The sequence below is a fragment of the Poromitra crassiceps genome (genome assembly GCF_964638095.1).
Source record: "Poromitra crassiceps genome assembly, chromosome: 15".
Taxonomy (NCBI): Eukaryota; Metazoa; Chordata; class Actinopteri; order Beryciformes; family Melamphaidae; genus Poromitra; species Poromitra crassiceps.
The window spans coordinates 14695151-14839329 of record NC_139634.1 but is presented as its reverse complement, the minus strand read 5'-3'; the positions used below and the strand labels follow the sequence as shown (position 1 = coordinate 14839329).

General features: G+C 45.8%; 2 protein-coding genes across 2 annotated transcripts; both read right to left on the bottom strand.

Annotated features, from left to right (window-relative positions):
* Nucleotides 1–30704: 30704 nt before the first annotated feature.
* On the bottom strand, nt 30705–137912 carry diaph1 (diaphanous related formin 1; the record flags this gene model as incomplete). Its single annotated transcript, XM_083651751.1, has 19 exons — nt 137120–137912; nt 95967–95993; nt 93102–93275; nt 87071–87172; nt 85339–85469; nt 84641–84724; nt 84481–84544; nt 81706–81848; nt 80105–80210; nt 79733–79843; nt 79294–79412; nt 77683–77799; nt 70678–70793; nt 67690–67754; nt 58654–58833; nt 55610–56125; nt 51555–51719; nt 51384–51392; nt 30705–30800 (listed from the first exon to the last, which is right to left on the bottom strand). Exons 1-19 carry the CDS (start codon nt 137219–137221, stop codon nt 30705–30707), a joined length of 2427 nt encoding a protein of 808 aa, XP_083507877.1. The 5' UTR covers nt 137222–137912.
* A 4362-nt stretch (nt 137913–142274) lies between these two features.
* On the bottom strand, nt 142275–142622 carry smim32 (small integral membrane protein 32; the record flags this gene model as incomplete). Its single annotated transcript, XM_083652128.1, has 1 exon — nt 142275–142622. One exon carries the CDS (start codon nt 142620–142622, stop codon nt 142275–142277), a length of 348 nt encoding a protein of 115 aa, XP_083508254.1.
* Between the last annotated feature and the right edge of the window lie 1557 nt (nt 142623–144179).

Here is a 144179-nt window from a genome sequence, read left to right as displayed (position 1 = left end):
TTGCCTGCGGGGTTTTCAGATCGAGTGGAGAGCCGTTTTTCAGGAAATCTGGGGGGGTAAGTCCCGCTTTAAGGTCCTTACGGGGGTGCCAGTGGGTCCTCAACAAATTGATAAATTGTTCAACTTCACCATTATTTCATTTATACAAGAAGACGACAATCAGAGAATATAGAAGACTGACTGCTTTGATGATAGTTTCACTGTTATCTCTCTACCTGCCTACAATACGCTATTCTGGACAAAATGACATCTAACAATAAAATACTCTCAGATTTGGGTCAGAGAGACAACATCTCATCTATATCAGGGGTCTTTGATCTGAAAAGTGAATCACTGATGTAGGAAATGATAAATAACAGGTCTACAGAAAACAGTGGGAACATTAAAACCCAAACAACCCCCCTCCCCGCCCCCCCTAAAAAACACATGGGCACACATCAGCATGTGTGGCATAGAAACCAGCGTGTACAGTGTATATGAGCGTGTACAGTACACACTCCACAGTACAGATGTAGGTCTAATCTGCATCGTGTATAATCCCATGAGTGTCTTAATCCAGTTAGCTCAGCATCATGTCAGTGGGTCAGTGTGCATGTGTGTGAAGCAGGGAGATGAGGCTGTGTGTGTGTGCGTGTGCTATAACAGCCTCCACAGTGCCGGCTGCGCTCTAGCCAATAGAGTCAGGCTTGGCTATGTTGACATCATGGCTGATTCATAAAATGGGGTCTGGTGTGGAGATTTTAAAATGGCTGCTCGCTAGGCTTCCACATGCACAGGCCGTTCATTTATGAGCCTATGGCACCTCTGGCGGCGGCTATGGAGCACTGCACCCACATTGCACTTAGTCACTGTGGGGGAGGAGAGGAGATGACAGAGGCGAAACAGGCAGAGACGACTAGACAGACACGCACACACACACACACACAAACATACGCATGCACACAACACACACATAACATACACAACACACACACACACTTGTGGAGTGCCGACATGTGTTAACATCCACATGTTTTATGGTAGCAGCTGCCTTTTTGTTATTCCGACGCACAAAGAAGAAGGCCCCCTTTTCTGGAAACAACCACCAGCACAACCATGACACACACACACACACACACACACACACACACACACACACACTCCCCCTTTTTCCTGGCACACCTCCCCCTCCTCTTCAGCCTCTCCAACAGCTGCCTGGCACTGAGAGATGATGAGTGTGCGCGCGCACGCACGCGTGTGTGTGTGTGTCTGTGTGTGTGTGTGTGTGTGTGTGTGTGTCTGTGTCTGTGTGTGTGTGTGTGTGTGTGTGTGTGTGTGTGTGTGTGTGTGTGTGTGTCTGTGTGTGTGTGTGTGTGTGTGTGTGTGTGTCATGAGTGCAAAACCAAATTCTTCCATTTGGGACTCCTGTTTTTAATTAAGAAAGGGGGAGAAGAGCGGAGAGAGAAAGAGATGGAGGAGAACAGAAGTCATGCAGAGGTCCCTGTCGATATGTAACTAAATAAAAGTGCGTGTGTGTGTGTATCTATCCTGCGTCTGCACAAAGAGGAGTCTGTTTATCAGTCAGCAGACCTGAGTCTGTCCTTCACCCCCCCTCACCCCCCTCCTCTCTCTCCCTTCCTCTCTCTCTCTCCCTTCCCTTCTCTCTCTCTCTCCTTAAAAGGAGAAAATGTGTGGTGGAGAAGGTGATGGGTCACCAGACTGGGGGGAAAAAGACTAACAGAAAAGTAGACGGATGGAAAGAAAGAAAAAGTATGAGGCGCCGGTGAGATAAACAGACAGAGAAAAAGAATGTACATGTTCATCTCTGCCCACTCTGGACTCAAATCACTCCGTTTTGTCCAAGAAAGCCTCTCTCTCTCTTCTCTCCTATGTCTTTTCCTGCCTTCCTCTGCAGCCTATTCACCCTCTCATCACCACTCCCTGCGTGTGGAGCGCCACCGGTTTATTTTTAACCCACTAAAAGCTCTCAGATGACGGCCTCCATTGTGTGTGTGTGTCCGCGGCGCCCGGAGGGTGCTCTTCCCGGGGCCCTCTGGTGGCGAGGCGAGAGAAAAGCACGAGTTCAACTTTATATAACTCCAAACTTAACTTTTTTTCCAGACAGCATTCCAGTGTGCCTGGAGTTTGTCCTAACTGGGGCAGAGGAGAGGGTTTAGGGTTGCAATATGAGCTGTGTGGAAAGGCTTGCTCAAGAGAAAGACCCACACAGAGACACAAACACGTCGTTTTTGCACAACGCTTGACGTCAATAAAGATGAATTGAAAACATGCGGGGGAAAGTTAACGAGATGTTCTTGTGCTTTTGGTTTAGCCACGTTTACTGTAACAAGTCCAAAGTGTTTGTACTAAAAGGGGAATTGGACAAAGAAGGGAGAGGTGGGGGTGAGGGGGGTGAGGGGGAGCTGGGGGACATGTGCTTCTTTGTCTAAACTAAACAGAAGGCCAAAACTATGCAGATACAAGGACAGCTGGAACCTTGGTCCCTTTAAACTTTAAATGTCCAACATTCTGTCACTCGCTGTATGAGTGTGTGCGTGTGTGCGTGTGTGTGTTACCAAGTATAGTGTGTTTGACAGAAGAAGAATAAGGGGGTTTCCACGGTAACCTCGGACTGAAAGAGCCCCTTCATCCTGTTTTTCTCTGTGAAAGGAAGCGGAGAGAAAAGATTCCAGGCGCTGTGTGTGTGTGTGTGTGTGTGTGTGTATGTGTGTGTGTGTGTGTGTGTGTGTGTGTGTGTGTGTGAGTGGGACCAGATGGCAGGGTGGGGCAGGCAGGAGGGGGGACGGGGGCAGGATGTGGGAAGGCCAGAATGCCGGGGGAGGGCCTAGGGGAGGGGCTAAAGCCTTGCTCACTTGCGCTCCCCTGGTGCATGAACGGCGTAACTGCAGCAAGATTTCACTCCACTGACCTAAATTAGGTATTATCACATTATAACTGCTTTAAAAAATAGAAAAATTAGACAACAAATTCATTTAAAATCACTAGAAAATCAAGATGACATGAATTCATCTTGCTTTGCTATTTGATCATTGGATGTGGTCTGCTGGCTCTCCTTAAACACATTCAACAGAGACGTAAGATGGAGCACACTTATGACATTTATTTTTCCATTAGAAGTGTCAAAGACATGATTTTCAAACCATAGGCTTGTTAGAATAAGGTTTTAAGAAGCTTGTCAAGTATAATTCTATCACCCAGTGCTCTCACATTAGCATGGATAATCAGATTTACAACAATTTGTATAGATATTTTATCTGATTTAATTTAAAACAAATTAACTCTGGCTCTGTGGTATTTCCAAAATGTCATGTTGGAGATAAGACATATTCAGTAATATTCAATAGCAGGTCCAACTGAAAGGACTTTAAACTTAGAATATTAGAATAAACGGTCTATCCAATAACTACACAATGACACATGACAAGAAATGGGCTACATCTGCCTTCAACTGAAAACAGATGGAATACAATCACAATTTATTTCAGCATTCATGTATGACTCCTTCCCTAATGTATGTACTAAGTGTGTATTATGTGTTTTATCTAAATGTGATGACTACAGGAGGAACAAAGTGTGGTCCCTCTTCAGTGAAGCCCCTGTTGATGTGTGGACCCACAGTGCCCTCCACTGGACAAACTGCTGTACTGCTGCTAGATGACGTATGGATGGACATCAGAGCCCCGTACCTGGCTAACACTGTTTATTACCTTCACACTCCTCTCACCATCAAGGGGACGTGTGTGTGTGTGTGTGTGTGTGTGTGTGTGTGTGTGTGTGTGTGTGTGTGTGTGTGTGTGTGTGTGTGTGTGTGTGTGTGGACAGTGAGAGAAAAAGGTGTGTGAGGGGAACACAATGGGGGAAAGAGTGTGTGTGTGTTTGAAGGGGAGAGACAGAGGTGTGTGTGTGTGTGTGTGTGTGTGTGTGTGTGTGTGTGTGTGTGTGTGTGTGTGTGTGTGTGTGTGTGTGTGTGTGTGTGTGTGTGTGTGTGTGTGTGTTGTTCTCCCAGGGCCATGCTGACCTCTCTCTGCTCTTCTGGCCATGAAGGTCTTCAGCGATGACGCACACACAGCACGTACCGGCATTGCTGATAGAAGTACGTGCACACACACACACACACACACAGATACACACAGACAGACACACGGACAGCGCCGTATGCTGCCTGCATTGCTGATAAGGTGCGTTATAGTCGGCACACCGACACAGCACTACCTTGAACTCATATTCACACTCACCCAAACCACACAAACAGCTCATAAATCCCCATAGCAAATAGCAGAGGACACACACACACACACACACACACACACACGCACGCATACAGAGCGAGAGGTGAGCTGCTATGCTGTGCTTATTAAATCAGTCCTATATCAGCCACTCTCCTTGGGACAGCAGAAAAGATTTACTACAGCAATTATACCAGCTAATTACAAGAAAGAGAGGGAGGGAGGGAGGGAGGGTGTAAAGGAGATGTGGAAATCAAATCAGAAGGAGAGAGAGCAAATAAAGGAGTGAAAACTGAGCGATGATGAGAGAGCAAATAAAACAAAGAGAGAGAGAGAGAGAGAGAGAGAGAGAGAGAGAGAGAGAGACGATGAGAGAGCAGAGAGAGAAGTTAGAGTAGTTTGAAGGACAGACCAAAAGCATCGAGGAGGCGACTAGACGACCGGAGAGACGGTGGAGGCCATAAAAGCAGGCAAACAAGGGTGACGGATGGAGGGTCAGAGGGAGACGAGGGAGGGAGGGAGATGAGGGAGGAAGAGAGGGAGGCGAGGGAGGGAGACAAGGGAGGGAGACAAGGCAGGGAGAGAGGGGGACGAGGGAGGGACAGAGGGAGACAAGGGAGGGACACGAGGGAGGGAGGGAGACAAGGGAGGGGAGGGAGGGAGAGAGGGGGGCAAGGGAGGGAGACTAGAGAGGGAGAGAGGGAGACAAGGGAAGGAGGGAGGGAGAGAGGGAGACGAGGGAGGGAGAGACGGAGACTAGGGAGGGAGAGAGGGGGACGAGGGAGGGACAGAGGGAGACAAGGGAGGGAGATGAGGGAGAGAGAGAGGGAGACGAGGGAGAGAGGGAGACGAGGGAGGGAGGTAGACTAGGGAGGGAGAGAGGGAGGCGAGGGGGGAGACAAGAGAGGGAGACGAGGAAGGGAGGGAAGGAAAGAGACAAGGGAGGGAGAGAGGGAGACGAGGAAGGGAGAGAGGGGATGAGGGAGGGACAGAGGGAGACAAGGGAGGGAGATGAGGGAGGGAGAGAGGGAGACGAGAGAGATGAGGGAGGGAGAGGAGGGATGCAAGGGAGGGAGGGAGGGAGACGAGGGAGGGAGAGAGACTAGAGAGGGAGAGAGGGAGATGAGGGAGGGAGAGGAGGGAGACAAGGGAGGGAGAGAGGGAGGGACAGAGGGAGACATGGGAGGGAGAGAGGGGGACGAGGGAAGGACGGAGAGAGACGAGGGAGGGAGGGAGGGAGGGGGTAAGCAACCAATGTTTCGTCTCATCTACTTCACTTTGGACATGACCTTGAGGTCTACGTAATGCCTCAGCCTCACACACGGTACACGCATACACTCTGACGTTGCCCTTCACAACACAAAGGACATAGACATGCCCAAACACACTGGACATAGACATGTCCAAACCTATCCCTTCACAACACACAGGACAGACATGCCCAAACACACTGGACATAGACATGTCCAAACCTATCCCTTCACAACACACAGGACAGACATGCCCAAAGCTATAAGGTGGACATTTAGGTCCACAGACAGTAACACTCAACACAGACAGCAACACAGAGGGAACAATGTAGAAACTCAAACTAGCCGTGTGTGTGAGTGAGTGACTCAGAGAGTCAGTGAGTGACTCAGTGAGTGAGTGACTCAGAGAGTCAGTGAGTGACTCAGTGAGTGACTCAGAGAGTCAGTGAGTGACTCAGTGAGTGACTCAGAGAGTCAGTGAGTGACTCAGTGAGTGAGTGACTCAGAGAGTCAGTGAGTGACTCAGAGAGTGACTCAGTGAGTGAGTGACTCAGAGAGTCAGTGAGTGACTCAGAGAGTCAGTGAGTGACTCAGAGAGTGACTCAGTGAGTGAGTGACTCAGAGAGTCAGTGAGTGACTCAGTGAGTGACTCAGTGAGCGAGTGCGTGCGTTTGACTGTGCTGCTCTGGTACTCTGTGTGGTGTTTGTTATTCACAGAGTGAATGTCCTTGACGCTGCACTGGCCTTCACAGCACAGTGCTCCCTCTAGGGGGGGCGGGAGAGAATTACATCATCAAGCAGGCTCTTAGGCTGGATATCAATCGACCCTGATCTGCGCCGCTGGTGTTGCGGATGATGAAAAATGAATAATAACGTGATACTCCATCGAGGCCTGTAGGGGAACTCTGTTTTCGTTTCACTCAACGGGGAAATTGATTCCCAGGCTTATCTGCAAAACCGCATCGCTGCCTGAAGCTGGGAGGGGAGTCAAGGTCTTGCTCAAGAGCACTTCCACAGGGTGGATGCTTGAACCTGGGCTGTCAAGTGGACAGCGCTGGAGAAGTGTATTATGCATCTAGACGTCTCTGTGACATGTGCAGGGCCACGCAAGCAGGCAGTCTCATTGACATGCAGCACACACACAGGAAGAGATGAAAACCTATCAATTAGGTTTCTATCCCAATTAAATAGTTATCGTAGATTAACTGTAACACACACACACACACACACACACACACACACACCCCAGGAGGCACATTTTGCCCTGGGCAAGAAGGAGTCAAATATTCATTATTAGCGTATGGAACGATGGCAGAGAGGAGCGGGAGCGGGAGGAAGACAGGATGAGAGAGAGAGAGAGATGGAGAGGTACTTTGTGAATACAACAAGCAGCATTGTGAGATGAGAGGGAGGACAGAGAGAAATGGAAGTGTACACGGTGTCATGCCACAGAGGACAGTTAAAAGCTGGTCGGCGTGCCGGAGCGCACACTCATCCACTGCTAATCCCTCTGCTTTCTGTCCTCTCCTCCTCTCCATCCCTCCATTCCTTCACTCATCTTTATCTCTGCTTCAGTGAGGACGACAAAGGAAAGCACTCTCTCGCGCCCTCCCTCCCTCCCTCCCTCTCTCTCTCTATCCCTCCCTCTCTCTCTCTCTCCCTCTCTCTCTGTCCCTCCCTCTCTCTCTCCTTCTCGTGGTCTCTTCGGGCGAGCCTCGCAGGCCTGATTAGCGATTGTGACTTGACCGCGCGGTGGAAAGATGGGCGCGCGTGCACGTCCACGCGAGCACATACATACGCATTATGTGGCAGTGACGCAGACACGGGCCAGTTTTTGCTGGGTCCCCAACACCCCCCTGAGCTAGGCCCAGAGGAGGCTGGCGAGGAGGAGGGAGATTTGCCCTTTCAAATGTCAGCCACCGCTCGCAGGAGACACACACACACACACACACACACACACACACACACACACACACACACACACACACACACACACACACACACACACACACACACACACACACACACACACACACACACACTTGAGAAAGTGTGTCTGTCTTAAGGCGAAGAGATAGAGCTGTTTTCTGGGGCCTGTCACTATGGCTTCTTCTTCTTCTGCAAAGGCCCGACCAAGTCGGAAACTATGGAGGGAAGGAGAGGAGAGGAGAGGAGAGGAGGGGAGATGAGAGGAGAGGAGAGAGGAATAGAGATAGGAGAGAGGAAAAGGAAAAGACGTAAGGGGGAGGAGATACGTAAGGGGACCAGTAAGAAAGTAGAGCAGTAGAGAAGGGAGGCGGTACTACGGGGAGAGAGAGAGAAGATTGTGGAGTGAACGGGATGAGAGAGGAGGATGAGGGTGATAGGGTGAAGGGGTGAGAGAAGGGGAGTGACAGCCCAGCAACAGAGAGACTTAGCCTCAATCACAAGGATTAGCATACAGGACACACACACACACACACACACACACACACACACACACACACACAAAGCTCCGCCTCTGTACTGAAACTTGGTGTACGTGATGCATTGCTTTGAAATCAAACAAAGCGTTCTGATCCTACAGTCCATGTTGGCGAGAGCACGGAGAACGCCTCTGCCTCTGTGTGTGAACCGTGTGTGTGTGTGTGTGTGTGTGTGTGTGTGTGTGTGTGTGTGTGAACCGCTCTCTTTGTTACGGACGCACAGGTGGTTCAGCTACATCAATACGGCTGGATCATAGTCAAAATAAAGTAGCTGGAGGGGGATGACAGCCACGATCTGGCAACCCCCAACCCTGCGTGGGAACCTGTCTCTTATCAAAGATCCCATGGAGCTGCCACGGGCGTTGCCAGATTGCGAGGTAGTGAAGAGTGTTTCCCCCCTAAAAATAGTGCTACCCCCTGAAGGAACCAAACAAGAGGAGGAGATCTTTAAACAGAGAGACAAACAGACATGGCAGATCCTCTCCTACAACATCTGTCCACTGGCCTCCCAGGAATTGGCTGCAGTTGGAGCTAGACAGACACACAAGACACGCACGTGCACACGCAGACACAAACACACACACACACAGACACACAAGACACGCACGTGCACACGCAGACACACACACACACACACACACACACACAAGTACAAACCTAATCGACACAAACAAAAACACACACACACACACATACACACCTAATCCCCGCCATGTGCTTAGTGAGCCATGGGGGGGATGTGTTGCCAATCAGGCTGCTGTGTGAGGCTGGGCGAATGAAAACAATCAAGGGACTACAGACAATATGGCCCAGACGTTGGCACGGCATTGTGTGTGTGTGTGTGTGTGTGTGTGTGTGTGTGTGTGTGTGTGTGTGTGAACAACAGTGAGTGTGTATGCGAGCTCATACATACACACACACACACGACGTGCTCACACCCTCCAGAGAGCAGCCTGTGTCCTCTCTCCACCCCGGTCCCTCTAGGAATTCACGGAGGCAGTTTTTTTCTGGGACTGCTGTAACTAAAAATGCTTCATACTGAGTGAGGGTGGCTTCTTCAGGCGATGACGAACGAGACAAACATGCCTTTATTTCTCGGTGTATTTGCTGAAAGCGCACTGACGCCACCATAATGTTAACATGACTCACTCGTCGACAGGTGCTTTAATTTGCCTGTTGCTTGCTGGGAAGTTGAGACAGGGACTTACGGATCTTGTCATTTTGAGCGGAGCTATGAGCAGATTAATTTGGTTAAGGTGTGAAAGTCTGTCAGCGGTGTAAGCCTCAGTGATAGATGCAAGGGATGCTTAATTGCGGGGGAAACCATGTGTGTGCAGGTTTGCTGTAGTGCTGCAGACGGACACGTCGGTGTGTGTGTGTGTGTGCTGTGTTGTCTTCTCAGAACAGTGTCAGCCGCCACAGATTGTCACAGCAAATTGTGAGACAAATTGTGTCACCTACTGCAAGGGGGGTGCGGGGGGTTGGGGGGTAGATGGTAGAGCTGCCGAAAATAATCGATTCAGAGATGCATCGCGATGCTTAATAGGACGATTCTGAATCGATTAACAAATATCAAAAATCGATTATTTAATTTTTTTTTTTTTTTATAATCAAATAAAATAGAATGTAAGTACATGCAGTTGTTTATTTTAATTATGGATCATAATACAATGCAATTCCAAATGCACTTTTATTTTAAAAGTAGCCACACAGTGAGAAAAAAGAAAGTGAGAAAAAATAAATCATGTATTGCGGAAAAAGTGATGCATCGATTTAAGATGCATCGCGATGCATCTCGATGCATCGAGATGCATCATATAATCGAATCGAATCGAATCGTGAGATCAGTGAAGATGCACAGCTCTAGTAGATGGGGGTTAACACTGTGAGACTCAGACGTTGCTACCCACATACAACATGCTACAGACACACACACACACACACAAATGAGAAGGGACACACACACGTGCATACACTTGAGACTAGGGATGCACCGATCGATCGGCACGTGACCGGAAATGGCCGATTTTCACGTGATCGGCCTCGATCGGTGATCTGCGCCGGTCACTCTAAATAGCCGATTCTGTGAGCCGATTTTCACATGACATGCGCGCACCCCAAAGCGAGACAGGCACCCAGCCACCACACCACACACGCCAGCACACCTTCCTCGTTGTGGATTTTTTTCACCGTCAGTGAAGTAGACAAATCTCGCAGTTTGTCACACATGCAAATCGAAAATAAGCCGTGGAGACAGAGATGCGGCCGAGTCCCGCTCGGCTGGAGTCCAGTCTGAGCGGCTCGCTTCACCTCACTGGCCCCCCTCTCTCTGCTCTCTCTACCCGGGAAGCAGTGCTGCTGCACCCGGCCACAGCGCACAGCCGACTTGGCGAGGTGAACGCGAGCATTGTGTCCAGTATAGCCATTACCCGACCTGCCTTTTCCATTCCACATCAGCGCTGGTGCCTCAGCCTGTCAGTCATGTTGTAACGTAGATACAGGAGAGACTATTTGTTTCGTATTGCAAATAGAACGACGGACATAATAATAAAAATGCATCGGACTCACAAGTGTGCAAGGATTTCTGTGCTTGACGATATTTTTTCGGATGGCAGATAAAAATACGCATACCAAACTTCGGACTGTGTGTAAACTCCGCCTGATATTCAGACTGAAGATCGTTACTGTAACTCATAAACTCATTTCCCCTCTACTCAAGAGGACTGGTCTGGAGCCAGTCTATAAACTCCTTGTCCATGGATCATTTTGATGTTGTGTTGTACCTGTTTTCTTTTGGAAAAGTAAATGCATGATAGCTGTGGGATATAGGCTATTGGATTTAATTAAATTTTTGTATTCATTGTATTTGCACAAAAAAGCTCTGTCCAGTAGCCTAACCTGGAACACTTTTATTTTGAGATGTGTTTGAGTGAGATGGTCCTACTTCATGCAAATGATAAGATAAGATAAGATTATTTGGATCCCTATTAGATGTAAGAATTGTTCTATGAATCTTAATTTTCAAACAAAGTTACAAAAACGTTTGTGTAAGCTGTCAATTGTTGTTTTTAGAAAAAAAATCGGAATCGGCAAAAATCGGTATCGGCAAGTCAGACTATTCAAAAATCGGAAATCGGAATCGGCCAAGAAAATGGCAATCGGTGCATCCCTACTTGAGACACTATGTTATTATCACTTTCACTGGCGGTGAGATGATGGCTCAAGACCCCCCAGCATGGTCATCTTGTGAGGCCATCTGCGGTCTGTGTGTGTGTGTGTGTGTGTGTGTGTGTGTGTGTGTGTGCGTGTGTGTGTGTGTCTGCGTGTGTGTGTGTGTCTGTGTGTGTGTCTGTGTCTGTGTGTGTGTGTGTGTGTGTGTGTGTGTGTGTGTTTATCACAGGTTTAACTGTACTTATGAGGTTCACGGTTCGCTCCAACTATGGTACAATCAGCAGAAAACAACTTAACACTACTCCTCCCCCCCCACCCCCAGTATATTCATGTTAAAAATCTCATGTTATGGTTAGGGTTAAGGATTGAGTCAATAAAAAAAAGCACTTGCATCACAGGATTTGTGGGCACATTCCATTTCCTGTGCTCTACCTGTTGTTTGTGCTTTACTGTGGTCTGAGCTATCTAGCGGCGCGCGCGCACACGTGCGTAGCTAGCTATCGTTCCTCTCTCTGTCTTGTCTCTTCTCACGGCTCAGTGAGTGTGTCAGTCTGCATCGGCCCTCTCCGAGAAGCCACCCAGAGATGGCAGCGCCATTAAAATTTAACCCACTATCTCACCGCTCACACGAGCGCACACACACACACACACACACACACACACACACACACACACACACACACACACACACACGCACGCACACACACACACACACACACAGAGGAGAGAGATAGAGAAAGGGACAGACAGACAAGCATGCGGTATACACTGTATACCGCATGCTTGTCTGTCTGTCTGTCTGTCCCGTTCTCTATCTCTCTCATGTATCTTGCACAGATATCCACGCAGCCACTGATTCATTTCCACTAAGAGTCAGTCAGATGTGATAGCAGGAGATGGGGAGCGACGGAGCGAAAGAAGATCCTATACGGACGGAAACTAGAGAAGATGGAACAGATTACAGCCTGGAATACACACACACCCGAGCAAAGTGACAGACACACACACACACACACACACACACACACACACACACACACACACACACAGAGACACACACACAGAGACACACACACACACACAGATCTCATCCGTAGACAGTTATGGAAATGAGTGGCATCACATCAGCAGGGGAAATGGAGAATGTATCAGCCATATGTGGTATGAGTCTACGCTACACCTCTGTGTAGATCTACACCTCCCTCCCTCCATCTATTGCTTTCTCCCTCATCAGCTCTCCTCTCGCTTCTCCCTCTCCTCCACACCACATCACTCTTTCACTGTCCCCTCCCACCTCTTTCCAAGTCTCTCACTCTGTCGCTGTTCAATAGCTTCTGACACACACATTCTCTCCTCTTTCTGTCCTCTTTCACTCTCTCCCCCTGCTTTCTCGCTCTCTCTCTCCCCCTGCTTTCTCTCTCTCTCTCTCCCTGCTTTCTCTCTCTCTCTCTCCCCCTGCTTTCTCTCTCTCTCCCTCTCCCCCTGCTTTCTCTCTCTCTCTGCCCCTGCTTTCTCTCTCTCCCTGCTTTCTCTCTCTCTCCCCCTGCTTTCTCTCTCTCTCCCTCTCCCCCTGCTTTCTCTCTCTCTCTGCCCCTGCTTTCTCTCTCTCTCTCTCTCTCTCTCTCTCTCTCTCTCCACCTGCTGTCTCTCCCTCTCTCTCTCTGTCGCTTTCACTGCTCCTGTCCCTTTCTGCCCCAGTGGAGTGTGGGATAGCAGGCAGCGCTGGGAGGCCTCCGGTCTCTTAATTAAGAAGCAAGGCGGAACGAGGCCGCAGTTAACGAGGGCACACTCACACACACACACACACACACACACACACACACACACACACACAAGCACTCATAGTGTACTGTACGTTCACAAAGATGGCAGCTGACAGACGGTTACAGAGCAGCGTGCTTTGGTCAACAAAACACGGCCACACAATTTTCTTCTCTGACCCTTCATCAACACACCCAATCAGAGGCAGAGGACCTGTGATGAACTGTACAGGGCGAGGACTCAATCAGCTACTGCAATCAGGCACAGGACACACACACACACACACACACACACATTCAATCACACACAGGGACGACCCTCGAGGACGCACGTAATAAGCCAGGCGCTGATGGACGAGAGGAAGGCCATGATATTATTCAGTCTACCTCATCGGCACTGTAACCAACACACACACAAACACACGCACGCACACACACACACACACACACACACACAGGAAACGCACACACAAAGGAGGCGGGGTGGTGTAGCTATTTTGAGAGCGCGTGCGTGCGTTCTCGGCGAAGGTGACTTTGGGCTGGCTGAAGTGGTAATTGGGTACACATACAAATGCCTTTTTCTTCCTCTTCTACACGTTCGCTTCAAAGTTTCCTCCCCCTGTGCCCACTGCCCCCCCCCCCCCCACCCCACGCCCGCCACAGCCCCCGAACATGATTACATTTCCGACATGAGAGAGAGAGAGAGAGAGAGAGAAGGAGATGGAGAGAGAGAGGAGACGGAGAGAGGGAGGGAGAGAGAGAGAGAGAGAGAGAGAGATGGAGAAAATGGAGAGACAGATGATTGACTTGAAAAATAGAGACAGGGTAGAAAATAGCTCTTGCACTGCATGGCACACAAAAAAAAATCGACAAATGCACTCACACACATGCATTAGCATTTGGCCCCTGCACACAGAAACACACACCTATATATACATATATATCATTTACTCAGCAGGGAAGCGAGGCAAAGCGGAGCGAGAAAAACCAGAATGTCACTCAGGCTGTCACCCTGCTCTTTTCGGCCGAGGCGCACGCACATACACGCATGGACACACACACACACACACACACACACACACACACACACACACACAGCGCAACGGCCATCTCATTTCCTCAGACGAGTGACATTTTCTCTTTCGCTCTCCCCTCCCTCGCTCCGTCGCCGTGGTGATAAAATTAGCATTCCTTTCCGTCGTCTGCTTCTCCCTCCCCTGGCGGCCGGACAAGAGGTGAGGACCAGAGGGACGGAAGAGAGGAGAGAGTGAGGAGAACAGGAGGGAAGAGAGACAGACAAAGAGAAAAGAGAGAGAGAGAGAGACAGACTTGGAAAGAGACACAAAGAGAGGGAACCAGTGTGGGAGACACAGATAGAAAAGGGAGAGAGAGGCAAAGAGAGTGAAATACGACAGAGGGAATGAGAGACAGAGAGGGAGAGAGAGACTTGGAAAGAGACACAAAGACAGCGAAACTCTCTGAGTGTGGGAGACAGAGATAGAGAGGGAGAAAGAGAGGCAAGGATTAATTAATGTTAATGAAAGATTATTAATTATTTATATATAATTAGTTACTTTGTTTTATCAATTCTTTATGCTTTGGCAATATTGCACTTGAGACCTTCATGCCAATAAAGCGAATTTGAAGTTGAGAGGCAAAGAGAGTGAGATACGACAGACAGAGAGAGAGACAGAGAGAGAGAGAATGAGAGAGAGAGAATGAGAGAGTGAAAGAGAGACAGAGAGAGAGAGACAGAGAGAGAGAGAATGAGAGAGAGAGAATGAGAGAGAGAGAATGAGAGAGAGAGAGAATGAGAGAGAGAGAGAGAGACAGACAGAGACTTGTGGCGAGAGTAAATGAGGGAAAAAATGGCCCTCGAGGGATTCTTATCACCATGACAACTCTCTCCTATCTCCTTTGCTGTCCAGTTGTATGAAGAACTGATGTTACTTCAGTGGACCACACACACACACACACACACACACACACACTCGCACACACACACTCGCACACACACACACACACTCGCACACACTCTCGCACAAACACACGCACACGCACACACACACGCACACACACACTCGCACACGTGTGCACACACACGCACACAGAGTGGTGAAATAATGAGTGGTCTTAAGTTGCGATGCAGTTTTAACAACAAACTTCAAGTTTGAATGTGGAGTATATGGCTGAATGAGGAATGGGCAGAATGTGCAGCAGCCCACATGGACAAACAGCTGGAGAAGCGTGCCTCAAAACACTGCCATGTTTACTGGACGTGTGGGCGGCTGTGTGTGTGTGTGTGTGTGTGTGTGTGTGTGTGTGTGTGTGTGTGTGTGTGCGCGTGTGTGTGTGTGTGTGCACGTGTGTGTGTGTGTGTGTGTGTGTGTGTGTGTGTGTGTGTGTGCGTGCTTCTACGGGGACAGGGTAGAGGGCCCACAGAGTATAATTAAAAGCCAGAGACACCGAGTCCTTGGGAGGAAGGCGACTGCAGCAAGAACTTTACTGGGAGGAGAGAGAGAGAGAGAGTGAGCGAGAGAGAGAGAGAGAAGAAAAGGTAGAAGTGACCTTTAAAAACATTGAGAGAGAGAGACAGAGACAGAGAGATGAGAGAGAGAGACAGAGAGAGGTGGAGTGGAAGATGGGATAGACTGAATTAGATTATACTGAATTGAATGCGGCAAAAAAAAAGAACAAAAAAAAGTTGAAGAGAAAGAGCAGGAGAGGAAACATTATTGGATGGAGTTGTTGTGAGGGAGGGGAGAGAGAGAGAGAGAGAGAGAGAATCCTAATCAGAAATCTGCAGGGACAAAATAATAAGGCTGCCTGACAGCAAATGTCAGCTTAGGGAGGGGGAGCAGAATGGAGAGAGAGAGGTAGAGAGGTAGAGAGAGAGAGAGAGAGAGAGAGAGAGAGGTAGAGGGGTAGAGAGAGAGAGAGGTAGAGAGAGAGAGAGAAGGGGCAGCAGGAAGTAGAGAGAGGTATGAGAGAGGTGGGGAGGCGAGGAGGGAGAACACAATCTTTCTGATGCTAAGGAGCAACATATAGGAGAGGAAAGATATTCCCCATCTCCCATTGGAGGGAAATAGAGCTGCCAGGTCAGGAGGGTGAATCCTCATAAGAGCGTGTGTGTGTGTGTGTGTGTGTGTGTGTGTGTGTGTGTGTGTGTGTGTGTGTGTGTGTGTGTGTGTGTCTTCACTGCCTTGCTGGGGGAAGGATTGCCCTTGAGCCAACCTTGACTGCTGCTTCACTCTCTGGCTAAGCCCTGCATTTAATTCTGGAATCAGCCGGCATCTCTCCTCCTCTCCCACGTTCACCTGATCAGGGCCGGCTGCTGAGAACACAGCCCCCACGGCCTCTCACCGTGCTCTCCTCTGGAGCTGCCCAATACTGCTGGTGCACTCCAGAGATAGAGAGGAACCAAGAAAGGAACCAGACCTATAGCTATAGGGACGCAACCAGCCTGCGCAGTTAAGCAGAACATCTGCATTATACCATGGCTACATCTCAAATGTTTTTTTTTCTCTCTCCCAAATGATCACACAAATGGGTTATTTAATATTCATAAAAGTGGAGAATTCCCTACCAAACGAGGATCATGAATGCCAAAATGTAATCTGTAATGCAGAATTTCCTTTACATTCATTTAGCACAACTTACATCACCCTAGGTTCTGACAGGTTCCACCAAATTAGTCTCTCGTTGAGCTAATTTTCAAATTCGCAAATCCAGAAAGTCTGTCTCAATAACATAACACCATGTTAGCAGCACTATAGATTATAGCCTCAACTGTGTTTTTCACTTTGGGAAAAAAAAGAATAATCTTCACACATCTCCACTTGATAGTAATAATGTATTATGTATGAGTGTCTCTACTGTACACAGGGTGAGTTGTGCAACATGAAAGTAGCACTGAGCACTGCTTGGCCTCAGGCCTGTGAATTAAACAACAGAGAGACAAGACAACAGACAAAGATCAGAAATGAATGGGAACGAAACTGAAACCTCGTCAGAGTCTTCCCCATCTATCTAAAATTCTATAGTTCTATAATTCAAGTGGTTGAACTGTGGCCACAGTTTGCAAAGTTAAAACACTCAGTTCAAAATGAGGCAAAGTCAGATCATATAATGATGCTGTTAGAGCAAACATGATGATGATGTGAATCTGAATGGGAGACTTGAGATGGAACCTTATTAAGCTGAAGTTGGGACTGGTCCAAGGTGATGGAGTAGATCTATCTGGTGATTCAAGATAATCCAATTATCACAGAACGGTCTAGTTTGGCTATTGCACAACAGGACGTTTCAGTGAGAATAGTCAAAGACATATTGCCTCTGTGGGGATAACTCCCCTGAAGCAGAGCTCGCCGTGCATTACCGGTTGCTATGCCAACTCTTGTGGTAACCGGGGAGCTAGTTAGCGATGTATCTTGTTTTCTCCGGGTTTCTTATCCTTATGTATCAATAGCACTTTGAAGAAAACTTTAAAGACAGTGCTGGTGCCAACGGTACTCAGCAGCAACCTTAGTTACAACCATTGCATCAGCATCATATCCATAATATTATTGCAGTAAAGAAGGCCTTCCTGCGAGGCGTCACTGTTATAACAAAAAACAAGTCCACTATTGAAAGAAACCCGTGGAATATAATGGTGTTTTCAGTAGGGATGGGCACAGTTAATCTATGATGGATAATTGATGGTTAAGAATCACGTTGGACATGTATAATTTAGATTTTTGTTTGTTTGTTGTTGTGCGGTATCAAATGCAGGTGCTGAAAGAATGGATTTCACTATGTGGCAGCACCCAAGAAACGGTGCGATCTAACTATATTTAGGAGGCAGAAGAGTGAAAGCCTCCGGGGGTGGGGCTGCCGTAGAGATCGGAAGTAAACGCCAGTAACTGCACAGCAAACATGAAGAGAGCAAAGCAAAGTTTTGCATGGGACCATGTTGAGTTAGAAGATGACGGGGCGGCTGTGGCTCAGGAGGTAGAGCGGGTCGTCCACTAATCAGAAGGTTGGTGGTTCGATCCCCGGCTCCTCCAGTCCGCATGTCGAAGTGTCCTTGGGCAAGATAGTGAACCCCAAATTGCTCCCGATGGCTGTGTCAGCACCCTGCGTGGCAGCTTGCCGCCTTCGGTGTGTGAATGGGTGAATGTAGGCACATTGAAGCCCTTGGGAGAAAAGCGCTATATAAAATGCAGTCCATTTACCATTTACTTAGCTCACTGTAAACACTGCAATGTTGTGTATGCGTTAATACAATACAACCATGACACCAGTGATGTACCACTTGAACAACGCACATCCGACCCTGGTTAACAACAAACTCTTGAGCTCCTCTCAACCTACCACCACATTGTTGAGAGCAACGGTTTTCGCTACCCTGATCAAATTGAGCCAGCATATCGCTTTTTGTACAAAAAAAAAAGGGTTAGGGTTAGGGTGAGCCAGCAGGACGCCCCAAATCGGAACCTATTTCTGTCATTCAACTTGCTCTGTCTTCACAAGGTCACATGTCCCTGTGCCAAGCATGCTTCTATCACCTGTCAATCAAAGAGCGCCACCCGAAAGGCAGGAGCCACGCTGATGTGTGTCATTAACCAGCGGTCATTTGGTAAAAATCAAACAATGTTGTTTTGAACCATAAAATGCTCATCGCCCATTACTCACAGCACAGCTGGCTATGGGAGTGGGTTTAATCCACAAATGTGTGAGGTTTCTTGCAGTTGGGTCAGATCACGTTCACACCCCAAACGAAACCGCACCAGAGTTGGTTTGGAACCGCACCGAGAACCAGCTCTCCAAAGAGGTTCTCGGTGCGGCTGTTTGGTCCGCTTTCGGTGCGCACCAGAGTTCGATTGCTGCATTCACGCCTGCCCAAACGAACCGCACCAAGGGGAAACACAAACTCTAGTGCGATTCAACCGAAACAAGCGAGGTAAGCTGTGAAAAGGCCCTAAATCGACGGCAGAGCAGAAGACAGCTGATGGTGAAAGGCGCCGCTTGTGGAGGGGAAAATTTGGGAGAAGTGTGAATCTCTCATCTCTCCAAATCAATGGGGATGATCAATAGCATGCCTATGCTTTATTTATTTGCTGTCTCGCTTTTTCTGTTGCTGAAGAGTTTAAAGAGCTACAAGTAAACTAGCAGGACTGAGGTTTAAACAAGCCCCAAGGTTTCCCTTCAACGTCAATGCTTGGACAAACGACGGTCAATGCCACGTAGATCAGTATACACTCATTTCAGCACAGCATTCTGAGCTACTGCTAATGTGCTATATGTGATAGATTCAAATGTGAGACCCGGCTTTGGAGTATTGCATGGCGTTACATCACCATTACAAATTGTAATGTCTTAACAAGCACGCTATCAGTATCCACATTTCCCTGCTAGCTGCTGTGACACATTAGAACGTCTACTACTTTGATCCAAATTAAGCACAGTCAATTAGCAGCACCTATATAATCCTAATCAAACTGCAACACCTCTATATGTGGAGATTGAGACTAAACGTAAAAAGGATTAAAAGGGCACGCGAGTAACGTGAATGCATCAGAGATGGAAATCGTTGAAATCCAGGTTGCTTTTTCTTAACATATCTTTTATATCTCTGTGATTATCTAGACGTCGGCGCCAGGATAAAGAGAACCACAGTGGAGTTATCCGTCTATGAGAAGATCAACAAGTGAGAGAGGTTAGTGAGAGAGGTTATCAACTACTTTAAAAGCAGCGTCTGTGCTTCTCTACCAACCACATTTTCACCATCACACCTCCCTCAGTGAGGACATCTTCCCAATCACTTCTTCTCTCCCTTCTCCCTCCCGCCGCCTCTCTCTCTCTCTCTCTCTCTCCTCTCCACCCAGTGAGTAATGGCGTGCGCCACGGACGGTGGCAGAGGGCTATAAAAGTGTAATTTGCTCCATTTTCTCCGGGAAACCAAATTCACTCTCTGTCCTGCGTTACAATCTGTTAACATTCAGACGGCCAGCGTTGCAGACAGCGCATTACCCGCCTACACTCGCTACTAATGACCCCTCGCAAGGAGAGTACGCACGTCACACTCTCTCTCACACACACACACACACACACACACACACACACACACACACACACGCATGCACAGGGAACAAGTACAGAGAACCAGCACACAAGCTATAATAAGTACATACAAAGTACACACACGCGATTCTCACTTGCGTCAGTGTGTGTGTGCACATAAACACAAACACTCCAATTCAAGCTGTAATGGAGTGAGAAGGGAAAACAGCGGGGGAGCCCAGAAGGGGCAGAAAGAGAAAGAGAGAGAGAGATGAGAGAGAAAACAGGTAGATTGGAGAAAGTCTCCGTGTAGAGAGAGGGGAGGCATGTTTCCTTGAATTAAATCAAAGAACTTGTTCCATCTCACTTTACTTTCCTGAAGAAAAATAACAGAAAGTCTCTCCTCCTCATGAGCCTTCCTCCTCTCATCTGTCTCTCTCTCCTGCTCTTAATTCTCCCCAACTCTCGTTCGCACACGTTCCACGTCTTTGTCTCTCTATCCCTCACTCACTCACTCACTCACTCACTTAACAATTCACTAAAACTCTCATCTTGCAGTCAGTCCCCCACTGCAATCCCCTCTCCTCCATTTCCACCTCTCCTCTCTCAGGGAGCTAATAGCCACCTCCTTTGTTCTTGGCGAACAGCGGGGAACAATGGCGGAGTGGGGCTTGTCGGCACGGCGACAGGCGTGAGAATGGAGCGAGGGAGGGGGGGGGGGGGGGGGGGGGAGAGGGAGAGAGAGAGGAGAGAGAGAGAGAGAGAGAGAGAGAGAGAGAGCACAGGCAGGGGGGATGCTGGTTGTTACCCGGGCGGCAGGGAAGAGAGCGCCGGCTAATTACACTCGTTTCCATGCACACCGCAATTAAACCCTGATGCACATACACATACGCGCTCAGAATATCCACCGCCAGCCACACACACACACACACACACACACACACACACACTCGCTCTGAGAGAAAGAGTGAGCAAGGGAGGAGGGAGGGAGAGAGAGAGTTTGGGAAGAAAGAGAAAGGAGAAAACATTGAGGCTATTTTAAAACAACGCTACTGTTCTCTCAAATAGCGCGGCGCAAGTTCATTAAACTCCCAGACAAATATAATCAGCTCCTCCCACTCTATTTAAAGAAGTTGACATTAAGCATGTGGTGCCTCTGTGACCTCATCACACACACGGTATTATTCAGCCTAATCTAATAACACCCTGCACACGCCGCTCACCAACAGTTGCTACATTGTGTCTGTCTGTCTGTCTGTCTGTCTGCCTCAGTTTCAATGTTCTATCACTTTGATTTCCCCGCTCTCTCTTCCATCAGTTGTAGGGATGCACGATATTGGATTTTGTTGCTGTTGTTGTCGATATCCGATATTTTGCAGATGCTGAAACTGATATATGCGCAAAATCAAGTCTCTCCTGTAGTAGGATTAACACATTATTATGCCTACTCTTACTGTGACTGCCCACTGGCAGATGCAGACATAAATACAATGCTTTTCCAAATGTACCCAGTCACTGGGCAAAATGTGAAAAATACTTCAACTTAGGTCATGTAAAACATGCCATACTGTATTTTTTTTATGTCAGCATCAAGCCTTTGGGCCTCATCAAAGCGTAATTTTATTGGCTTGTCTTATCGTCAGAAATGTTCGTTTCGGGCAGATGGCGATATTTAATTTTAAAGCCTTTATCTGCCGATAGCGATGATGACGTGCTGATATCATCGTGTCTCTCTAATCAGTTGCATCTCCTTCTCCTTCTCTCTCGCTCTGTGTGTCTTCCATCAGTTCATCTCCTCCATGTGTCTCATCAGCTCCTCTCACTCCATCTCTCCACAGGATGATCCCCCTCTCCTGAGAGGAAGGAGTTTAACTTCACCCAAATTAACAGCGTGGGAATAACTAAGGGAGGAAGTGAAGGAGCAGTTCAGAGAGAGAGAGAGAGAGAGAGAGAGAGAGAGAGAGAGAGAAAGAGAGAGAGAGAGAGAGAGAGAGAGAGAGAGAGAGAGAGAGAGAGAGAGAGAGAGAGAACAGCATTGGGGAGACTTGCATCCAGGTCACGCCACCCTGCAGGGTAGAACTTGTCCTCCTCCTCATAAACACCCCTTCCCAGCACCCCTCCATCCATACATACATACATACATCCACCCCCATCACTCCTTTCCATTAACACACATGTCAGAGAAACATGTGTTCCACACTGTGTGCCTGCCTGGCTACTCTATTATTCATGCCATTTCACGCTCACTCAAAGTGTGTGTGCGTGTGTGTGTGTGTGTGCGTGTGTGTGTGTGTGTGTCTGTGTGTGTGTGTGTGTGTGTGTGTGTGTGTGCATGTGTTGTTGAGTGTGTTTGGAGGTCGTGTGAAAGAGCAGAAAACGTGTGTCACTACATGGATGAAGAACGGCCGATGAACACGGCACCGGACAAATTGAGCTTGGAGTGTCAACAGCAACAGTGTGGCACACACACACACACACACACGCACACGCACACACACACACGCAGACACACACACGCACACACACAAACAAACAAACACACACAGCAGCGTGAACAGAGATGAGGCAGATGAGGAGTGAAAGAAGTCACATTAAAACAGCCAAAGTGTTTGCGTTCATAGCCCCAGTCCATTTTCATAATGCATTAAAGCCACCACTGAGAAGAGAGGGATGCAGGAGGAGGAGAGGAGGGGAGAGAGAGAGAGGGACAGGGAAATGGAGAAGGAGTAGAAACATTCTCAGATTAATGTTAATCCAGTGGATGTACAGAGATGGGGGGGCTGGATGTATGGCTGGATGTATGGGGGGAGGCGGGGTGGATGTGTGTGGGTGGGGGGGTTGGGGGGGGGGGGTGTGGTGGATGTGTGTGGGGGGGGCGAGGTGGATGTGTGGGGGGGCGAGGTGGATGTATGTAGGGGGGGCGAGGTGGATGTGTGGGGGGCGAGGTGGATGTATGGGGGGGCGAGGTGGATGTGTGTGGGGGGGGGCGAGGTGGATGTATGGGGGGGGTGAGGTGGATGTATGGGGGGGGCGAGGTGGATGTATGGGGGGGGGCGAGGTGGATGTATGGGGGGGCGAGGTGGATGTGTGTGGGGGGGCGAGGTGGATGTATGGGGGGGCGAGGTGGATGTATGGGGGGGCGAGGTGGATGTATGGGGGGGCGAGGTGGATGTATGTGGGGGGGGGGGGGGGCGAGGTGGATGTGTGGGGGGGCGAGGTGGATGTATGGGGGGGGGCGAGGTGGATGTGTGTGGGGGGCGAGGTGGATGTGTGGGGGGGGCGAGGTGGATGTATGGGGGGGCGAGGTGGATGTGTGTGGGGGGCGAGGTGGATGTATGGGGGGGGGCGAGGTGGATGTACGGGGGGGGCGAGGTGGATGTATGGGGGGGCGAGGTGGATGTATGGGGGGGCAAGGTGGATGTACGGGGGGGGCGAGGTGGATGTATGGGGGGGCGAGGTGGATGTATGGGGGGCGAGGTGGATGTATGGGGGGGCGAGGTGGATGTGTGTGGGGGGCAAGGTGGATGTATGTGGGGGGGTGAGGTGGATGTGTGGGGGGGCGAGGAGACATAAGGATGAAGGGAGTGGAGGAGAGGAGAGATACGGGGATAGAGTGTGTCTGATAGAGGCGCAGACAGATTAGGGAGGAGGATAAGAGAAGATGGGACGCACTGATAGAGCGAGTCAGGATGACGGCGAGAGATGGGGAGGACGATTTATTCACAAACTTCCAGAGTGTGTGTGTGTGTGTGTGTGTGTGTGTGTGTATAATAAATGCACATGGAGTGCGAGTGTGTGAGTTAGGGATGTGTAACGATATGAAATTTCAAAGTACGTGGTACGGTACACAGTATCTACCAAAATATCACAGTATACAGTATTTCACAATATTAATCCCCGCCTTTAATTAAATGTACTATATGGCCCATCAACAGAAAATGTTATTTTGTTTTGAAGAAAAATACTTCATTATTCAACTGAAACTAATAGAACATTACACAAGGGTCATCCCTTATGAACTTCTTTGTAGTGTGGAGCCATGCAACATATCGTGGGCACGGTATTACAGGGAAAGCTGACGGCACGACAACCAGGCCTGTTGATATCACGGTATCATCATCATCATCATCATCATCATCATAACTAACTCTGCGATTTTTGTCCCAGAAGTGATGCCACTCAACTGAAAGTGATGTCATCCGTGATGTCACTTGGGCAATTGTGCATTGTGACATCACTGATGATGTCAAATGCATTGTGACATCATCAGTGATGTCATAAGAGCAATTGTGATGTCATCAGTGATGTGAAGTTGTGACATCATCAGTGACGTGAGCCCACATAGCGGTCGTGCTGCAGGCCGGGTGAGGGAGAAAGTGAGCCCGCACAGCGGTCAAGCGGCAGGGCAGGCGAGGAGCGCAGTGGCCGAGCCGCGTATGCGAGCTGCAGGGCCAGCTCAGCGAGCTGCAGGGCGGGCGAGCCCACGCAGCGTGCGAGCCTAGGAATCGAGCACGCGTAGCACGCAAGATGCCTAGTACGTTAAGGCGGCGTTCACACACAAAGTGCTCATTTGAGATGCCAGCGTCTTTCTGCAATTCATTCTCTATGTAAGGACGCGCTAAACGTGCTCCTCTTTCAAGGAACGCACCTGGCCTTTGGCGCTGGTGGCGTCTTTTGTTTTTGGAGGAGCATTTGGAGGAAAAGTGTGCTGCTCGTCTTTTCACTCCTCCTCCTCAACCTCCGCTGCTGCCAGAATTGGCAATAATCTGGCTTTAATGTTGACAGTGAACAACATCAAACAGACAAAACCAGCTGGCTGTCCATGTGTCCGTTGTGTCCTAAACTGTACTGCACGCGACTGCAGGGGGAAACAAAATAAAGAGCAAAAAAATCGCTCCGTGCGCTGTTTTGTGCACAATGGAACATGATTTCCATAGAGTTCTTATTGAAAAAAGCGCTTTGGGTGTGAACGCCGCATAAAATGGCATATTGTTACATCCCTAGTGTGAGTATGCTCATGTGCGCAAGTGCTTCTGTGTTTGTGTGTTATACGTGTGTCTTTTGTGTGTGTTATACGTGCATGTGTCTTTCATGCGTGTTTGTGTGTGTTGTACTATGTGCGTGTCTTTTGTGCATGTTTGTGTGGCACAGGGCAGAAGGTTCTCCGTTTCAGCACCAGCAGGCTGATGAGAGTTTGGGGCCAAACAACCTGGAGGCACTGCTGGCCTTGTTGCACACGCAGACACACACACACACACACACGCACACAAACACACACACACACACACACACGCACGCGCACACACACACACACACACAGACAGACAGACACACACACACACACACACACACAAATGTAAACCAGACAGAGATACGGCCATCGCAACAGACCGAATACAATCTTCTACTTCTACTGAACATAAGAAAGTGACAGATACATTATGAACACTGTCTCTCCAGTACTGAAATATTTATGGCCACGCATTAATACCCATTCATTATGTGAATAAGCACTTGTCTATAGCCTAGAACACATTTTAATAACACCATAGCTCATGTCACACCAACTATTACTGTACTCACGACTACTTTAATAATGTCTATATTAGCCTTGGCATTACGACAACAGAGTGACTAGAATGAGTGTCTCCTTCTCTGTTGGCAGGGGAGGGCATGGAAAGGGAAGAGTTAAGGAAGCGATAGAAAACAGACCGAGGCAGCCAAAAGCCTATCTCCTCCAAGTCAGTGGCGTGAAGGCTATCTCACACACCTGACAGAGACAGAGCACTGCCAATAACGCCAGAGGGAAGGAGAGGGGGGAGAGGGGGGGCAGGAAGGAAGGCGGAGAAAGAGAGAGAGCGCAGAAGGCAGAGGCATGGAAGACAGAGAGATGGATGGATAACAGTGAGCAGAGTGGTCCCGGGATGACAAATGCCGAGCCTACTGTGGCTTGTTTTGATTTGAATGCCTGTTTCCTCATGGGAGAGACCGACAGGGAAGGAGGAGTTGGAGACGTATAGGCCACATCTCTTTTGTGTTTGTGTGTGTGTGTGTGTGTGTGTGTGTGTGTGTGACAGAGAGAGAGGGAGATGGAGACTGATAGAGGCACAGTGTTGTAGAAGCACTAAGAGCCCCAGCAGCCACACGCTAAATCTTTAATCAGACATTAATAAAAACAATATCATTACTGTCTGCCGAGGGAGGAGTCAACGCACACCTCACTGAATCTGGCAGGCAGGCGCGCGCACACACACACACACAGAAACACACACTCACGTACACACACACACACACACACACACACACACACACACACACAGAAACACACGCACACACACACACACACACACACAAACACACACAAACACACGCTCACGTACACACACAGACGCTCACACACACACACGCTCACGTACATACACACACACACACACACAAACACTCATGGCGGCATAAACAACCCTATCACTCTCATGTTTCCTCTCTTCACTCAGTCTGCTTTCAGTCTCAATCCATCTATCTCCCTCTGCTTTTATTGCCTTTCATCTATCAGTCTACCATCAAATCAATGTGGCCTCCGCTTCTGCTTCTCTTCCGGGCTTTTGAAAAGGTAAAAGCACACGCAAAATAGGAACACACAAGCACACACACACACACACACACACACACACACACACACACACGAAGGAAAGGCTTTGGGATGGATGCGTTGGGACTGAAAGCTTCTCAAGGACAAAGCTAAGCCACTCAAACCCTTGCCTGAAAGCAGGTCTGCGTTATAAAGGGGTCGAGGCAGGTCAAGGTAAGTAGTAGCGTAAGTAGCACGGCTCTACCGTCACACTCTCCATCACGGAGAAGGGAAAAAAAAGCTATGAAAAACAGGAAGTCCCACGCAAAATGGCCGTCCAAAGGGGGGGTCTTAGCCTTCATGAAAGAGTAGCGGTGCTGTAGAGAAATCTCTTTCTCTCACGCGCTCTCCCTTTGACAACGCTAGGCTCTCTCTCTCTCTCTCTCTCTCTCTCTCTCTCTCCTTTGACAAAGCCAGGCAGGGAGGATGAAAGGGCTGAATGAAAGCCTACGCAGGACCTTAGAAGACGGGATAATGGCGGCACAGAAAGCAGGAAGGAGTAACAGAGAACAAGGGGTGAGGAGAAGAATGAGAAGGGGCTTTGTGGATGTTCCTCCGACATGTGACGGCACAGAGACTGATAAGGATGAATCAGGATAGGCAAGACGAGGAGGAGGAGGGGCTAATAAGCAACAAGGAGAATAATAAGTAAGGCAGACAGAGTGGGAGGGAGAGAGGGAGAGATAGAGAAGGAGAGAGACAGAGAGAGAGAGAGACAGAGTGGGAGAGAGAGAGAGACAGAGTGGGAGAGGGAGAGAGAGAGAGAGGGAGAGAGAGACAGAGAGAGAGACAGAGTGGGAGAGAGAGAGAGAGAGGGAGAGAGAGAGAGACAGAGTGGGAGAGAGAGGGTGGGAGAGAGAGAGAGAGGGAGGGAGAGAGAGACAGAGTGGGAGAGAGAGAGTGGGAGAGAGAGAGAGAGGGAGAGAGAGACAGAGTGGGAGAGAGAGAGTGGGAGAGAGAGAGGGAGGGAGAGAGAGACAGAGTGGGAGAGAGAGAGTGGGAGAGAGAGAGGGAGGGAGAGAGAGACAGAGTGGGAGAGAGAGAGTGGGAGAGAGAGAGAGAGAGAGAGGGAGGGAGAGAGGGAGGGAGAGTTAGAGAACAAGAGGGGACAAACTGAAAGAGATAAAGTAATGAGTAAGTCACAAAATAATCATTACTCGTTTTCTTTACTTTTTTGCTTGGTTCTGGATAATCCTTGCCCTATATACACTCGAGTAGAGCGGGCTGTGTGTGTGTGCGTGCGTGCGTGTGTGTGTGTGTGTGTGTGTGTGTGTGTGTGTGTGTGTGTGTACGTGTGTGTGTCTGGTGTGTGTGTGTGTGCACGTGTACGTGTGAACGGATCACACCAATAACATTACACTCCTTAATTCCTAATTAATCCCTCTAAACTGGATTATGGTGTAGAGCATGACAACGCCAGGATTCAACCCTTCGCCCGAGTGACTCTGTATGTGTGTGTGTGTGTGTGTGTGTGTGTGTGTGTGTGTGTGTGTTAACATCACATTAGCTGTGTTTCAGCTCACGTCTCAGAAGGCTGGCCTGTCCTCAGTCACTTGATGTTGGGACATGAAGCTGACAGAGCCGCAGGTCCCCTGTGACACGCGTGCACAAGTGTGTAAGGAGGAGTCCCTCCCTGTAGCGCAGGTCGTCAAGTGCTTATGAATTATTGTGGTGAGAACTCTTAACATTACTTTATAGAGTGTATAAGCGGGGGACTCATGGGGGCTATGTGCTTACTCACACCACAGACATTCCATCCCTTGACACAGACACTTGTCCCGGTTAGAAAGCTGCCACACGTCCCGTGTGATGTAGGTGGCCTCACACTGCAGTCAGAGGCTCTACAGACAGTCAGCCTCACACTGCAGTCAGAGGCTCTACAGACAGTCAGCCTCACACTGCAGTCAGAGGCTCTACAGACAGTCAGCCTCACACTGCAGTCAGAGGCTCTACAGACAGTCAGCCTCACACTGCAGTCAGAGGCTCTACAGACAGTCAGCCTCACACTGCAGTCAGAGGCTCTACAGACAGTCAGCCTCACACTGCAGTCAGAGGCTCTACAGACAGTCAGCCTCACACTGCAGTCAGAGGCTCTACAGACAGTCAGCCTCACACTGCAGTCAGAGGTTCTACAGACAGTCAGCCTCACACTGCAGTCAGAGGGTCTACTGTCAGTCAGCCTCACACTGCAGTCAGAGGCTCTACAGACAGTCAGCCTCACACTGCAGTCAGAGGCTCTACAGTCAGTCAGCCTCACACTGCAGTCAGAGGCTCTACAGTCAGTCAGCCTCACACTGCAGTCAGAGGCTCTACAGAGTGTCAGCCTCACACTGCAGTCAGAGGCTCTACACTGTCTCACACTGCAGTCAGAGGCTCTACAGACTGTCAGCCTCACACTGCAGTCAGAGGCTCTACAGACAGTCAGCCTCACACTGCAGTCAGAGGCTCTACAGACTGTCAGCCTCACACTGCAGTCAGAGGCTCTACAGACACCAATACTAATAAATTCATTTGATCTTCTATTGTCCTTTGTAGATTAGCTGAGACGTCTGCTTTATAGTGAAATGTCTCCCATTTATGCTCCTTTCATTTGCTTATATGCTTATGAAAGACTTGAACTATGTTTGGGAAAATGTGGATATCATGTGGATAACTTCATGTGCAAAGCCTCAGAAATGGTACTTTATCACAGCGACCATTAGGAGGCTTATTGGCCCTTTTTGCTGTGTGACACTGACATCTGATGTGGGGTCATCTATTTGAGTAGAGAGCACTGTTTTGGCACTTTTACATCAGCAGAGGTTGTCGATTATAATGACTGGGGTAGAATACACAGCATCACGTTGTTAATTCTGAACAATAATGCACTATTCTTTATTCCAGTCATTTGCATCTGGCTTGCTGTGGCCATAGTTGAAATCTCATGAGGCAATAAATGAGTGAATCAAAAAACAAACAGACGTGGATTTGATGGGTGGTTGTGTAGACCTTATAGCCGATGCAAAGTGCCTGTCGATTTTAGCTGAAACTATCTCAAGGAAGACTCTCCACATGTGAACAAAGGTATAAAATGGCATGTAACATGCCGTGTTGCGTGTTATCATGTGTACTGCGTACAGCTGATTCCTCCCTGCTCCGTGGGTGGAGAAGACGGGGGCGGGGGTTAGGAGAGGGGAAGTAGTAGTGTGAGGGAGGGAGTGAGGGTCACAGAGGGATAGATGTTGAGTTGGGGAGAATTAGCAATGCTTTCATGCGTTCTGCGGCTCAGTGGAGCTACACAGAGCTTGTTGATGCCTCTAAGTGCTATGCAGTATTAACCAGACAATCTCTAAGGAGGCCCCACGCATGTGTGTGTGTGTGTGTGTGTGTGTGTGTGTGTGTGTGTGTGTGTGTGTGTGTGTGTGTCCGTGCGTGCGGTGCACTGACTGACCGCTGAATCTGTACAGTTAAGTACCAACCCCTAGATAACCTATTTGGAGAGTAGAATGAGAGAAAGTAGGGAGGATATAGAAAGAGAGAGAGAGAGAGAGAGAGAGACAGGGAGGGAGAAAGAGAGAGAGGAAAAAGGGAAGTGTGGAGATTCAGTGGAGAGCTGTTAAAATGTCTGATGTGACTGTCCTCCCTCTGAGAGAGAGAGAGAGAGGTGAGGAGAAGGGACAGCGTCAACAGGGAGAGAAAGGGCCCTGTCTGTCCCCTGTCTCCCTCACTAACAGAACACATGCTGACTCAGAGAAAGGCTCAGACATGCAGGACACAGGGACACACACACGGACACAGACACACATGTCGGTCACCTTTGGTTTGTTGCCGCAGGGCAGCAGTGTCATCTCTGCTGCAGAGCACTCAGCTATAATCAGCTGCCACAGCAGCCAACAACAATACACTAGCATCACTCCAACCAACCAACCTGTGCACCTGGCCCCTCTGTCCAACTGTGTCTGTCTTCTCACTTTCCTCCTCTCTCAGCGTCATCTAAACTCCATCTCCTCATCTCACCTCGGCCCCCATCTCCATCATGACTCTGGGTATCTCTCCATCATCTCACCTCACCCTTCGATCATTTGTCACTCGTTCGTTCCCTCCCTCTCTTTCTTGCTCTATCACACACAGATTGCCTCTCGTCCTTCTCTCTCCCAGCCTCATTCATTCTGCCGTGCTCTCCATCACTCTATAACTCCAGCCGTCTTCTCGTCTACCGAACCCAGATTAGTCTCCATCCCTCGGTCTTTGACGATCATCTCCCCCTCCCTGCTTTCTTCCTGCAGCATACGCCAGTGACACATTACGAGAGTTTGTTTATTTGTGTCCTAATTAGAGATGCACCGATTGCCATTTTCTTGGCCGATTCCGATTTCCGATTTTTTAATAGTCTGACTTGCCGATACCGATTTTGGCCGATTCCGATTTTCTTTCTAAGAACAATAATTGACGGGTTATTTTTAGATTTTTTTTTTTTACTTTGCTTTAATAGAAAATTAAGATAAAGGTAAAGTAAAGGTAAAGTTCCACTGATTGTCACACAATGTGTGAAATTTGTTCTCCGCATTTGACCCATCCCCTGGGGGATGGTCGTAGCGTGCGCCGCGCTCGGGAATCATATGGTGATCAGATGGTCGAGTGCCAGTCAATTGTTTTGTGAAGTAGGAGTGTGCACTTTTCATGCTCTTCTGAGAAATCTGACGTTTATGTTTATTTGTCGTTTGAATGTATCTCATAATTTGATTATCATGCTGCTGACTCAACCCAGTTTCAGTAGTGTGAAATACCAATCGTGCATTTGGAAACACTGGTATAGTGCCTTACTTTAGTGTTCTGATTGTTTTATTTTTTGTGTTTTAAATGTAGTGTTTTTTTGCTTGTGTGTCTTCTTATTGGACCTTATGTGTCTGTCAATAAAGAGTTGATGATGATGATAACCCCCCAATTCCAACCCTTTGATGCTGAGTGCCAAGCAGGGAGGCAAATGGGTCCCCTTTTTATAGTCCTTGGTATGACTCGGCCGGGGATCGAACTCACGACCTCCCATTCTCAGGGCGGACACTCAGACCACAAGGCCACTTAGCTGGTCATGGTCAGATTCATGTCACATTTCTTATCATTTGCATGAGGTAGGACGATCTCACTCAAAAACATCTAAAAATAAAAGCGTTCCAGGTTACTGGACAGAGCTTTTCTTTTTTGTGTAAATACAATGAATATAAAACAATTAATTCCAGTATATCCCACAGCTATCATGCATTTACTTTTCCAAAAGAAAAAAGGTGCAACAGAACAGCTCCAGATGGAAAGTAGCCTATGGCTAAATCTGTTACAAAGCATATCTTCCCCTATGGTGTTTAATGTTTTTTTTGTATATGTTCCTGCCAAATAAACTAATCAAATAAAATAAATAAACGTCAAAATGTTATCCATGGACAAGGAGTTTATAGCCTATATAGGTGTGGAGCCCAGAGACCTTCGAAGCCATGCCCACTCTACAGTTGTGGATTTGTCTGTTCTTGAGTAGATGAGGAAATGAGTTTGAGTTGAGTTTACACCACCAGTTTAATCCGCCATCCAAAAAAAAAATCATCACGCACAGTAAACCTTGCACACTGGTCCGATGCGTTTTATTATTATGTTCTATTCGCAATACGAAACAAATAGTCCTCCTCTCCTGTATCCACGTTACAACGTGACTGACAGATAGCAGCAGCAGCTGATCTGCAGCAGGCAGCGGTGATGTGGACTGCAGCTGGTCGGGGAATGTAACCTGGACACACAAGGCTCGATAGTAGCCTACCTTCACTTCGCCAAGCCGGCTGTGTTGCGCTGTGGCCGGGGAGAGAGAGGGGCCAGTGAGGTGAAGCGAGCCGCTCAGACTGGAGTGGACTCCAGCCGAGCGGGACTCGGCAATGTACCCTGCCTCCCCTCCGCGGCTTATTTTCAACTTGCATGTTTGACAAACTGTACAATTTCCACAATGAGGACGACATGCTGGCGTGTACGTGTTTCCTTTTGGCTGCTTGGGGTGCGCGCACGTCACGTGAACGCGTGCATCGTGCAGCTGCAGGTAATTAACCAAACAAAAAATGGGGAAAGCCGACCGGCGTACAGAATCGGCTATGTGGACTGACCGGAGCCGGTCACCGGTCGAGGCCGATCACGTGAAAATCGTCCATTTCCGGTCACGTGCCGATCGATCGGTGCATCCCTAGTCCTAATGTTACCTGGAGATGAATTTAAGGCCAATTTAACAACCAAAATAAACAACTGGGAAGTTGAAAACTTTAAACATAATATCAAAAAATACAGACTTAACTGTCGGTATCTCATAGCAGACTTGTGTTTCAGAGTGCAGGTCTGATCCCGCTCCTCTCATCCCCATTGGGGTTTTTTCTTCTTTTTCTGGCAAACGATGGAGCGGTCGTCTTCAAGTTTGTTTCAAACTGGCTTCAACTAAGCAGCAAAATTGCTATTATCATCCAACTCAGAAGAAAAGTGCTTTGGCTTTCATCCCAAACAACAGTATTTTCAGTAACTCAACTCTCTGTAGTACTCCATCAACAGCTATCCAGATCTCCTCAAACTCACATGTTTACAAGCCTGAATATCACCTAAAGTAAAGACTAAGGGGACATTCACACCAAAAGCGTTTTTTTCAGTCAGAATGCTATGACAATCATGCCGAGGGCGCTTCCATTGTGCACAAAACACAGCGCACGGAGCGCTTTTTTTGCACTTCGTTTTATTTAGCTGATTTTGTCTGTTTGATGTTGTTCACTGTCAACATGAAAGCCAGATTATTGCCAATTCTGGCAGCAGCAGAGGTTGAGGAGAAAATGTAGGAGTGGAAAAGACGAGCAGCGCGCTTTTCCTCTAATGTTCAACTTTTTCAGCTTTAAAACACCCACAGGGCTCCGCCAAAAAGACAAGATGGCACCAGCGCTAAACGCCAGGTGCGTTCATTAAAAGAGGAGCACGTCTAGCGCGTCCTTACATAGAGAATGAATTGCAGAACGACGCTGGCAGCTCCAAAAACGCTTTTGGTCTGAATGTCCCCTAAGACTAAGACTAAGCCATGTCCACACGGAGACGACTTTAGGTGTATCCGCTAAAGTTTTTTGTCATATAGCCGTTTCGTCCAGATGGAACCGCGTTCTGGGACTATACGTTCTGGCCGTATACGCTAATTTTTCAAAACGGGTCCCAGAGTGATTAAATCTGAAGATGCCACCCTTGCATTTCCGTGTTTACAACCCATACGCATCTTTCCTGAAACGATGACGCCATAGCCCCACCTCTCTCCACCAGCAACAATAACAATCATGGCAGTAACGTTCATGCTACAGCAGTGGGGATCTTGCAGCAAAATATAATGCTCCTCTATTACCACCGTCAGCAACAAGTGGACACGGAGAACAGCGTGTAGCCTACAACATCCTCAGGCCAGGCTCCACACAGCTGACTCTTCCCATCCACCCCTCCCCTCCCTTCATCGGATATTTCCCAGAAGGCTTAGCGGCGGCTACATTTTTACAATAACACAAACAAAATCAGGCTTAACGTGTTAGATAGAAATTATATTTATTTTTAATACAACATGCAATTCTGGAATATTTTAATATTGGACAAAATGAAATGAAATGAAATCTAAACCCTGAGTGTAACCAACATACTCTCTTGCCCTATATATAGCCCTCGTAAATACAACGTGAATAGGGAAGTGAGAGGTTTGAGGAACACGCGGTTGCACTGTGATGTCTGTGATATCCGCTCGTGTCCACTCCAACAAGACTTTAGCTTACTTGACGTGACTTTTTCCAATAAAAACACATTTATGCCATGAGTTTATATAATGTATATTTATGTTGCATCATTTAGCCTGTGCTGTGATGTGCAGGAGCGGCCAATACGCTGGGATGTGTTTGCAACATGTCTAAAGATCATGGAAGTGGATGATATCAGGAATGTCACCGATAGTTAACGTTCTATATTGTAGGCTACAGGGAGACCATCAGCCCTGCTGAACAGCTCTGTATTTGCCTGTATACTGTAGGTTTCATCATTTTATTCATCGACATGGCAAACCTCCCCGCAAAGCCAAGGGTTTAAGCTGCTGCTACAGTGAGATACACATTATAGACTGTGCGCCCCTAGAGGTTGTATGCCATTATTGACGAGATTGTCTTTCTCTGTTATTCCACAGCGGTTTCAGTGGTTTCATGTGGATACACACATTTCTTGAAACGTTTCCATGTTTATGGAAAACTTTTCTGAAACGAAAAAAAAAAAGATAGCTTCCGTCTCCGTGTGGACATGGCCTAAGACTCAACATTAATCTTCACCGAAAATCAGCAGTATGGTGAAAGAATTAAGACCTCTACTGTAAATGCATTGAAGACAATTATATTTTTATTAACTTATGACCTTAAATTCAGCTAATTCTAAGATCCTTTCAGACTTTTTAAGGACCTGCAAGGACCCTGTCCTCTCTGTCTTTTCTTTGTTTGTTTGTTTGTTTGTTGGAGGCTGCTTGGGTCCATGGCTGCTGTAGTATTGAAGCCCTCTGTGTCTTTCTGAGGCTCGGAAAACAAAGACCGACAGTGAGGAGAGAAAACTTGAGAGCGGAAATCAGCGTGGAACTTTGAAAGCACAAACTCGCTGGATTCTTCAGAAACTTTCTGGGACAGGCTTAAAGCATTCCTGGAGAGAACTTCAGAAGTCTCTGCTGTACCGCTCGGTTCACCCAAACAGACAGGAGGCGCTGCCTCTGCAGAGTGCACGCACAACAGGTCCTGAAAGCCTCTCTGTGCTCGCTGCACAGCTACACCGTCGCAGTCCCAGTAGACAAAACACTTCTACAGTAAGTACAATATGTAGGAAATAAAGGACACAAGACACAAAAACAGACAAAATAGGTGCCTCACACAATCCAGTCACCAGAATAAAATGTTGGCAAAAATATGTATATCAACATTCGTAGATAGGCAACATTATAGCAGGACTCTAGCGGCCGCGTAAATAATGAAAATATAATAATATTGAAATAGCATGGTGGGTAAGTAAGGGTGTCCTGGTCAGGGGTGGGACTGTAAACATGGGCCTTAGATGGCTTTCACACTTACCTCGTTTGGTCCGGACTTTCAGACTTTTCAATTTGATCCGAACCAAACTGACAGGTGTGAAACCTCCCATGGACCCCGGGCCTGACCAACAGCGAACCAAACACGGCTATTTTGGTCCACATGGTTTGGTTTGTTTGCAATGTGAAAGCATTTTTTTTTGGATGGTTCAGACTTTCGGACCAATTTCAGGCAGTTTTGCCAGACTATTGACTATTGAGCCGCATGGGGAGAGGAGGAGACCACGTTTTTAATATAAATACAGTGTGGTCCAACACCGTTATAAAAAGTGAAAGTTATAAAAAGTAAAAAGAGAGAGGGGGAAAAAAAGGCCGACACTTTCCAGGTATTTGTTCGGAGGTTGAGAGAGAGGATATGAGAGAACGGGACAGGACAGCAATGCCACCTGAAGATAAAGTCAGGATGTGTCTTGTTTTTATTGAGGGGAGAGAGCTTCACAAGATGCACAAACATCATATTGCCTCCTGGCCTCTGCAGCAGACTGTCAGCAACAAACACAGACACATAGACCCAAACTAGTCCCTTAAGGCCCACACGCACAGGGAGCCAATCTTGACGCTCGTCATTTGACGCGCGTCAAGATCTTCCCCTATAGCGCACTGAAATGTATACACCAAAGAATGACAGAACCATCACTATTTAGGGGAAATGGCCACTAATTTATATGTAATCAGGCACAATTGACCGATTAAAAAAAGTTGTTATAGTTTTGAGCCCCTGTCATAAGCCTCTTCTAAACATGAACTGCGGATTATAACCGTAGAATCAGGTCTGACTATCCGCCGCAGTTACCCTGCTAGACATGACTCAATAAAACGCTTAATCACCTTCTAAACATGGGGAGAAGCTCCGGCGCGGTTTTGAGCACAGTGCTGCTGCCTGGCTACTGCAGAGGAAAGGTAGGCTAAAAAATAGGCTACAATTCTCTCCTCTCGATCAAATGATATGTTTTGAATGCATTTATTCCTAGTATTCTTCTCAGAGATCGACTTTGCAGCGGGAAATATAGCCTATTTTGTTCGTCACGTCAATCTGGGCAAGCTTGGGATAGAGGCTGTTGGATCATCCTACTTGTTTCCCGTGCAGAGGGGGAGAAGAAAAGGCAGCACTGCGGGGAGAAAAGATGCAATTCTGTCCAAACTTATTCTAATCTAATCTCATCATGACATCCAGGGATAGGCTATGTTTTTCTAGCCGATGTGTTTAGAACATTATTCTCACATTGAGTCTTGTTAGTGTAGCGTATTTAGCCTGCTGTATTTAAACTGCCGTGAGAGTTTGAGGAGCACTACTTATCGAGACAGACGAGACGGGGATGGAAATGGGCAGAGAGGGAAGGGGGAGCAGGGCACTTTGGTCGCTGCTGGAACCTCGTTTGACGCTCCAAAATCGAAACAGGTTCGGAGTACGAGCGGCAAGGCAGTTTGACGCGCGTCAGAACGCTCTTGGTGCGTGTTCGGCCGTTTAAAACAATAGGTGGGCTTCCAAATGCTGGGATCTGACGCTCCCGGTGCGTGTGGGCCTTTACTCAATAGGCTATCCTACAACGCAGGCAGGGGGAAATACCAGACAGAGAGGCAGACAGACAGACAGGCAGACAGACAGGCAGAAAGACAGGCACACAGACAGACAGGCAGACAGACAGGCAGACAGACAGGCAGGCAGACAGACAGGCAGACAGGCAGACAGGCAGGCAGAAAGACAGGCAGACAGACAGACAGACAGGCAGACAGGCAGGCAGAAAGACAGGCAGACAGACAGGCAGGGAATGACAGGTGATCATCCAGTAAAGCCAAGGTGAATATTGTATGGAAATAGGTGCTGCTTAGTATGTTGAATGTATGCCAAATTGAATAGTCTCTCCTAATGATCCATAAAAGCCATTTATTGTTCTATTATCTATTATCGTTGCCGACAGGCAACATTGAACTGACAGATTTTTGAATGAAGTTTGGCATAGTTTGGTTTTGGACTTTTAGGTGCAGAAATGCCCTTAGACAGCGGAGTTCAATTCCAAAGTCTACATTTCAACCGTAAGTCACATTTAACATTTTTGTTAGTAAACCATAACCCGTCCCTAACCTTAACCACATTGTTGTTTTAGTTGTCTAACCATAACCCAAGTTGTTTTATTTGTGTAACATTTTCTAATTTGATGTTGGAGTTTGGTTGGAGGACTTGTTTATTGATTTTTAGTTGAACAATAGTTGAACGTATCCATTGTTTGCAGAAATGCAAATGTAAAATGGCTACATTTTAGTCTGGCGACTGGGTGGGCCTCACATGAGTTATAAATATGTATGTGTGGAGGATGGTGTCATTTATAGCTGTCTGGTTTTATATGGCAGGCCTTCAGGACCTTCCTCTAAAGAAATTAAAACCTGCTTGTACTGAAGGCCACAGGGCTAGTTCCTGTTATGACTAGACCCTAGGCATGTACTGTACCTACACTGCTGCTCCACATTCATGCCCCAACGGGACAGGAGGACCCGGCAGATTCAGGGTTAGGCTGGGCTGCCTTTCTCTACTAGCTGCTGGCCTTCAGTTTGAGGTCAAAAACATTGGTGAAAAATGGCGTTATTACACTTCCCAACACGCTCTCACCTGTTGTTAGAGCCATACTGAACCTGGCACAACTCAAAAGCCCACTACCTCCGATCAATACTTACACAAGTGACTCCATCACGCTAAATGACAGAGTACTTTCTCTCTCTCTCTCTCTCGTCTCTTTCTTTCACTGTGAGTCCCAAACGCCGCACCACCTCCACCCCACCACCGTGCCACTCTCAGCTTCACCCAGCAGTTAATCTGCTGGATGGAGTGATGAGCGCTCGGGGAATGGAGGAGAGTGAGATGAAGGAAGAGATGAAGGGAGAGGGTGGGGGGAGGTAAGGGATGGTCATGCATTATTGAGCAGACAGAGTGGAGTTTTTAGGGATAAATGTGAGAGCATGGATAGGGACAACCTTTTCCCTCTGCACTCCTTTTCCTTATACCTCCCACCACCAACCACCACCCCCTCGCTCCCGCGTGAACACGGCTACATCTCTTATTCAGTGGGGAGGTTAAAAATTCAAAGCTAGGGGGGAGGGGGGATGGGGGAGGAACGAGAGAGTACCTGAAAATGGACAAAAATGAAGGAATGTCTTTAGGGAGTTTTCCAGTGCTAATCTAGAGAGCTTCTCGCTTTGATTAGGAGTGTGGGGGTGGGGGGGGGGCAAGAAGCTAGGGAGATAGAGAGAGGGAGGGAGGGAGAGAGAGAGAGAGAGAGAGAGAGTGAAGGCGTACATTTCCATGTGGTGCGGTGTTGAGTAGCACACAGTGTGGTGAAAAATTAAGGTGCCTGCGGGGCGAAGCAGAACCCATGTCTCGCAAAGCACGACACATGCAGATACTGAGTAATGGAGCGGGGGCTACAGCATGCACGCACATACACACGGGCACATACACACACACGCGCGCACACACACACACACAGGCAGCTTTTGAGCACAAAGGCATGGGCGTACACACACCAAAAGGTAACTGACCAAATAGCCACATTCCACACAACATAGAAGTGCAGCAACTATACCAAAACTGTAAACACCAACGCATGCATAAAAGCATGTAAATAAAGACAAACTAAATTTGCCGTGTGCACACACTCGCACACATAAAACGCTTAGTGAAAATGTTGCAAATTAAGGTCAGAAAGTGGAGCACGGCTTGGTCCAGCGAGCCTTGTAAATACCACTGGTGTCTGGTGTAAATGCCACTGGGCCAGGCAGCCATATTGCACACGGCCTCCATAGCTAGAGGCCACGGGCTATGTTACGCCAGGGGCCAGCACAATAGCCGGGGCAGCCAACAACACACGCGCACACGTTCCTGCATGGTAATAAAACAAGATAATGTGCACCCTAAGAAGGTTGGAAGTGTGTACGAAGTGTGAGCGTTGCCTATAAAAGGTGTAATTGATAGCTTTAATATGTGCGACTGTGTGAGAGCCCTGGAGAGAAGGTCTGAGCCATCAGAATAATGGAGATGATAGTCTAATAGCAGCCTAATAACTCACTAGCTTGCTAGCACCGTTTCACTTAAGGCATACTGTTAAACAACGACTTGAGATAAGACATTTAGACTTTAAAGGACAATTCTAAATGCTTCCATTGTTGCAATTTATCTCGCCTTTTCTCAATTTACAGCTCGCTCGCTTGTTTTATCTTCACCCCCCCCCCCCCACCCCCCATCTACTCTGATGTTCTTGGTTCGATCCTCCTCCAGTGTCTCTCTTCATGAAGCCCTTTATCAGGCTGAGATAACAGAACTGAGAGGAAGAGGAGAGGAGAGGAAGAGGAGGATAACAGAACTGAGAGGAAGAGGAGGAAGAAAGGGGAGAGGAGAGGAAGAGGAGGAAGGGAGATGGGGGTTAATGCTGCCATCTTGTCATCTTCATCTTTGAAGCTGTTCCTCTTTACCGCTCTGTTTTTTTTTACACTATCGGTGACATCAAAGTGGGCTAACGCTGTGTGTGTGTGTGTGCGTGCGTGTGCGTGTGTGTGTGTGTGCGTGCGTGTGTGTGTGCGTGTGTGCGTGTGTGTGTGTTTGCCGTAGCCCTCAGGGAGAGGCAGCTAATAATGTGAAATATAAACAGAGGGAGTTGTTGCCATGCACCAGGGCAAGCAGGCCCAATCAATCTGCACCTCTAGCTCTACCTCTCTCTCTTTCTTCTTTTCCTCTCTCTTCTTTCCCTCTCTCCCTCTCTTCTTTCCCTCTCTCCCTCTCCCTCTTTCTTTCGTGATTAACATGATTACTAAACATAGCCATGGCCTCAGTACCACTGCAACGCCAACGCCACCCACACCCACCATCAAGAAGACGTGGGTGAAAGGAGCGATGGAGGAGTGGGTAAAAGGAGTGTAGGTGTGCATCCAGTACATATATGCCTTCATTCTTTAATGCCAGTTGTCTTTGTTTCTTTCCTCTTGGACGAGGCCAAATGCCACTAAATCACTAATGCTGGAGATACTCCGTATCTGTAACAAGCTTTCGAGCTTATGAGCCAATCCTTCAATTAAACACACACACACACACACACACACACACACACACACACACAGTCTCTCCCGTGCTCGGCTGTCATCTCACTGGGAAGGGAACATTTAAATGGTAACGGTGCTGGGAGGTGAGATTGGAACGTTGGCTGGCTGGCTGGCTGGCTGGTTGGCTGGCTGGCTGGCTGGGATAGGAGTGGAGCGGAGCGGAGAAGGAGAAGGCCCATTCTGGTCTTAAGAACAGGATAATCTCCGGGAAGGAGAAAAGGCAGCGAGGAGATTAGGCACACAGAGCGGTAATGCTCCGGCAAGAGTACACTTTCACTTCATTTGCATGTAAGACAGAGAGGAGAGAGATGTAAGAACAAGGGAGGGAAGAAGGGAGGGATGGAATGAAGGGAGAATGATCGGGACAAAAGCGTGCGCGCGGCGCGCGTGTGTGTGTGTGTGTGTGTGTGTGTGTGTAGGCCAGTGAGCTGTTGCGCGTGGTAGTGAGAGCCAATGTGAGCACACACACAGATGTGTTTGAACCTGATAAGGCCTGATGAATGAGCAGCGTGTTGCCGCTGAATGAGGCAGCGTTTGGCGCTCTGAGAATACACGCCGCGCGGCTTAGGCAGCGAGCTAAGCCAACCTAATACAGCGCTAATGTAGACGGCTTAGGAGGTAGAGTTAGCAACTAAACCTAAACACTGCGACACATAAACACACACACATCACACACAAACTTTACAAACACACAACCTATATAAACATGTAATCTATTGATTATAAAAACTGCCCATGCATATTTAAACCCTAGCTCAGACATGAGGTATATGCACTCACAACTTTTGTTACCAAGCGCGCGCGCGCACACGCACACGCACACACACACACGCACACACACGCACACACACACGACACACAGAGTAATCCAATCGTGTGGTCATTTGTTGGGGGCAGAAAGGTGGGGTGAGAAAATGGAGGTTTGAGATATTAGTGGATAAATGGCTGCTGCGGCGAGGAATGGAAAGAATAAGAGAGGAGGAGAGAAGGAGCGTGTTTTGCTTTTCTTTTTCCCACTTCTTTCTCCAGCATTAGTGACCCCTGCATTAACCTGCCTACCTCTCTGCAGCCGCCGCCGGAACACTGCACGATTTATTAACAAGACCTGCTCCTGGGGAGTACACAGGCAGGCAGGCACGCACACACACACACACACACACACACACACACACACACACACACACACACACACACACACACACACACACGCACACACACACACACACACACACACACACACACAAGCTTTCCAAAGCCAATACTAATTTACAACAATCACACAACTCACATAACATACAGCTTCATAAAGTTGCCCGTTCCTCGTTGAGTCATCTAAACTTGTGCTTTATTAGTCCATGTTTTTAAACACTCCCAGGGGACTGTGGCTCTAAGCACACACATCCCAGAAGACACACATAAATAAATACACACACACACACACAAACAATTCTTGGCTGTGACCCAGTGGGGAACTACCATTGGAAAAACAAGCATCTGCTGGGAGGCGGGGAGATGGAGGGGGTTGGTATGGAGGAGGTGTAGAGGGAGGGAGGTGAGGAAGGAGAGGGATACGGCCACTGTGGCGAGCGCACAGCGAGGTCTTCCCCTCTCTCACCTGTAGCAACTTTCAGCAAAAACTTCCAAAGTCGTTTATCAGCTCTGTCAGACGTGGAGCAGCCACCGTGCGGGCCCTCAGGTATAGGAAGAGGCACCAAGCTGCATGATGATATATGGCCCATGGAGCGTGCCTTGGGACGGGCCAGAGGGCAGAGCGACACTGACAATATTTCACAAAAGCCCGTGGTTGAAATGTGTGGTGTACCTGTCTCTACAGATCAGCCTGCTGGCCTGCTCAGAACAGTGCTAGGAGGCTGTGTTGCCTCAGGCACTTCATTAGCACAGCGCCTCTCCTTTGACTGGTAATGGCCAGTGTGTTATTACCAAAACATGTCGCAAAATGTTGCAATCCCCGCGCGGCACAGGACATACTCACACAAGTGACAACACTATGCCAGAATTACCCAGCATGCCTCTTGGTCTTTTCTTGACAAGTTGCTCATTGCTTTTACTGATGGGTCTACAGTCTTAGACAAGTACACACACATACGTACACACACGTACGTACGTACACACACGCACGCACACACACGCACACACACACACACACACACACACACACACACACAGTAGGTACTTGCTTGCTGGTTGGAGGCTCATTAAGGCAGAAATAGGCCTAAGAGGAAACTCGCACAGCAACACAAATACACACACAGACGCACGCACAAACTCACATGCACACACATGCGCATGCACACACACACACACACCTGCCTACAGAGAAGGAAATTGATTTCTTCAGAATACAGGGGGATGAAAAGGCTTATTATAATTGGTTTGTAAATGTGGGTGAGATCACCCACCCACACTCTTGCATGCAGACACCAGCACACGGACACACTGTATTGGCAGTAAAGTACTACAGTACATAGGTAAAAACGGGCGTAGTGGATGTGATTCAGGAAGATGCTGGGGTATGTGTGTTTATATAGCAATACACAGCGGACGGTATGCCTAAGCAAGTCCCTCTTTGGGGGTGGGGGCGATCTCCACCAAAAGAGAAACCAGGTCGCCACATTACAATACAATATGAGAAGAGAGAGACAGAGAAGGGGGGGGGGGGGGGGGGGGGGGTGTGTGAAGGCAGGAGAGTTGGGATATGAAAATGATCCTCCCATTATGAGGATTAATAATCATATATGCTTCTGGCCCTTTTCTCTCACAAACCAAATTAATCAGCAGCGTTCCCCCTAGCCCTAGCCTTTCCCTCTGCTCATCACTCTCTTTTGTTTTTTCCCTCCATCTCTCCCGCTCATTCTCTTGCTAATTGGGCTATCTGAGGTGCAGTCAGACATCAGAAGCCACCTGCTATCAAACACAGAGGCGCAAAAACGGTAAGAAAAAGCCAGTTTAGGACTAGAAAACAAAGTAAGTCCGAAATCACAGAAAAGAGGGAGGCATTAAGAGGCAGCATGAGGGAGAATGTGAGGATAAGCTGGCTGCCTGAAAGATCTTAGGCTTTACACTCACACCTACATGCACATCTAAACAAGCAGGCTGTTCACAGCCAGTCACATCAGCTCTCTGATTCTATAAGCTCTCCAAATAGCAAAGCACGGCAATGTGGGAATAAAGCTGAATAGAAAGGCCCAGGGAAAGGTACATGGATAGTTCGGATGAATAGTTGTGTGCACATCCAACCTGTTTTTTAGGCCAGGTGCCGGGCGGGTACAGATACATAATGAAGGTAGCAAAGTGTAGATATCCACACATATCAAGCCAAACAGTGGGTCTTCATGAAGGCAACAGTCTTCATCAGGCTGTGATGATGCTATCAGGCTTTTGCCTGATGAAGAGCCACTGGGTAGAAACATTGCATCTTGTAGTCAATAAATATTGAGAGCTGCTCCAGTGTGCAGATATCTACCGTAAATTCCGGACTATAAGGCGCACCGGTATATAAGCCGCAGCAGCAAAATTGACAGTTTTTTACATATATAAGCCGCACCGGACTATAAGCCGCGGGTGTTTTGATGTTTAATTACCATATGTAAGGGTTCGTGCACAGAGAGGAATGTCGGGAAAGAGATGGCTGTTTGGGGAAGCTCCCATTTATTAACATTTCAACAAAAGGTGCTGTCAACAATCAAACCAGGTACCGTAATCCTTGTCTTCATCTTTTAGGTGAAGGTGCAGCGTCAAAAACAGAGTCAGAGTCAAAGTCAAGTCACTAATCCTCGTCTTCCTCTTCTTCCTCCGTACTGAAACCAGCAAAGTCCTCAACTTCAGTGTCGGAAACGAACAGGTTCAGGGTGGCTTCGTCAACCACTCTCCTCTCTCCTTCGTTGTCACTCTCAAAACCAAGGAACTCCTCTTCGTCACTGTCGGTGTCGGAATCGAACAGCCTCTGAAGGCGCCCAGCTGTGCCGGCGTCATCATCACGCAGCAGTCCAGCCTTTCGGAACCCGAATGGAGTTTGTGGTCTTGATGGCTGCTTTCACGGAATCTGTTATATGAGCCCTCATGCTGTCGAGAACGAGCAAAGCTTTTTTTTGGTGAAAGAATCCTCCAGGGCGCTTGACGTAGCACTCAGCCAGCCACTCCTTCATGACACTTTCCATCATCCTCCCTTTCTTGTTGACTCTGAGGCATATCCCACTGGGAATTTTCTCTTTCGGCATCGTAATCCGCTTAAAAATCACCATTGGCGGCAGCTTTACTCCAGATGCAGAGCAGGCCAGAACACAAATGAAATTCGTTCTCTCGTGCCCAGTGGTTCTCAATGTGATCGACGATTCACCTTTCTTGTTAACAGTCCGAGTGAGTGGCAGGTCGAACGTCAAAGGCATTTCATCCATATTTATGATCTGCTCCGGTTCGATGGAATATTCCTTGATCTTCCTTTGTGTGAATTCGCCGAAGTTTGTGATTTTCTCCTGGTAGTCGGGGGAGGGAGTTGTTGGCCGAGTGGCCGTTTGCTTACCGTAATTACCATATGTAAGGGGTCACGCACAGAGGGGATTGTCGGGAAAGAGATGGCTGTTTGAGGAAGCTCCCATTTACCGTATTACCGTAACATTTCAACAAAACAACATAACACAACACCACCTTTGTTTATTTTTACAGTGCACACAGTGTCCGCGGTGTGGTGAAAAGAGGGCAAGAGAGGAAATTAAAACAGAAGTGGATTTATAGTTAGAAAGAGTGCTAAAAAAGAGAGATTTTATTTGTATTTTTTTTTTTTTTTCTGAAAAAATCCATAGATAAGCCGCACCGTTATATAAGCCGCAGGGCCAAAAAACGGGGAAAAAGCCGCGGCTTATAGTCCGGAATTTACGGTACTCTTTTTACCTTCAAAGGTACAGAGATAACCACATGTCAGGGTCATTTGTATTGAAGATGTATTAATGTCAGGATGGCAGATACAACTGTAAATAATCACTTTGCGGTTGTATGCCTCCGCCAACAAGTCAAGATGCAGTCTACATCCATGTCTGTCCAGACTCATTCATACAACCTAGGGCTGTCAAAGAATATTCTATATTCGAATATATATGAATATTAAATATATTTGAATATTAAAATTAAATTGAATTAATTAAATTCAATTTTATTTCAATCATGAGAGACCAGTTGGTAAGATTTAACAAGCAGCTTTATTCAGCAAATGGCATGGCAACTACTTTGCCGTACGACTCCATTGTAAGATGACACTCGGCTTGTGGTGAGAGGAGGGGGCATCTGTATTCACCACGCCCACTTTTTCTCTCTTCCGCGTTCAACGCAAACGTATTTGTTCTTCCGGTTTAGCGCTAGTTGCCTACTGTGGCTAATATTAGCCACTAGTTAGTTATGTTATATGGCAGTAAAATGCCACTGAATGACCAAATTGATATAACTTTTAACCATTTCGAGTAACACTGTTTCCATACGGATCACCAGCGTTAGTTTGTTGTTTATAACGTGGCTATATTCATAACGTTTATCTCGGATGCGTTATTTCGAATCCCACATAGGTTACGCCAAACCCCACATAGGTTACGCTGGCGCAAAACGTGTGTCCGTCCTCCCAGTCTAAAGACATGCTGTGTTTGTGTAGTACTGCAATATAATCTAGCAAAATGTGTAGTATATATGATGTACTATGTTGTTTATAGATACTGTATATGACAGTATATGACTGTGATGATGATGCTATGTTTGAGACATGCTTGTGTGGTAAGGGGCTATAAACATAACTGATCTGAAATTAACATCTTCATCTCTACCAAAATGCTGAGAAAGAATGCTGACAAAGTCTCACGGAAAGTTTTCTCTTGGCTGAGAAATAAAAGCTATTTCACAAATACCGCCGTGGAATTTGGCTAGTTACATGAATTACTGATGAATGCATTGGATGGACATTTAGATTAGACTGATTTATGTCATCTAAACTCCAATGTACAGTGTGTAACAGCTTGCTGTTATCTAGAACTGGCATCAGTTCCAGCCCATTCAAAAGCTTTGTTCAAATAACCAAACTCAGTATGCAGTCTTATTAAAAATGTACTGCTTCTTATGTTAGGACAGTTAAATACCCCAAAACTACCATACCCACTCCTTCCAAAATGTGTTGCATGGGTAAAGACATCAATAAAAAAAATATATATATATATATTGGAAGGCATTGGGCTTTATCAAACATGCACAACTTGTGTGTAGCTAGATTGGACGGCGCAGCCAGAGATAATCAGCCTGCCAGACTGTCTGAAATAATTTACCCAAATAAACACCTCCCAGAGGTGGCGGCTTAACTTTTTAAAACCTGGCAGTCTGAATATTTAATGGGCCAAACCCAATTACATTTTTGATTGGTTGTAATTCGTATCCAACTATAGAATGAGGGAAACTCAGTCCGTCTGTCTGCATCCATTTATCTCCCCGACGGGCTGGCCAATCAATGTGAAAGTGCTCATGGGTATTGAGCATTGGCACCGGCAGGCGACTGACCAAGCTGATTTGTCTATTTTCACAAATGTAAAATGTAAGCTGTTTATCAGCATTGATTTTTTTGGCAAGTCTGCGGGAAGTAGTAGCGTGCACATCCCTGGCTATGGACTAGTATTTCTGATTGGTGAAACAGTGAAATAACTTTTCTCAGGTTTGATATTATTAATCGTGTCCCTAGCTCCATAATCATCCCATAATGACAGCTGAGCTCTGTACATCGTGGTGACTAAGCGGTACAACAGCACTCTGCTGTCCCAGTGGCGTTGGTTGCCATGGTAGTTAGGTTAGCAAGGCAGGTTAAGAACCGATGCAAAAAGTAGACTTGAAATCTTGACTCTGAGAGACCGAAAGCTAAACTGGAAGTAGTCTCAGCTCCCAGACGTTTGGTGAGCAGTGTCGATCAGCACCACCTACACAAAGCAGTACCACCGCCGAAAACAGATCTCCTCCAGCGCCACTCCCCCACCCGCCATCTCCGCTCTGCTGATGCCAACCTCCTCACCCCCATCACCAAAACCAAACACCGCACCACGGGGGACAGAGCCTTTGCCATCGCTGCCCCAACCCTCTGGAACTCTCTGCCCCTCAATATCAGAAACTCAGACTCACTCACCTCCTTCAAAACCCAACTCAAATCCCACCTCTTCAAAACAGCCTACAATATCTGACTTTTACCTCTAACCACCATTTCCATCTCTGCAATCTATTGATTTGTATTTGTTTTGAATCTGTATTCGTTCTTGTTATTTAGTTTTGTTTACTGTATTACTTTTCTATGTATTGTAAAGCGTCTTTGAGTTCCCCAGAAAAGCGCTATATAAAACGTATGTATTATTATTATTATTATTATTATAGATACTGAGAATCTAAACTGGAAGGAGATGAAGTAAGGTGGAGCATTTTCCACTCATAGATTGGATATTTTATACCTGCCTAATCAAAGAACACCTGTCGATTTCAACTTATAGCCAAGTAGGCTTGAAGTAGGGATGTTCATTTTGAAAATTTTCCAAAATCGATAATCGGTGAGAATTAACGATCAATTATCGATTATCGATTTTATTAATACTTAGAAAATTTTCAATATTTTCATTTTTTTTTTTTTTTTTTTTTTTTTTTTTTAACAAAATGAATGCCTATGGCAGAAAATACGAAAGACAACGTGTTCTCCTCAATGAACTCTTTATTTCAATGTGTCTCCTCTCCAACACTGCTGTCCCCGGCGCATGCCGGTGTGAATTTCTCATGTTTAAAACAGTTTTGTTGGCACAAAGGCCCGTGCCCAGCCAGAAAACTAGAGACTATATGAAGCTCCACCTCACGTTAGTCGGCTGTGCAATGGAGTGGGGCGAGGAGGAACGAATTCCACCCAAACCTAGTCCAAAAAAAAAAAAAAAAAAAAAAAAAAAAAAAATTAATAATTAAAAAATCGATCCAAATGCCACAGGATCGATTCCAATCCTTAACGATCGATTATCGATTTTCGATAATTGATGAACATCCCTAGCTTGAAGTTACAATTTTATCAGATAGGCTGCACGTATGAGGCAGGAGTGGGGGTGTGTGTGGGAGCACACGCACAGAGTGAGACCAGATGGAGAATCACTATATTTCAAAATGCACGCATAATAACACTACATAATTTAGGAAATAGTCTAGTGTTACTATAAATGCTAATGATTTACCAGGAAGACAGAAATGCGATGTCTGATGAAGGTCTCCATGGTGATGCCTAAAGAGTCTGGCTTTGAAAACATCTGCTCTTCTTGTTAGAGCGCAATGCATCTTCAGCGTGATTACACAAATGTAATATCACGTAAATGAATAGAAAAAAATAACGGCTCCCATTATCATTTGTGCAATTGGTTCAGAGTGGTGGGGAACAAGCCTGAATGTTAAGCAGGCAGAAAGGGAGAAAGAGAGAGACAAGAGCTTGTGGAAGAAATGGGCTGAACTAAAGCTGAACTAAAGCTGACCCCAGCCATTAATGAGCCAGAGAGAATAGATTGAGATAAGCAGGTATAGAGATGCAAAAAGAAAAACAGAGATAACAAGCAGAACATAATGTGTGTGTGAGAGTGTCGGGTGGTGTCCACGGGCAGCCATGTGCAGCCAGAGGGCGTGTCTCCTCCCATCAGCGCTCTGCTCTTCCACCAAGCTTCAGAGGTCGACACCCTTGACCCTGCCATGGGCACACTACCCCTGTGTGCCTGTGTGTGCGCACGTGCGTGCGTATGCGTGTGTGTGTGTGTGTGTGTGTGCCTGTGTGTGCGCACGTGCGTGTGTATGCGTGTGTGTGTGTGTGTGTGTGTGTGTGTGTGTGTGTGTGTGTGTGTGTGCGCGCGCTGCCGGCCAGCTGAGGGAGAGGAGGAGGAGGAGGAAGGGTCAGGGAGGGTCAGCTCGGGGTGGCATCGCTTCGCTTCTGCAGAATAACGAGGAAGAGGAAGACGAGGAAGAGTGCAACAGGGCTCCGAGAGGTGAGGGATTGGGAAAGGGATGCAGAGGTCACAAGGTATAAGCCTGGCCTTGAGCGGTGTGTGTCTGTGTGTGTGTGCGTGTGTGTGTGTGTGTGTGTGCGTGTGTGTGTGCGTGAGAGAGAGAGAGCGCGGGGGAGAGATGGACGAGAGGTGAAGAGTCAGTCTGCATAACTAGAGCTGGCTGCTTATTGGACCATGCGTGTGCATGCGCGGGCACATACACACAAACACGGCATAGACACGATGTGAATAAACCTACACAAACACGACACTTACACAACAGCTCAGTGAAATGCCATTTCTGCCTCTTTCCCTGAATGTTTCTCTCCAAACTCCCAAATGGTGTACACATTCAGAACATGCATAAAGTAACTCAACACCACACACAGTGTAGCATACACAAGTTGGACCCACTCTCTCTCTGTCTCACACACACGCACGCACGCACGCACGCACGCACACACACACACACACACACACACACACACACACACACACACACACACACACACACACACACACACACACACACACACACACACACACACACACAACGCAGACAGGTGTGGGCTATGAAAAGGCCAGGGTGTCTTTACAGTCAGCTCTCCGAAAAGGTTATTAGACATCAACCAGAACAGGCGGCTGTCTCAGCCAATCAAAAGGCTAGGCGTGGGCGTGTGTTGGGAAGGGGTTTGGTGGGGGGGGTCAAATCAGGGAATGACAGGCGGACGTTACGACTCACCGTACAGGTGAATGCAGATGTGACAGCTGCCAACGTTGACATTTCACCGACATCGACAGCTAGCAGCACCCACGCGCACACACACGCGCGCACGTGTACGTCTGCGTGTGTGTGTGCGTGCGCATTTCCGCTTATGTATATGACTTGACAGATGAGGTGAGCGCGTGCGTGTACAGTATACTGTATGTGCATTGAGATTGTATCTGAAGGTCGGTTGAATCGTATAGGCACACTCACAACGTGTTTGTCCGCGAGTTCTCACTGTCCTGGTTTATGATATGAATATGGAGGAGCTAGAGCAGTTGGCTCAGTGACACTGGGACAAGGTGATAGGGGTGGACAGGTGTGTGTGTGTGTGTGTGTGTGTGTGTGTGTGTGTCTGTGTGTGTGTGTGTGTGTGTGTGTGTGTGTGTGTGTGTGTGTCTCAGTGCTTTGTGCCAGGACAGCAGGTGGCTAGTCAAAGGACATCAGCGACCTTCTCCTTGCCCTCCCCATTGTCCATCCCTCCCTCTGTTCCCGAATCCCAATTCATCTCACCCGATAGCCAACAGGTCATGGACACGCTCGGGAGATGAACACACACACGCACACGCGCACGCACACACAGACACACACACACACACACACACAGGGTGTAGGTGGTTTTATTCATGGACTCGTGTGTGTGTGTGTGTGTGTGTGTGTGTGTGTGTGTGTGTGTGTGTGTGTGTGTGTGTGTGTGTGTGTGTGAGAGATGCTGTTTTGACACTGTTGCTGAATAATGTAAATGTGCAGTCTGTCGTCCAGGCGGAGAGAGAGGGAAGGGTGAGAGAGGTTGGAGAAGAGGTGTCAAAAAGAATAAGTAAAAACGTGTGCGTGCTATTCTTACCTTTGGAGGCTGATGGAAGCAGAGGAGGAAGAGGACAAGGGGGGGCGGGTGGACATGGGAGTCGCAGAGAGAGAGAGAGAGAGAGAGAGACACACAGAGAGAGAGAGAGAGAGAGAGAGAGAGAGAGGGGATGAGGAGGGGAAAAAGATATAGCTTGTTATTATGAGTCACAGTTTGGTAATGGTTGGTGAGGCGTTGAGAACACTGGGACACAGACTCACTTTTGGTCTGTGAGGAAAAGGCCAGGGTGAGTTTGGCAAAGAGCTCGTTGTTCTCAAAGCGGCCCTCTTTGGCCTTGGTCCAGAAGCTGTTCTCAGAGAGGTCCTCAGCTGCGATCTGGGAGGGAGAAATACCAACATGAAGCAGGCCTTTATTATACAACAACATGTAGTCACTCCAGTTAGTGGCAAGCCACTGCCTCTGTGTTCCTCAGTCAGGAGTATGAACCCTAACATACATGTAGAAGCTTCAGCCCCTCCACAGAGGGAGGTCGCTGCTCTCAGAGCAGGACAGTATCCTGCACTAAACCAGTGACTGAAACCAAAGAGGATACTGGAGCACACAATTATCTCTCCCTCCCAGAGAGGGGAGACATTGACTACATTTACATGCACACAATATTCCACTATTATTTGGAAAATGACAATATTCAGAATTTGATAAGGGTTATGTAAACAGCATATTCCAGTAGCATTTTCCAAATTTGGCCATGAGTCTCAATCAGGGTTTTTACTGCAGTTTGCGACGCATCTTGCCTGTTTGTGGTGAGCTGATGTGCTAGAAGCGCTAGAAGAGGCGATATAATCATATAATCCATCACGTCTGGCATGCGAAAAGAAAAGCCCACATTTCTGATCGGGAGGAGATGAGAAACATTTCTAAGCCCAGGGTGATTTAAAGAGAGTGGCACCCACAGAAGCTTGTGAGGTAAAAAAAATCCATTGGAGTGAATGGAGATGACGCAACTCTGACTCTGGCCTAACGTTGCCTACTTTTAATATGAAAAACTTTGATATCAGGTTTTTGGATATGCGCAAATATCGCAACACCAAACTTTTCAGCAGCAAGCTCCTGAAATGGACCAGATGATGCTGGTAAGAATAGAGTTAGGGCTGCTCTGTTTATTCTCAACAGAAAAACTCCACTGTTTCTACCTGCATCTCTCTCTCTCCCTGACGTGTCAGGGAGGGCGAGCTACGGCTGCAGGTAAACGGGAATATTAGTGGATTATTCATTCATTCTGAATATTGTCTTTTTCCGAATATGGGCAAAAACCTGAATATTGTGTGTTGTGCATGTAAAGGTAGTCACTGTCAACAAACTGTTGGCAAGAGAGGCTTAGTGGATTTACACCTTGAACACGGTTGAACCAAACTGACTCAATAAAGAACTAAACCTCTCATGTTATTAGTCATCTTCATGTTAAGAGGAATTTGTGTTGTTTTGTATTCTATTGCTTAATGTTGTTAGTCTTGTTAATATGAACTGTTGTGGGTTGGTTGGTTGGTTGCTGCTTATAGTACCTCCCCCTGTTGTATGAGTGCTGACACGGTATTGCCTCATTGATTGACTGCCTCCCACCCCTAGTAGCCAATGACAGACTGTTCTCTGTACTGTGGAGGCTTTTTAGCATGCTTAAATTTGTGCCATTACTGTTTTCTCTGATGAAAACGCTGTGTGCGTCTTTGCACCTTAGTGAATCATGTCCCCCCCCTGACATACATGTCTTTGAAGGTGGGAGGTAAGCAGAGCACCGGGAGGAAACCCACACGAACATGGAGAGAACATGCAAACTCCACACATGAAAGGACCTGGGACGGGCCGGGGGTTCAAACCCAGGACCTTCTTGCTGTGAGGCAAGGTGCTAACCACTGAGCGAGAGAGAGGAGGAGAGAAAGTAAAAAGAGACGGAGAGGAGGAGATGGAGAGGATGTAGGTGTACGTGTTAGGAAACAATCATCATCCAGTCTACTCACTGACCAATTCTCCCAAAATGGCCCATCCATCCAGCCAGCAGTGGCAGATGAGATGAGCAGATAAACAAGGGAGACAATGAAAGCCCACCGAATGAAAGGAACAGCCGGGCTGTAAAAGGGAGAGGCGGGGCCTGGGAGGCACAAAGGAGAGGAAGAGGAGGAGAGGAAGAGGAGGAGAGGAAGAGGAGGAGAGGAAGAGGACAGAAGTAGTAATTTTCTCTGATCCTCATCTCCTCTCTCTCTCTACCACAAAGCAGCTTGAGCTACACAGAAAGACGAAGGAATTATCTGCTCTCTCTCTCTCTCTCTCTCTGTATCCCTGTCATTGTCTGTGTCGCTCTCTCTCTATTCCGATCACAACTCACAATTAACTTGTGCGTGCGTGCTCCTTTTACTACTCTCACTGGTGCTCTCATCGAGGGAAAAAAGACAGGGGGAAAGTTAAGCAGAGAGGGTGAGTAAGAGTGGTAGTAACTTCACAGATATGAGGTCTTTCATTAAGGACAAAGCCTCAGGGAGGGGGGTGGGAGGGATGGAGTGAAGGGAGAGGAAACGTGATATGGGGGGGGGGGGGGGGGGGGGGGGCGTGCAAAAAGGAGGGTGAGTCCAAGCAAAAAAAAAAAAAAAAGTTAATTTAAATTACAAAAGAATGCTGTCCTTTCCAGCAGCAATTTAATTATCTTTCAGCGGCGCAGTTAAAAGAAGCAGGCTTATTAAAAAGCAATTTCTGTGACATCCTCGTCAAACGGCCTCTCACCAGCCCGACAGAGAGAGAGAGATGGAGGGAGAGAGAGAGAGAGATGGAGAGAGAGAGAGAGATGGAGAGAGAGAGAGAGAGATGGAGAGGGAGAGAGAGAGGCTAAATGCTGATGAAGTGGACTGAAGCCATTAAACAGTAGCTTTAGGCTAAAGAGAGAGAGAGGGGGCCGTTTTGATGTTTGAACCATCACAGATGAGAGGGAGGAGGAGAACATTCACTCACTGTGGGTCAGACTCTCCCAGTTAAAGCTCTGTCTCACACTTTCCTCTATAACGCACTCACCCAACCATAGACCCTGGGCTACATCACACTATAACTTGGCACTTTAGAAAGACACGCTACATGTATATTATACTGGATGAAACCAGACTTATCAATTATTTACAAAACCCACCCATATTCTTCTTCAAGCTTCAAGATTCACTTTAATAGCCACAGTAAGTAATCAGATTACAAACGAGGAATTTGTCTTAGTGCAAGTATGCAGCATTCTTTGTTTGTGTTGGCGTGATCCACAGATCAAATCTGTGCATGCAGATTGTGATACATCCATGAAGGAATGTGACGATTGATATAAATGAATGAATGAATATGCAATCACAGCTTTTAATAATCACCATTATTCTTTTAGTTTCAGTTTTCAACGAGTTTAGAAATCACTTGGTAATGCTGTGAGCCAGGTATAAACCTATGTGTAGGTGAGTATAGTTGTGATCAGTGTTGAGACTGGCCGTGGTTCTGGGATGCCAGAATTGACTGTTAAGAGATCTTGTGGTGTCCTGGGCCGAGTTCAAACATCTGTGAAGTGTCCACTGTGTAACCCAAATAGGGATCTAACGATAACCGGTTTTAATGATAACCGTGATAAAATTCCTTACGATAACCGTACAGTTTCAAATTTTCATTATCGTTAAAACCGTGGTACCGTGATTACCGTGGTACCGTGATTACAGTGTGTTAAAAAACAGGGTAAATACTGTCCATCATCAACCAAAGTTGGCAACCTTCTCCCAGATGCAAACGTGCAGCCTTGGAGAAATGATTTCGGTGAGTGTATCAATCCTTTTTGGGTCTGAGTTTTCAATATAAAACGTCGTAAAATGATTTCAGTGAGTCTCTGTACTTTTTGAACATTTTCAGCAATTTTTTACGAATACTGTGATAATACGATAACCGTGATAATTTTGGTCCCGATAATCGTGATGTGAAATTTTCATACCGTTACATCTCTAAACCCAAATGACACACCTGCTCTTACCTATTTCTCTCTAACATCCAAGCCAGGTTTCTAAATACTGCAGGTGCTGTTCCACAATAGCACATGGGATCGCTACATCACCTCCCATGTATTGGTAAATGTACAAGCTACATCTCAACATATTGAATGCAAATGGAAATAGCCTTTTTTTTCATTTCCCACAACAAGTCTATATCTGCTAATTTTGCTCTGAATTTTGATGATACATTGATATACGTGGCTCACGACTCACCCTGCTCCAGTTGGCTCTCTTCAGCTGCACCTCGGGCTTGTATTCCCTCTTAGGCTGGAGGCCGAAGGGCAGCGGAGGAGGTACAGGGGCACCCCAGCCCCCCATGCCGGGCGGAGGAGGGGGCATGCCCGGGCCTGGCGGGGGAGGAGGGATACCGGGACATCCGGGCAGGGGGGGTGGAGGCGGCGGGGGTCCCATCCCGGGTAAAGGTGGGGGGGGCGGGGGTCCCGGCATACCCGGTAAGGGTGGCGGTGGGGGAGGGCCAGGCATGCCTGGCAATGGTGGTGGGGGAGGTGGCGGAGGAAGGCACGCGTGCCCCGGTAAGGGAGGTGGGGGTGGGGCGAGGGGCATGCCCGTCTGGCCCGGTAGGGGCGGGGGTGGAGGTGGAGGGGGCATGCCGCCCAGTTGGCCGGGGAGAGGGGGGGCAGGGGGCGGCAACCCGGGTGTTGGCACGGGAACGGTAACTGTGATGACTCTGGTCTTGGCCTCTTCCAGGTCCTTAGACAGCTTGTCAATCTGAGGAGAGGGAGAGAGAGAGATCCAGTCAACTCAGCTGTTACAGTTTGTTATTATATATATTAATGAATATGCGCTATTGTCTACTACATCTTTTTGTCATTTAAGTCTGGCTTGGGTGCTTGTTTGTTTGTGGTTTCTTTTTTAAATGAACACTTAGTGGATTTGGCAATATTGTTTCTGATAGAACAGTCCTGCCAATAGAGTGATTAAATTGAATTTGAGTGAGAACAGGGATGAGTGACAGAGGGCGGAAGTGTGTTTTGGTTTGGTTCTATCAGGAGAGGGGGATGGAGCCCACAGAGGAATTCAAAGGGAAAAGTGCAATGTGAAGAGAACAACATATCTCTCAATTAAATTCTAAATTTATTTTAGTGAGGTGACGAGTGCCCAAAAACGTTGTTCTTGTTAATACTGGGCCATGAAAGAAGAGAGTTTGTATGCAGTTTTAGTGTGCGTGTATAGTGAAGTGTATGTTCCTAAACGTCTAGTGTACCTGTGCGTGCGCTCACATGTGTGTGTGCGTGCGCTCACATGTGTGTGCGTGCCGTGCGCTCACATGTGTGTGTGTGTGTGTATGTATGAAGGGGTGTCTGTCTGTGTATACCCTTTTAGAGTGGACGTCACAGGGTTAGTTGCGTATCCAAAACTCAACGGAACTCAAGCCGAAATGAGAGAGATCCCTGGAATACAGGAAAAAGACGTCTTGTGCCATATGCGTATATACGCTGGACATTCCCACTAGGAATATAACGATGTCCGGCACTGCAACTTTGGCGATGTATTGGATCCTAGACCCATCCTGACAGTGAGTACGGGTCAAGAAACCTCACCCCATTGAAAGAGTTTGCTTATGTGTGTAAGGTCACCCGTCTGTTGCTGGCAAAGCTTTAAAATACGTGGAGGCGGCGTCCAGATCTTCCATATTTCTATGACAGCTGAACCGCTCATTGTAACTTTCTGCAACGAGTTCGGCTCCGCCCACAAAAGACGTAATCGCTGTTTACAAACAGTGAAAGGGTCTATAAGGTGCTACACAGTGGGTGTTGCTGTTGTTCCCTCTGACTTTGACAGCGAGACAGAATGAGGGAGGTAGAGGGCCTGGGCGGCTGGCTGTCTCAGAGAGGCAGCAGATGAAGGGCTGGGCGAGGCATCATACAGGGGGACAGTGAGAGATCTCTACATGTGAACAGATCTTTGATGGGCAGGGCCTCAAACACAGCCAGAGTGAGCCATCTCAGGATGAGAAGCCTCTTTGATGGCTGGCTATGTATGCTGGGAACTTTGGACAATTGTGTGCGTGTGGTGAAAAGTTGATTCTGCTGGCATCAGCCACTTTGGATCAAGCCTGTCTTGGGATATGTATAGTCCTCTAACTGACACACACATGTGCATGCCATTGTGTGCGTGCGCACACGCACGCACACGCACGCACACACACAGACACACACACAGATCTTGGCAGACTGTTCTGGGTCACTTAATGTGTGTGATCTGTCCAGCTGGTGTGGCAGCAGGACACTGACAGCTGAATGCCCCTCGTCTTTTCCTGTGTGCATGTGAACTGCACATGTGCGAGCGCACACACGCACGCGCACACACACACGACCTGCTAAGTCTACACACTGCATGTGTGTCATGGCCTGAGAGAAACTTTTATCTTGCACCTCTCTCTCTTCTTCTTTCTTCTGACTTTAGCGGCTCGTTACGCTCCGTGTGTTCTTGGAGATTCTTCATCTCTTCAGGATTGGCCTCGCTCTCTGTATCTTTTCTCCCCGTCTCTTCATGCCGTGCGAGTGCTTGGCTAAATCATTGAAGGCCAGGGGGCTTCTGTGTTTGTGTGGGTGTGCAGAGATCTTGGACAAGTTTTGGGTGTTTAGACTTCCGCAATATTTTATTTCAGGCGTGAAATATTTTGTTTCTCCCAGCTTTGGCTCAATGTTTTGTGTGTGTGTGTGTGTGTGTGTGTGTGTGTGTGTGTGTGTGTGTGTGTGTGTGTGTACGTGTGTGTGTGTGTGTGTGTGTGTGTGTGTGCGTGTGTGTGTGTGCGCTTGCGTGCATCTCCCAGAGAGGAGGCGGCATCATGTCCTGCTACTTTTCTAAGTAATTTGTCTCGGTCTTTCCTGTTTTTGTCCTGATGTCTTTGTGCTTTCACACTGATAAAGGCATGAATCATTGATTCAAATACAGTATATGAACATGGTCTGGTTTGAGCTGGCTGACTTGGCATTTGGGAAGTGTATGCGTGCAAAAATTGGGTTCAGTTCACTCTCAATTCAACCAATTCAGGAAATAGATTTCTGGGAAAATTCAAATCTTGAAAAACCTACAGTATCTAAGGAAGTTGCCACATTCAACCTCTTAACAAATAATGACCGAGTATTCAGAGACAGTTCATTGTAACGCTGGCAAATTAATTGCAGTTTTATTTACATTTTGTATTATTTTAATTGAAATGGCCTTGAGCTCCACACAGGTGTGTGCGTGCGCGCGCATACGCATCTGTGTGCATGCGTGCGTGTGTATACCTGCTGTTGCAGAGTGTTCAGCTGTTGTTGGAGTCCCTGGTTCTCTTGGTCTTTCTCCTGCTTGGAGGAGGCCAGCTGCTCCTTCTCTTGGCTCAGGTCCTTCAGCCGCTGCTCGTAGTCCGCTTCCAGCTTATTCTTCTCCACCTGCAACTCTTGGCGCGCCGTCAACTCTGCATCCAGCTAACACACACACACACACACACACATTAGAGACACATGTGGAGGGACACAGACAAAAAACATATTTTTATATATATTTTATAAGTTTTGTTTAGTGGTCAAACTGAAGGACTTTTTGGGGCTGCAAATTATGTTGCTTTACATCAACCGTCATAAGACTGACCTGACTTAAAGCCGTTTTCTATCAGTCTGACGACTAATATGACTCTGGGACAGACGGGCGATATGTCGGGGTTTCTGCTGTAGAGTGGAGCAGCTATTTATTATTATTATTATTAGCTGAAATGTCATCAGGACCTACAATCGATCAGCTCCAACTCCATTCTGGCGCCAATTGGGACTGTAAACAATAATTGCGACGCACGTAAGCGGAAGTCTTGGCGCGGACAACCACTATACAGCAGAAACCCAAAATATGTGCCGTCTGTCCCAGTCATATTAGTCATCAGACTGATAAGATTCTGGGTTCCCAGATTGTCTCTGCCCAGGATTTTGTGACATTCAAGCATTGCTCATATCAAATACACACTTGTGTGACGGTCCGCTACCTATGTTACGGCCCGCTACCCTCTCTCTCATGGATATGGCGGTATTAGTTATGATATGACGTAAATAGTCTTTGCTATGTTTGGCTGTCATTGATGAGGGGGGGGTTGGCTCAGGAAGTGAGGTTACGGGAAAGGATATAACGTACCCGGAAGCCGCGATCGGGAGCTTTTTCAAGTGTCCAGACTGAAGAAGGGAGACAGGCTCCTGCGGGCGCATCCCCCATTTACGTTTCCTTTATATCAGTATTATCTATGTTATCCTTAATGTCATGTGTAGCGTCTTTATGAATAGGATGGTGTCTCGAACCTGAACACCATCCACACCTCCTCGGCTGAGCTGTCGGGAGAAGGCCGACGCCACACCGGGGTCCAAGGGTGGCAATCCCCAGGTGAGCTATACCCCAGCCTCTTAATGACAGCCATGTCTTTCCATGTTGTGGGATTCGGTGATGTATGTTGCCCCTAGACCGAGCTTATTAGAATTGGATTGCCGAGTCCGCGACATTTGGGGGCTCGTCCGCGGCTTGAGCTAATGTTAGCCGCGGCCCGTTGTTAACGTGCTATGCTAATGCTAATGGATACAGCTATTGGCTAACGTTATTTACTTTTGGGTGTACGTGCACTATCGAGGCTTCGTTAGAAGTGGATAAAGTCCCGCCGTATGTCCGACGCTTATGTTATTATGTTATGTTCGGTTATGGGACGTTTCTAGATTAGGCGATTAGTGCATGTAGGCTTGCGCCTGCCTTATTCGGTTCAAACATTAACGCGACTTCAGTAATCTCGCTCACCACTGAACGTTCAGTGCCGCTCTGGGATCCGAGCAGATGGAACTCAGTGCAAATATAATAAAACAATTTGATAAACTGAGTGATGCTATCATTCAAGAAAATAAATTTAGTTCTGCTGTTGGGACCTGTATGCTAGTATGATAGTCAGTGTATAGGTGCTAGTGGATCAAGTTATAAATTGATCTGCTAACAGAGAGCTAGCTTCGGAGCTTTATGATTAGTGAGGTGAAGGCTGGGTTGAATTCGGCCCGCTAGAAGTTCACACTGCCAGGCCTTAGGCTATAGCATATAGGAGTGTGAAGTTCAAAAACGGATTAGCTGTGGCGCTGGATCCTGACTAATCGCAAAACTCTAGAAAATTAAATAGCGACAGGGTGAGCTAGTTTTAGCTAAAATTGTAAGTGTGTGACTGCTGCCTTTAATATGGAGGATGTACGTAGGATGACAAAGGAGCAGTTCAACAAGCTGAAGCTGGAGGAGTTGAAAGTAGTGGCTGAACAGGAGGGAGTCATCTTGGAAGAAGGACTGAATAGGAACGAAATTCGCTTGCGGATAATTGCAGACCTAGAGTTAAAGGAGATTTGGGATGAGGTGAAGCAGCAGAAAATCGCGAGAGAAAAGGAGGAGCGGGACGAGGCCCGAACACGGGAAAGGGAGGAGCGAGAAGACACTCGATGGCGTGTTGAGCGAGAAGAAGAACGAGCCTTTCAAAGAGAAAAGGAAGAGAGGGACCGTGGTGAGGCCGATAAAGACAGAGAGTTACAGAGAGAGAAGGAGGCCCAGGACAGGTTGCTTCAGAAAGAGCTGGCCACGATGGATAGGAAAAAGGTTATGGATGTGGAGCATCAGGCTGCACAGAGATTTGATATTGGTAGGGCTCGGAGCTTTATGCCACAGTTTGATGAGGCGGCAGCTGATGTGTTTTTCGAGGTGTTCGAGAAAGTGGCGAAGGAGCTTCACTGGCCGGATGAGAAGTGGCCACTGTTGATACAGAGTGTTCTTGTGGGCAAAGCCCAGAGGGCCGTAGCCGCTCTCGACACACGCGCAGGGCTGGAATATCCAGCATTGAGGAAGGCCGTGCTGGAGGCCTATGGTAGCGTTCCGGAAGCATATCGCCGCCAATTTCGTGAACTGAGACGGCAGAAGGAGGAGTCCTATCTGGACCTGTGGCGGAAGCAGGAAATTCTATTCGATCGGTGGGTTAACTCATGTCAGGCCCTTAGTATCCAGCAGCTGAGGGATTTAATGCTCCTAGAACAGTTTAAACTCAGTGTTCCCAGAGAGCTGGAGGTCTATCTGAACGAGCGTGAGTTAGTGAGCCCACGACGTGCGGCCGAGCTGGCTGATGGCTATGAAGTAGCTCACGCTGGGAGGCCGAGTGGACCCATCGGGAGAAAGCGGCCCCCTGAAGAGCCATTTGAGGGAAGTTACATGCAGAGGAGGCCAGGGGAGAGTAATGTGCGGTATTCTCCGATGGGAGAGAGGGGCCCTCCATTTCCCCCATATAATGTACGGCAGCCCAGATCAGGTGGCTTATCTCCAACCTTTGGACGGCGTTCTGCTGACCGGATGGAGATTCGATGTTACCACTGTGATAAAGTAGGTCACAAGAAGGACCAGTGCCCGAACTGGAAACCAGTGGGGCTTGTGGACCTGAGGCAGGATCGGTCGAGAGACCTTCGGGGCTATGAGGGTTTTATCTCGCACGGGACCTTAGCAAAGTCAGAAGAGCACCATATGAGGGGTGGCTCCGAAGTACCGATTACGATACTTAGGGACACTGGAGCCACGCAGACGTTGCTCCGAAAGGGCGTGATGGAGCTGTCAGAGTCCACTTTCACGGGGCAGTTCGCTATTGTGCAAGGTGTGTGTGGTGGTTCGGAGAGGGTGCCCCTCCATTGTGTGTATTTGGACTCCAAGATAATGCATGGATATGTGACTGTGGCAGAGCTACAAGCTTTTCCCTTTGGCACTATTGATTTGGTCCTGGGCAATGATTCAGCCGGGATGAGAGTTTTCCCTGACCCCTGCGACCTACCTCCCGTGGGTTCCCTAGAAAGAGAACAGCTCGAGGGACAATACCCGGAGCTGTTCCCAGTGGCCGTGGTCACCCGAGCTCAGGCCAAAGTGAAGGCTGCCGTGGGCGTGGAGCTGGATGCTCTGCCCGAGGACGGAGAAATCGGGATAGATAAGTTGTTTACAGAGCCTGAGGGAAACGCGGCGGTGGCTGTTGAAGATCGAGATGGCAAGGTAGAAGCCAGTGAGTTGCCCCCAGCTCCGGAGGGACCCGAGGCGTTACTCCTTAACCGTCAGACCCTGGTGGGAGAGCAGGAAGGGGATCCGTCCCTGGGTCATGCGTGGGAAGTGGCGACCAGTGCTAGGGAAGCGGATGAGTGCGCCACTGGGTATTTTGTAAAAGAAGGCATCCTTTTTCGGAAGTGGAGGCCTTCGAGATGGCCTGCGGATATAGAGGGGGGCATGTTGGAGCAGGTAGTGCTGCCTTCGCAGTATCGGCAGGAGGTGATGCGCCTAGCTCACGACTCTGTGCTTGGTGGTCATTTAGCGGCCGGGAAAACCGGTGAGAGGATCAAACGCCATTTTTTTTGGCCAGGTATAGGGGGGGATGTCCGCCGATTCTGTCGGGCGTGCCCTACATGCCAGGTAGTTGGGAAGCAGGGGAGGCTCCCACCTGTGGCGCCCTTGCAGCCGTTACCGATACAAACTGAGCCGTTCGCACACATTATGATAGACTGTGTGGGGCCGTTACCAAAGTCGAAGCGGGGGAACGAGTACTTGCTGACCATCATAGATGTAGCCACCCGGTATCCGGAAGCTATTCCCCTACGGAGTATACGGGCCAAGGTGATCATTGAGCACCTCCAGAGGTTCTTCGCGTGGGCTGGGGTGCCGCGCACCATCCAGTCAGATAGAGGAACCAATTTTACTTCATCACTGTTTAAACAAATAATGACGGAGTGGGGCATCACACCCAAGTACTCTTCCGCCTACCATCCTCAGTCGCAGGGAGCTATAGAGCGATTTCACAGTACCCTCAAGGACATGATACGAACATTTGTGGAGGCGCAGAAGAAGGAGTGGGATGAGGCCATCCCATTTCTCCTGTTTGCCATTCGCGAGGCTCCTTCTGAGTCCTTGGGGTTCAGTCCATTCGAGCTTATCTTCGGCCATGAGGTGAGGGGCCCGTTAGGTATGTTCAAAGAGATGGCCGTGGAACCGACGGAGCCTGGTGATGTGTTGCAGTACGTCTCAACTTTCCGTGCCCGACTAAAATCAGCGTGCGATGTGGCCGGGAGGAACCTGGCCGGGGCAAAGGCCCGGATGAAGGCCGGTTATGATAGGAAGGCCCTAAGGCGGTCTTTTGACGCAGGGGATATGGTCTTGCTGGCTGTTCCCGAGCCACGGGATCCCTTAGGACCTGGCTTTATGGGCCCATATCGTGTGTTGCGGAAAGTTGGGGAGCTGTCCTATGTCCTGAGTACACCAGAGAGGCGGAGGAAGACCAGGCTCTGTCACATAAACCTCCTGAAGGAATATGTACAGCGGGAGGTTGTGGTCGGTTGTGTGGTGGTGCAGTCGGATGGGGGGGGCGACGGGGATGACCCGGAGATGTCCGAACCTCCCCCCGAGGTTATTAGTGCTCGGCTGTACAATTCCCAGGCTCGAGCTGAGCTGGAGGGAGCTTTGGGTCACCTGACAGGAGTGCAGCGGCGGGATGTCCTGGAACTAATCGATTCTCACCCACGTCTGAGTAGTGATGTCCCGGGGAGGACCAATCGGGCGGTGCATGACGTTGACGTGGGTGGAACGGGACCCATTAAGCAGCATCCGTACCGGTACCCCCCGAGGAAGAAGCAGGTGATACAGGCTGAGATTGACTACATGTTGGAGATCGGAGTTATTGAGCCGGCCGACAGTGCCTGGAGCTCGCCGGTGGTGCTGGTGGCACAAGAGGAGAGGGCGGATCGCTTTTGTGTCGACTATAGAAAGTTAAATCAGGTGACTAAGGCGGACGCCTATCCTATCCCCCTGTTAGAGGACTGTATCGACCAGGTGGGCCAGGCGAGGTATGTGACCAAGATTGACCTCCTCAAGGGGTACTTCCAGGTGCCGCTGACGAGGCGAGCAAGTGAAGCTTCAACCTTTGCGACTCATGATGGTCTGTATCGCTTTCTGGTCATGCCGTTTGGGATGAAGAACGCCCCCGCCACGTTTCAGCGTTTGATGAATACGATCACTAGGGGGCTGGGGAACACCGTGACGTATATCGATGACGTGGTAACGTTTAGCATGACCTGGGAGGAGCATGTTCGCCAAGTGAGGGAGCTGTTTGAGCGTCTGGCGGAAGCCGGTCTGGTGGTTAATTTAAAGAAATGTGAGTTTGGGAAAGGAAAGGTAACCTATCTGGGATACCAGGTGGGGTGTGGTACGGTGCTACCTCGGGAGGCCAAGGTGAAAGCCATCTTGGAATTTCCTGTTCCCCAGACCCGGTCGCAGCTCCGGCGGTTTCTTGGGATGTGTGGATTTTACAGCCGGTTTGTGAACCAGTATGCCCACATCACAGAGCCTTTGACCAACCTCTTAGGTGAGAAGGTGCGTTGGGTTTGGGGAATGAAATGTCATGATGCGATTAGGCAGATCAAGGGGGTCTTGGCCAGCTCGCCGATACTTAAAGCGCCGGATTTCCACCAGTCGTTCAGTCTGGCAGTAGATGCTTCAGATGTGGGAATAGGGGCCGTGTTGCTCCAGATGGAGGAAGGGGTGGAGAAGCCGGTTGCCTATTTTTCCAAGAAGCTTAAGAGGCATCAACGGGCGTACTCAACGATTGAGAAAGAGGCTTTGGCCTTGGTGTTGGCCGTTCAACATTTTGAGATTTATGTCGCTGGTAGTAAGCAGGTGGTTGTGTACTCCGACCATAATCCTTTAGTTTTCCTAGCGAGGTTCCGTACTGCTAATGCCCGAGTGTTTCGTTGGAGTCTGACTTTGCAGCCGTATAACTTGGTGGTCAAGCACATTTCTGGCAAAGACAATAAGATTGCGGATGCCCTGTCTCGAGGGTGAAGGAAACTGGACTAAGAATTGGACACTGTTAATTAAATGTGATTCTTCCCCATCTAGCGGAAGGTGGGGGGGAATCATTCGAGTTTAAAATATCTTGAGGATATAGTTTTCCTCTAGAGGATGATTGAATAATCATGTATAGGTATAAAATGTCTATGTAAATTTCGTCAAGGTTACGAGTTAAGAAAGCGGGAGAGAAAAACAACAAAAATAGAAGCGTAAACTCGGAAACCGTTTTTAGAATTTCTCATTGATAATTGTTGTGACGCATTGTTTTTTTTTGTCTTTTCTCTTTTTCTAAGGGAGGGGGTATGTGACGGTCCGCTACCTATGTTACGGCCCGCTACCCTCTCTCTCATGGATATGGCGGTATTAGTTATGATATGACGTAAATAGTCTTTGCTATGTTTGGCTGTCATTGATGAGGGGGGGGTTGGCTCAGGAAGTGAGGTTACGGGAAAGGATATAACGTACCCGGAAGCCGCGATCGGGAGCTTTTTCAAGTGTCCAGACTGAAGAAGGGAGACAGGCTCCTGCGGGCGCATCCCCCATTTACGTTTCCTTTATATCAGTATTATCTATGTTATCCTTAATGTCATGTGTAGCGTCTTTATGAATAGGATGGTGTCTCGAACCTGAACACCATCCACACCTCCTCGGCTGAGCTGTCGGGAGAAGGCCGACGCCACACCGGGGTCCAAGGGTGGCAATCCCCAGGTGAGCTATACCCCAGCCTCTTAATGACAGCCATGTCTTTCCATGTTGTGGGATTCGGTGATGTATGTTGCCCCTAGACCGAGCTTATTAGAATTGGATTGCCGAGTCCGCGACACTTGGAAAAGCAATACAACAGCAGCAGTCAGGGGTGGAGCTACACATTGAAAAATGTATCCATATATGTGCTGAACATTCAGAAGGCGCAGCACCACTGTAGCAAAGTTTGGCAAGAAGTCTGCAAAGGTCAAAAGGTAAAAAAAAAACATAAAACATAAAACATAAATCATTCATGCCAAGCCTGATTATTGTACAGAGGTAGACCATTTTGAGGACCACACAGTGAATATTCAATCCAGGAGCTAACCTACAGTAACACCAGCGTTCTCCACGAATATGAGCATGAGCCTGTACGCGTGTGTGTGTGTGTGTGTGTGTGTGTGTGTGTGTGTGTGTGTGTGTGTGTGTGTGTGTGTGTGTGTGTGTGTGTGTGTGTGTGTGTGTGTGTGTACGATTCTAGTCTCCCTCTGGGAGTTGCAGCAGTTTCCATATCTCAAAGACCTGTATAAGCCATTTCCTGCAGTCTGGACCTTTGGGTTGCATTGTATAATTCACACTGCAATTGAGTGTCACTTAATGAGTTAGGATGCCACACTGCACTTAAATAAGCCCAACTTTCTCTCACTTTGCATTTAAAGCCTTCCATCCATTAAAGAAAAGGAAAACTTTTTAGGCCCAATTTTATAATCTCATCATAAATATTCACGGCCTTCCCGGGGGTACTTGACAAACATAGGATGAGAGTATTTAAACAAATGAATAGATGCGCGCGCACACACAGCTGTTTAATTTGCAGACAGCAGATCCCCTCCTCTCGCTGTCAGCTTCCTGACAGCCTCATCCTAATCCCTGCCAAAGAGACTGGCTGCAATTACCCCATCATACACAACTAGCACTATGAGGTGTGTGTGTGTGTGTGTGTGTGTGTGTGTGTGTGTGTGTGTGTGTGTGTGTGTGTGTGTGTGTGGTCAACGAATATGATGACAGGAGTGCCATTGTGTGCTTGTGTATGTGTGTGGGTGTTCAACGGATGTTCTGTGTGTGAGGGAGAGAGAGAGAGAGAGGGACAGAGACGGAGGCCAGTTTTAGCTCTCTATTTGCAATTATCTTGTCACTTTTATAATGGGACAGAAACACCAGGCTAGCAGCCCCCCCGCAATCAAGGCATTTACCCCCTTGTGTGAATGCGTGTGTATGTGCATGTGTGTGTGTGCATGTGTATGTGTGTTCATTGCATAGCCTGTAAGAGTATTTGTCTGTCGGGTTGCTGTCAGACCTCCTGCTTTCTCATTTGCCATCGCATGTCAGCCAGGGACTCGTCACCTAGAATCTCATTATGGTTCCACTGTGTGTGTGTGTGTACGTGTCTGTGTGTGTGTGTGTGTGTACGTGTCTGTGTGTGTGTGTGTGTGTGTGTGTGTGTGTGTGTGTGTGTATACGTGTGTGTGTGGGTGGGTGGGTGTGTACGTGTGTGTGTGTGTGTGGGGGTGTGTGTGTCAACGTGTTCGCTTGTACAGTACATGATTTTCTCCACTGTGCATATGGATGTGATTGCTTGTGTGTGCGCGTATGAACGCACAGGATGCACTTTTCCTCTGTGTATGTACAGTATATATATGACTTTCTACGCTAGTCAGCTAGCCAGTGTTTGTTGTGTATTTCACCTTCTTCTCCAGATCAGTGGCCTTGGCCTCGCTAGTTTTCACCTTGGTCTGGTCCACCATGTTGTCTGTGGACAGACAGAGGGGGTGAGAAGGGGGGTTTGGGGGAGGAGGGTAAGATAAGCGATTCAGACAACACAGCCGCTCACGTCTGGCTGTGAAGACATGGCACCCTTCAGTCTGGCACATGCTGTTTGCACACACGCTAACGCAGCGAGCGCTCCTTCCATCAGTCTACTTTGTCTTCCCTTATCGCACGTCTCAAAATCAAGATCGGCGAGGCGATGGTGGAGGCATCTCATTACAATAGGATGCTATCTGTTGCATGCTGCTTCTAACCAACACTACCCTCCCCAGCTGCCGACACACACACACACACACCTTTGTCTGTCATAGTGCGTGTGTGTGTGTGTGTGTGTGTGTGTGTGTGTGTGTGCGTCTGCGACGTGCGTGCGAGGGCACACTAATCTCCGTATCTCCTTACCGAATACACATCACTTTATTTCACTACTTCCTGTTCATCCCTTTGTTTTTCCAGACTGCGTGCGGACAGACGGAGAGAGCGACAGAACAAAGAGAAGCCAGAGTAGCAGGAGACTAATAAGCAGAATGGACGGCGGGGCCTGGGAGTGATCCATCATGAGGGAGACAAGGCTGACCAATGGGAGACGTCTCCACTGTAATTGTGCGGCCTACAGGTGGCTGTGGGGCGCACGGGCGGACTGAGCATGTGCAGTGATACAGCTGCTCGACACACAGAGGTGAACGCCACGGGGTGACCGGCGGCATCGTAATGCCCAAGAGGGGGAGGAAATGGCTAGAAGAGGGAGAGAGGCGCGCTGTGAAAAGTTCAAATAAAATACAAATTAAGAGAATACACTAACTTATGAAAAGTTAAATATACAGCATAAAGGAGTCTTCAGTTGGCAGAGGGAAAACACGTCGAAAGTATGCAACACACATCGAGATAAGCAAGTCAAAAGTTAAAGTTAAAAGAGAAAGCCATGGGAATGAGGGGAGAAGGTTTTGCTGGAAGACATGAAAGAACTTCATGATAACAAGATGGTAGCCTGCATATAATTCCAGAGTGTGCATTTGTGTATGAGTTGACAGGGTTATTGGATGTGTAATGGAGGGCTGAGGGGGGGCTTCTTCCATCATGGTGGCGAGGCTAAATGGGACAAGCTTGGAAGAGAGAGCACAGCACTATGGGAGAGAGAAAGAGAGAGAGCACAGCACTATGGGAGAGAGAAAGAGAGAGAGAGCACAGCACTATGGGAGAGAGAAAGAGAGAGAGAGCACAGCACTATGGGAGAGAGAAAGAGAGAAAGCACGGAGAGGAGAAGAAACGTGTGCACAGAATTTCAGAGTTCAAAGAAAAACACTAAATAATGCATGCAGGGCAGAATTGGGCTGCTTTCCACCGATAATAACGCTGGCAGCCTTAAAGGAGGCCAGCCAGGCAGCGTGTGTGTGTGTGTGTGTGTGTGTGTGTGTGTGTGTGTGTGTGTGTGTGTGTGTGTGTGTGTGTGTGCGTGCGTGTGTGTGTGTGCGTGCGTGTGTGTGCGTGTGTGTGTGTGTGAGGACGCATTTAGAAGCAGTGCAATTAGAGCCTCCTGCAGTGAGCAACGGAGAGTGCCCATAAAGGAAGTATTGAACTCTTGAGACTCGCCCTGAACCTCCACTCTGCTCTGGTTTAGTTTGAGACTCGAACTGAACCTCCAGTGTGCTCTGGTTTAGTTTGCTGTAGTCAATAGCCAGAGGTGTTGTCTAGTCCACATTTAGCACGGTCTAGTCCAGATACACACCCACACACACACACACTCTTGTCATCATTTTGCTGGCGTTTCTGCTTTATTGGACAGTACACAGTGAAGGGTGACAGGGAGGTGTGAAATAGAAAGAGGGAATGACACGCAACAGTGGTCTTGATTGATTCCCATAGTCCCCCCCCCCCCCACCCCCACAGGGTGGTGTTTAGAACAGCACTCCTAGACCTGCTAGGAATTCAGTGTCCTGCTCGAGCGCGGTCTTGCAGTCAATAACACTTGCTGTTACTTATACATGCTGGTAAGACTGAGTGGCACATAGTGCGATGATTATGTCTACATCCCAAATAAGATGCCAGAGAAAGGGATCAAAAACTCCTAACCTTCTGTTATCAGCACTGTGTCCAATTAGCTGAGCGACAGTGTGTCAAATTGATAAATCCCCCGTGCCTCTGCCATCTGTAAATCTGCTGTCTGTAAACATTTGGAGAAAGCCAGGAAATCATTTTGTTGCACTATTTCCTGCTTATCTTGCATGGCTATTATCAGCATGGTCCTCTGGTCGTGTTGCTCCTCCTGACATTCATCACCGCTGTGTGGAAGAAAAGTGACCGTGGATCTAATCTGCCAGTGTGTGTCAAGAATCAAACGGTGGCAGAGGAGTAAGACGTCTCATACTCTGTACAATCTCACACTGTGATTACTAGGCTGTTGTCAAAGCCTTTATCCTTCTGATGTACATTTCTTATCAGCATTCCAACACTAACTTGTAGCGCACTACTACAGCCCGCACAATCCCTCTCTGGCTCCACCCTGTGGTGTTTTCTGGGCCACTGCACATGCTTGACAACTGTTAGTCACCCTGTGTGTGGGTGGGGGTGTGTGTGTGTGTGTGTTGATGACTGTGTACAGTAATGCGTATGTGTCCCTCTGAGTGCGCTTGACCTGACCCTGACCACGCATATGCGAAGGGCTCTGCATTTCAATCATACGACCTTGTTCCCTATAATGGATAATGGATAATGAATTGTGTATATCCCCGAGTTCAATCACCGCGCTCCAGATAAATACCACTGGAGTGGGTCGTCGAGAGATGAACGCGCGCACTTAACGAGAGAGACGAGAACAGTCGCCCGTTAAGAGATGAACGTGCGCACTTAAGGAGAGAGACGAGAACAGTTGCCCGACTCGCCCGTTTGAATGTTCTGCTCTCGCGGCTCACCTATCAAGTTCTCGATGTCCAGGCTAAGGTGGCGGCACTTAAAGTCAGGGTCAGCTCCATTCCTACGAAGCACGATCTGACCGACGCACTCGTCCATCAGCTTGTAGTACTGAGGCCTAGGCGACGAGGGAGGGAGAGGAATTAGCATACATATTACAACATACATATTGCATACACAATGACAAGTGACAAGTGATTTATGTGTGTGACTATATCAGTACGGCTGCATCAACAGGATATCTGGTACATCATGTTAGCAGAGGATGGGACTGAAAGACAGCCGGGCATTTGTCCAGATTAAACGCACATGCTTTGTCGCTTTGTCTTTGTCTGTAACTGAGATTGGGTGTCTGTGTGAGTGTGTGACAGTTTGAGTTTCATGCCACAAAGATTGATTGTGTGCGATTTATGTGAGGGAGAGAGAGTATGTGTGTGTGTGTGTGTGTGTGTGTGTGTGTGTGTGTGTGTGTGTGTGTGTGTGTGTGTGTGTGTGTGTGTGTGTGTGTGTGTGTCTGACATCCCGTGTCTGATCAAGCCGGTTTGGCACAGACACTCAATTTTGGAGGTGTCTGAATCCCTGACCCCGTGCGATGCTCCGAGAGTCACAGACTCAATACTTATTTATTCTCTCTCTCTCTTAACTCTCTGCCTTCATCTTTCTCTCTCTCTAACACTTGTTCCACTCCTTCCTTCACCCCCCCCCCCCCCCCCTCTCCTAAGCCTTAGATTTATACGTGGAGCGAGAGAGACATCTAGTGTCGTTTTGGAAGATGGACTCAAAAAGAAAGTTCTATTTGGTCGAATTGTATACCCTTCATGAGCCGAATCATACAGAATGATCACCTTCACTAAAGACAAGGAGGGGTGTATAATATATAAATATATATAAATATATATATTAAGCCTATATAAATCTTGGTAAAAGCCTTTTAAATATGCACTTTACATGTTTATATTTCAAACTGCTTCTATTAAACCATTTAATAAGTACCGGTACATGAGCACTCTAAGCATGTGGCTATACAGTACATGTGTTCTTAAAATGACTGTTTGCCCATGCACTGCAGAGTGTGTGCGTGTGTGTGTGGGTGTGTGTGTGTGTGTGTGTCGCAGTATAGAAAAAAGAGCCAAGCAGCAAGTACCCTTTCATTCATTCCTCCACTACACCGCCCCCCCTCCCCTCACCGCTTCCCCCGCTGTCTACATCTACCTACCAATTTACCTCAACTCCCCCAGTGCTTCTTTCATTACTGTCTCGCAATCCACCCACCCCTGCCTTTCTATTTCTGTAATTACCAAGCTGCACTTTCTACCTCTCTCCCTCGCTCACCTCCTCTGCCTCTCTGTTCTACCACTCTCTCCCTCGCTTCATCTGCCTCTGCCTCTCTGTTCTACCACTCTCTCCCTCGCTCACTTCCTCTGCTCTACCACTCTCTTCCTCGCTCACTTCCTCTGCCTCTCTGTTCTCCCACTCTCTCCCTCGCTCACCACTCTCTCCCTCGCTCACTTCCTCTGCCTCTCTGTTCTACCACTCTTCCTCGCTCACTTCCTCTGCCTCTCTGTTCTACCACTCTCTTCCTCGCTCACTTCCTCTGCCTCTCTGTTCTACCACTCTCTCCCTCGCTCACTTCCTCTGCCTCTCTGTTCTACCACTCTCTCCCTCGCTCACTTCCTCTGCCTCTCTGTTCTACCACTCTCTCCCTCGCTCACTTCCTCTGCCTCTCTGTTCTACCACTCTCTCCCTCGCTCACTTCCTCTGCCCCTCTGTTCTACCACTCTCTCCCTCGCTCACTTCCTCTGCCCCTCTGTTCTACCACTCTCTCTCCCTCGCTTCATCTGCCTCTGCCTCTCTGTTCTATCACTCTCTCTCTCCCTCGCTTCATCTGCCTCTCTATTCTACCACTCTCTCCCTCGCTCACCACTCTCTCCCTCGCTCACTTCCTCTGCTCTATCACTCTCTCCCTCCCTCTGCCTCTCTGTTCTACCACTCTCCCCCTCGCTCACATCCTCTGCCTCTGTTCTATCACTCTCTCCCTCCACCTCTCTGTTCTACCACTCTCTCCCTCCCTCTGCCTCTCTGTTCTACCACTCTCTCCCTCCCTCTGCCTCTGTTCTACCACTCTGCCGCGCTCACTTCCTCTGCCTCTCTGTTCTATCACTCTCTCCCTCCCTCTGCCTCTCTGTTCTATCACTCTCTCCCTCGCTCTGCCTCTCTGTTCTACCACTCTTCCTCACTCACTTCCTCTGCTCTGTTCTACCACTCTCTCGCTCCCTCTGCCTCTCTGTTCTACCACTCTCTTCCTCGCTCACTTCCTCTGCCTCTCTGTTCTACCACTCTTCCTCGCTCACTTCCTCTGCCTCTGTTCTATCACTCTCTCCCTCCCTCTGCCTCTCTGTTCTACCACTCTATCCCTCCCTCTGCCTCTCTGTTCTACCACGGTCTCGCTCGCTCACTTCCTCTGCCTCTCTGTTCTACCACTCTCTCCCTCGCTCACTTCCTCTGCCTCTCTGTTCTACCACGGTCTCCCTCGCTCACTTCCTCTGCCTCTGTTCTACCACTCTCTCCCTCGCTTCATCTGCCTCTCTGTTCTACCACTCTCTCCCTCGCTTCATCTGCCTCTCTGTTCTACCACTCTCTCCCTCGCTTCATCTGCCTCTCTGTTCTACCACAGTCTCCCTCGCTCACTTCCTCTCTGTTCTACCACTCTCTCCCTCGCTCACTTCCTCTGCCTCTCTGTTCTACCACTCTCTCCCTCACTCACTTCCTCTGCCTCTCTGTTCTACCACTCTCTCCCTCGCTCACTTCCTCTGCCTCTCTGTTCTACCACTCTCTCCCTCGCTCACTTCCTCTGCCTCTCTGTTCTACCACTCTCTCCCTCGCTCACTTCCTCTGCCTCTCTGTTCTACCACTGTCTCCCTCGCTCACTTCCTGTGCCTCTGTTCTACCACGGTCTCCCTCGCTCACTTCCTCTGCCTCTCTGTTCTACCACGGTCTCCCTCGCTCACTTCCTCTGCCTCTCTGTTCTACCACTCTCTCCCTCGCTCACTTCCTCTGCCTCTCTGTTCTACCACTCTCTCCCTCGCTCACTTCCTCTGCCTCTCTGTTCTACCACTCTCTCCCTCGCTCACTTCCTCTGCCTCTCTGTTCTACCACTCTCTCCCTCGCTCACTTCCTCTGCCTCTCTGTTCTACCACTCTCTCCCTCGCTCACTTCCTCTGCCTCTCTGTTCTACCACTCTCTCCCTCGCTCACTTCCTCTGCCTCTCTGTTCTACCACTCTCTCCCTCGCTCACTTCCTCTGCCTCTCTGTTCTACCACTCTCTCCCTCGCTCACTTCCTCTGCCTCTCTGTTCTACCACTCTCTCCCTCGCTCACTTCCTCTGCCTCTCTGTTCTACCACCCTCTCCCCCGCTCACTTCATCTCCCTCTCCACACTCTCCCTGGCTCACTTCCTCTGCCTCTCTGTGGACTCCATTACAGACCAGGGGCCGGTTGCACCAACTGGTCTTAACTATGCCTGGTCGTAACTCCTACGTCGGTCTTAGTTAAGACCATGGACTTACGCCTGTTGCACCAACACGGCTTACTCTGGTCTTAACTACGCTGGTCATAGCAATGCGCGTTCATGTGAATTGTCGGGGAATGCCCTCTGATTGGCCCACATGTGCCTCGCGCCGTCACCCACTACTGTATGTGCGTCACTACACCCTCCCTCCTCCCACCCCCCTCCTCCTGTGGAAGCCCCGGGGGAAAATGGCGGCGCCCATTAGTATCAGGCAGTCTGAATGAAATTGAATGTAACGTTCCCAATTCTATGTATTTAATTCTAAAATAATTAACGCCAACATTTGGGAAGGCTAAGCCACACAAGTAGTTAGTTATAATCTAACGTCGTGCTTTCAAAGACGGCGAACTGGCGATGTTACGACGATGACGGTCAAAAAGGTCTCCGCGGAGATCTCTGTTACAGGCAGGCTCTACGCCTCCTCCTGACGAGGCGTAGGAGTTACGCCTGGTCGTAGTGAAAATAAGGCTTAAGTCGTCTTGGTGCAACCGGCGTAGCTGTAGGTCGTAAAGTTACGACCAACTTAGCTTAAGACCAGTGTAAGACCAGTTGGTGCAACCGGCCCCAGCTCTATTGTGTTCCACTGACTGGATCACCTGGAGGGGGAGAGCAGGAGAGGAGGAAGGGAGGTAACACTTCAGCCAGAGCCATTAGAGGTGTGTGTGTGTATATGGGGGGTGGGGGCGGGTAGAGAAACCAAAGTATAGGGCTATAGACAAGTTTCCCAGCGCTGGCCTAGGGCGGCGCCATAGCAGCCTTATATGTCCCCGGCTTCCGGTTAAGTCCACATTGCGTCCACAGCAGCCTAAGTGATGTTGCCAGCTACGACTTAAATAGAGACTTATTACATCATATTTTTCCGCCCCCTGTATGTTGAGTGTTGGTGAAAAAGAAAAAAATAGCAGACGCTTTCGTTAGTGTAGAGCGCCGTTTAAAAGCCGCACAAGCAGCATCAGTCCCGCCGGCCAGCGCTGGACCCGCTGTGAGGAAACACACAGGAGGAAACTGAAATGTCAAAACAGACATGCCTTGCTAGGCCAGTCCTTTTTTTAATTGAGATCATGCAACAAGTAACCTACTTCAGCCGAGGCCAGCAAGACGATTGGAAAGAAACAGAAGCGTGTCTGCCGCCGTCAAAGCGAAAGAGACCCGACGTAGGCTGTCAATTTAGCGGAGGTAAAAAGCCTTTTTAGCTACGTCGGGCGAATCAATCAATCAATCAATCAATGGCACGCGCTTGTTGCCCGATGCTCGTATGATGAGGAGATGAATCAAAATGCTTACCACAAATAAAGCCACATGGGAGCCGAGAACGAGTGCAGGAGAGCTGACGCAGGTGCCAGGTGTGGAGTGGGAGAGATTAAGGTGCGTAGCCTATTGCTGGAGATTCAAGTTGTGTCCGCTGTCTGCACTGACACTATCACTTATTACTTTTAGCTGCGTTGTTTTTTCATCAAGGCAATGTCCAGAAGATATGTCCAGAAGATATGGGTTCATGAATGTCTGCAAATGCAGATAGATAGGCTACAGTAGGAGCATGCATGCATGTTGTCTGTTTCAATAACGAAAGCGTCCTTACCGAGAACGACGTGCCGACCAATTATATATTCTTGCTGCGAAATGGCCTCTTAATGACAACACTGGAATAATAGCCGTAATATTCATTCACAACGGGAGATAGCCTGACTGTGGGTAATTTGATGAAATACATAGCGTTACAACATACCCAACCTACTTTGTTGCTGTGGAGATATTGGTACGCTTCGGAGCTTTTGAGATAGTTCATCGCGTTACCGTCCACCTCCATTGATTCCTCAAAATACGCTATAATCCTGCCTGTAGTTACGTTCGGCCATTTACACATATTATCTTCCCATGTGTCCACTGTCAACGGGTGTGGGATAGACACTCTTTCATTAGACAGGAGACTCGGAGAATGATCCCAAGTTTGCATTTTTTCGGCGGTCGCTATGGCTACTACGCTAGTACGTTACACTTCTCTGTATTCCAGAAGAGACAGACATATCGCGGCCCGAGTCCGGAAGCAAACCGGAAGTGCCCAGGAAACTTGTCTATAGATTCGAGTAAGTGCAGCTAGATATGGGCAGGTATAAGCCTGTTGAGAAATATGGGATGTAACAACGCGTTCTCATTCCCATCGTGTCCTATGTTGACTTGGAAGTAAACGCGCATCGCGCTGTTGGTTAGGTTTAGGTAACTAAAGCAACTTGATTAAGGTTAGGGTTATAGTTTGGGTTAGGATTAAAACGGAAAGTAAAAACATGATGTGCCTCGCTCGGGAGTCGAACAGGCGCTCTCTCGCCTGTAAGACGGGGACGCCAGCGACCTACTTCATTACATTAAAGACCGCTAGCTCTAGCGGCCGGCTCGCCCGGTCAGTTTCAGACGCAACATGACAGTGTCCACGTGCCTGTAGCGTCTGCATCGCCCGCAATGTCTAATGAGAAAGGGTAGCTTTGGTCTCTGTATTCACCTTATGTAGCCCCGCCCACTTGATCCATTGTGTCACAACTTCCTGTTCAAAACACCGGCTGTTTTACCTGCTCAAACTAGCTTGACTCACCTGGTCAAACCTAGTTTGACTCGCATATGAGTCAGACTAGGAAGTGTAAACACAATCAGAACTTCCGATTGTGTTTACACTTCCTGTTAGTCTCTCAAGCCAGACTGTCTCTTCTACATAAGGTGAAGAGACAGTCTTCATGGAGAGTCTTCTCTCCATGTTCAACACAAACCACAACTTCCTGCCTGTCTGACACTATTAAGAGAACACTGAGCCAGTGACAAGACTGAACTATCTCAACTGAACTATGTGCATGCATGCACATTTTGTTTTTGATTGAAGCTAGGCTTAATTTGCCCTTTTTGTGTCCTTGAATGAATGTCAGTGTGTGTGTGCGTGCGTGCGCATGTGCTTATGCAACACCACCCCTCCGACTCTTGACTTGTCCCCTCTATTATTCCACCCCAGTCTTGTCTTTCACTCCTTCTCTCTTCCTCCTCCTCGCTAGCTAAACCCCCCAGGGCTTTCGGAGGGACATTAGCATATTTCTGGTGATAAGGGGTGAAGGCGCTCGTTTCTATTAAAATGGAATTGGACTTCTTTGCATGTATTAATTTCACAGCTTTGGAACAGTGCGCTGGAAAACAAACACGGGGAATGAAGGGGAGGGATGAGGCGAGGGAGAGGTGGACGGAGAGAGAGAGAGGTGAAGAAAAGAAAATGACTTCTCCTTCCTAAGCCAATCTATCTGGTCAGACTATTTTGGTCTTGTTTGTACAACGATGCGAAAGCAATTGCCCGTGACGATTGATACAAATATTTGCATAGGCTGTATACTCCAAGTGTGCGCTCATGTGTATGGGCATTGTATGTGTGAATGAGTGTGGACATGTAAGCATGTGTGCGCGTACACTACCTGGCCATGTAGTCATTGCGGACTAGCAGCAGGTGCTGCATCAGGGACAGCAGGTGGGTTTCAGCCTTGGAGTCCTTCACCGTGTTGACTAGGATCTCAAACACCTCCCTCACATCAGTGCGGCAACAAGTGTTAAGGCCCAATAACACCCATGACCAGTAGAGGTCAGGACAACCATACAACTCTCCATACACTTACGACATCATCAATAATCACCATAAAATCATCAGTCACAAATGTTTATATTCTTATACCAATTTAGCAGTCTTTGCTCTCATACTGGGGACGGGATGATTGAAAAGTCAAGCCACATTTCTACATTAGTATACAGAGTAATCACAACACCCCTTAGTCAGTTCGATCATAACAATAACGGGGGAAGAAATCCAAGACATTGTTCTTATAATGTTGACTTTTCTGGATTAATTAGACCTATTCTGTTACACTACCTCCATGCTGGTCACATGTGCAAGCAGCAAATACTGCACTGACCAAAATAATAACACCATATTGTGCATCCTTGAGACACCTGGTGTTGAAAGTTGTAACTGCATTCCAAAAAACAGCAAAGAGAATTATAGTAGTATAGTACTAAAAGTACACAAATACAGTATGGGTGACTTTCCAGTTATGCAGACAAATGATCTATCCTGAATATCACATTAAGACACACACACACTTTCTGTGACAAAGATGAAAGAGAACCTTCAAGATCCTAAACACACTCAATATTGGCATAATAGACTTTGTGTATCGTACATCTTGGACATTCAGATTTGATCAGGATAGGCAATAACTGCAGAAATAATAGAGGGTTAAATGTACTCAAGTTAGTTGGGCTGTCCTAACCCCTTGAAGAGGTGGTCAGAGACACATTTGGCTGCACATGCTGTACTGAAGTGTACTGTAATACAGCAACATTCCCAATTCATATACAACAGCGTAAGCAGAAATAAGCGCTCACGTAAGTAGTTTCTGTTGTTGCTGACTACTTGGTTGAATTGCCAGATTTTTCTGTATTTGCCCTTTTGTGATAAAAAGAAAAGAAAAAAAGGGATGATTCAGACTTGCAGAAGAATAACAAAGTCCACCTGTGGGTGGCAGCTTGCTTAACACTGAAATACAGATAACTCGCTGATGCCTGTGGTATGCTAATTAGCAAAGACACATTTTGAATTAAAGAAAAAAGTCCATGCAGTGTTACAACCTCTCAAAAGGTTGCAAGATGTTTATAAAGTATTAGATTAATAATTTTGCATTTATTTGTGGGAGAAACTTGCCAGGCCCAGCACATCACATATTTATAGGCTTTATGAGAAGAGTACCGTAATCTGATCCTACATGGAGAGTAGACTGATTTTTAATGCAGGGTGCAAATGAGATGCAGATCATTCATATTTGGATAGTATTGGACTATGAGATGCATGTCAATGCAACTGGGGAATAGAATCAACTGCTGCTTTGAATGAATGGCGGTGGGAATACCTCCCCCCGAACACACAGAATGACTTTAGTCAAAATAGATCAAGCTTGAAATCTTGCATCTATGTAATAAGACAACTACAATTCGTGACTTCCCCAGAGGGACTGTTTTGCGAAATGGAAGGATATTCCATCTCGACGCGGATGTCTTCAAGACGCGCTTTGAGCTCCTCTGTGTCCTCTTCAGCCATTTCATCAAACGCAATGAGCTGCACCCTCAGCTCCTCATTCTCAATCGCCTTCACCTCCTGCAGGGAGAGAGAGAGATGAAGAGACAAGCAGGAGAATGGCAGGAACAGTGTGGCAATCAAACAGCTGGAGTTTGGACAGTCGAGACAAAGTTTGAGCGCGAGTGTGTGTGTGCATGTGTGTGTGAGTCCCTGTCTGCCAATCAGCAAGAGAGACATCAAGAGAGAGAGAGAGACTGAAAAGGTAGAGTGAGTAGTGACTGGTGTGTGTGTGTGTGTGGTGAGATGTCAGTCAGGAAGAGGGAGAGTGATCAAGAGATTGAGAGAGAGAGAGAGAAAGAGAGACACAGAGAGAGAGAGAAAGAGTGAGTTTTCCCTACCGTCAGCATGTCTCTGAGTCCCAGTCGGAACAGTTCAGAGCGGAGGTGGATTCTGAAGTCCAGCTCTTCTCCCCGGTTGATCAAGGCATTGATCAGCTGCATGCAGCCAACCTGCCAAACACACACGCTTCACATTTCAGACTCACTGGACAGTGGACAGATTGTACCTAAATACAGCTTTGCAGAGTACTGTAAGACCGCAAAATATACATTCAATGTCTTTCACATTGCAGATTGTAGACCTGTCCATGAAATGCCATCAGGTGTCAAATAAGTGTCAACTAAAAGCATCCATGGTTAATTTATATGCATGGGAAGTATATGTATATGTTCCCATTGGGAACCTATGTGCGGGTTTCTGTGTGTGTATACCTTGAGGGGAACATTGGGTTTCTTCATGCCAGAAAGCAGAGGCTGAAACCTCTCGATGTCCCGTCTCTCTGCTACCTCTGTGATGGCCTCCAGAACACGCTCATGACTGCACCAAACACAGTGAGGCATCTCATTTAAAATGCACATCAAACACACAACTTCTGTTCTGATTGAGATGTCTGTCAGTGGCGGGTTTCAAACTAAAAGGAAATCAATTCAATAAATATGCTTGACAACTTGCTTTATACATGGAACGATGCTCTAAACAGGTCTGAAGTAGCAGAGCAATGACACGTGAGCAGAAAACTGACAGCAGTATTTCCCTTTAACCCATTGATACCTGATACAGCATTTGTGTGTGTATTCCTTTAAGACCGCGAACCGCGTGACGCGGTTCGCGGTCTTAAAGGGATACACACAAATGAGGGATATACACCCAAATGCTGCATCAGGTATCAACGGGTTAAACAATGTACAAAATGTGTCCATATACACAGGGACAACTAATGTCCATTAAGTGCTACCTTACTGAGGAATGCCATCAATCCTGCACTCAAAACATCTGTTTTTCATATCATCTACAGCAGTTTAATCTAGCGTAGGTGAACATTAACTACTGCCTCCTCCTTCCAGAAATGAGGGTGATGGATTTGTTATTGAAAGCATCGTCACATCATCCATTACAGTCAAGCATTAGCTGTGCCTCCTTCTGTTTCCAAGGACAAATGAGCAGGTCAATGGCTCTGAGCTGCGTGATATCAAGGTGAAGACTGCTCACCCAGACAACCATCTGTCCCAAAAACTCTCCTCTGGGAGACGCCACCGATCGACTTACACCGAGACCACTCTGTCCTCTCAACAACTTCATCCCTCGAGCTGTCACCTCACTGAACCTGCCCTCCTAAGACCCCACCCGCCCTCCGGAAAAAAAATCACACCATACCCACCCACCCCATTACCACACATCTCCTCACCATTCAACAGACATGTCCACACACCTTACTACTATTACTGGCCCTGCTATTTATCCCTCAAGTGATTTTACACTTCTTTTTTTTACACAATCCAGGGTGACTCTTTTTTCTTTTCTGTATATATATATTTTTTTTTACTTTTATATTGTTTTAAATATATTGTCTTGATTGTTTGTTTTTCTTTCATTATTAGTCTTTAATTTGTTTAGATTTTCTTTTAAATAAGGTGAGACTCTATAAGCCCCTCTGGGTTTCTTTCCCTCACCTGCACAATTTTCTTTGTATTAAGATACTTGTACTATCTGTTGTTATTCATTTTTCTTTGTGCAAATAAACAATAAACAATAACACAATCGACAATAAACTCTTTCATGCACTGCAATCGCAAATTGCAAAAGCATTACTGGTCACTCATGCCTGTGGTTACAAGCTGCAACTATTCTACATGCCATGTATACGCAGACTGATGTGCCTAGATTACTGTCCACCAGCTCCAGGCTATACTGTACATTGCACATTAGATTCTTCACACTCTGGGTTTTCGCTTTGGGACAGAGTTGAATGTCCGAGGCCATGAGAACTGTAACTTATCAAACTAATTGGTGTTCCACTTTCACAAATACTCACTACAGGATATCGTGATGTTCTATGATGACGATGGCAGAGAGCAGCTTGACGGCGTCCACCATCATGTGAGGCACCTTGGGGTTGATGGCTCTGACCAGCAGAAGAATCCCGTCGACTGTCTCCAGCATGGCTTTCAGACCATGCTGCAGGGGGAGAGGGGAGGAGGGAGAGAGGAAGCTGAATGAGGTGAAGGCCTTCATGGTTCCTTTTCTAAAGCAGAGCAAGGAAAGGCTTCCTAAGGCCTGAGTCACGACAGACTATTTACATCTTTAAAATAACTTCATTTTATTTTGCTGTATAATAATTTAAGAGATTAATTTTATTTTGCTGTATAATAATTTAAGAGAGAAAGAGAGAAAACGGACGGTCAAACCCCGTCTTTATTTTTTGTTACACCAGTACACATACACACACAGGCAATTGGAGGCGCCATGAAATTTGTCCTCTGCGTTTGACGCGTGATTTCGAATCGCACATAGGTTACGCAAAAACCACGCCCTGTGCCCGCCTTCGCAGCAGTCAAGCGCAGGGATTGGCCAGGCGCTCATACTCATGTTGGGCTCCGTTACAGGGACACATTCCTGTGAGAAGCAACAACACCAAGCCTGCACCAAGCAAGGCTGCAATGAGGATATTGAAAGACAAAATCCTACATCGCACCAAAGCATACAATGTATTTTAATGTTATTTGACTTTCTGACCACCCGCCTTAGCCAGAATAACAGATGCTGCCCTTGGCCATTGGGAAGGCTAACCCTTTACTTTAAGTTTTATTTATTGTGTATGATTCAACTTTTTGCAGGTTAAACTGTCAGCTGAGCTCTGTTATTGAAGCTTTGGCTAAAGGCCTGAATTTTACAATGATGTTTTGAAATAAATGTTTAAAAATCGATTGTGTGTTAAAAGCTTGTGTTACGTTTTCATTGGCGTTATTACAGTAATTTATTTTCAATGTCCGCTATCAAGAGCAATTTGGTTAATAAAATCGCTGGGCTGGGCACAGTGTTTGTGGTGTGTGGGAAATGTGTTAAAAGCTTGTGTGTTACGTTTTCATTACACTAATAATTAATTTCAATGTCCGCTATCAAGAGCAATTCAGTTGGTTCATGAAATCGCTGGGCTGCGTGCCATGCAGTGGTTGTGGTGTGGGAGATTCCAGCTGTCAAAAGAAGACAAAAGACGTGCTCCTGGCCAATCCCGGCACTTGACTGCTGCGTAGGCGGGCACAGGGCGTGGTTTTTGCGTAACCTATGTGCGATTCGAAATCACGCGCGTTTGACCCATCCTGGCTCGTCCTCCTCCATGGTCAGGCCAGGAGCAGTGAGCAGCTGCAATGAAGAGCCTGGGGACCAACTTATTCCAACCCCCGCTGGTCAGAGGACGATCTTCTGCATGTTTTTAGTGGGGGTCCATACTGATGTTATATGGAGGAAACCCCAGGGAAGCACAGGGGGAACATGCAAACTCTACACAGAAAGGCCCATTTGACGAAATAGCCCCCTGGGCACCAGGAACCGAAGGCATCGAGAGACATACTCCCAGGGTCAACAACAGCATCCCAGGCGGGATTCGAACCCAGGACCTTCTTGCTGTGAGGCGAGAGTGCTAATTGGCTAATAAACCTAATACTCACTAATGAAGTCTAGACTAAAAGGTTAAGGTTATTGTGCTTTTGAAAATAAAGGTATGTATGTGTTAAAAACTAAATTTTGCAATTAAGCTTACTATTACTATATTTTTCAGACTGTAATTACATTAGTAAAAGCCCTTTTTTAGAAGTGTGTTTATCTGAAGTTGTGTTTAGCTTTCATGATCAGAATCAGAATAAGTTTCTTGATCCCCAACGGGAAATAGAGTCATGAGATGCAGTTGCTCACACTCAGGTAGTATAATGACCTCAGCGATTCAGAACAATGTAGCTGGCTGTCTCTCATGGGCACCACCATACAGTATCATCACTAGCTATGTATATGTAAAAAATTTAATCAAATGCAAAACATGGAATACTGCAGAATTTTCCATAAATTTGGCTGAAATTAATCAAAAGTAGGCCTAATTATCAATATCAAAAGTAGACTTAATTATTGTAGTAACCTAAAATGATTTAATAATTGTAAAATAGGCCAAGAGAAATTATTCTGTTTTCGATTCAGATGTTTTGAGAGGGGGGTCGGTCTTGTGTGGGACCATTACGTCACCTCACAACTTGGTTTTCACTTTGAGAAACATGTCGAAGAGGCTGTCTGAGAGAGCCATGTCATCAAGAAAAAAAATATATATATATATATATATCGACCCTAACCCCTAAATGGAAAATAATAAAAGGGAATTTGGAAAAAATAAATCGGATTTCATATGGGCCTAATCATGACTGATACCAGATTATTGACATGTGGAGTTCAAAAGAGAGTTCTAGGTGTTAACTACAGTCAGTCATGAGTATCAACTAAATGCACATTACCAAAAATAACTTTTCAAAGTAATCTAAAAAGTTATTATCAGGGACCAAATCCACCCCACATCGACATGAGCTGCTTGCCACTATGGCTAAATTGAGTGCATGATGCCCTCTACTGGAGGAGTTGCTACACAACAACCAAGAGAAAAAGGAAAGGGATCATGGCAAATGTTTTCGGACTCATTTATTCGAAGGAAAACGTCCTTGAACATGTTTGTGAAACTGACCTTTTGCATCGCTATGCTTCAGAAAAAAATAACTCCTGTGTCACATACAGCGTTTCCATGAAAGTCATAATAAACAGTCAAACATCTTACCTTGTTGTTCATGAAGGCTTTGAGACAGCGAATGATCTCGTGTTGACATTTCACTCCCATGTTGCTGGTTGCAGGAAGAGAGAGAAGACATCAGACACAGAAAGTCATTACAAGCACACTGTAATGTACCGTTGTAGATGCTGGCGTTGAAGTGGCTTACGGATATTCGTCTCTCTCGTCCTGTAGTCTCCTCAGCAGGGCCAGCAGCAGGGCCAGACCCTCGCCTCCAAAGTTCTGCACCCAACTGGAAGTCAGAAGAGACCAAAGGATTAGCGTATTTTTGTGAAAAACACTACTGACGGTGCGTGGGGCAAATGACCATGTGCATAATATGCATGCATGTTGGCTGAGGGAGAGACAGAGAGAAAAAAACACATGTAAACTTAATAATAATACAGTCATATGGGCAACTTCGAATAGACCGAATAGACTAAAGTGCTTGTGCATTCTATATTGTGTTTTTCTTACTGTAACTGGCCAAATTGTCATGTAGAATTCCTGGTCCTGATGAATTTACCGTCAGACAACACTGAAAATTATAGCTCTCATTGAGAATTGCAATGTTAAGCTTCATGAGAATTTTTCACATGGTGGCACTGGGATTTATAAGATGAGTTCAAAAATATCAATACCCCCAACCGCTACGTGAATTGATGGGTGTAGGTGCTTATTTGCAGGTTATGATCTTACACTATGATCACATGACAGAAAGCTCAACACAAACAAATTCTGAGTTATCCATGCAGGAAGTCCACCCCCAACTGGACCGAAAAAGTGCATCCCTGTACGAGCTCAATATAGAAGTACAAGGCTGTGAGTTTGTGAGCAATCAACACACCGTCAGTCAGTCAGTGTTACCTGACGGGGTTGTTGTTGAGTGACACCCGTAGAGACTCCAGACAGGACAGTAGCTGTGAATCTCGGAGGTCTGACTTTAACTCCTGGATGTACACCATGGCTGACTTGGAGCTCTCCTTCTGATTTTGGCCCTAAAAAACAGGGAAAAAAACACACACACACTGTTTATGTTCTCATTTATATTTGTCTTCTGAGCAAGTTATAATTGGTGTCGTTTCCACAAATAAGTGCACCTGCAGGGCTCCAAGCACAACAGTCAAGCCTAATTTGAAAACTCTTGATTTGCAGAATTTAATTGATTAAAGGCTACTGTGTGGAGGATTGTATCTTATTAGAACTATTACACAGTTAAACGAACTCTGATAGCAACCATCTGTGCCTGTTCTGTTCTGCCCTTTGGGCTACTTTCTATGATTTGATTAAAATGCACCTGCTGCTTTTGAAATATTATTTAGTCACCCAGAAGAAGGGAAGCTGCCATACCAATGATTGCTGCATTATTTTTCCTTGGATGACTTTACATGTGCACAAATACTCAGATTTTAACCTAAGGCAATACACCAAGTGCATGAGCAACTTTCATGCAGAGGCCTTAACGTGAACATCTCAATCGGTCTAAGATCACAGTCAGTGTCCTGTTAGCATAACTTGGTAAATACACCAAGATTTCTGATCAGTCTTTCAAATTATATGGCCATGAAAACACATAAGTCTTTAATAAAAAAAATGTATGTGAAAAGGAAGTGGAGGACCTTTGCATTAAGGTGTTCTATAAGCGCATCAATGCAAACAACAAAGAAAATAAAAGCTACGGTAAATAAAAGCTGACAGACTGCTCTGACATTTTTCATTATCACCTGGATATTATTGCATCTCATCCTAGTCCAAGTAATGCAATTCAAATATTAGGGATGTAACAGATTGGTCTTTTCTCTTTTGCATTGTTTGAATGGAATGTGTAAAGCTAGCAGGTTTGAATTTGGCTCATCTTCCAGTGAGGCCAGCTGAACTCTGTGAAGACACAGTATGAGACCACATGGTGATTACATCATATTGGAAAAACTCCAGTTGCTGCCTGCAAATGATTGATTGATTGATTGATTTGATTGGATTTAACAAATCCTCTTCAGCCTTATTTCTTTGGGATGGAATTGGCCTCAAAATGGCATTTGAAGTGGCATCAAACATGTCTTGTTGCCACAATGCCATCAAGCTTCAAACTCTACTGCTTGAACTTGCAGAAACTGTAGTCGTCATGTTTATTATGGTTTGCTTTTCTTTCTTTTTCTTTCTTTTTTCCCAGTCATCATTTTCTTCGTTCAGATTCAAACAAGCATGATGATGATTATGCACATGTGAAGCCAGACCAAACGGGACGCTGAATATATTGTTATATCCCGAACAACAAACAATTAAATCCATATAATTATTGAAGGAAATCGTCTTAATCTGATTAATCACAGTAACTAGTAAACGTAGTAGTAACCATACAATACTATGAACTAGTATTGTGTGCATGTAAACATACCCACTGCCATGGCAGCTACATATTCCTAAGCAAATCCTACATGTACTGTAGTACTAATTTTGGCCCTTCTGAGTAGGCTATAGCACAATACTGGCGGGTTGTGTCCTCGCCATGCACTAAGCTGTGTGGAACCGTGCTGTCAAAGCCACGGCTCTGCCTTCATTTCAGCACACAGTATGAGCTATATTTAGGTTGGGTACTGACAGCTTTGGAGGTGTGGAGGTACTGGGACACCATCTCTCGTTTGATGGTAATGTCTTTCTCTCTAAGAGGCTGCGCTTTCTCCTCATTTAGGTTCATGTCCACCTGGAGAGAGAGAGAGAGACAGGGAGGAGGGAAGAGTGAGGAGAAAAGGAGAGCGAAGTGGGATAAACACAAAGTATTTTGAAACAAAGAGATTGTATGACACAAAATCGGTAGCTTCAGGCAGTTTGAAAGAAAAATACATCCTGAAATAGAACTCACTTTATTCCTATGAAGTTGGTACAACTAGGTACCAATAAACTAAAATAACAAATAAAGTTTGTAGAGCTCTGTTTCTAAGGTTGGGAGAAAGATGTTGACGCACATAGATATTCATTCACTGGAATCATTAGATAGCAACGCCAGGCACTGGAATAACTTACGTATACAAAAACGTATACAAATTTAGGATAATTGTAAACCTTCCAGACTAGTGACATTTCATTTTACAATATGTGTGCACACGCACACGCACACACACACACACACACACACACACACACACACACACACACACACAGAGAGGTTATACCAGAATAATATTATTACTGAAAGGTCATGGTTGACTTTCCAATCTGTCCCAGTCGGTTTGTATGGGAACACTGTCAGGCAAGATATTAAAAACACCATGCTACGTAGGGATCGGTACCGAAGCCCGGTATCAAACGGGCCCGGGCCCGAATTTGTAAATACAGGAACTTTAACATTAACGGTTCTCTTATCTTATCTCTGACCCATTTTAAAATATCATATGAAAGAGCGGATGCTAGGTGTAAACGTATACAGCAAAAGTTGTGCATTTTAAAACAAAAACATATTAGTGTGGTTGTAGCCAAGTCATAGATTAATATCACCTTTGCAGCAGGTCATTTTTTCCATCAGCAATGTTAGTGTCCATTTTATTTTTCATGTTTTGGGTACACAACAGAGAGAGAAGAGTAGAGTAGATTTAGATCTGGAGTAGCTGAATCGCTTTGCATCCGAATGGAGAGCCATACAGACACAGATTATATTAAGAAACAGTGCATCATATCAGGACATATCAAGAGAAGGTGATGATTACTTGAAGCAGCCAAAGTGAGAAACTATGTAGATGTTGCTAAAGAACTTGGAGAAAAAGAAGTCCCAAGAATCTACTATCACCGAATATGTGGAAGCCTAGGGATGTCGACGGTTAACCGTTAACCGGTTAACCACCGACAACGTCATTGGTCGGTTAAGCATGTCGGACAAACGGTTAATTTGCATATTAAATTGGCATACAACGTGTTGCCAATATGGTGTTTTTTTCCCTCCTTCGCGGTAAGCAACAATGTTAACGTAGCCTAAGTAGTTACTGTAGCAGCATTATATAGGAATTAAAAGCTCCTGCCACTGCCAGAACAACATTCATTTAGAGAAAGGCTTTTCCAAATGGAAAAGCAGTGTGCACTGTCCGCCTCTCCCCCCGCGTGCGAGATGTGCTCTGTGATAAACTCAGCTCCACACATGCGCCACACCCCCGCCTCCCCTCTGCTTTGACCAGACGGGAGAAGACGCCCTGCCCTGTGCAAACTACAGCGAGCCAGTCAGTCATGCTCCTTCTGTGTTCCAGCCACTGTCATGAGACCATGAGGTTACTTTCAATGACGCGTTTCAAAACAAGCTGCGTCTTCCACATCGATTCACTGAGGAATCCACACTTTTACCGTAAATTGAGTTCTCTCCGGGTCTGTCTGTCTCTCAGGTGTAATAATCCCACAACGATTACAGCAAGAGTGAGAATGCTCTTCTAAACACATCGGCTATTAATATACTGTATAATTATTTCTCTGCATCTCATATTAGATCGGTAAAAAGTTTGGACAGCCTGCCTCATTTGTTCATCCTCCCGAGTCCCGCAATGCTGACAGCTGTCAGCGTGCGGACTTGCTGCACTCGTCATGTCGTGCAGCCGGACACACAGAGAGCATAATAGCCACCTACAGCCCTCGTCGCAGATAAAGAGAGAGAGGGAGAAGCGTGGAGAGAGAAGCAAACTATTTTTTTGCAGATCTCAAAAGCAGGTAAACCACTGTTGAATTAGTGAGAATGTCAGAAGGAGAGAGCAATAAGCGCTTCGTCAGTGCGCCCTGCAGCGTGAAGGCTTGGGGCGGTGTCTTGATGTGCTATTCAAAGTGGAAATTCGTTCAATTAGCGACACGTTTCGTTCTGAGCTTTTAAAATTAGTTTCTGCTGGTTTTATTAGACTATTTACGACACATGCAGTAAGATAATTCATTTAAGAATTGTGAGCGTGAGTATGGGTTTTTTCCCTCTGTATTTCCCCCTTCTGCAAATGCGTGCAGCTCCTATCATAGCCTATCCGAGGAATGTTTTTGTTTAGATGGCTGGAGGATTTAACTTGTCTTCTCGTTTTGTTAATGTGTTTTTTTCTGGTTGTAGATGTAAAAATAAACGCTTTCTACTGAAAAAAAATCAAGCATTTGGTAGGCCTAAGGTTTAATGGGGCACAGACAGTAAAATAGCGCATTTTAATCTTCTCGGTTAACCGACAGTTGTCGGCTAATGAGTGTCGGTTGTCGGTCAAGAAAAATTATGATTTTCGACATCCCTATGGAAGCCTATTATATACTCTGAAAAGGAAAGCCATAGAAACCATTAGTGATAGCTGGTGAGAAATACCTGTACAGAAAAATGGTCAAGTGGAAGATCTTCATCAGTAGCATTCGCCATACCATGTAATGAATTCAGTCTTAGGAAAGCAATTTCAGGATGCTGCTCTAAAGGACGTCAGGGTCAAATAAGTACATCTCTGAACTTCAGAGATGTACTGACAGGGTCCATAAGTCCATGAGAAGCACTGATGACACTCACATGGGCAGAGTTCACACCGAGATAGCATTCCAGAGAAGAGTGGGATGATCAAAAATCATTCTTAAGACAATGTGAAAGACATGGCCAGGGACTTGAACCAACAGACATTGAACAATCGGCTGCAAAGTCTACTCTTAGCTGAGCTGATAAGCCTTTGGAACACCTCTGTCACAACAATGGAGAGCTCTGTATTCTGGGTGTCGAGGACATAGTACTTGGCCTCATGCGTGCCACCTCCATTGCTATAAGAACCATGATCCCATGGTGCTTTGCCTATGATCAAAGAAATGATGCCAGGTACCTGTCCCCTTACTTTGCACAGATGGCAAACCTCCCAGAGAAGCATCCTTCTGTGTATGAGGCCTTCAAGACAAGTAACAACCTCTTTGGACGGATCCCTGTGGACCAGGCTACTGAAGTCACGGTTAACAAAGACACACAGACTCCTGGAGGCACAACACGGAATGTGGCTGAGCACCACAGTGCATTCCTGGCTGGGACAGTTACAGTAAGGAAGATGGTGCAAGGAAACAAATGAGAGGTTTTATCATGAGGAGCTACAGTGGCCACGAATCCAGAAAGACGAGGAAGCCGTTTCAGCTGAGCGGTTAGCCTCATCCATGAATGGGTTATGGGTCAAACCATTTGCAGAGAGGCGGGGCCTCATTAGCATCTCTACAGCAAAGGCAGCCCCCAAGCACATTGCCTCCGACCTGATGAAGGCTGATGAGATTGGTGAGCAATGTTATACAACCTTCAAGGATGAAAGACTCGAGAAAGACCCACCAGCAAATAAAATCCATGACCCGATGAAAACCAACAGGCTGAAAACATGCAGTGATATGTGTAAGAAGAGAGGAATGAAATGAAGTGTGAGGGCAATCATCTTGAAAGCAGACAGGTCTTTGTTTGGACGCATCGTAGCGATGGCACAAGGATATCCTTTCTCAACCCCTTGTACCATTCCCCTGGGCCCTGTCCACACCAGATGGATTGCTGAGAAAGACAAATAAAGCTACTTTGGCCACAAACTTGCAGAGAAATGTAGCAGTAGCAGACAAACTCCAAGGGAACTCTGCTACAGTGGTTGATGGAATGAACTTGGTCCAAAGAGTGAAAGGTGATCAAGTGTTACTTTCAGAGATGTTGCCACAACAGTTGTGGGTATGGCTCTGAGGGAAGGCTGTCAGAGTAGCAGAATAGATGTTGTGTTCGTCACATACAAGGAGAACTCTATCAAGAACAGTGAAAGATCTCTACGGGGTGAAGAGACTGGTCATGAGTTGCAATTTATCACAGGCACACAGATGGTGAAGCAGTGGAGCAGCTTTCTGACCAAATTCAGTAACAAAACTAGTCTCATTGGCTTCATAGTCGATGAATGAAGGAATACGGAGTACAGAGCAAAACTACAAGAGAAGATGTGCATCACATCTCAAGACAGTGAGGTGTCAGCTCTTCAATGTCAACGAGAAGAAGCAGATGACTGCCTACTTCTCCATGCTGCCCATGCCACAAGAGAGGGATACCCATCTGTAGTTATCTGCTCAGTCGGGTGTCCATATAGGCACAATTGGCCGTGTCTGCGGGTGGGAAGCCGGTGTGTCCCGGTCACTGCACTAGTGCTTCCTCAGTTCCGGGGGGGAGGGGAACTGGGGGAATAGCGTGATCCTCCCACGTGCTATGTCCTGACAGCTAAAAACATCGCTGTCAGGTGGAAAGAAGCTGCTGATGACTGCACATGTATCAGAGGATCAGGAGCATGTGCTAGTCTACAATTGGGGAAGGGGGGGGGGTGTGTACACGCACACACATACAGTATATATGGATATATATACAGTATATACATTATATATGAAGAGTTCATTTGCAAAAACAGGTATCTCTGCTTGGATTTTTTATCATTTTATTTTATATATTGATGTATTTATACTGTAATTTATTTATTTTTGGGATTTTTTTATTGTCAATCATAACTAAAACATATTCATCTGATAATTTTCACATAAATCACCTCAATAATGTTTTCTATGTGCACTCCAGGGAGTATCAAACAGATGTTGCTTGTTCATTTTAAGAATGGCATTTACCTGTTTTTGCAAATGAACTCTTCATACATACATATATATTAGGGCTGGCACGGATCACGGATAATCCGTGACCCGTACGGATCAGCCCCCACGGTTCGGAACGCGGTTCGGAACGTCAATGGTCCGCGGACTCCCCCCCCCCCCCCCCCCTTCGTTTCATTTAACGTTTAACGTTAGTGTATGAGAACGCCCAGCGCAGCCAGACACAGACAGGCATCATCATGGCATGCACAAGTGAGCTTCCTCATCCCTTGTCGCCGCTGTAAAGTCTCTCTGAAGGCTGTGGCTAGTGGCTACTAAAGACAACAAACTTATTTCAACACCTCTGAAAAAGCACAGGAATGCGATCAGCGTGTTGCGGGCTGCACAATATAACAGAGCCACAACACACACACACACACACACACACGCGCGCGCGCGCACACGTTTCACAAACACATTATTACCGGACGGTGAAATGTTGCCTTAGGACACATAACAACAAAACAACATGTGGGGCCACTGAGTAGCTTAACGTAGCATCAACGTTATATTTCCAGACTGACCTGGTCTGGTCTGTAGGTCTGTACCCGTGTCATGTGACTGGTGCAAGCAACAGCCACGAAGTTAGGCATAACAGTGCCACCTAAAACAGGAAGTTGGGTTCTGCCTTCAGAGTAAAAGCATACATTGTGTCACTTATGAGAAAAAAATATTTTTTGAGCTGTGCAGGGCAACAAATGGTTAGAGAATTATAATAGTATTAAAAAAATCTAATCGAAAATTTTAAGAGAAAAAACCTGATATATATTTTTTTTTTGCTGATCCGAAAAATCCGTGATCCGTGGCTCAAAATCCGTCACGCGATCCGATCCGTGGGTTTTCTGATCCGTGCCAGCCCTAATATATATATATATATATATATATATATATATATATATACCAACAATTTGTCATGGGAGAAAGGAAACAGTTGATTCTCCAAAAGTGGACTCATACACTCAGTTATACTGTCTGTCTGTCTGTCTGTCTGTCTGTCTGTCTGTCTCTCTCTCTCTCTGTCTCACCAGCATCCGGTCGAAGAGATCCAGGACATATTCGTCAGAATGACCCTGCAGCATGTCACTCTGGGGGTTGATCTCGTAGGCGGCAGCTGAGGAGTGGCGCTGTTGCATGTGGCCCGTCTTCTCCTTGTCCTTGTCCTTGTCCTTTTTTATCCTCATGCTGGTGAAGCGCTCCAACTGGATCAGCAGGGGACAGGACACAGGTTAGAGAGAAAGGTGGGGACAGAGGGGACAGAGCAGAGGGTAAAGGTCACAGGAACAACATAGGGATGCACCGAGATATCAGCCGTACATCAGTATTGGCAGGGTTCCGTCGGGGTGCCATCGGCCTATTGGCAAAATTAGATGCCATTCACCGATGGCAGTGGCTGATGTTTATCTCATGTGAAAGAAGGTTATATTAAAGGTTGTTTCATAAATTTGTATGATTGAATTTGTGCTTTCAAAGAAAAGAAAAAAAAAATATATATATATATATATATATATATATATATATATATATATATATATATATATATATATATATATATATATATATATATATATATAAAATGCCCATCCCTAATATATATATATATTAGGGATGGGCATTTTAAGCAATTTAAATACTCGAGTACTCTCCTTCTATTATGAACGAGTGCTCGAACACTCGCGCGCGCGCGGGGGGGGGGGGTCTGTGTGATTACTATGGTAATGACTGAGCAGGGGTAATTTGCTGTATATGGGGCTGTTCACACATAACGTTTGCATTTTTGCATGGAAAAAGCTCTACCTGGAGCATTTTTTGTCAGGAGAGGGACTGACTGTGGTATTAGGTGATGCTAAGCGAACATCTAAAGCCTACCTCAGACAGTATCTCCGATGGTTGGATGGATGGCATTAGCGCTTTGGAGCAGACAAGTTGTGAAACAAGCGAATGCATTTCCAATAGCCTACATGTCCATTGTCCAGCAATGTCAGGTTATTGTCCAGTATGATCCATTATACTTTATGATCACTGTTACACTAACGTAAATCCACGGATTACAAGGTCCGGTGTTCTGCCAAAAAGTGAAAACTGACCAGTGTGATTAACGTTACAGCTGCAGCGGAATAGTGATCACCATGAAGCGATTGTCTGATGTGATTCTTTCTCCACATTTCTTGTGACTACCGTTATGGGAAACGACAGTGTAGTCAGTAAACTAGCGTTACTGCAAAGTTTTGAATGAGTTTTATCGGGCGTGCGCTATGAAGAAGTCTGCGTCTCCTTCGGGAGCATATCTTCATTCTTCAGCCACCATTTTCGGGATGAGCTGGAAAACTTCCGGTTAAAACTTTCAAAATAATGTTACTTAAACAAAAGTAAACAGCTTATTTATGCACGTTGGAGGAGAAAAGGTATTTCAACGAATGAAGCAGCAAACCTTGTATCAAAATACTCGTTGTGATGTTATATGGCGTGAAACTGTGGCTGTAACGCATTACTCAAAATAAATAAGGTTACGTTACAATAAGGGTTTTATTTTGAAAGCAACAAAGCGGACGATGTACTTGTACATTCTGGCTGACTTGTCGCCCATGCAGTTCATGCTGCCAGATCCACATGACGATGCGTGCGTAGATCTTCTAGACCATTTTTAAAGGGGTGCGGAGTGGGGCGAGTACCCGAACAGCAGAAACGTTACTCGACTACTGACGTTATGAACGAGTGCTCGAGTACCCGAGTACTCGCGCCCATCCCTAATATATATATATATATATAAATCTATACAGCTATTGGCCAAATTGTTATTTTAAACATCGGCATCGTCCAGAATTTCATAATCGGTGCATCCCTAGTAGACAAAACCGCAATAGCAAAAAAGTAGCGATCCCTAATCAACTTCAGTTTGAAGATGGCTGTATTGTCTCGTGAGAATCATGATGCTCCAAGAGCTGTTCTCCATTGGTTTTGAGACATGACATTTGCTAGTACCTTTCAAACAAGCTGATGAGGGATCAGAGAAATGACATTGAGAGGGTTTTACAAACATTGCCAGAAAAAGTTTTGCTTTTCAACATTGGCAGAAGAACATTGTGAGGCATATGCACTGTAGTTTGAACAAACACTGAAGTGATTTCCTTCTGTAAACTTTTAATGGCCTTGCAATGACTTGTCAATATTTGGATTTGGTGTTTATGTCAGTTACTGCAAAGGAAAATATTTAAGGAGATTAACTTTAAGGCGCATGGAAACCAGGCAAATATTGCTGTGACTTCCTTCCATGAAGATTTATGAATGTGGTATAGGCCAATCTGTCAAGAGATGCAGTTGGGTTACAGCTTTCAGCATCCTGCTTTATGAAGGCTTAACAGTTAACTAGTCTGTCGCCAAGCATTTGATGCCATCAGTGTGTATCTTCAAAGCACCAAATCAAATGTGACAAAACACAGATGCTGCACTGTTTTAGTATGGGTTAGGTTAGTGCAGTGAGGCTCAACCATTTTCATAACAAGGGCCCCTCATTCACTCTCAAATCTGAGAATATTTGTATTGTTAGATATGATTTTCTGCAGAATTCCATGACTAACTGTATTGTAGGTACAGATAACAGTGAAACTATGAGCAAAATAGTCATTATTTTACATTCTCTAATTGGGTTAACTTGCTACAAATGAAATAATGCAGAAGTTTAACAATTCATGAATTTGCTGGGGCCCCCCTGGAACCCCATCTAGGATCCCTGGTGGTCCCCAGACACCACACTAGGGAACCACTGGGTTAGTGTGACACAGTGATGTGATATGGAATGAACATTAGTAGTGATTGAGTTGGTTTTTTAACAAACATACACACATGTATGAGGCAAGCACATGGAACAGAGTGGCATGCCATAGACAACCTACCTCATCGGGAATCAGCCGTTTGAGTTTCTGTAGAGGAGGCATGGATGGAGGGGAGGGAAAGGGCACAGAGGGGGAAGAGAAATCAGACGGGGGGGGGGGGGGACGGAGACGGTGAGGGAGAGAAAGAGAAAGAATCAATTAGAAATTAATTGGGACAGGAAACAAGTCCAGGGGATTGCTACAGAGTTCATTACTGATTGATGATTGATGACAGGACAGAGGGAAACACTGTCTGTGGCATTAGTCGATTCACTCATTGATACACACACACCTCTATAGTGCTAACACAGGTCAGCCAAGGGCACACAGCTATATTAGCCTAAGGATGCTCTAAGGTGAGCTAATTAAGACAATTAGAATGTATTGGTTGAAAATGCGCCCTGTTAGTAGCAGATCAAGCAACAGTCAAGTGTGGGCGTGGGCGGGGGGGGATATCAATAAGGTTTGAGGACAAGATGGGATGATAATAATCTCTGAAGTACACTTGCATGTTTTAGCCACTAGATGTCAGGCTACACCCAATAATGGCCACCTGGTAAACCCAACGTCTGCAATACCACTTACAAACACACAGGGGTGGTGGGACAAATCTTCACAGATGCCCTGACAAGTTCTATGTTGAGTGCAGCTCTTCTTTATGTCCAGTCTTCCATTAGAATCATATTAACAGAATAGAACTTACATTAGCAGCATGAAGGGAAAATGATACTTGATGAAAGACAAGCTCACACACACACACACACACACACACACACACACACACACACACACACACACACACAAAATGGAGTGCCGCTTTCCCTCTCCCGTTTGCTACAGTCCAGATAGTTGCACAAAAAAGAGCTTTTCCTCCGTGCCTGACTCATCTTAGAGCCTTGGGAGAACCTACTGTAACCATGTCATGTCCATAAACGCTGTTTGCTGCACACCTGAACACAATTAAGTCAATTACAACTGAGGGAGAAGAAAAAACAAAAGAAGTGAAAGCTATAAACAGGTGCAAAGTTAAATGTAGAACTTTTAAAGACTTTTTTTTATTGCCAGTTCAAACCAAATTTCAGGACCAATTTCATCCCCAAATAAGACTGAAGATGGGGGGGAAGGGGGAATGTGTTGCTGCTTTATTGTGAAAGTGGGGCTGGAAAAATAAGTCATCAAGTTGTTTGGTCTTATTTAGGCTTTCATATAATGTTTTTTTTTTTGCTATGGTGAAATTGTATTTCACAAGCTTTGATTACGTGTGTCATTGTGGACAAATTAATGAGAGAAACCCTACTGTTTTATGGGTTCCAACAGGCTTTAATAGGCCTGTGATTAAGCTCACTAAGTGACCTCAGTCTGTGATGATGCTTAGTAAGTGATCTCAATCTGTGATGATGCTTAGTAAGTGACCTCAGTCTGTGATGATGCTTAGTAAGTGATCTCAATCTGTGATGATGCTTAGTAAGTGACCTCAGTCTATCCTTGCACAATCTGGAAACCCAGAGTCTATTTATAAAAAATAGACTCTGGGTTCCCAGATTTATCCTTGTATGAAAGCCACATGCCTTCCATCATCAAATATCATCTCTCGCCTTCCCGCCTCTCCTCTCCAAAACAATCACTGTCTTACTCATAAACAGCCCTGAGTAAAACAATCACTTGCTTACTCATAAACATTCATGCTTTGTTACATAGTCATTACCAGAGGGGAACTCCCTGGCTAAAAGGGACTATTCTAGTTTGATTAACAAATATAGATTCCAAACTGATGTACAGTAACTCAGAGTGCAGTGCAGCACACAACCATAAAAAGGTGCAAACTATCAGCCCAAAGTCAGAATACATGTTTGCACGGTTCGCAAAATATTTATTTGACACTGTCACCAACATGTTTTGGCAAAATGCCTTCTTCAGGGTGTCGTGCGCAACAGCTTTAGGCTATTTATTTTAGAGGTGTGGACATTTATTTTAGAGCGAGGTGTGGAAACAAAGTTGAATGTAGCAGCAGCTATCACAACATGTAGATGACACTGTCACTTAAATCTGCATTCATCGTTTGCTTCCCTTCCTCTACCAAAACCATCTGTCAGGCCAAAAAGCACAGCAGCCTGCTAGGACACACATACTGTATGGTTACAGAGCAGCCTGCTAGGACACACATACTGTATGGTTACAGAGCAGCAGGTTACAGAGCAGCCTGCTAGGACACACATACTGTATGGTTACAGAGATCAGGATCCACCAATAGACAGACCAGACCTACCCCCAAACCCCAGGAGAAAACAGGTACATGAGAATGTCTGCACTCTGCAATATAAGCCAACAGAACCCAATTCAGGCCAGAATAAATGAAACCATCTATCTTGTATCCATAAAGAGAGGGATATCAGATCCCCTTAATGGAGAAAATGGCTTATGACCTCAATTTAATGGTCTAAATCAACAAGGGATTGTTAAATTGTTCCTTTTCTCACCCTGGGTCTCTGCCTCCATTAGTATTTGGGGAGCCATGGGACAAAGACCTGCAATCCATCATTTGTTACGACCCCTATAGGTTAAGAGAACAAGGTTTTTAGCCTAATTTAATTGCTTGGCAAAAATGGACTGAATGTTGGTACCAGCCAAAGCTAAAAGTTTAGTATTCACAATGGTATTGGCAGTGAATCACTGGTATCTGAGCATTCCTGATAAAGTGCTTATCAGTGTGTTGGTATGAGGAAAAGTTGGAAATTATAATGACCTAGATGATGGCCTTGTGGTTCATACTAATGAACTCTATCCAGCAAGTTGTTCTCCCATGGCCCTCCACTCTGAATCCCCTTACTCCTCGTTAAAGCACATGCTGCCATCTCTCCTGACTCCTCACCTCTTCACCCAACGAGCAGAGGCTCTTCTCGTCTTCCTCCCTCCCCCCTCCCTCTCCAGAGGCTCTTCTTCCTCCCTCCCTCCTCCCTGTCCAGGGGCTCTTCTCGTCTTCCTCCCTACCCCCTCCCTCTCCAGAGGCTCTTCTTCCTCCCTCCCCCCTCCCTCTCCAGGGGCTCTTCTCATCTTCCTCCCTCCCTCTCCAGAGGCTCTTCTTCCTCCCTCCCTCCTCCCTGTCCAGGGGCTCTTCTCGTCTTCCTCCCTCCCCCCTCCCTCTCCAGAGGCTCTTCTCGTCTTCCTCCCTCCTCCCTGTCCAGGGGCTCTTCTTCCTCCCTCCCCCCTCCCCCCTCCCTCTCCAGAGGCTCTTCTTCCTCCCTCCCTCCTCCCTGTCCAGGGGCTCTTCTCGTCTTCCTCCCTCCCCCCTCCCTCTCCAGAGGCTCTTCTCGTCTTCCTCCCTCCCCCCTCCCTCTCCAGAGGCTCTTCTTCCTCCCTCCCTCCTGCCTGTCCAGGGGCTCTTCTCGTCTTCCTCCCTCCCCCCTCCCTCTCCAGAGGCTCAACTCGTCTTCCTCCCCCCTCCCTCTCCAGAGGCTCTTCTTCCCCCCCCCTCCCTCTCCAGAGGCTCGTCTCGTCTTCCTCCCTCCTCCCCTCCCTCTCCAGAGGCTCTTCTCGTCTTCCTCCCTCCTCCCCTCCCTCTCCAGAGGCTCTTCTCGTCTTCCTCCCTCCTCCCCTCCCTCTCCAGAGGCTCTTCTCGTCTTCCTCCCTCCTCCCTCTCCAGAGGCTCTTCTCGTCTTCCTCCCTCCTCCCCTCCTTCTCCAGAGGCTCTTCTTCCTCCCCCCCCCCCTCCAGAGGCTCTTCTCGTCTTCCTCCCTCCCCCCTCCCTCTCCAGAGGCTCTTCTCGTCTTCCTCCCTCCTCCCTTCCCTCTCCAGAGGCTCTTCTCGTCTTCCTCCCTCACCTCTCCAGAGGCTCTTCTCGTCTTCCTCCCTCACCTCTCCAGAGGCTCTCCTCTTGTTCCTCCCCCCTCCTTTATGTCCCCAGAGTGACATGGCTGATTGTATAAGGGCCTCACTGTTGCCTTGTCTACCTCTCATGGACGTGATCAAGTGTGGACACCCATCACAGAGACGTGATTGGCACAAAGCTATACACATGTACCCACTGACTCCTAATACAAACAACCCAAAAATCTTAGCAGAGGCACACAATCCAATGTGCACACACACATTTGAAGCAAAGCTAACAAGATCTAGCCTACATACGATATACTCTATATATATAGCTATATATACTATACCTACAAACCAAACAAAAAATCACTGCATAGTAGGGGTGGGGGGAAAAATCGATACACCACAGTATCGCGATATTTTGCCTGACGATATCGTATCGATATTTGGACGCCAAATATCGATATTGCAAAAAAAAAAAAAAAAAAAAAATTTTTTTTTTTTTTGCAGGCCATGCCAGGCCACCGGGCTACTATAAAACTTTAGTTCCAAGGCCAGCAGTAAACAAACGGTAGCATATTTTCATTTTGTTTTAACAGTAACAGTTTTGTCATAACAGTCATTTACAAATTCCCCAGTTACTGAATGGGCTGCACAAAATGTTTTGTGTAAGTGAAGTGAAGTTGCAAAAACTACATAAGTACAGTAGTCCACACACACATCCAGTTAAGGTGGACTGTAAGTAGACTGTAACAAACAGTTCAGTTTGTCAGGTGCATGCAACTATGACATGACTTTATGAAAGTTGTTGGTCTGTCTACTTGACAATGTTGCTGCAATAAAATGGTTGAAGTCAGATGTACAGACTGAAAAATTGTTCTTATATAAACCAGATGTTGACAAAGTTTTCCTTTGGGGACATCATTTGCAGTTGAAAAAGTAAGAAATCGCAATATATCGAAATATCGCAATATTCAATATATCGCAATATTGATATATCGCAATATCGAAAATATCGCAGTATCGCAATACTATCGTATCGTGACTCAAGTATCGTTTCAGTATCGTATCGTGGGCATCTGGTGATTCCCACCCCTACTGCATAGTGCATAGTGCATACACGTTCACACACACACTTCCACAGTCCAAAAGTAAACCCAGCCTATACATTATTGTGTGCAGTTAGATGTTAGCACAGAGGGAGAGGCCAGCCAGAGCAAAAGGCCAACTCAGTTTTTCCTGACTTTGCTCGGCAAAACTCTTACAACAGGTCAACTGATAGATAAGCTAAAACCCATATAAACCATTTTAGCCTATAGGTTTTGTACCAGTCCTAGTGTAGGTAATGAGACCACCTGTGTACTGCCCTTGTCAAGAGGATGATCTGCATGAAGACGGACTGTCCCTTTACTGCTGCCATGGTTGGACAAGCTAATTGGCCATTCTCCTGTGTGTGTGTGTGTGTGTGTGTGTGGGGGGGGGGGGGGGGGGGGGGGGGGGGAGAGTTGTCTGATGATGGGCAGACAGGCGTACAGAGGGCTGTTTCCGCTTACACAGCTGCCATTAAATAACAGACTCTGAACACAACATGCACGGATGCGATGGTTCCATCCAACCCACACAGCGGAAACATACAGCCGACAGTAGGTACAGTGGATTCTGGGTAATCACACAGGAAACAGAACAAGTGTGTGTGTGTGTGTGTGTGTGTGTGTGTGTCAGTGAGAGGGAGAGAAAGAAAGAGCGTATGCAGGAGGAGAAGAAGAGACAAAAGAAAAGTGAATGAAAGTTGATAAGGAAAAGTTACGCTTTCTTAGCATGCACGCACAAACTCACCCATATAGTCAACAAACTCACACACACAATCTCAAACAGACACACACACCACCAAGTCAATTAAGACACTTTCAGACATGCAGTGAACTCCTGAAGACATCACTCGAATGGGCTGTATGTATGTATGAACATAATTGTCCGTTGTGAGCGCGCCCCCGTGCAAACAGATCTTACCCACCCAAGCCCCCTAGTGGTACTACTACCACTGTGTCGCTCGCAGAGCAGCGCATGTTTGACTACAGCAGTATGTCCAGAGCGAGCGAGTGAGCTCGTTACCGGAACAATTATTTGGCAGCTGACTTTTGGGCGATGTGAAAACAGGCTGTGAAAACATTCCACGGGAGTGACAGGACAGAGCCGTTCCCCTAATGTACAGGACCCCTCTCGGAATTAATTTATAAAAACGTAATGTATTTATTTTTAAATAATGTATTTAAATGGTAAATGTCATAGTCTGTCATGGTCAGATCGCCTTTTATTCCAAACAGAGCAGTCCTAACATAATTTTACTCGGTTTTTATGCAGGAAAAAATCTACAGCCTCCATTATTAGGCTTAAGAGATGATTGGATCTTAAATCACTTATTAAAATGTGTATGAATTTCAACTAGATTATGCAAACAGACTATTCTGGATGCATCCCATTTCTCACTTGGAGAAAAAAGTGGCGGATCGACGCGCCTGTGCGTTCCGGCAGCACTTCCACACACCCCATGGAAACATTTAATTAAAAGTCTGTCTCGCATAAACTACGATTCCTGCAGCACTACGCACTATGACATACACAACCCCCCCGCAGACTCTCTACTCCGAAGGATTTCCTCATTTGTGAAAACAACAATGGCTCTTGTCTGAAAGGGTAACTCCGGGGAATGTCCGGACCTGATTCAACGGACAGTCCAGAGTTCATGTCCGAAAGTGGCTTTAGTGAAGAGAGCTAAGGAGAGAAAATCCTGCCTTCCACAGGACAGAGCCGGCGTTCACCAATGTACAGGACCCATCTCTCTCCCTCACATACACACACCCACATACACATACATACACATACAGTACATACACACCAGACACCATTAAAACAAAGTAGCTAGGCTGAAGTAATTATCAGCCTAACAAATAGCCCTGACAAAAGTGCCCTCACAGATACAACCCACACACAGGCAGGCACATGTGCGCACGCACACACACACGCACACACACACACACACACACACACACACACACACACACACACACACACACACACTCTCTCTCTCTTGGAAAAGTGTTCCAAAGGGAGCATAATTAGCTTAAATGGCCATGAAGGCGGCAGCAGCAGAGCTGTATGAGCATACAAAATGGGTTTAGTACTGTCTGTAAGATGAGAGAGCAGGGGAGAAAGGAGGCCAGCAGAAGCATTTGCCTTGTGTGACAGTGATATAATGAGCCAGTCTCACACACACACACACACACACACACACACACACACACACACACACACACACACACAGCATTACTGGTGTGACTGTGTGTGCATACGCGCACCTCACTATGCATACATATATGGGGCGAGAGAGACAGATTATGCAAATCAGGGCAGGGATGAAAACCAAGGAAAAGCAGACTGACAAGTCAAGCCTCAAGCTGGTCATCATTCAAAGTTGAGGCACACTAGGTTGTTGACGCTATTCATTCAGTGGTTGGAATGGTTACCTAGTCTTTTTCTGTGGAAGTGGATCAAAATAAACTACTGGGAATCTGTTTGTTTATGCAGGGAATTTATGCTCTCATCAAAAAAGATTCATTCATACACACACACACAGGGAGCTGGCAAGATAAACCATTCTTTACTGTTGTTACCTGCCTTGCTCAACCAAATTGTCACTTTCCTATCCCACATTTTCCCAACCAGTAAGGAGAGTCAAGCCTTTGACACAAGTCTGCTTCTCTGTAAGCTTACTTTTACTGCTCAAAACCTTGTCTTGTAGAGTTCCATTGTTCCAAACTGAAATGAAACACTTGCTTAAATTGTTTGAATGTAGGGTCACTGTTCTAAAGTTCAGTGACCTCTAATAGCTAAGCTAGCGGTGACGTCATTTCACTTAGAAATCCATGCACCTCATTACATGAGTCATTTTCATTGGATGGTTTAAAGGTGTAGACTGCGTTAAAGGGAACCTATTAAGAAAGTGGCGTCAGTTATCCATCAAGCTATGACTTGTCCCCTCTCCCTCTGAAGTAGCACTGCTCAATGTACAACCTCCTAGAATCTTGGGAATCTTTTTGCCCCCCAAAAAACTGCTTTCTGCTGATTTTTTCCTAGTGATTTTTCACCCGGTGATAAGCCTGTTATCTTTACCTCTCCGCTCTGCTACAGGCCGACTCTCTTCTCGTGTTTTTTTCTGACCAATAAGATTGGACAAAAGGTCAGAGTTAGTCAGAGTTATGTACCAAGGACAGAGCATAGTTCAAATGATGAAGTGATTCATTTGTTTTGTCATGGTCATGGAGGCTCTCTTTGGTTTGCCCATGACAAGAGTAAGCAGCACCTAGCCTGTATGTTGTCACCATCCTACCTGCCCCATATCAGCTCCCATTACAGATGAATGGAGGTACTAGCATCATAGATTACCACTCTGGTAAATGCTTTGTTTGTTCCCTGTTATGGTTTGTTACAGTTATTAAAATATATGAACATATTATTCACAATTATTCACTGTATTGTTGATGTTGTTTTGTCATTTAGCTGTATATATTTATGAACTGTCAATCTCATACATTGTATAGGGATGCCACTACCGCAGAAATACTATAGATATTTTATTGTCTGCTTACAAGTTATGAGTAAATATTAGGTTGACAGATGAATGAACAGATGAAGAGAAAGAGCACGAAAAAGCAGAGGCAAGGTAACTGTTACAGAAGCAGTGAAGATATGATGAAAGTGATCTCTCTCTCTTTCTCTCTCTCTCAGGATAACAGCTGTTGGCAGCATAGTCTCTAGATTCAACACTCTGCTTCGTGCCTGCAATGACCACATCAAAACCTAAGTGGCACTATTGTCCTTTTTTTTTTATTTACACACAACTTTCTATGGTAAACAAGCAAATAATCCAAACCCCAAAACCTCGCCCGCCACGTGGCCTCGTCTGCACTATTGGCACCATGAAGGACGACATCACTGATGACATCATCACTGATGATTAGTGAATTAGTGATCACTGACATGATCACTGACATGATCACTAATTAAAAAATCCAGCTCTGTCAGGTCACCCGCAGGAGGGGTCTTTACACGTCCTGCAAGTTTCTGCCCAATCGCAGGTAACACAACATGGCTGTGGCCAAGCAAAATTCTGCTCACTCACCCCCCATTACTGACAACACTGATGACATCATCACTGATGACATCATCGCTCGAGTGACATCACATCATTAGGTAATTAGGGCAATCTCCTAATTAAAAAATCCGGCTCCCTCAGGTCACCCGCACAGGTGCTCTTTACACTCCCTGAAAGTTTCAGCCCGATCGCATGTAAAACAGCATAGCTGTGGCCGGACAAAATTCTGCTCACTCACAGACGGACACTTCTCATTCTTATAGTAACAGTGTTTATTATGCCTGTGTAGACCATTTCTCTTCTCCCACCACTGCCACTTTCTATAACTTCCTTCATCCTTGCTCTTTTTATTTTGTTCTCACTCCCTCTACCTTTCTTTGGCTCGTTCCATATTTAATAACTCCCTATAGTCTGACCAGAGCACAAAAAAACATACCACGCGGGTCACTTTAGTCTAGTGACTTCATGGGAAAATAGCATTGGTTCAAAGCTATTTATAGAAACACAGAGAAAGGACAAAAATGACCCTCATACAGTATGGGCCTCTCTATAGAGATGGATGCCAAGATTTGATTGTGTGTGCACGCACATGCGTGCATGTGTGTGTCTGTGTGTGTGTTGTAATCTACGTTGTGTTGATATCTGTGCTTACATTGCCATGGCTACAGATAGTGTGTGCTAGTGATGATGATGTCAGAGGGAGGAGCAGCAGGGTGGAGAGGCACACCCATATGCTGCCGAAAGGTTTCCTGTTCACTCTGCCTAAACAGGAACTTACAGCACCCTGACATCTCATACAACACTTGACTCACACACACACGCGCGCGCACACACATCCACACGTGCACACGCACACACAAAGCTTTCTACTGAAGTGCTGAACACAGTTCCAGTATAAAAACTTTCCCTCTCTCTTTACTTCAAGTACTTATTGACAACTGGTTGCTCTTATTAATGACTGGTGGCATCAAAGTGAAGCTGCTGTGCAGTGAAGTTTTAATTACCCTATGAGTATATGACATTTGTTTTTATAATTGGTAACATTTTTGAAAACATTTTGAGAGGTCTATTTTTCAATAACAGCAATATTGGATATTGGAATTTCTGCACATTACATCACTTTACTGTAATGCAGGCTGCCTTTAAAACAAAGAAAACACTTAGGCCATATCACGATATTACAATATCCAAAATCTAAGATGATATCTAGTCTTATATCATAATATCGATATAATATCGATCGATAATATCGATAATGCCCAACCCTATTTTGTGAGGTTGCTGATGTATGGCGTCTTCGTCTTCGTGTGCGCGTGTGTGTGTGTGTGTGTGTGTGTGTGTGTGTGTGTGTGTGTACTGTCAGCGTGGTTGTCCTTCCATCCATACATGTCTTCTCTCTCTGACATTTGGAGGATGTCTGTGTCTGTCTCTCCCTGCCTCTCCCAGGCTTTGGAACAAGGTAATTGCTCCAGGCTGGTGTGTGTGTGTGTGTGTGTGGAGGGGGGGTTGGGGGCATGTTTAACTCTGCCACCCCAGTGATAGCTGTCACATCCTGGGTAAGCGAGGATGCCCTCCCACCCTGTGGAGGGGAGCCGAGGTGTGTAGCTATGGATTCACAGCTGTCAAAGCAGACGGCCAGTGATGGATGGGAAATGTCACAATTCTCTTGGTGCCTTTAGACAGTGATTGGTGAGCATGCTGTGTTGAGTAGAACAGACTACATGCTAGGCATTCGGATATACATACACACACATATGCACACTCACGCTCACTCACTCACACTAGGTGCTGGCACTACAGTGTTTCCCCTAGGAAGCTCACGAGGGAAAAAATGTTTTGCAATTATTATTATGTTTTGCTTGCAAAGCACGCCCTGCCTAGTCATGTCCTGTCTAGTAGGAGATCCAGTCATTAAAATAGTATTTGGCAATATCGATGTAATGGTATGAAATATGCCTATCAAAAAAACTAGGGGTGACCCCCAAATAGTCGATGATTGGTTCAAAGGAGCCTGATTTGACTGTCAATCTCACAGTCGAATAGTGGCAACAAGGATCTTTCCATTCCGGCTATATGGTGGTGCGGAATGTCTCATTTTATATACAATTGCTTGGTTTCTCAGAATAGATTGTGATATAGCCTATTTGGTATAAGTATCAGCCTATACTGTAAAACCAAGTCCCAAATTAAACAAACAAATCAAACAAGCTCATGTCAATGGATTTTCTGATTGCCATTGTAAAAAGAACATAGAATAGTCGAATATTTATATGCAATTTGACTTACAGAATTCTGAATTCTGTTACAGTACAGTACAGGCCTAAAAAAAACATTTTCAAAATAACGGATGTTCAAAATAACAGTCCAGCGGTTAATGTTTTCAATGCGGAGGCAAAATAACCAATTATTGTAGGGCTTTGCAAAAAGACGATCTCGATAGGGGGTCTCGATGAAACTCAGGTGGATAAGGATATGATTGGACATGTTTTACTTGATATGGATAGATCTAACAGCCTATCAGTATCACACAGCAGGAATCAATGTGACAGCCAGTCAGGCTGCAGTTTTTGGCTTGCATGTGAAACCATTTTTGTTAATTGGGGTTTCATTTACTCAAGCATAAAATACAATATTTGTTTATCAAATGTCAGAAATAGGAGGAAATTGTATACATTTCTGTCAAATAAGGACACTGTATGGATTATAACTAATAAGTTGTACGCATGACTGTCTGATCATGGCTGCTGTTAGGTGTATTCACCTCCCAAAGGGCCAACTGAGCCAGGAAAAAACCTGAAGAGCACACGCATTTTCCTAATGCAAAGCAATGAAAGCAATGAAGCATAGTTTGAGAGCTAACGGTGAAGAAAGTGAATGTCCTCTGGAAAAGAGGGGAAAGTTTGTGCCGAGGGACACGAACACAACAGAGAAACTCATGTTATCCTCAGGTGAGGAGGAAATTGTATCACGAGAGGAGCTTGTTGTTATCCATTACATCAGGTAGTAACGTAACCAGTGACAGTGGAAGCTAACTGCACAGCTAACGGTAGCCAGCACCCACCAACCAACTGTCTGTCTGTCTGTCTGTCTTTCTGTCTGTCTGTCTGTGTGTCTGTGTGTGTGTATGTGTGCGTGCGTGCGTGCGTACATGACCACATGACAGCCACTGTCTGTCACCGGGACATGTAAACGGTGGTGTCGTAGGAATGTAGTTAAACCACCAGAGAGCAGAGAAACTGCTTTTCAACATGCGGAACAATGCCAAGATCTTGACATCAACGAGTGTCAAGCTAGCCAGCCTGGATCCAGAAGACAAGACTTCCTGTCAATGTTTTTCCAAAATAAAAGTATTCAGGATGAATGCAAAATTATGAAGCATTCGAACACTGATTTGGATGTCAATAGACCCTTTTAATGTTTGTAAACAGCAATATTATATATTTTGTGGGCGGAGCCGAACTGGTTGCAGAGAGTTAAAACTAGCGGTTCAGCTGTCATAGAAATATGGAAGATCCCGAGTCGCCTCCTCCATGCATTTTAAAGCTTTGCCAGCGACAGGTTACCTTACACAAATAAGCTAACTCTTTCAATGGGGTGAGGTTTCTTGACCCGTACTCACTGTCAGGATGGGTCTAGGATCCAGTACCAATACATCGCCAAAGTTGCAGTGCCGGACATCCTCATATTCCTAGTGGGAATGTCCAGCATCTATACGCATATGGCACAAGATGTCTTTTTCCTGTATTCCAGGGATCTCTCATTTTGGCTTGAGTTCCTCTGAGTTTTGGATACCGTGATGCGTGCGCAACTAACCCATTCTAAAAGGGTCTATTACCATGCAATGAAGGCCTTTTTCACAGCAGCAATTTTGTGTCTAGGGTAAACACAGGTGCAACCAAAACATTAATGAGGGTTTCACTTTCCAACTTCCAATCCATTTAGGTGTTTCAGTGCTGGGGGCCTCATTAATGTTTTGGTTGCACCTGTGTTTACACTGCCTTTTAGACACAAAACAGCTTCTGTGATAAAGGCCCATTGTAGCTTTGATACTTCGAAGTTTTAGGGTCAGCCCTAGAACCCCTATTATTATTTATTAAAAAATATTGTGTAAACAAACATTTTGTGAAAGCACCAATAGTGATCTCCATAGAGACACTGCGGAACTATTTATGCACGCACGCGCGCGTAAATAATGGGTGGGGAAAGATTAATCAATGAAATGCCAATGCCAAGCCTATAATTTAGGGAATGGGCTCAAGAGGAACACACACACACACGCGAGAAGGTCTGACACTAGTAGTAGTACCAACCCACAATGTGAGGATGTGTGGGTTTTCAGTTGGGCTAGGAAAGAATAAAAGAGGCTCTAAAAACGACAGTGCCAACCCCCTTAACAACCACCTACATCTCCTTCTCCCTGTGATATCAACAAGGCCATTCATGTTACTCACACAGGGCCTCTATATAGAGCACCCTGCCCATCCCCCATTGCCCCCAAAATACAACAGGGCTTTGAAAGATGCATACGCCACTTTCAACACAAAAGGCATTTATAAAAAAAATACTAATTAAAAGAAAACTTAAAGGAGAAAATATGTGCGCCTCTACAGAAACTTTGAACTATGCATATGTACGCACACCCTGAGAAATGTAGCTTGGTTATTGGTTAAAACCATCCGGATCCGTTAACTCACATTTTGTTTCGTGGATCCTGCAGAACCAAACAGAACTTGAGTTCACGTGACCGGTTGGTTTACCAGGCTATGAGAAATGGAGATGCCGATCGATGGTAAAGCAGTGAAATAAAGTAAATGTCTTGTCTGAATTAATTTAGTTTGCCTAAACGGTATCTTCCTATTTGATATTTCATGTGTTGCCACTAAAACTTTTTTGTGGGTTGGTGGTGATACCCAAACGAACAATTATACCTCTCTGCTTGTCCTTCCCCACAAGCACTTCAATTTCACACTGGATGAAGTAGTAGGCTCTCTTTTTTTAGTCTTGCATTCAGTGACTTTGCCATTTTCTCATACAAAGAGAATGGCATGGGAGAAACAAGCACATTTGTATGCATACTTTTCATTAAGAGTGTCTCATGAACCATGTATAGCTAAATTGTGAAAGTTAACAGGGTGGGACTCTTTCACATGCAGAAATGAGGCCCCCCACAGTTTCCTTCCAGATGATGTGCTAATGACATAGCTATCCAATTTTCACACTGCATGCTCTTAAGAGAATGGCATGGGTGTGTATGGCTATAAAGCCCTAGATATAGTCCCGAGGCAGACACGGACAGCTGCGTGCGGACACCACGGACGCATAGTAGTTCTGTTTATACTTGTTTCTGGAGTTGGGGGGCAGCAAACTGCAGATCTCGAAAGCAGGTAAACCTAAAACCACTGTGGGATTAGTGAGAATGTTGCTAAAAGGAGGAGATCCAAATGAACCCATTGGATATCTCAAACTAACTTCCGCACGGTGCAAAACACCTCCCTTCAAATTCACCGTGGTCGACCCTGGCGGACTTGCGGATCCGCACAGTATAACTAAGACTTAACAGCTCACTAGAATGCTGTTAGCCCATAGCCTGTTTCAGGACAACGTGGACTGTTATTTCTCAGTAGAGCACTTAGGGCTTTTCACACTACACTTAGTCTCAGGCTAAGATAATCACTTAGCCTGGGCTAAGGGGCTAAGTGTTGTGTGAAATTGGTCTGATTAAAAAAAGAAAAAGAAAAAAAACATTAACCCTAACTGGTGATGCCAGATACCACTGAGAAACAAAACCCCTGATATACCGGTACATAAAATAAACCTCCTGGGGCCGGTTGCACCAACTGGTCTTACGACTGGTCTTAAGCTAAGTTGGTCGTAACTTTACGACCTAACAGCTACGCCGGTTGCACCAAGACGGCTTAAGCCTTATTTTCACTAAGCCCAGGCGTAACTCCTATGCCTGGTCAGGAGGAGGCGTAGCGCCTGCCTGTAACAGAGATCTCCGCGGAGACCTTTTTGACTCCTTACCGTCATCGTCGTAAACACAGCCAGTTCTCCGTCTTTGAAGCACGATGTTAAGATTATAACTAACTAGTTGTGTGGCTTAGCCTTCCCAAATGTTGCCGTTAATTTTTTTAGAATTTAATACATAGAATTGGGAATGTTACATTCAATTTCATTCAGACTGTCTGTCTGGCTCAATCGCCGCCATTTTCCCCCCGGAGCGAGGGAGGGTGGGAGGAGTGTAGTGTAGTGACGCACTTACAGTAGTGGCCACTGTAAAAAAAACAAAGCAAGTTATTTTCGCGGGGGTCAGTGAAATAGCAGGGCGCGAGGCACATTTGTGGGCCAATCAGAGGGCATTCCCCGACAATTCACATGGACGCGCATTGCTACGACCAGCGTAGTTAAGACCAGACGTAAGCCGTGTTGGTGCAACAGGCGTAAATCCACTCTAAAGACTGGTCTTAACTAAGACCGACGTAGGAGTTACGACCAGGCATAGTTAAGACCAGTTGGTGCAACCGGCCCCTGTTGTTTAACCCTCTGACACCTACACCATCTTTTCCTATTTTTGGTCAGTCTGGTCTCCTTGTGTAATAATGCTTGTACTGTATAGCCTCAACCCTGTAATGCACAATCAAGTGAGCTTTTCTTTTCTTCAGAACATGGACTATCAAAATATGTATGCTGCAGTGATGTCACATGGATGTATAAATTGTTATATGACCATCAAGAGAAAAGAAAAAACAAAGCAGACATTGAATCTCACAGAAATGTATTCTAATCACACAGAGAACGGTAATAATGAAGGTTTTTGGCAATTGAAAATTGTCATGTCCTCCCAAGTCTTAGTGAGGGGGATAACATTATAACTTCCATCAGAGTCCTGCACCGGGTCGGGGTTCCATGGGGCCCCGGCAGGTACCCGCAAAAAAACGCGGGGTGCGGGTAAAAAATACACTTCTGTAAATTGGTGGGTCGGGCTGCGGGTAAAAATGAACTAAATGCGGACGAGGGGCGGGTGGAACAACGACAACGTATGAGCCATGTATGTTTTTCTGTTGCACTCAGACTGAGGCAGGGGGTGTGTCTGGCAGGCGGTGTGTCTGGCAGGGGGTGTGTCTGGCAGCTGGTCTGACTGGAAGAGGAGAAAAGTTTCTGACGCACGTTTGCCGCTTTGTTTACATAACCGGCATCGTTTCAAGTATGCGCATACCGTGCATTGTGTGACACTATATGGACTGCACAAAACATTCAAAACTCAGCAGCGGGGTCAAGGTGATTGATTGGAGACAATACGAGTCGGACAGATAATCTAGTAGGCTAACGTTAGCCTCCACTACAGTCAACCATACACACTGGCTGTTTTCATAGCAACAGGCAACAACATGTCATCATGGATGGATACCGTGAAAGTGGAGAGGTCTCATCCCAATGTGGATTTACGTTCCTGCAACAGCGATCATAAAGGCAGTATGGATTATACCGGACATATTGGAAATAGCTGGTAAGTCACTTTGCTTGCTGTAACTGTCTGTGTGTCTGATAGCAGAGCTATCCAGCTGGTTAGTCAGCTAGCAGCTGCTAAAAGCTAATTACCGTAAATTCCGGACTATAAGCCGCACCGGTGTATAAGCCGCACCTGCAAAGTTGACTATTTTTTTCTTATATAAGCCGCACCGGACTATAAGCCGCGGGTGTTTTAATGGTATTTTTTTTTTTTTTTATGTTTAATTACCATATGTAAGGGTTCATGCACAGAGGGGATTGTCGGGAAAGAGATGGCTGTTTGAGGAAGCTCCCATTTATTAACATTTCAACAAAACAACATAACACAACACCACCTGTGTTGTTTTTTACAGTGCACACAGTGTCATACAGTGTCATACAGTGTGGTGAAAAGAGGGCAAGAGAGGAAATTAAAACTTATTATAGTTATATAGGATTTATAGTTAGAAAGAGTGCTAAAAAAGAGAGATTTTTTTTTTTTTTTTTTTGAAAAAATCCATAGATAAGCCGCACCGTTATATAAGCCGCAGGGGCCAAAAAAGGCCAAAAAACGGGAAAAAAGGTGCGGCTTATAGTCCGGAATTTACGGTAACGTACATCCGCTGACGAGTCTCGGCCAGAAACACTGCTGTTCGCCTCCCGTGTGAAACGGTGGCAGTTTCGTTAGGGTCACTACAAAATGTTTGCACTGCAGATTAACGGTTATTATATATATGCAGTTCCGGATCGGGGCGCGGGTCTCATGTCTGCGGGGCGGGGTGGGTTGCGGTACTGATTGATCATATGTGCGGGGTCGCGGAGCGGGGTCGGTACTGCACGTCACGCCGGGGCCGGGCGGAGCCGGGTCTTGAAAATCAGACCCACGCAGGACTCTGACATGCATGCATCAAAAACAAGTTGACTTGTTTCATGAGTCCATACATACCTCGCTAACCACAGCTTGCTTTGCACTTCCGACAGTCATTTCAATACAGATGATATGAAACAGTGGTGATTGGGGGGTGTTGGGTTACAGTCTAGACCTGCAAGTCATTTAAATAACGGCTGAATCCTCAAGACCCGACTGAAATGATGAGGCTGCACACAGCACTTTTACACTCTACACACTCCGACACATCAGCTGCTCACTGTGTCATCTCATCACTCACACTCTACACACATCCCCACAAACGCTCACCTGCACCCCACCACAACACTGTATAAATGCCACATTCTCTGTACCTCCCTCACACATTCACAATACACACGGACTACTGTTGCAACACACACACACACACACACACAGCTAATATTCATCATCGACTGCTCTCAGTGATGGCTGCAGCCTTGTGAGCCAGTGGAGAGACAGAGGCAGGGTTTGTTCCTGTGGTGGCCTAGAGGCCCACACAACACTAGCTCATTTATGTACAGTATATGGCATATGTCGATATATCATAACCCACGGGAACTACTCAGCAAAAATGAAGAGAGAGACACAGACAAGTAGACATGGGGATGGGGATCAAGAGTACAGAGTCCCAGTATTGACCGGTATGATCAATAATTTCCCAAAACCCGAAAATCAATAAGGTCCGAGCTTATTGATACTGCAACGTAACGTTATTTCTCAAGAGACGAGAGTCATGTCATTTCGATCAAATTCCTGCTGTACAAACATGCAGTACATTGATTGTCTAATAAACTTTTTGAATTCAATTGAATTGCCCTATACTAACCACCGTTAAATAAACAAAGAAGAAGTGAATTGCCTCACCAGGCTAGGAATATTTCATTCTGTTTAGAAATCAAACAGTCACAGAGTTAAGCCATAAAGGTAATACCAGTTCCCTTAAGAATCTATTGTCTCGTCTTTTCACCAAATGACAGAAAAGTATCGATAATGGTATTGATTGATAAAGACTTAAGGATCCTTAAGCAGTCTCAAAAATGGTATGAATATCAATACAAATGTAGGATCCCCATCCCAAAGGAGAAATGTTCTTGAAAATTCAAGGTACTGTAATTACATTAAGCTGTGAAATGGAGAGGGGAGGCTAACGGAAATGAGAGAGGCTGAAAGAGAAAGCCAGGTGACTCAGGTGCCTGGTATAGCTACACACCACATCCCTCCAAAGGTCAACAGTGTTCCCTCATCCATCACTGGTCGATCACCTCCGACCATCTCTCTCCCTCCAAGTGCGGGATTTGTTCCTCCGGCTTCCTCCCCCTCACCTCTTTTGCCTATCCATGTCTGTCTCTGTCTGGCCCTCAGTCTGTCTCTGTCTGGCCCTCAGTCTGTCTCTGTCTGGCCCTCAGTCTGTCTCTGTCCAGTGCTGCTGAGTGCACCTCCATTATACATACTCCCTGAATCCCAGGGTGGGCTTAATTGCCTTTCAACTGTATGCATCCTGGGGGCGTGGTTTATTCCACATGTATTGTGGTGAACACATGGATCAAATTCAGCTACATTGTGAAAACATCATAATATCAAGTATCAACATAACATCTTTACTTGATCGACAAATATAGCTAATTAGTATAGTACAGTGAAATATCCCCAAGGTATTAAGATGTGTTCATTTCACGTGACAAGACAAGCCACCGCACCTTGTTAATACCACAAGACAGATTGCCCTCCTTTATTGGAAATGTAATGAATACCTGCAGTAAGAAGATTGATGTCTAACTTATAGCAGAGCATACTGCTTCCTGATTTCAAGACTATCCGTCTTAAAATCGACCATGTAATAAATGTGAATGAATTGAAATAGCAATAGGCCTAAGTAATCACATATCTCTTACTTCTCACTTACTATCTCACTTTTGCAGAGGTTTAGGAACAGTCAAACACCAACAATAGCACCCCTGATGAGTCATCATCATCGCCACAGTTTGCCCGACATCAGGCAAAATCAGACATTGGTTAGGTGAAGGCGTCTGTGTAAGTTCATTTTCAGACATCCAGGTCAGTGTAGGAATTTATCACGTTGCTGTTTTTAATGTGAAATGAACCCAGATTAAAATGCATAGCTACATCGTGTTGTCATGATACAAACATTTTGACTTCGATACCGATACCAAGTTTAGTATCACGATACTCGATACCGATACGATACTCGATACAGATGCGATATTCGATAGCTAATAGATCAGAAACCGAATTAAACTTTAAAAAAAAGAATAATATAATAATAATATTGAAAATAAATAAATAAAACAATTTGAAATAAAATAATCTTTCAAAGAATATAAAACATTTTGAGTGCAGCCGTTCTGACAGCTTGGGACAAACAAAAAGGAGAACAAGAACATTACCTGTTTGCACGTTTGCCTTTAGTGCCTTGTGAACCTTGCACCTTGTTTACACTACATGCACACTGTTTTGGCCTTCTGTTTAAATAGCTGTGGTTCAAGATAAAATACATATATGTTGTGGCTGCTATAGATATGGTTCCTAAATTAGACAGTGTACTCTGTTGACTATTCCATACAGTATCCAGTATTGATAGTTGCCATAACAACCGCCCTGTCATAGTATCACGGCACACTTGCTAGGGAATAGGGATGCTGGATACTAGGAAGTTCAGTGTTGTTGTTGCCATGGACTATCTCTGCTATTGCCAATAAAATCTACGTTGTTACACAGTAAAAAGCTAACTATCTATCTGCACGTTGCTGTATATTTGCGGGAGTGTGAGAATTCTCCCGCTAGTGGTTATGTCCAGTGTGATGGCAGAGAAACGTGGCGAGACCAGGCCAGACTCAGTGGCCTTGTGGTTTGAGTGTCCGCCCTGAGACTGGGAGGTTGTGAGTTCGATCCCCGGCCGAGTCATACCAAAGACTATAAAAATGGGACCCATTGCCTCCCTGCTTGGCACTCAGCATCAAAGGGTTGGAATTGGGGGGTTAGATCACCAAATGATATCCGAGCGCAGCACTGCTGCTGCTCACCGCTCCCCCAGGGGATGGGTCAAATGCGGAGAACAAATTTCGCACACTCAGGTGTGTGACAATCGTTGGGACTTTACCTTTACGTGTTTATTTTCTGCGTCGCGTGTAACGTTAGTTAGATGAGGGAATCCGGAAGTTCATTATAAAAGCCAGAGGCTAAATAAAAGCTACGTTGTTACACAGTAAAGCTGACTGTCTGCATGTTATTCCACCATGTCATCTACAAGTTCTGCATAACCACTCATCGCAGCTCTCTCCTTCTTTTACCGACTTTCTCACTAATCACACAGCTGTAGGGGTGTCACAATATATCGTCCCACGAAATTTCGCGATAGTAAAACGTCACGATATGTATCGTTGAGATGAAATCTCATATCGCAAAAAAAAAAAAAAAAAAATAGACTAAGAAACGTCTTTGTTTGTTGAAGTTCAATGTGTGGAAAGTAGTTCAGTTGAACAAGTCTCTGAAGAGACACATGAGAAGTTATACAGGAGAGAAACCATTCAATTGAGTTTCTGGCAAAACTGTTTACTTGACAGGAAAAACTGAAGATGCATAAAAATAGATTAAAGGGCCCATATTTTGCTAATATAATGTATTATTATTTTATTGTTGGCCTCCACTAGAGTAACTTATTGCATCAGTCATAGTTTAAAAAACTCAGTTTATCTTGTACTGGCTCTCACTGCCCCCTTCAGTTCACCCTCTGTCTGAAACGCTCTGTTTTTAGGTCCTGTCCCTGAACCCCCACCCTCCGGAAAATACTCCAGGTGGGCAGCGCGAGGAGTTTTTGCGTTTGCAAACTTCTGCCCAGAGAGCTATCGCTGTAGAAGCGAGACTGTCTGTCTGTCTGACTATCTATCTATCTATCTATCTATCTATCTATCTATCTATCTATCTATCTATCTATCTATCTAGATAAGATAGATAGATAGATAGATAGATAGTCATGCATAACAGAAACAGACAGGCGATCTCTGCTATGGCTACTAAATTTGGTAGTTGTAAAACAATTATATCAACGAGCAACGGATTGTCAAAACGAATTTGACCATCGATGAAAAACGTGACTTGGACATAAAGCAAGCTATCAATTGATTTATCAACATCCCCCTAGCTATCTACAGCTCCGCTAGGCCGGGCTGCACCCGGACATTTCCTTCGGTGGCTGGCCAAGCAGGGATTCTATTACCACACCCTGCCTGGGGAGCTTCACACTAGCTAATGTAGCTAGTTAGCTAACTTCCCAAATGCTTGTGCCTCTCCTAGCAAAGGCTACACGGACCAAACCAAAATGAGGACTTGGAGAAGTCAGCAAGTTGGACTAACGTTACAAGTTCTGAAAATATGTGCCTTTCGTCATTCATCGGTTGTTCATATGTCTATAAGGCAGCTGTGCTGCTAGGCTAACATAATAGCAAGTGCTAACGTTACCCAGCCGGTAAGTAACGTTAGCGCTTCCTAGCAGCACATTGGACCGATGCTGGAATGAGACACATATTTTCAGAACTTACCACTTCAGTCCTACATCCTGGCTCACTTCCATGTCCTCTCCTTGTTTTTGCGGTCTGGAATCCGTTATTCCATGAGACTACTGTTGTGTTAGTCCCAGACAGCCAGGCTAGAGAGAGCCTGGTGAGTGGTGACGCGGGTTACTGAAACACAGAACAGGGAAGAGAGGGGAAGGGTGGGAGCTAGCGTGCGCGCGCTGCGCGCCGGCCGGCGGCAACGCTTTGTTGCCAGGGTAACAAGTCCTTACTGACGTCACAAAAATGATGGTTCTCGCACAAAATCGCCATAAATCCATGTCATCTCGTCTACGAGAGTTCATAGGCGCGAGGGGTGGTTCATGGGGGTAACATTAAAACACTTTCACATATTTATTTGAAGCTTAGCCCATGTTTAATATGACCATCCAAGATTGTAACAACATATATATGATACAAAATTAAGAAATGCATAATATGGCCCCTTTAAGAAAAGTCTTGTTGTTTGAGTTTGAAGAAAAACTGAAGATGCATAATGAGAATTTATACTGCTGAGAAACCTTTTAGTTCAAAGTAAATCTAAGTGACGGTGTAACTCATTCTATTTCAAGATAAGCCTTATCTCCAATCTCATGTTTTTTCTAGTTGTTATTGTAATAACAATTTCCCACAACAGCATGTTTTGTATTTGTGCATTTCAAATAAAATACTACTTTTCCAGTCATATATTGTCATTATTCAAGTTTAAAAAAATATTGTTAAAATCGTATCGTATCGTATCGTTATCGTGAACCCAGTATCGTGATACGTATCGTATCGTGAACTGAGTGTATCGTGACACCCCTACACAGCTGTTTACATGTTTTTCTGATCGACTAGTTAGCTTAGCTGTTAAGGATGGCTGCTTTCTCTCTCTCTCTCGGTAAGATGTTATGTTTATGGTAAGGTTACGCTAGGGATGTCCCGATCACCTTTTTTTGCCTCCAAGTCCGAGTCCGAGTCATATGATTTTGAGTATCTGCCGATACCGAGTCCTGATCCGATATTTCTGCAATGCATTGCAGAAATAGTTGCGACAACAAGTTGGGACAACTTGGATGCTTTTTTTTCCTTTCTTTTAAGTGTTTAAGTGTTTTTATTTTAACCAACCAATATGACATCTTTGTACGGCTCTTTTATCACAACCACAACTCAGTTAGTGCAGCATTGGTTTTAAACCAAGTAAACAAAATAAAATCTCTTTACAGCTTATCAATGGTGCAGCACAAAATAACAAAATAAAAAATATGACACAGACTGTTTTTTTCACTACAAACTCGCCATGTTGAAATCTAGCAATTTAAGGTGAAAGGTTGTTTTGTGAAAAAGGTTCCACCCCCCCATTAGTACACAAAGAAGAGGACTATCCATTCCACATAAAATGGAGTCATTTTAGAATCAGTAAATAGGTATATTTTGTAAGATAAAAACTGACTCTGAGAGAGAAATTACTGTCTTAGGCTATCTCTGGACACGGCTGGTATTCATTTGCATGCGGCGTTTCACGGCTGTCTGCTTTTGTTTCGAGTTTCGGCCAATGAGCCACATCAGAATGAAGCATGCTTGCTAGATGGGGGCGGGGTGCAAAGCTCTGTTTACAAGTGAGACAACATGGAGAGTCACTGAGGACAGTCAGTGTGGATTAAAATGATTGAAACTTTATCTGGGAGACGAGTGCAGTCCGGCCACTTCTTCTGACAACATGGAGGACAGATTTTATTCACAAGACAGACGGAACGCGGACAACAAAAAGATACATGTTCGTTATGGGAACTTTACTGATGATGCAGGCAGTGCAGAACACTTCTGGCTTTTCTTCCTAGTCTGACTCCTAGGTAAGTTTAATCATGATCCCTAACTAACGTTACGTCTTGTTTCTGTTTTAGCCACTGTGCGACCATCTAGTTATGATTGGACATGTGTTTTTGTATGTTTTATCGCGTTCTGATGTGTGGCTAGTCGAACACTAAACAAAGAGTATGGAAGGAAAGAAGCGACAATTCACAAGAGAACCGTGGCCATTGTGGCGCCGCAGACAACAGGACAATAGCACAGAGAGGTTTGTTGCGCCCCAAAATGGCCGATCTCTTGTGCGCTGTTGCACTGGATTAGTTGTCGCTTCTTATCAATGCTCACTCCCCACTACTAAAGTTAAAACTGCGTGTGTTGCTGCGCAAGAGGGCTCGTGTTTACGATGAATATGACAAATTGCAATGATAAAATAAATGACAGGTGGTTTATTTGGATGACTGAAATGTGAGAATTGCCATATTTGTTTTGTGACGTTTTTATACATAAAAATCCGATCTCTTCCCCCCGATTCCGGATCAGTTGAAAATCACGTGATCGGCCCCGATTTCCGATCACGTGATCGGATCGGGACAACCCTAGGTTACGCATAACATTACTGTATATTTGCAGGAGTGTGAGTACTGAGTACCGTAGTCTCCCCGCTAGTGTTGATGTCCAGTGTGATGGCAGAGAAACATGTTTGTTTATTTTCTGCGTCGCATGTAAAGTAAGGAGGAAATCCGCAACTTCTCTGAAAATAAAATGATCGAAATCTTGCGGGCAATTTTTGCCCCTAGATCACGGTTTTTAGAGGCATTTCTGAGATTTCCCACAGGCACTTTTGCCCTTGCTCCACACTAAATTCCAATCCAGGTAATAGACTTTTTAAAAATAATTTATTTTTAAAAACACTGACTGGACTGGTGGTGCACCATTCATAAACTTTGAAGTATCAGCACAAAAACTCCTCTACTGCTGTGAAACATCACAAACCTATCCATGTAACATACTAACTAGACCCTCTAGCTAGCATGTGGCCTGCCTGACTGGGCTCCAGCATACAAGAGTCAGAGGATCAGCGGCCACTAACTAAGGCCTTGGCTGTATGTCATCTCACATTAGCTTAGTATTAATGTGAGATGCTAATGCTAATGACAGATCCCTGATTATGCTTAGTTTCCTATGATCAACGCCAAGTGCACGTGTGTGTGAACACAATTTGACATGCTTTTACAATCTTGGATGGCTTAATCTGTCTTCCACCAATGCATCCAAAGCAATAGGCACACTGTAAATTGGTGTCCTCCACACACATACGGTTGTGAGAGTGACAGGTTGTCGACGTGCAGAACATTGAGATGCACCGCGCAGTGCGAGATTAGCTGTAATCTGTCAGGGGGAAACTGTGGAGCGTTACACACTGGAGGACTGACACGGTAATCCTAACTAAGCCCCACACACAACAGAGGTAAGACACACACACACACTCGTGCACACGCACACACGCAGTCAAAAGCTGCGTTGACTCTGCTCATAGGCAGAGGTAGAGACAGAGCGCAATCCCTCTTGACTTGCACTGTTCAAACTATTACCTCCGCACATTCAAAACAATAGGCACAGATTTTGAAAACCTCCCAACAAATGAAAAAATACCAATAACTTCTAGGAGAGAGTTAGCCAGTACTAGGGCTGTTGAAACGAATTTTGATATTCGAATATTATTCGAATTTAATAATTATGAACGAAATTCGATTATTATTATTTTTTTAAAACGAATATTTTTTTATTTAAAAAAAAAAAAAATTTTTTTTTTTTTTTTTTTAGAACACTAGAACAGTGACAAGTTCTGACAACATACTTGAAGAAAAGAGTGTTAACTGAAGTTGACTGTTGAAGCTGCTATACTGATGTAAACCTACCTGTAGCTCTTAAGTGCAATACGTGACTGATTTTTTTGTTGTTCATGGCTCATTGTTGTTTTGGCAAAGTTTACTTATTTGTTTATTGATAAGGAGCTCAAACAAAGGCTGTGTCTTTTTTTATTATCAATTATTTTATTTTAGCATTTCAGACAGCACCAATACATCACTGATGAATATTAACTAAGCTCTGGTTATCTGACCTATTTTCTAATGCAATGAATGTATGTACATTGTACAAGGAACATGTTTTCTTAAATAAACATCATTGCTGGACTATTTGTGATAAGCCTAATATTATTTTGAATATTCATCCACCATTCACTTTTCCATCTACATTTGGTAAAATGCTTAGAAAAAGTTTTACTTGGTCAAACCCAAAGATTCAGCTATATTTAGAATCAGAACACAACATAAGAGAAGACAACAATTCACTCAGACCAAAAAAAAAAAAAAAAAAATTTTTTTTAAATTCAATTAAAAAATTAATTAAAATATTCGAATATAATTCGAATATTAAAATGTATAAAGCACTGAAATTCGAATTTGATTATAGAGGGAGATTGACAGCCCTAGCCAGTACTGCAGCAAAATGTCTCAGCCTGTCACTGTCTCAGGCAGGAGACACTCTGACATGGTCACATATTTATATAAATTGATTGACTGTTAATTCATTGCTGTATATTTGTTGACATATCAATTGTATTTAAGTTTAAGTTTAGGTCAGCCACCTTTTCAAGCACATAAACACACAATCACCTGCACATCGGTAAGATGATGACAGCGGTTTACATTTATGTTTGTTTCTTTTTTTTTAAAGGAGACAATTCACATTAATTAACATGAGCACCTAGTCCATCATGTGAATGTGCCAGATTTAGCCATAAAGGTATACTTTTCATCTGAAGGCCCTTACTAATCAGAAGTGCAACAAGCTTTAAGACAGCAGAGCATGATGTGAAAGTAATATTGTGATTAGAAGCATGTGCAATGAATCTGCAGAACAGCCTGGCTCACTGTAGAGGGAAATGTAGGCTACCCTGTAAGCTAAAAAGAACTTCATCATCCTTCTGTAAGCTATGGTAAAGGCCATATGATTAGGCCACAGCCTTTCAGTATCAGCTACCTAAATATCATCCCAAGTGCAGGGCTAATAGGCTTGGCCTTCACAAGTACCAGAGAAGGAAGTTAATCAGTGATGCAGTAACCGAGAACACAGCTGATTTTGCAGCAGCATATAATCTGATACTTTGAGACAGCTTGTGCAACAATGCTTTGGTAGCCAAGCGTCCAGCCAGTGGACACACACCTAGCTTAGCTTTCTGCTGAATCATCAGTTTTATTCAGCTATGTCCATTCACGCACTTTGAGGTGAGTTCCCGCCATTTACTAAAGTGCATGTAAACACGGAAATCAGATTATTGACAGTTACCTGATTGTTCTCAGTTATCTGATTATGTTACAGCCACGGAGTTAACGAGGTAATGCAATTAAATGAAGAATAATTATTCAAGTAACCATTAGTCAGCTGATTGTTTCGCTATGGATGCGTTCATAAATTCAATCTGAAATGGTCGCCATGTGACCATTAGCTACTACTACTTTCAAATTACTACTGTAACTTTCTAAGAGCCTGCACTTCAACTACATCAAACCAGAGGTGAGTGTTCCTGATGTCCTTAAAAGTTACTGTGCAGTTCTGGTGCCAGCCATGCAGAATTCCTAAAATAGCATACATCTCAAAATCACAAACAATTATTGGCATGTCGACCTGTATGCCCTGCTAATGCTTTCACTGCCTTCATAAAACAAACAAGAGAACATTGCTGTCAGTGTATGTATGCTGCCAGATGACGTATGGCAGCCTATGGACCCCTCTCCAGGCTCTGCGATGTGTCAAGCCTGTCCATTAACCTCCACTGATAAGAGCCTGTTCTGTGTTGTTCCAGGATAACACATCATCATGCAGGCCTCCAGACCCCAAGAGAAGGGTGTGTGTGAGTGTATACAACAGATGTAGGCTACTCGCCACACTGGTACCTCCAGGCACAATGGTTGGGAAGGAGGGAAGGAGGGAGAGAAGGGTCAGTTAAATGGGGAAGAATAATGCAGCATCCTGTTTGCTATTTTTACATAACTTCCTGTCACAACCCTAAGAATTGGGAGAAAAAATATTGCAGAACATTGACGCGTGTGTCCATGTGTGTGTGTGTGTGTGTGTGTGTGTGTGTGTGTGTGTGTGTGTGTGTGTGTGTGTGTGTGTGTACACAAGTTGCAACTAAAGCAGAAGTACGATTCAACAGTGGACAAAATGCAGCTATAAATAAGAAGAGATGCTTCATACAGTCCAAACAAACAAAAGTTCAGTGTGAATGCAAATCAAATGTCATATTTTGCAAGAATCGTGCCTTCTCCCTCAAGGCCAGATAAACACTGCTGGGCAAAAACAAACACCCAGATGTCTTTAATTGCCGGAATTGGCAAAGGCAGCAGTTTATTTTAAGCCAAAGACCTGAGAGCACCTACAAGTGAAATAGGGATGCAGCGGTTAACCAGTTTCACTCTTAACCGCAATTTAAAACGTCACGGTTATATAACCGCAGAGGCTCAGCTACACTGAGTGTTTTGCTCTCACAACAGTTTGTCAGTTTAAAATGTTGTGCGGTGCAACCTGCAGCCAGAATGAGAGGAACGGAATGAAGCTCTGTGTGTCTCGTCTCTCTCGCTTCGTTTCAAGACGGCATATTAACTCATTGAGTGCCAATTCAAATAGTAACGTAGAGTGCCAATGACGTCTAAAGACGTCAATTGCGTTTTTTGACGGTGGGACGTGGATCAAAGCCTGATGCATCTCCTGTGAAAGTATGGGTGATTTTGAAGGTGTATAAGCTATTTTACGGACCCATTAGGTGGCGACAGTGCTCTCCAGATTTGAGAAAGGTGAGGAAAAACAGCAGAAAAAGCCGTGATGAAACGTAAACCGATGCATGCTGGAGCCAGAGCGGCACAGATTGCTCTGGCTGGAGCTAACGTTAGCTGCGAACAGCAGCCAATCCGCTCCCACAACTGAGCCCCTCTGTCTCTGCTGCGATAGTTTCTCCACACGATTAGCCGCCAGAAAAGAAAACCAAAGCCAAACCATTCTCATGAGAATGGTTTGGCTTTTCGGTGTCGCGCTGGGAGCCGGCACACAAGGCGGAGCGCTCCGAAAATAGACTCTGGGTGCAGCGCACTTTGAAACGCGCAGCAGAAAGCCCAAAATCGGACGCAGCTTCATCCCAGCTCACAACCGAAACCCCAGAAACACAGACGAACTCAGCGAGCCCGATCCAGACTCCCCCGACGAGCGGCCGCCATCCGAACGTGGATCCGCAGGCAGCAGAGACTCGCCTGACACACGCAGCAGAGCGAGCTGAGCCACCAGAGACACTCCCATGGAGGAGGAGTTTGCAGTTGAGGGGGGTGGGGGTGCTGTTTTATTGAAGGAAATTACCGTTCAGATGTTTCAGGTCAGAAAATATTAGCTTCAGAGTCAGTGATTTGCTTGAAATGCTTCATTTCACAAAAGGCTCATTATCTCAGCTTCTAGTTTGAAACGTCTGTTTTTGGTGAAATCAACCTATCTTCTCCGGCTGATAACTAAAGAACGGAAAATGATATCAATAAACTTTTTTTTGCTGATGATACAAGAGAGTCTCATCGTTCTTTGGGCGTGTTCGGTGTTTACATAGTAATATCACACAATATTCTGTGGGTCTTGAGTTATCACTGAAAACGCTCTGAAAGGGCTGGCACTGGGAGCATCCGTTTTCCAAAAGTGGCTGGCACTCAATGAGTTAAGTGGGCGTATCACACAAAGCTCCTTCAAGTGGTCCCAGTAAGACAAGAGACAGATAACTGCAGTCTGTCTAACATTACGTTACACCGATCTCAGTTAAGTAAACAAATTAAGATAGACGGGACCACTGTTCGTGTAGGCGACGTGGTCACAGCTCACAGGACTCGGAAGTTATATTCATGTTGGAGGAGCTAACGTCCATGGCTAGTGGCTACGCTACATAGTACATACTAGGGATGGGCATTTTAAGCAATTTAAATACTCGAGTACTCTCCTTCTATTATGAACGAGTGCTCGAGCACTCGCGCGGGGGGGGGGGGGTCTGTGTGATTACTATGGTAATGACTGAGCAGGGGTAATCTGCTGTGTGGGGGGGTGTTCACACATTACGTTTGCATTTTTGCATGGAAAAAGCGCTACCTGGAGCATTTTTTGTCAGGAGAGGAACTGACTGATATTGGGTGACGCTAAGCTAACATCTAAAGCCTACCTCAGACAGTAGCCTATCTCCGATGGTTGGATGGATGGCATTAGCGCTTTGGAGCAGACACGTTGTGAAACAAGCGAAGGCATTTCCATGTCCATTGTCCAGCAATGTCAGGTTATTGTCCAATATCATCCATTTTACTTTATGATCACTGTTACATTAACGTAAATCCACGGATTACAAGGTCCGGTGTTCCTCCAAAAAGTGAAAACTGACCAGTGTGATTAACGTTACAGCTGCAGCTGATTGTCTCCCAAAAAGTGATTATTTCTCCACATTTCTTGTGACTAACGTTATGGGAAACGACAGTGTAGTGCAATGTTTTGAATGAGTTTTATCGGGCATGCGCTATGAAGAAGCGTGCGTCTCATTCGGGAGAATATTTCCAGCCACCATTTTCGGGATGAGCTGGAAAACTTCCGGTTAAAACTTTCAAAATAATGTTACTTAAACAAAAGTAAATAGCTTATTGATTAGAGCTGTGCATCTTCACTGATCTCACGATTCGATACGATTCGATTATACAAGTCAACGATTCGATTCGATTCGATTATACGATGCATCTCGATGCATCTCCGATGCATCTCGATGCATCACGATGCATCTTAAATCGAGGCATCACTTTTTCCGCAATACATGATTTATTTTTTCTCACTTTCTTTTTTCTCACTGTGTGGCTACTTTTAAAATAAAAGTGCATTTGGAATTGCATTGTATTATGATCCATAATTAAAATAAACAACTGCATGTACTTACATTCTATTTTATTTGATTATTAACTGTATGGGCCCAGGCTTCACAGGCAACTGTCAAACCTGTCACATCACTGTACAAACAGGCACTGAAAATAATGGATCGAAAACAAATGAAATGGCATCACTGTAAAATTCTACACAAGTACAAGCTGCTCAGTTTTGACAGCTTCATTAAGTTTTCATTTGTCAAGTTGATTTTTAAATGTGTGAATAATCTCGTCCCAGCCGTACTTTCACCATATGTCACAAAAATAAACAGCAATAGAATTGCCACAAGGGGATCAGCGAATGGCAATTGTAGAGTGGCCCAACGCAAAACTACCTTCGGTCAGTCATCCTTTTCAGTAAAAGGGATACACATGTGGAATTCCCTACCAACAGAAATAAAAATGCAAACTAATCTGAAAAGCTTTAATGAAAAGGTGAAACACTGGCTGAAGCAAAATCAAACCTGCGACCATTGATTACTGATGTAGTGGTGTAATTCTACTGTAAATCTTGTATGATGTAGTAGCATAATTTTACTGTAAATTTTGTATGATCGTGTCACAATTTTTATGTTTGCACTTTGTTTAGATTATGTTTTTTATTAGAAAAGCCTACCCAGGGACAGGGATTGCAAATTAGCCTTGGCTAGATATCCTATATGCATCGCATATGTTTCATGTTCTTGTAACTTGTTACAATGATTCTTGCATTGTCCCTGACAAATAAACGAATAAATAAAAAAAAAATTAAAAAAAAAAAAAAAAAAAAAAAAAAAAAAAAAAATTTAAATAATCGATTTTTGATATTTGTTAATCGATTCAGAATCGTCCTATTAAGCATCGCGATGCATCTCTGAATCGATTATTTTCGACAGCTCTATTATTGATGCACGTTGGAGGAGAAAAAGTATTTCAATGAATGAAGCAGCAACCCTTGTATCAAAATACTCGTGATGTTATATGGCGTGAAACTGTGGCTGTAACGCATTACTCAAAATAAATAAGGTTACGTTACAATAAGCGTTTTATTTTGAAAGCAACAAAGCGGATGACGTACTTGTACATTCTGGCTGACTTTACGCCCGTGCAGTTCATGCTGCCAGATCCACATGACGATGCGTGCGTAGATCTTAGACCATTTTTAAAGGGGTGGGGAGTGGGGCGAGTACCCGAACAGCAGAAACGTTACTCGAATACTGAGGTTATGAACGAGTGCTCGAGTACCCGAGTACTCGCGCCCATCCCTAGTACATACAGTAGCTAACGGTAAACAATGGCAGATAGACCAGAACCAGGCGATCTCTTTCCACCCCAAAAAAACGTCTGAAGTCGTCAGTGTGGGAGCATTTCGGCTACAGAAAACACGACCAAGATGACGGCTCTCCAATCTGCAAAACCTGCCGAAAAGCAGTCGCAGCTCCAACACCTTAACCTACTTCAACATCTGCATGATCACCATTCAGCTTTACACGCGGACCTAGTGAAGTGTTCAATGCACTAAGTAACTGAGCAAAATAACATTAGATGATTAAAGATTAATAATAATAAAACTAAAAGGCATGGATGACAGTTGATGAGAACACTAAAGTATATTACCCACATTCGTTATATTTCCCCTAAAGAAAAAAATACACAAACTGGACAAAAAGTAATATACCGGTAGTTCATCTTGCAGACAGATCCTGCAGCCTTCGACTACGGTATGTTTTGTTCCAAAGGGAAATACATGAATGTTTAAACAAAAGAGGTAGCTGATATTTCATTCCAAAGAGAGATACAGTCAGAGGTTGTTTATTTTTATTTATTAATGTGGACTGTATTATTTGTTTTCCGAAAGGCAGCAACTGTAAAAAATTGTGGGGAAAATACAATAACACCGCTATTTAAAGAATGTTCATGATTTTTATACGTCCATAATAACAATAATCGCGCAACCATGTTTTTTTCTCAGACTATAATCGTGCATAAAAATGTATAATCGTTGCATCCCTATGTCTGACTAGCCTATTTATTCATTGACCGATAACTGAGCAGACTTTACGCCCAGAGACAGTCTTAAACATCTGAGCAGGTGAAACTGTTGTTTCCTCTGCATATGGTAAATGGCCTGCATTTATATAGCGCTTTTATCCAAAGCGCTTTACAGTACATTCACCCATTCACACACCGATGGCGGCAGGCTACCACGCAGGGTGCTGGCACACCAATGGGAGCAATTTGGGGTTCGGTGTCTTGCCCAAGGACACTTCAACATGCAGACTGGAGGAGCCGGGAATCAAACCACCGACCTCTTTTAGCCAAAGCGATTAGTGGACGACCCGCTCTACCTCCTGAGCTACAGCCGCCCCAATATGTGGTCAATATTCATTAGCTCAGAGCACCATATGCACACACAGGTCGGGCACTTATTCAAACACTGGGGCTACAAGCAAGCTTCATCACAATCTACAACACATGGATGGCAGCATGCACGTACACATTAGGGCTGAACTATTTTGGAAAATAATATCTAATTGTGTCATTATTTTGCCCACAAACAAAGATTTGGGGTCTAGGTCCTGGCCTCAAGCTGACCAACCCTCTTATTACTAGATGACAAGGGGATAGAGAAAAGGAGGAATGATATGTGAAGCGCTTTGAGTATATCTAGAAAAAGGCGTTACATAAATGCAATCAATTATATTTTAAAAAAGAAACCTAAAATGGGACCGCAAAAGACCGGTGTGAATGAAGCTAGCACCCAAAGTGGAGGTGAGATTCCACTCTAACGATGGTATTTGAGTGCCGTAGTGACTCTGCATTCCTCTGTGTGCCTGCCCTGACAAATAGGCCAGCAGCAGTTTTATTACACAACTCGGCTCTCATATCCAGTCAGAACAGGCTTCAGAGCAAACCAGACAGTGTTCAGCTGAGCCGCCAGCCGCTCCTTCCACCTGTAGGCCACAGAGAGGAACCAGAGGCCACGACGTATTGTACGTTAGCCTAATCATTACTTACCTGTGGAAGATTATTAAGCCATTTGTAAACATGCAGTGAATTCCTGAACATTCCCAGACGCTAACCGCCCGGGTCGGCCTGCATGTTTAGCAGCAATTATCCACTATGAGCGCGTTTCCGCGAGCACGGAACATTACCACCATTAAATGGCACTTTACAAACCATTAATGTCCCCGTGCTATTTAATAATTTCATGAATGGACGTAGTTATGTGGCTGGATTATTTGGAAGAGAGCCAAATTGGTGAGTAAACAAGTAAAAGTTTAATCGTACACATAATGCCCCATCCAACACAGACCGTTTCCTTATGTTTATAAAGAACGATCCCTCATGTCTAGAAGAATAAGACCGGTAAATACCCTGGCCTGATTTACCGGGCATGGTCCAGACTTCATGTGTGGAAATGGCTTTAGTGTCATTGTTTGATTTAGCTAGTAATTACTGGTGTCTGAATAGGGAATAAATTACTTGAGGCTGGAGGTTAAGAACTTATTTTTAAAATACAAAATGTGAAATTATTATCGGTTATCGTATCAGCTGAAAACAAAATCCATATCGTGCATCCCTAATCGATACAAAATTAGTTGTTTACAAGAAAAACTCGTTTGGATATCTTTCAGCATAAAATAGCATAGAGGTCCGTCTATATGCCTACTATGCTTATCACTACTATCACACAGCATGTATCACACTGTCTGTCTATATCGTGTTGTTATCCCTGTCTGTCTCACCACTCGTGCCCATGTGGTCTTTCTTAATCCAAAGGGGAATCTCCTAATCTGCATCTCTCTGTTTTCTGGCTTGCCTCCTCAAGATTCTGTCACTCTCTCGCTCTCTTCCCTCTCTTTCTGCCACACTCTCTCTCTCTGCCTCCTCCAGACCCCAGGCCACTCTTTGATTCACTGGCTTAGCTAACTCGCTCTCCCTCTCTCGCCCCGCTCTGAAATCCTCCCATTCACTCTGAGCCAAGAGGCCCAGGCCACTAGCAGGCCATCAACCACTCCAGTTTCACACAGTCTGCTCTTCTTCCCCTGAGATGGATAGAACGGGAGACGGTGTGTGTGTGCCTGTGTGTGCGTGCATGCGTGAGAAAGAGAGAGAGAGAGAGAGACATGTAGGGAAAGAGGGTGAATGATACCCACTCTACACAAAAGCACAAAAGATTAAAGTGAAAGCATTAAGCTAGTGATAGTTGACACAGACTATGCAACTGGAGAGTAAAATGCAGACCGGTGGAAAATGCGGCACAGCACAGTCCGGGCAGTGTAGCAGTAGGTTCCCTGCCTACCAACGCGAGGATCGCAGGTTCACAACCCCAGTGTTACCTCCGGCTTGGTCGGGCATCTATACAGGCACGATTGGCTGTGTCTGCAGATGGAAAGCCAGATTAGGGGTATGTGTTCTGGTCGCTGCACTAGCACCTCCATTCAGTTGGGGCGCCTGTTTGGGGCGGAAGGGAACTGGGTGTTGTGGCTAGTGAGTGTTAACTCAGCTAGCGCTGCCTACACTCAGGCTCCCCGCTCGGCAGACAACCTGCTTGTTGTGATCAAACAGCCCCACATTCAAAGCACTTCATACTCACAGAGCTGACGTAAACCATATAGAAACTAATAGAAACCTGTTTACCTGAAATTAAACGTCCAGAGATTGTGTCTTTAACTCTAAAAACAATCTGCTAACGTTATTAAGCTAACCGGGAGCTAGTCCTACTATAAACCAAACAGGGACTTTGGAGTTGAGCTAACGTTAGCTATATGCAGCTGCTGGACAGAGGCCATGATCTGTTTGGAGACCAAAAATAAGGAAAACAAATGCACACATTATATTAAAAAAACATCAGTCAACATCACATATAGGGCTTTCACACCGGCAGGGCTCCGTGCCGGTTCCGGTTCCAGAACCCTAATCTGAACTGGCCGGCGCGTTCAGACCGAAAAAATAATTGGTTCGGAACCTGAAAAGTTGGTTCTCAGCGGAACCAAAAAATAGTTGGTTTTCCTTGGGAACCGTGACATAATCAGTGGGCGTGTCTCATTCTAGGCTGTGAAAACGAGCAGGAAGGAGAAGAAGGCAGTGACAACACAGAGAAAAATAATTTGCAGTGGTCTCCTGAGGAAACCAAATGTTTAGTGGCGATTTGGGCATCTACCGCATCTCAAGATAAGCTAGAAAGCAGTACAAGAAAGAGCAAGTCATATGCCGAACTTGCAGAAGAGAGGGCCAAGGCTGGGTTCACTCGAACGCCAGACCAAATAATTAATAAACTTTTTTAAAAAAATTAAGAAGGACTACCGAATAATGTCCTCCCACTTTGGTTCCGCTTAAACTGGTGTTCGCCAGAAAGCACCATGGTTCTGAGACTCCAGAACGGAGCCAGAGCCAGAACCAGTCTGTCTGAAAGCGGTAATAGTGTCTTTTCTTTCATCTGGTGGCAGCATTTTTCAGTAAAAAGTTAAACGAGACAGATGATGGTTTATAGTGGAATTTTCCATGCCTGCCCCATTCACTGAGAACTGGCCCCAATGCAAAATTCGAACAGATCAGTAACATGACAGGGCGGCTGTAGCTCAGGAGGTAGAGCGGGTCGTCACTAATCGCTTTGGATGAAAGAGGTTGGTGGTTCGATTCCCAGCTCCTCCAGTCTGCATGTCAAAGTGTCCTTGGGCAAGATACTGAACCCCAAATTGCTCCTGATGGTGTGGCAGCTTGCCACCATCGGTGTATGAATGGGTGAATGTACCTACTGATTGTAAAGCGCTTTGGATAAAAGCGCTATATAAATGCAGGCCATTTACCATTTACCATGACAAAGAGTCTAAATTACTATGCCTTTTGTCATTGTGTTTTATCTGCAGACTAAGCAGCAGCGTTTGGTTCTAAAAAAGCCTTTATTTTTTGTATTGACTATAATTGAGTGATACACTTTACTAATACACTTTACTAAAACAACCATATTATATCAGAAGTGTTCTTTGTTTTGTGTTCACAGTAGTGATGTCAGTTAGATTTGGTTAGGTCAGAGCTCTGCATTTTGTCTTCTTTTTTTTTACCCCAGGTGTGCATAAAATACAGGTTAAGAACTTTTTTTTTTTATAATTATATATTTTTTAATTATAATAATTATCGGAATATCGTATCGGTTATCGGCCACGAGAAGCAGATATTTAACGGTTATTGTATCGACTAAAAAAAATCCATATCGTGCATCCCTAGCGTGATCCTCCCGCGTGCTACGTCCTGCCGGCGAACCTCCCCGCTGTCAGATGAAAAGAAGTGGCTGGCAACTGCACATCATGTGATGGAGGAAGCATGGTGCTAGTTGACTACAGCTCTCCCCAGATCGGCGGAAGGTGGAGCAGTGACCGGGGCAGCAGGGGGGAAATTGGCCAAGTACAATTGGGGAGAAGATGGGGGGAAATCAGGAAATAATAATAATAAAAAATATTAAAAGAAATTATATAAGCATTTGCTCAGGTGGTTGCCACAGGAAGTAGTTGTGTACTAGTGCACTAGTACTACTACTAGTGTACACAGGAACATGAAGGCACATGATTTTTTTTGCTTGAAGGCAGGTGCACAATCTGTGCTGCTGATCAAGCCTTTCATGATAAAGAGCTCCATGCTCAGCTGTGCTTAACACATATGCCCAATTAACCAAACCAACCTACCAACACACCAACCCACCCACCCACACACACACACACACACAAAGTAAAAAAGTATGCTATTTAAAGACAATTACTGTGAGGAGCTGCTCACTGGAGTGACTTGAATGAAAGTTGCTGTCCATTTCAGGGCAGCACAGTGGAATGCACTGGAGTCAACCAGATTCCCCAGTCAGAACTAGTCTTTATGAGCCTGTGAGCATTCAGCAAACCTTTCACCTAAACAACAGATAACCTCACGCTCAACAAGACGTACCACAGTCACAAACTGTCATCTGCAATATTCCCCATGCAGCATCCCAAACAAGTGTCTAAAGTAGGCCTGCAGCTATCGATAATTTTAGTAATCGAGTATTCTACCGATGAATCCATCGATTAACAACTACTTTTGACAACCATTTGTCAGGTGGCTTTGAAATGTTTCTGTGACACTTGTAAATAGGTGCGTATCGCTGATTTAGACAGCTTGAGAGCGAGAGTCGCAGGGATGTCTATGTACGGATAAGGAACTGTTAGACGGCAGATGATGAAATCATATGTGGACAGTTACGAAAGGAGCTAGTCAACAGGCTACATGGATGCTGATCCCCACTGTCTCTGTGGGCCTGAAGAACACGGATAGCGCTTCAGGGGGTACGGCTCAAATGAATGGCTTCAAACAAGGCTACATGGATCACACTCTGCTCTACTACAAAGAGGGCACTGAATCATGTAAAGCATTCCTGTGGGACATAAGTACAGGTTACACGCACACAGTGGGGGAACAGTACAGTGAGCAACTGTGGGGGAGGCCAGTGGTAGAGACATCATTATAGGGATTGACGTTAGGTAGGGCCATATGAAATCAGTTTTATTTTTTCCAAATTCTGTTCCAAAGTTCCATTTTAATTTTGGGGTTAGGATCGAAATATATCATTTATTATATATAAAGATATATAATGTATTTATTTATTCATGATTTGGCTCTCTGACATGTTTCTCAAGGTGAAAACCAAATTGTGAGGTGATGTAAGGGACCCATGCATTACTCTCGGTTTCTCCCCCAGGCCATGATGTCCACGATGTCATTGTCGATCGCGATGTTCTGGAAACTGGAAACATCACAATACCTATTTGGTTGACATCGCCCAATAGGCAGTGTGTCTGTGAGCATGACTCGGGAAGGATTTATACAGCTAGGGATGCAGGTGGCAACTAAGTTCCCTGACAACTAGTCTATTTTTTTCTGACTAGTCAACTAGTCTATAAGTAAGAAAACACTCACAGCAATTTAATCTATAAGGTTAAAACATTGTCAGAAAAAAGTATTGCATGTATTTAAGAGCCATTTGAAACCGTTAATTATGTTAATTACATTTAAGGTCAATATCCAAATTGTGTGTGACACTTGCGCTGTTTATTATGAACATTCGAGCAATGTTTACCCCCCCCAACGCACCCCCTCCCCCCTTCCCCCCCGCCCACGAGAAAATGTAAATATTTTTACTGGACTGCAATTGCCTCCGGAACTGTGATGGTGACTGGACCTGAGACCAGACCCCATAACTAACATATCATACCCCACCCACACTGCACCAAATCCCAGAGAACACATTGGAGAGGTTCACGCAGGGGTAATGTCGGGTTGGGATGCCAAAACACAAGCAGACTGGAGATACAGAACCCCCCCCCCCCCACACACACACACACACACACACACAGATGATACTGACACCATGCTTGTCGTGTAATCATTACTGAGATGTTTGAAAATGGCAGAGATATGGGAGAAATATGACGTCATAGATCAAGAACAACATACATGATTTCATCACAAAGGACCCTTAACCTCTCTCTGACCTTGGCTGTGAATGAGTTAAGTGAATGCATCCGAGTCTGTGTGAGTGTGTTGCATAATAACATGCTAGGAATGGGTTGAGGTTGCATAGTTAGCAGTGTACTGAAGTCAAGGGCGTATCATACTCCCATCACATGCTACGCAGGCATACTAGCTGCACACACGTGCTCACTCACACTTCCATGCAGACAGACAAACGCACAACACACTGACTCAAAAACTCACTGACACATGCTGCGTTATCTCCTGCAGTCAGATATTTACAGAACTGGTTTCTGTCTCTGACTCATGTTTGTTTATAGCCCTACCTTGAAGAGCATGAACATTAGGCCTGGGCGATCATTGCATATTATCATTTCTCTGCTTTCAGTGGAATCATATTTGTGATGTGAAGATTTGACACATTTCTGCTGTTTAAATTGATGATGACAAGCAAACTGTACTTAAAAACTCTCATAAGATGAGGTATGGTTATTATTTGCATTATTTTGCATACATGAACTATATTGAGATATTGATATAGAAAAATCCTTATGAATATTGTTTGTGATATTAATTTCAACCATATCGCCCAGCCCTACTGTATGTAATGTCGGAAATTCACCATTTACCACATTTCTTCCATCTCTCACTTTCTAGCCCTCCGTCAAGTCTATGAAGTCGTGAAATGTGTTTGCAGGCCAGTAAACCACAACAGCTGAATCCTAAGTGTGGACAGCGTTACATGGTGAAAACACTACTCACTGACTGTGTGTGTGTGTGTGTGTGTGTGTGTGTGTGTGTGTGTGTGTGTGTGTGTGTGTGTGTGTGTGTGTGTGTGTGTGTGTGACATGTGCACGTGTTCCACATACTAGTGCAGACTGACGGTTTGCACTAATGTGGCAGCTCCTGTCATCAAAGACGGACTATAGTTACCCATCCCTTCTGCAAACGTGCCGGGTTCATGGCCAGGTGATATGCAAATAAGAAAACTCTCAATCATCAAAGCCTGGCCAAACTGTTAATGTGTTTCAGATTAATCCTGCCAGCAGGGTGCTAAATGTCATGCAGAGTGCACAAGGGTGCTTAGAACATTTGTCACTGAATGGGACCTTCAATGAAGGACTTGGAAGAACTCTGAAAAGTGTGTGTGCATGCAATGGGTTTGCTGCAGTCAGTGGGCCAGGTGTGCCTTGAGCCCCTCTATGGTTACCGTTTGTGTGTACAATATCAGTTTTCAGCTGTTGCTAGACCTGGCCAAGCAAGGGGTTAAGTTACACAACCTCATTTGCCTTGGCTGATGACATGCATCCCTAAGGATGACTCCTAGTGCTCTCCTCCCATCCAGACACCATGCTGACACAAGTTACTCTGGGTGGACAACACATGATGTCACACAGCTATCATATGAGTCATAACTAACTCAGCACTGGAACATTCTATGGAGAAAAACTCATGCCTGTAGCAAGAGAGTACCTTCATTCATTTTAGACAATTCAAATTAAAATCCTCCAACTTTATCTAATACCATGAAATTTGAAAATACATGCATCAATGCTCTCTGTAAGTAAGCAAAAAAATACTGTCTTGACTTGGCAGAGTGGCGACAAGAAAAGCTTGAAGCATGATTTGACAAGTGATAACAAGCTGCCTGTATAAGTTAACTTGTCAGGGCTGCAACACTTCAAAGTTGCAAAGTCAGCTACTTCCTCAAATGCTCACGAAACAGATAACCTGAAACGTGAATGCAGAGAAATATGTCAATCTTAATTGACAGCTGTGCGTGGCTTTAAGGGGTTAAAGTGATTACAAATTGTTTGGCATCTTCTAATCTATGGTATATTCACATGAAACGTGGGAGAAAGAGCTGTAACCATCAGTGGAGCAAATGATGCTGTGCGCACCACTTGTTGAGCTAGTACCCAAAACAGATGATAAACTAGAGATGCTCACAGGAACAGCTGGAACCTGAGGGATTCAGGGATACTCACAAATTTCTTTTTGCCATCTCCATCCTCATATGTCTTCTTTGATTTCTTGTCCTTCTTGGGGGCAGCAGCCGAGGCAGAATTCCCCGAGTATGGAGAATCCATTCTTATGATTCAACCAGTTTCCTCCTTCAACTGAGTGTCCAAACAAACCCGTGTGACGGTAACTTCCCTATACTCAAACTCAAAACAACAGGCACAAAGTTTCCTCTGAAGTTGCTTTTCACTAGCGAAAGAAAAAAAAATGCTAGTTCTCCCCGGGGCCTATAGGCTACTAGTACTAGTGCCTTGGCTAGCCACAATTAGCAGTGTGGCTAATGATTTAGGTAACGTTAGCCAACTACGCCGAACAGCCCCTCGCTAAGCCGTCTGTATTCAGTTACTGATGGAGGGAAATTCAAAGCAGAGCCCCAAACCCGCGGAGGGAAAAGTAGCAAGACAACTTGTTGCTACTTTCTACTACAGACAAAAAACGAACCTCCGCAAGTATTCACATAGAACACAACCCGAATAATAACAACGCGAGTCCGTAAACTCCACAAACTGCATGAAGTGAGTCGCGCGGCTGCGGTAGTCAGCGGCTAAAGTTAGCTTTAGCTAGCCTAGCTCGTCTGCTGTGTAAACTCTCTGTGGGGAAAACTCCGTTGTCCTGTCCCTACTTCCACGAGTTGTTTCGGTGACAGGGACGCGAGTGACGCTTTGTTGTCACTGGTAACTTGGCTCGACGGTAATTCCCAAATTAGTTTCCATGACTGCGACAAGTTGAGTGAACTTTTCCCCCAAACAGCGGAGCAGCAAGCACGTCCTGGTCCTCGCCTGTAGACTCTTCCTGTTCTGACAGGTCTGTGTTTTCGGAGCGGTGGGGGAGGGGCCTGCACGCGCTCCGAGCTCCACCTGAGGGTTTGACTGACAGCTTGGCCAATCTGACTGCTGTGGTCAGGGGTCCACACAGCAAAATTAGGACAAGATTAACTGACTAACTCTATAAGTATAACAACACTATCATTACAAACCATATAATCTAATTCCATATGAATAATCCAAATGCCACAATGTGTAGGCCTAATGAGATTTATTTGATCATGAGTTCCCTGTCCCCAGCCTACACTGTTTACAAGTAGGCTATACAGGGTGTGATTATCATACACACTCACTCAGGTCATAATCTAGGATGAGCATTCATACACAAGCCAAATCCAGATGTCAAAAGAACAATGTAACCCTCACCCTCATGTGACAGAGTTGAGTGTGTGAGAATGAGATGATGCTCGGGATCTGGCTGCACACAGTCTCATAAGGGGGCAACCAGAGGTCAAACCATCCATGTTTTAAAAGTGAACAGTGAAGTCAATTCTGAAAGTGATGGCATGCATGTATATAATTAAAGGAACTTTAATGAATTTTCAACCAGCTTTGTATCATTAGAACATCAGTAGTATATCAAAAAACTGTAAACATTACATTACATTACATTACATTACATTACATTACATTACATTACGTCATTTGGCAGATGCTTTTATCCAAAGCGACTTACAATAACACATTTTTGTCAGCAATAGAGCAATCAACTATGGAGCACAGTCTATGATAACTACAACTTCTGAAGGAACAGTGGTACAAGTTTAGGTTAGTTTTTTTTTTTTAGAAAGAGAGAGAACGAAGTTAGATCAAGAAGGGGCCAGATGGAACCTGAAAAGGTGTGTCTTTAGTCTTTTCCGAAAGATCGGCAGTGATTCAGCTGTCCTGACCGAAGGTGGAAGCTCGTTCCACCATTGAGGTGCCAGGGACGAGAAGAGTCGAGATCGGGATGAGCGACTTTTGAGCCCCCGTAGCGAAGGAGGGGCGAGGCGACCTGCACTGGTGGAGGAGCGAAGGGAGCGCTGAGAGGTTTGGAACCTGACCATAGATTGCAGGTACAGGGGAGCTGACTGGTGTACAGCCCTGTAGGCCAGTACCAGTGTCTTGAATTTGATGCGGGCCGAGATGGGAAGCCAGTGGAGGTCCTGGAAGAGGGGAGTGACGTGAGAGAATTTGGGTTGGTTGAATACCAGACGGGCTGCAGCGTTCTGAATGAGCTGAAGCGGTCGGATGTCGGTGGCAGGTAGGCCGGCCAGGAGCACGTTGCAGTAGTCCAGGCGGGAGATGACAAGAGACTGGACCAGGAGTTGAGTCGCTTCTCTTGTGAGAAAGGGACGGATTTTGCGGATGTTGTAGAGAGAGAACCTACAGGAGCGTGCTGTCGCAGCTATGTTGGCTGAGCAAGACAGCTGGTTGTCAAGGATCACCCCAAGGTTCTTAGCAAGGTTGAGCTTGATTCTCTCCTCAGAATGACAGTCTGTCATTTAATTTGACAGTTATTGAGTGTTAAAGTGTGGACCAGTGACATTTAATTTGACAGTTATTGAGTGTTAAAGTGTGGACCAGTGACATCACTGGTCCACACTAACTCAAATTAATAACTCATTAACTCAAATCAACTCTCAATAACTGTCAAACTATTCATCATTCATCTAGTTTGACAGTTAATGAGTTATTAATTTGAGTTAGTGTGGACCAGTGATGTCACTGGTCCACACTTTAACACTCAATAACTGTCAAATTAAATGACAGACTTCAAAACAGTTTACAGTTTTCTGATATACTACTGATGTTCTAATGATACAAAGCTGGTTGAAAATGGGCAGAGTGTTCCTTTAATAATTTTGCACTTTTTGGAGTATATGCCATCTCCAATCCAGCGTAATTACCACCACTCTAATGAGAAGTTAGGGTCATAAAAGGCTACAGATTCTCTCCTCAGCTGCTGCACCATATCTCCAAACTGCCATGACTACCACTGTATGACTCATTGTGTGAGTGTTAACAATAATAGCCTAATGTGAAATAATGACAGCTATATAACAGCTAGCCTAGATAACATCTCATCTCAATTCACAAAATGAAAACAGGAAAGAACAGCTATTGGGACTGAAATACATTTTTGGTGTAATGTGCAAGTGGCACAATGAGCATATAGGCTAGGTCAGAGTGTCCCTACTTTCCTTACCTGAACCAACATTGATGCCACTATTCCGTTCAAAGAGAACCTCCCGTTCAATGGTCATGTTGGTCTCAAACTTAATAATCAAAACCCCACCCGCCCCTAGATTTCAAAGGCAAGTTTATCGTTTGTTTCTGCTCGAACTGTCTGAACAGAAAATCTGTCTTAGGGCGCCACCAAGTGGTCAAAATTTAAACGGCAGGCGCAATAGTGTGCAGCGTGATGAGGGGTCAGCGGAGTTAACGTTATCAAAGCAGTGCGTAATGGGGCTATTCTCTGCACTGTTATCTAAAATTACTTCTTTGCAATCTGATAAGTTTGCTATTGGCACGGGGTGAGGGTGATCTGGCCTATTGGAGAGGGAGGTGAGACAAGAATATCAAAATTACAATCAGATAAGAGATAAGTAAATGCATCAATTGTGCTGACTAAAAATCGATCAAATTCTTAACGCGCTGTCTTCCAAATCGCACGTGTCGGTAATTAGATGCAGTCTCTCCAGGCAGTGTCGGTCCCCAGCTGTCCCTGCATCAATGCCCCACTCCAGTGCTCCTCAGATCCTCAAAATATTTACGCGCCGCAGAGTTCAATCACATCAGTGTTATCGTCTCAGTGGATTTCCACATCTTAGATGAAGTCGATTCGCCCATCCTGTAATTAATTCAAGGAAGCCTGCTCGGGCAATTTGGTTTCGAGGTATGGTGTCTATAGGCCTACTTAAAATACAATATTTATCAGTCCTCTCTCGCTCTCTCACAGACGCGCACGCACGCACACTGTACACACACACACACACACACACACACACACACACACACACACACACACACACACACACACACACACACACACACACACACACACACACACACACACACACACACACACACACAGGATTACTGCGATAGGCGCATCTATATATGTGTTGGTATGTTTTGAGAGAAAGAGATGTTTGGGAAAAAGATTGGAGAGGATTTACGCATCAGTGACGCACTGAAACCGACAACCAGTTTGATTTATCGCGCACGAGTCACGAGACGCAAGCCTTTAGTCTTCAATCTACCGGAAATTACCGTCTTTAAGGAGAGGTTAATTAAAAGTGAAAGTGCACGAAAGGCTGCCACCTTTGGCATGACGCCACTGATAAGGACTGACCCTCCTCCCCATCATCAGCAGCATTCACAAACAGCCAGGTCTACTGTTATCGGGACGAAAAGACTTGAAAAGACAGTTGAAAGTGGATTTGAGGCTATCTTTATGTGAAGATGTATGCCTACAGCCCGTAATTTAACAATGGACAAGAGAATGAAAACGTCATGTTTTTGGCTAAATCATTGCACAATACAATACAGTTCAGCTAGCTACAGTCAGTCATACAAAATATAAGTATATACAACAACCAGGTTGGTAACATATATGCCTACGTATAGCCTTTGGTGATGAATCTGATGATGCTCATTTTCCACGGCAGGACCGAGTGCGGCTTGTCAGGGCCACGGCAAACTGTTCCCACAATCTTATAGGCCTATAGCCTACTGCATTAGAAACACTGTTGCGGCAGGTTAAATCTTTAAGCAACAAGATGGATTAATAAACTCACAGATAACGTTAGTTGGGAGTAGGCTACATTGAGATTAATAAACAGGTGGATCCTAAAGTGCGACGCGCGGACCGTATGGGGTCCTTGGAGGGGTTCCATGTAGTCAGCAAGCTTTGTAATTCAACAATTATTTCATAATTAGCATTAGGCTACTACATCTGATTATTTCAAACTCTCCGCTGTTATCTTCCCACATATAGCCTATACATCTCAAATAAAACCCTCAAAGGGGGTTCATTCATGGTCTAAAATACTTGGGTGGATGATGGATGTAAATTTGGGACAGGCCCTGACTAGCCACGTTAACTGGAATCATTGGCTATTTAGTCCAAGGCAGCGATGGGTATATGAAGACCCATCAAGGCAACAACTCATGAAGACTCATCAAAGGCAACAACTCCATGTGTCCAAAAACGTGCAGCAGCAATTCAAAGTCCAAAGTCCCACCACCAAAGTCCTGAAAGACCCGCTCCTGTCTGGGCCCCCCTCCTACCCCTGGTCGGGGGTATTTAGGCCTACTTGTAGGAGGTCCGGGCCTCTCTCAGCGACCTGTCGTAGGGCATGGAGGCGAAGAAAGAGTTCCGCAGCTGGCAGTTGATGAAGAACACAATGATCAGCACCAGCAGAAAGAGCAGCAGGCACATGACGATGTAAGTGACCAGGTCCGGCTTGTGGAGCTCGCCCTCCCGGAGCCCCCCTCCCTCCCTGCCCGTGGCGGCGGGTCTGAGCAGGGCGGCCACGCTCACCGAGGCGCCGTGCGAGGCGTTCAGGGAGGCGGGGGCGTGCGTGGAGGACTGGGCCATGAGCACCAGGTGGTCGAAGTCCGGGGAGTCGGTGGAGTTGAGGAGGATCTGCCTCAGCATGGCACGGCTTTGGAGGGATGAAAAGACGCAGAGGTTACGAGCTGACTCGTTTGTCTGGGCATAAAATCTCTGTCTGGAACGACCCCGACGAAGAAGAAGTAGCTAGTCCCGAAGGCTATTCTATATTTAGAAATATATGAATAGACTGACGACAAGGTTGTGCACTATGCCATGGATAGTTTGTGTCATGATGGCATGGACAAAATAGTCTATAAAAGATCGACACAATATAAGTTCCTCTAAGAATATCAATGAGATAGCCTAGAGCAGTTAGTTTCGTTAAGGGAATCCCAAAACGTTGAAACAATTGGATTTAAAAAGCACAATGGCGCACGGTTTTAAGGTGAAGACATAGCCTACTACTTTCTTGTGCGCTTATCCCGCAGGTGAACTGGAAAAGACGGAATCCCGCCTCGCATTCCTCGCTGTCGCCGGCTCCGTCCACTCCAACCCCGTCGAGGACGCACTGTGGAAAGGCGGCGGGTCGGTGCCTTCAAATCAGGATATTAACACATCTGTAGCTTATCCCACCGAGGTTAAACCGAATTTGCCAAATCCACGTTTGAATGCAGCTCAATGTTCCAATGAAAGAAAGCAGAAGCAAGTCCACTTGTTGATGTTCAATTCCAAATTTTGCAAATAGCGCACGGACGGCATTTAATACCACACTGTGGCGGTATCCAAATGACTGTTGTGATCTGACAGAGATGGTGAAGTTTAACTGCAACCGACGGTGCGCTGCGCACATATGTCCTTCTGTGCGTCGCGGTGCGCAGTAACAAGTGATCGCCTTTGCCAGTGCGTAATGATGGGCACGTCTGATCAGCCGGTTTTTCACCCCCGTCCTTGTGCCCTTGTAATGGTCGATATTGAGCCCACCTCCGGCGAGAGCCTTTAACGGGAATATCGATCCATTATGCCGAAGATGAGAGGAGAAGAAGAGGAGGGATTAACGGAGGAAAACACATTACAAAAACAGCAGCGCGAAGAGCTTTCCAACTTCGCCTTGTGGTGTGATGTCTGTGTGCGCGCGTGTGTGTGTGAGGGAGAGAGGGGGAGGAGAGGGCGCTGCGCTATGGACAGGGATGTGAGAAAGTCAAGCTCGTCCTGCAATGTGAGGATGCTCTCCCCCCCCCCCCCCCTCTCTCACTCTCTCTTGTTTCCAAAGTGGTCCTATACTTCATTTGAGTGATAGTGTGAGTGTAGAACCTCTTCTGGACCACTGGGGAATGTCTCACATTGGGGTGATTAGAGAACGGGCGGTGTGTGTGTGTGTGTGTGTGTGTGTGTGTGTGTGTGTGTGTGTGTGTGTGTGTGTGTGTGTGTGTGTGTGTGTGTGTGTGTGTGTGTGTGTGTGTGTGTGTGTGTGTGTGTGTGTGTGTGTGTGTGTGTGTGTGTGTGTGTGTGTGTGTGTGTGTCATGTAGCAGTGGCTGATTCATTATGGATATGCACCCGAGGTCCCCCCCATCTCTCTTTCTTTCTCTCTCCCTCTCTCTCCCTCATGGTTTTATTTCATGTATTAAACCTATTTCAATAGGCCAACACTGAAGATGAAG